The following is a 144,179-nucleotide window of genomic DNA, read 5'->3' on the forward strand; positions in this document are numbered from 1 at the left end:
ATCAGTGAGTCAAGAGAGTACTTAACATACTGAAGCAGTACAAAAATTCTGAGCTTAGTACAAAAGGCATGATTCCTCAGGATGATCCTTCTACAACGGATGGATTTAGTGAGTGTAGAGAACCATTTCATTCCTGCAATTACAGAGAAAAACTTGTCTAAAGCTTAAGCTCAAAGATTGGGAAACCCTTTTCTAGGGTTTCTTCTTCTAACACAATTACAACATTTGCACACTTTGCTACTCCTCAAACAGAGAAGTGATCATAGTTGTCCCTATATGGACCCTGCTGTTGTCCTTGCAATGTTTTGGTTTCTGTAGTAATACACCTGGAACCACACCTGTTGCACACCTGAAAAAAATACATAGCCGTTAAAGATGGAAACGCTTTAAAGTCATTAGAAGGGGTAGGGTATACAAATCACTACTGAAGGTGAAGTAGTTCCCACAATAGTGGTGTATAGATAAATGTAAAAAGATTTTCAGAAGCTATGATGTTGTACCATAGAATCATAGACTCATAGAAACACAAGGTTGGAAAGGACTTACAAGATCATCTAGTCCAACCGTCATCCTATCACCAATACTACGCATTAAGCTACTAAATCATATCTTGTCCAGGTGCTTCTTGAACCCTGTGAGGGATGGTGACTCCACCACCTCCATGGGCAGGCCGTTCCAGTGCCTGACCACTCTTTGAGAGAAATTTTTTTTCCTGATATTTAATCTAAATCTCCCCAAGTGCAACTTGTAGCCATTTTCTCAAGTCCTATCATTAGTTATCTGAGAGAAGAGGCCGACCCCCTCATCACAACCTCCCTTCAGGAAGTTGTAGAGTGCAATGAGGTCTCTCCTGAGCCTCCTCTTCCCCAGACTAAACAATCCCAGCTCCCTGAGGCACTCCTCATAAGACTTGTGTTCCAGACCCCTCACGAGTTTTGTTGCCCTTCTCTGGATATGCACCAGGGCAAGACATATTGAACAAAAGTAAATATATAAGTTTATATTTATAAAGTAAATATCATTATATTGAACAAAGTAAAGTTAGACAGTGATGATTCATGTCCTTTCCATCAAAATTTAATAAATGGATACAGAAATTATATTGATTGTCATGAATATGCGAGTAGATCTGAAATCTGAAAATGTAATAAAATATAAATTATGGAATATGGAGCAGGTGTGATAATCTCATAATAGGAGGAAAAATCAATTATTTAGAGAAAGTATGCTAGATTTTGAAAGTTTATTTTGACACACTATCACAACAGGGTTGCTTTTGTTGAACATATGTTGACAAACTTCTTGTGCCATTAGGATTCTCTGAAGTCTTTACCCTAACCATAGAAAGCCCTAATGTGGAATATGTAATTTGTCACAAAGAGAAAATTGTCATTGTGAAAGTAGTAATGTGAGAAGGGTAACTTCAGTCAATGCAACATAAATAAGAAAGAAAAACTAAGTATCTGCAGTTTTTAAATAAGAACAATCAGCTACCAGATTCATTGCATTTAGAATCATTAGGTGAAAATGATTTTAGCAAAAGAGATTTTCTACATAATAGTTTCCTCTGAATTTACTTTTTTTTCTTTTTTTTTTTTCAGCCAATATGCCTCTACAGATTGCTATTTCTAATAAAGATTTATTCTAACTAAATAATTTTGTTTTGTTATAAAACAAAAGTGAAACCTTTCAAACTTGTAACTCAAATACTTTTGTTTTGTTTTTATTTTGCTTTCTTTTACCAAAAAAAAAAAAAAAAAAAGAGAGAGAGAGTATTTTTCCAAAGCTACTTTGGTCAGTTTCTATGATAACTACAACAATATATTATTAATAAAGGTCTGAAGATGCAAGCAGACCATCTTGGTTATTTGTATCTATGTCATAGAGCCAAGTCACAAAACTCAAATAAGGAAAACACTCAAGCATCAGTAATATAAGTGCTATTTAGAGGTCAAGAAGATGCAAAATGGTGCTTAACAGTCTCCTTGTTTCCTGAACTCTGCAAACTGGTTGGAGAGCTCAATAAGGATCTTTTCCATCTTTTGAAAACAACTTAATTTTCTGAAGTTTTACATTGTTTATTTCTGTTTTATTTCTTTCCCTTCATGTCCCCAGAAGATGGCAGTATAGGACGCTTAAGGAAGTAGTAGTAGGTCAACATTTTTGTCCAATTTCCATCAGAAAATGTGTATTTTTTCCATTTTCTTTCTTTTAAATTAGATTTATGTCATGAATATATTCTTATTAATTACAGAGGAATTAATCAATTTTCCAGAAAGCTTTCTTCCATTCTCCAGAACCTTGGAAATTTCATCTACCCATACATACAATGTACAATCACCTGGGAGCATCAGTGAAGATATTTGTGGAATATTCTGGTAGTTCACCTCTCCTAGACACTCACTCCATATTAATGCAGGCTACACAATTAAAACTCAGCTTCCCATAAGTCTACAGGCAATTCTGGACAGATCATGTGGCTCAAGACAATCCTGGTTATGGCTCCATCAGGTCATGGCAACGTGGGAACTATCTGAGATGTCTGGGGACTGTTTGGTTGCATCTACATCAAAAAGATATGGAGTCCATGTTATTTGTAGAAAGAAGATTCACAAGTCTTGCATTTTGAAATTTTGAAATACAGTGCCTTACTGTACATGCAATTTAGCTCACAGCTTTACTGATGGCTTTTAACAATTAGACCAAACCCAATCCTTTCCTGAGCTAATTCAGCACCATGATATATATAGACAATTCTGCCAACTAAGACCACTACTTCTAGGACAGTTGCAGTGCAGACACTTGGCTGCAATCCCTTTGTACATTTCACTACGAAACTCTCTCATGTTTTCTGTATTAGGCAGCTGGAACAGCCACAAACACTAAGATGTTTTGCATTTAATGCTTTCATCAATTTTGTTCCCTTGTCAGAAAACAGAAACGTACACCTTGTATATGCTAAAAGTTTTTCTGTCATCTATGGTTAAATAGCCTCATATTTTCAGTGCTTTTATAAAGGAGGATGTTGTTATTAGCATTCCCTTGCTATAAAGAGGAAAGATGACCAGAGAACTGCATGCAACAAACACTTGTGGAATAGAAGAATAGAAGTCATGACAACTGAGGAGGATATTAAAAAAAAAAAAAAAAATCAGTCTGAAGGAAAAGATTCAACTAGTAAGAGATTATGAAGTATTGGAATGGAATCATCTTCCTCTGTGGGAAATTTAGTCCTAACCAGAAGAATGGTTAAGCAGGATGTATGCAATAAAGAAAATCAAGAAATCCCTAGATAAAATCGGATGGTTCTGTTGGGAGTAGGATTGGTCAACTTTATTGAAAGACAGAAGAACAGACTGGTCTTATGGTAAAATCCATGGAGAATCTACAAAGGAAAAGGAGAATCTACAGAGAAAGAAGAGAAAAATAGCCTGATATTCATATTTTAAGATAAATAGAGATGGGAATACGACAGCAGTCATTATGTACTTAACAATCATAAAGATACATTCCTGCCACTATACCCTGCCCTGAAACAGAGACATTCGTCATCTTTTAATAAATTGTTTAATTGTATGTTCTCAGTTTTCAGCTTTCCTCTCCCCCAGAAAACAACCCAACCCAAACAATCAAACAAAAACACTTAAAAAGTGGGCAACTACTCACAATTAACCTCTTGGCTAAAGTTACGTTAGCAAGCTATAGCAGTCTAACATTCCTGATTGTATAAGTTATGTCTTTAACTCTCTCTTGATTCCAGCACAAAGACAGATATGTGATCTAAATGAAATGATCAAATTTTTCAGTTTTATTACTGTAACAGCTTATACAAAATACAGGAAATAATAGTTTTTTTGCTTTGTTTTGAGACAGGTAACTGTGTTTACAGCACTTCATTACTTATAGCTACCATCACTCTACCTGGATAGTAGGGCATATTATACTCTAATATCTAACATATATATATGCAAGTATAGAATTTATAACAAAATATTAGCATATTTTATATTAGCATATTAGTACAAATATGTGTGCAAGTATATTTATATACATATATATTCTCTAACTCTTGATGCAGCTTAGGTCTCACTGAAACAAAGTACTAAAAAACCCCACATATTTTCAATCTTTTTCTCCTACTGAAACAAACATAATTAAACAACAACTCTAACAGAACAGTCAGATCACAATAATGTGATCTTTCAAAGATGAATGGAAGGTTTTTTCTTGCTGCTTTTAGGAATAATCCCAATTCATATGAGCAGTTCTTCTGAAGTCTGAGCCTTTGCAAAGTGCTAACCTGCATAAAGTTAGTAAACTCCAAATAGACTTGCAAGTCTGATTTTATACTCACTTTTAACTATTTTTTGTTCTATTTTAATATAATTACTCATTTAATTTTCTTTCACTGAGCTACGAAATGTAGCTAACTTTTAGTGTTGGTTAAGTAATATATTTACTTCACCAATGTGTTTGTTAGCAGGATTTTGAGAAAGAGAATCCAAACATGTTCAAGGGACTAAGTGTCCTTTTGGTCCCACCTTGGGAAGGTGATTGCAAAAGGTTAAGAGTAATCATCGGTTATCTTGCCCTGTGGACTAGCCACATGGTGAAAGCTTTGTCAGTGAGACTAACTCAGCAGTTTTGCTATATACGTTCCCTAATATCTGAGTTGTTCTACAGCTAGTTTATAAAACTAAATATTAGGAGTTTACACCACATGCAGAAGAATAGCCAGGTGACTTCAGAAGGAACAATAAACACTGAAATCATTTTTCTGTAGCGAGTTTCCTCCAAGAGGACATGAAGTATTTTCCATCTAATCCACTCATGGATACATCCTCTCATTTGGCATTCAGCCCTGGTTACCTGAAGGCATTCCAAGTTTGGAAACCTATGAAGCCGTGGGTCAACTTGTGCAACATAAATTTTGACAAGAATCATTTTAATGAGCAGATATCCTTAAGGTATTCCACATATTTAAAGTCAGCGTATGCATCATATAAGCTTATTACATAGAGCTTTCATTGTAGCAAGTGTAACTGGCATTCTTGGCATGCTGGTATTTCTTTTTGCTTACTTTTAGCTAAGGCAAAATCCCCCAAATATTTGTTTTTGAAGTATTACCCTGGGTGACACACCCTCTTGCAATAAAAGTAACCTTTGCCAAATATTCTCCAGGAACAGAATCATATCTTCTTTCTTTCTATAAAGCTACACAGTTCTTCCCAAGATTTTGCCAATAAATTTTCTCATATAGGAACACTTATTTCTTAAATTTTTACATTTCTTTTTGTGTTGGTGATGTCAGCAAGTCTCTTTCCTCCCTCCTTGAACAAGACTTTCAACCCTTAATACAATCGAGGCTTTAATTCAACAACATAGTTTCATGAGATTATCCATTCTTCTCCTTAAAGATGAAGTAAAATCTACTGATCAGACTTTCTAGAGTATGATTTTGTATTTCATCTTATCTATTAAACTAGTTGCTTCAGGGTGTTTTTTGTAGGTTGCCTTTTTATTTTTATCTTATTTTATTACTTATTTTAAAGTGATTCTCAGCAAGAAGTTGCAGGGAAAAGGGGAAGAAAAGAAAGGAAGAAAACAAAACTATTTAGAGTAAGTAACATGATCAGATGGCATTTCTGGCCGAAGCTCAGTTTTGGACAGAAGCATGAGAGCCAAGCCTTTAGAGTTCCTGGCATCCCCCGTATTGATTAGGCCTCATTGGGAATGCAAGAACTGAAGTTATATCTGGCATTCCTGCTTCTGCAATGTAGGGAGGATCACAAGATAGCTTAGCTAGTGAAAAAAGATACCAGTATGTCTTGAAGAAAATTAATTCTGCTTCCTGCTGAATCAGCCACCTTACCCCTGCAGAGTCTAATTAGCAAAACACTTGACAACTGCAACTGAATTAATCCCAGCTCTCCAGGAATTAGAGTCATGAAACAGTGAGGAGTCACTGACACCCTATTACCACCATCTGAATTACTGAAAGTTATGAGTCCATGGTAGTTCTCTGAATTGAAAAGAGATCTATGACCAAACTACCCCTTATTAGAGAAGTAATCTCCCAAGGTATAGTTAGCCGTAATAGACTTCGTATTTGGAAAACACCACCACCTCAAGAGAACAAATCCACAGAGATCACTTTTTTAATGTCACATGTTAAGTTACAATAGCAATACAACATTTGGTTCAGCCTCTTCCAGAGCTTTAGCATCACAGCTTCTTTGATTCTGGTAAGAGAACTAGATCATCTTAATGTGCCACAATGTCTCATGTTTCAAATGAAACACTAAAAGGCCAATAAAGGAGGCAGGGAACACCATGGGTATGGAAATGTATGACAGAAATGGAAGGTGATCATCTTACTGTGGAAATACTGTGCATTTTCCTTAATCAGAGCACCAAAGGTTAGGTGTGTTTGGAATAACAAGTCTATGCTTTTGCCTTATTTGTGGCTAGCTCCCAACCGGACTCCAAGTATTTCCCCCTCCATCCCCATTCCCCTTTCTCAAGTTGTATTTATAAAAGCAAGCCATTGTCATTACAGAAACCTTTAAACTGTATCTATACACAAAAAGAGCAGATGTATACAAGTCTGATATGCTGGCTGCTCAGATAGAAAAGCTGTGATCCAGCTGCTCTGGGATCCAGTTGTCAGCAGCTGAACCAGTAAGATGGTAGGACAGAAATCTGGGATCTTACAAGAATATCAACAGTCACCATCCCTTTTGCTTCCATCAAGGGGCAGCTTTCAAGAGTGTCTATTTTTGCAAGACTTCTGGTTGGAACAAAGCCAGAGCAGTGAAGGACAATTTTGTGAAGGAAAAGTGGTGGAGAGGAGGGGTGTGTGAATGAAAGGGACGATTGGAAACAAGAGTAGCAGCACCTGTTACCTTCAGTACTGAAGCCTGAGAATCATAATATGGGAAACTTCTCATAGAAAGGAATTAAAGATCTAATGGAATTAAAGATCTAATGGATCTAATGGTCCCTAATCTTTATCCTTCAGTTTCCTGGGGCTCTTGTCTACTGTTTGACTACACCCTGCAGAGTAGAGATTTTGGCCTCTCTCTCCTCAAGCCTGGCCTGGAGAAGTCATGCTCCAGAGCATCATCCTTCCTCCCAGGAACAAGCAGAGCTCTTTCTTAGTGGAAACTTGGACTCAAGTGACAGAAGATCAAATCGGGTGCCTGCAAATGAGGATGTCATGAGCTGGGAGGCAATGTAAAATTTCAAGCTACCAGCCTTTGAAACACCAACAGGGAATTGCAGGTTAGAGATTTGGGGATTTCTGACTTTTGTTTCTATATTAAGGACATAGGCCTTGCCAGCCTGCAACTTCAAGCAAGATTGACAACTACTACACCACTCGATTGTAAGGTAACCTTCTGGTGTTAGGCCTCTTCCTCTAAGGAACTTTGGACTGACCCTTGTAGAAGGAAAACATTATTATCCCAGGAACCATATTTCTATTTTGATTTTTTTCCAAGTAATATTGTTATTTCTGGCAAGAATGTCTGGATCAGAAGGGCAGCAAGAAAAACTTGAAATATCAGCTGCTGACAACCAAATGCAACAGCATCTGGAGCAACACAAAACAATTTATGCATATGTGTATTTCTGATGTCCCTTTCCCTTTGCTCTTGCATTTCTGCTTTATTTGGTCATGACACTCCATAAATGTACAGTCTACACAGTTCAGCCAGCAGAGATGTAAGAAATCATCTCTGCATTCACAGACATGTCTTGCACAGTGACTGCATCCAGCCTGACTTTAATTACAGATTGGTATGTTTGGACAGTGTGCAAGGTCTCCTCATTCTCCCTCTCTGTGTCACATGCAAAGACATCGGGTAGGCTGACTAAGAGATGTGAGCTGATCTGTCCAAGCTAGGAGGAACAGACTGAAACTCCCAGATTTGGAATTACAAACTGCCAGCATCAACATTGTCTCTTTCTTCTTCTGCCTCCTGGAAGAGACAAAAACAGGTGCATTACAAGCTTCATAACACAATGCTATAAATTTGGTGAGAGTTCTTACTAACAAACTCAGTGATTTGCTCCGAACATATTAAGAAGCAGAATAATGCTGTGAAACAAAGGTGGCTTTTTTTTTTTTTTTTTTTTTTCCTTCCCCTACTCCAGTGAAGACATGCATTAGAGTTACCTGGGTCATTACAAAGTTGAGACATTGACAAAAGCAGACACTGAGTGACAGGCAGGATTCCTTGTTCTACTTAAGAAACACTAAGTCCCTCCCAAAGAAGGGGAGGGAGAAGACATCCTTACAGGCAGAGCTTCCTGAGTACTCCCACAGCTTCGGCTGACATGTCAGGTTCCGTGTCTCAGCCCTAGGAGGCAGCAGATCTAGGAAAGGAAAATAGGCATATTGCTGGACTGGGACGAAAAAGAAAGGTGTGGCAGGGAACAAAGAAGGTTCTGCACTTGGCCATGTCATTGCTGCTAGAAGGAGATCGGCTTTAAGGGGCACTACATAATTTATTTCGTGGCATTAAAGGGTATATGGAGTGCGATTCAGATTTATCAGGCAGAGTATGAGCTGCAGCCTGGGTATCAGTAGAGTTAGGGAAATACAGTGCTCAGAGAACAGGGTAGACTCAGAGTGACACTGAAGGATACTTGTGGTAATGCTCACAGAGTTATCACATTAGGGTAACAGGATAAGGAGAAGAAGAACAGAATAAGCATTAGTAGACCTAAGAAAAACAGAAGTACACTGAAAGAAGGTCCTTAAAAGGAAACAACTCTGCATGATCAAAACTAATATGTGGTACAAACTTTGCCTCTGACAGCCTAGACAAGCCTTTCAGTTGTGAGGTACAAATAACTTCATTGGTAAGAAATAACAGTCAAGCACAACCCACAGCTCAGGTTCTACAAGTGAAATACGGATTTGGAGGCTGCCAGGCAACCTCTATTGTTGAGCAGGCCTAATAGCACTCAACCTTTATTGATAACCAGATCCTTGAATCACATTTTCTTTTCAAATGCCTGAAAGCAGCTGAGAAAGGAAGCACGAGTGTGTTGGCCTAGTAGTCATTCTTGAAGGAACAGATAAAAGCGTTGGGGAGAAATGAGACTATGACTAAAAAAGTATAAGATAAAATCTGTCTTCCGTCTTGCATGGTTGCTGATTTACAAAAGCATTTGATGGACACTCCTAACAAATCTGTCTCACTCAATTGTTCTTACAATAGTATTTAAGAGTAAGCAAGAAAAACGAGGCCTGAAAATTTGATAAGTGAATCCTGTGACATTTCTGAATATTCTTGCTACCCAGAAAGTCTACAGAAAATTCCAAAGATTTTGGTAAAATACATGAGTGAAAGTTGAAATTAGCCAGTCAAAAGGGTCATAACAAAAAGGAAATGTGTGGTGCCTCTTTCATTCTGGGCATGGCTTAAATAAATAGTGCTGGTATCTGTGATATAGAGAGACCCTAGCATCCAAATGAGGTCCCATCTTTGTCCCCAACACACAGTGAAAACAGGATAACACAGTGAAAGAATAGTATTAACCTCAGTACTTCTACTCTCACAAATTTGCTACACAATAGTTGGTGAATACCAATAATTAGGATTTAAGTTCTCATTCAGACATATCAAGTCTAGATATACAGAAGCTACTGTTCACTCAAAGACACGTAACAATCTCCTCTAGTCGAGGCCGCCAGGTCTTTGAAGCTGGACACTTGCTGGGCACTAGCTGCTTTCTCTGAGAGGACAGAGAAAGAAGTGGCTAGAGATTTGATTTTACTGCAAAATCTGATGAACCACTATTTTTACCCAGAAAGACATTTTTTTCTAACAGTTTTCACTTACCACCTTGCCTTGAACACGTTTTCACAATAAAGCTCTGAAGTTGTAAAAATACTCATCTAGGTAGTTTAAAACAGGACTTACTGCCTCAGTCTGGGACAGAAATACTGTTCATTTAGAGTTAATATTTTGCATCTGGTTTGATAATCGGGCTTAATTAACACACACAGACTTTCATTCCACTGATTATTCTGATCTAAAACCAAGAAACATTAATAAATTAGGTCTGTAGCCATGAAGAATTTGCTGAAGAAAAGGGTATTACTTTTCTAGATACAAGATATCATGATTTAAGAATGCTTAAAAATTCTGGGAGCTCACAATTTTTGTGCTAATACGTAAAAATATCTTGTGGCCTTCAAGAGAGCCTGTTTATCAACAGTTTTGTTCATTTTTTAAAGCTACTTCTGCTATATATTATATCTAAATGGATTATAATCGAAGGAAATTAAATTACTTTGGTCCTCCTTGGCAGGACTTTATGTAACTGTCAGTTGTACTGCATTGCATGTACAACCACGATGGTATTTCGCACTGTGCTATGCAGCACTATGCAGAAATACCTGAGTTAGCACTGACTTAGCTGGCTTCAGAGCTGGATAGATTAACGGGGTAACCGTGCCATTCTAACTGAGCACTGAGGTATCATAGCTCAAGCTAGCACCTCTTGCTGTCCCCAGCTGTGCAGACTGCTGTCTCACAGGTATTCAGGAAATTGGATTGTGCAGGGTAGAGGTACACTTTTGGACACTTGAAGAGCAAAGAAAGTACATTTTCTTTCCTCTCCCCTTTTCTGCTCCTCTTTTTCTTTTGACTCACATCAACTTCAAAGGAGAATGGTACCTCGCATGATAATGAAGGGGCGTAAACGAAGTTTAAAATTTCTCTAATCCTTTCCTTCCTGTAGTATATCTTACATCTTCTCAATTGTTTTTAAGATCTGTACTGAATTATTTTTCCATAACTAAATAATAATAATAATAATAACCATTAAAATATAATGTTATTATAGTACCAAGAAAATTGGCAGGGGAAGCTAAGTAGCTTAAACTGTTTTTGGAAGCTAATGGAATATCAAATTGATAGAGCTCTAGCAGTGTTATTTGATAAATTATCCACATGCAAGCTATTGCACAGTAAATGTACAAAACTTTTTTCCTCCTACTTTCACTTGTACACTAGACCTGTACATAGACTGCATCATCTGGGGTCGTGGACAAATGGCCAGAAGAATTTTAGATATGAGTGGGTAAACTAAAAAGAAAATGAAAATAATCACTGATGAGAAATTAACAGTGTATAAATGTAACTCATAGTTTAAAAAGTACTTCAGGAAAATGAAGTATAAAACACTACCACTTTGGTTATTGATGAAAGAAAGGAACTTATAAACCACCTCAAAGGGATACTATTCCGATGTAGCTTTCCCTTTTTCCCCTTCTAGGCTTGTTTGAGAATTGATTAGTGATACTAAATAGTACCTTTTTATTATTTATTTATTCTATTTATTCTATTTTATTTTATTTTATTTTATTGAATATTGGCCAAAGCTGGTCTTTAAAGTGTTTAAAAAGCAATAAGGAGAAACACATCAGCATTTTTAGATCATATTTATTTACAAATTCATACACTGAATACCATTAATTATCTAATGATTTGACCACATATATGGAATATAAGCACACAAGCTTACCTATTTTCTTCTGCGATAAGGCATATAATTTGTGTTAGACTAAAATTTTATTCAGAAAGATGCCTACTTATGATTTGAAGATAGTAATATTTTGAAAGCCTTATGTTCAGCTATTATCTTTCTTATTTTGTTTTCCTCAGACTAGGGAATAAAACCTTGCAATGTAACTAAATAGTGACACAAGACAAATGAGACTTTACATTTCAAAAAGTTGTTTCATGTACATATAAGGTATTAGGATTTTACCCTAACTTTTAATTAACTAAAATTGTTTATATTCTGGGTACAAGACCCTTGAAAACTGCATTTTTTTGTTGTTGGTGGTGTTTCTTTTTTTTTTTTTTTTTTGAGTTGCAATACAATTATCATAATTTGTTAAAATTCTAGGCTGCTACTTGACAATGCCACTGTTGTGCACAATTCTGAGATGGGACATATATTAAGGATGAAACCAGGGTATCAGCAGAATGAATGTATTATAAAGACCTTAAAACTGGTCCCAGCAGGGAGCAACCAACCGTTCCTCTTTTCATCATTTAGAAAGCCCAGATGAATGATTGAATGATGCAAATTCATCTTGAGTTGCCAGGTCTGGGAAGTAATTATTTTTAACTGAAAGTGGAATCACCCTTTCCTGAAAAAAGAAATACACTTCAACTATGAAAGAGATAAGGAGACATAGACAAATCAGCGAGTACTTTCATACTGATGTGAATTGGTACTGTTAGAGAAAACTCCTCTATGCAGCAACTTAGAACTCCATGCTTTTTTTCTTTTTTTCTCAGCTCCATGCTTTTTTTCTTGCAAGTGGCTGCAAGAAAGATGAGGAAGAGCCTGGAAAGTTTCTGCAGATAAGAACTATGAAAATGCACTCTCACAGTACAACTGCCTGTATCTTTTTTTTTTTAATTTATTTATTTCCAGGAGACCTGTGTGATGAGAAATGCAGCAAATATCAGCAGAATGCCAGGAACTGTCACTGCATATACCATTTTGGCTAATAAACCCACATAAAGCAAGTTTAAAAAGTGCTGCATAATTCACTAAAGACAGAACTTGTTTTATGCTTCCCTCTGCATGCTCTTAATTCCACTGGAAAAGAGATGGTGGTGTGTATGCCTGGAGAGTTTCTTCAGCTGTGCAAATATATGAGCACTCCATTTCAGTGTTGCTTTAGGAACTAATAATTTAAGACATTTTTGAAGAAGGAAGATCTTTTTGTGTCTATGGCAGGCATTCAACATAAGATTCCCACAAGCTGTGCGTGTGTGTGTGTGTGTTCATTCCTTACTATTCATATAATTTCTGAGACAGTAGGAGGCCTTGCACTCTGGAAAACCTTTAACTTTTTTCTAATTTTCCCCACCTCTTTTGGTTGAACATCACTTGAGAATTCAGACAATTCAGTGAAACTTGAACTCCCTTATATTTGCAACACTGGTGTAGGGCTGTAGTGTTGTAGGGCAAACATATGGGGCTGAAAGGCTTTGATTACCAAACTATTTTTTTTCAAAATTCTCATCACATTTATTATAAGTTTTTGGTTGTGCTCTTCTCTTTCTGTATACCATCAACCTTACATAAAGAAAAGGCTGAATCTCATACACCATGGAGATCTCAGGTAACTTCTCCATTCCAGAACATATGTTTCTGTATGACCAGTCCGAGGTCGCTGCTCAACATACCTATGGATTTAGAAAAAAAAATAAAAATAAATAAAAATAAATAAAAATAAATAAAATAAAATAAAATAAAATAAAATAAAATAGTAAAATAAATAAAATAAAATAAAATAAAATAAAATAAATAAAATAAAATAAAATAAAATAAAATAAAATAAAATAAAATAAAATAAAATAAAATAAAATAAAATAAAATAAAATAAGCTTGGAAGGCTTGGAAGCCTAAAAACCATGTGGAAAAAAAAATCTCATCAGTCAAACAATAACTTTGTTATTAAGAAATAGAAAAAGCTGGTAGCAAAGCATAGCAGAACTGGAAATAATTTTCCATTACTGCTTATAAACTTCATGTGGGTTTTATAGTGGGGAACTGGTCCCAGGTAGCTTCAAAGTTGCTAGGAAATCCACCACGCACTTTAAAATCCATAGTAATCTGAGATGTATTGACTTCAAAACCTGGCTATAGACGTCTGGAGAGAAAATGACTTTCAAATCAGACACACATATATGGTCTCTAGCTGAGTTCTGAGAAAGATGAAGTTGACTGGCAAGCCATCAAATAGTTTGCATACAAGATGTTTAAAACCTAAGGTCTGTGATAATCTACCCAATGTAAAAGCAAGCCATTCACAAGAACCTACGTAACAGACTGATGCACAGAAAGAGCGTGTGCCTTTAGAAATTTAGACTGTAATTAATGAAAAACCCTTTGACAACAGGACTCTGGAGGACAAAGACTTCGGAGCGGTCCTTAAGGGGTTCCAAAGAGTTATCACGGCGTGCCTTAGGCGTGAACGTGGCTGCGGTACCTCCCAGGGCAGGGAGAAAAGGGGACCCTCCAGCTCGTGCACCTGCACATGGGCACACGTCCGCGTGTTTAAGCTGCCAGCAGTGCGTTTCTCCCGGGAACACCTACACAGCCTCCGACATCCCCCAAATCCACTCCGCCCGGACGGCAGCGGGCGGGGCGGCCGCCCCAAAATCCGCCCCGCTCCCCCCGGCAGGGGCAGGGGGCGGTGGGGGGCGGTGCTGGCCGCCCTCCCGGCCCGGCCCCCCGCAGGGGAAGGGATAAATCGCGGCCGCCCCGTCCCCGCCGTCCGTGTGCGGTGGTGGCGGTGGCGGCGGCTGCGGGCTTGGGGTCGGGCTGCCCGGAGGGGAGCGGCTCTCGGCGGGCACCGCCGGCATGGGGGCCGGCGGGGGGCTGGGGCTGGGGCTGGGGTGTGGTTTGGGGCAGGGGCTGGTGGCCCTGCTGGTGGCCGTGCTGGCGGCCGCCGCGCTGGGAGGCACCGGGGCGCTCGCCGGGCGCGTCCTCAGCGGTGAGTAGCGGGGCCGGGGTCGGCGTCGGGGGGTTTCGGCGGCCGGGGCAGCGGTGACAAAGCGGGGGGGGGTGCGGGAGCAAGGCAGGAGATAAGTGAACTTGCGGGCTGGCGGCCGGCTGGTGGGCGTGCTGGTGGGCGAGCGGCTTCGTGCTCGGCCAGCCCGGTTTCCCTGGGGCTCCCGCAGTAGCCCAGCGTCTGGTGGCCCGGTGGTGGACTAGGGGCTGGCCGGCTGAGAGTGACCTCGGCTGGACCAGTGCGCCCATCAGAGCCTGGAGCGGCTGGGATCCCGGCTCGGCAGAGACAGGAGGCTCGGCGGCCAAACTTCTGCACTAGCCTTGAGTCGGCTCCTGGCGCCGTGGAGTTTTCTTGTACAGAGTTTTAAGGTTGCCTGCCTGCCTGCGTGATGCAGCTCTAACTGCTTAAAACCAGAGCATGGACTTGCTACGGTGTCGTTCTGAGAAACAGCTATGCAGTGAGATGTGTTTGCAACGACACGGGAATGTTTCTTCTCATAGGCAGGAGGAGGAAGCAAACTATTAAGGATGTACAGCATAAGTAATTTTGTTATGTGCGGGTGTATCTACAGCTCTCTTAATGTGGAGAGGAAGACAATACTTCAGAAATCTGTGTCTAAAATGTGAGGTTAAATTTAGTGTAAGAGCTTTAGGATCCCATTGTGTGTTTCCAACATAGAAGTATATATGCTTGGAAGCTGCTAAAAGTAACAAAAAGGCTGTTCGCAATTGGACTTCGGGTCAGATTCTCCAAGCTAAAGCTAATGGGCTCTTGGAGGCGTGTTGAGCGCACAAGCAAATCCAAACATTTATCTTGAAACAAAGTTTTACACACTTGGCTGCACTTGTTAACAAGTCGTGTGTAAATCTCTGTCTATGCAGGTAAGAACGTGTCTCTTCATAAACTGATTGCAGAGCAATGCAAGTTATTTTTATATGAGCTGTCTCAGAGGCTGTGATGGTAAAATGTCAAGGAAAGTTGTAGGGTTTTTGGTAGCAAGCAGTAGGTTGCTGATTTCAGGCAGTTTCCTTCTTATTTGCTAATGGAGTAGTCACTGCCCACTGCAATGATGTCCTATTCATTGCACGTTCATGTGCACAGCTGAGGTGTGCTTTTGTGTGTGAGAGAAATTATGTTTCAGGAAAAATAGTTAAGTAGCAGTAGTTCAAAACATTTTGAAAAAGCTTGCCTGCCTAGAGCGTACCCAGAAGTTTCATCTCTTTCTGTTATAATGTAAACTGTGTAGTCATATACAATACAGCAAAACTCTTAGTTTAGCAATTTGAATGAATACTACACTGCACTTTGTTGTTGTAAGTAATAGTGAAGATTGCTTGTCCATGAGATTGCACTTTGCTTTTAGTATTCTCAGTGTGTGCCGGAGGAAATCCGGACCCTTAATCTTCTACCTGAATCTTGTGCATTTAAGTGACACATACACCAAAATGAACAGAGGTCCAGCTTTTAAAACAGTGTACATAATGTGTACTACATAGACAAACAATTCCTAGGTGGACTTCCTGTTTTGGAGAGAATACAGGCTAATCAGTGAGTATTTAAAAGCATGTGATGAGTCTCATGTTGCTCTATTACACTAGCTAATGTTTGGCTGATTTAATACAGGAGATTTGAAGTCACTTACTGAAGGAATCTTTTATGTACTATTAAATATATTGGCTGAAGATGTATTCATTTGGCAAAGGGAATCCATTCTAGGCAGTAACTGTCAAAGATATTTAGCATGCCTATTTCCAGAAATACTGGCAGGAGGGAGGACTGACTGTTTCTCCACCTGAACCACACCCCTCTCCTGCCATGTGCACATGGATAGGTCTAGTGCAACTAGTAGTCTGCACTCTTTCAAGCAAGAAATAGTATTGTTGAATTATTGGACAGCGTTTGCCGTCCACATCACTTCACTCTAGCTTATCTGTATACAATAACCAACTGTTTGGACTTAAACAGGCTTACATTAAATTTAGAAGTCTACATCTTATACAGATCTGATTCTGAAAAATCAGTAACTTAGGCTTCAATCATCATAATCTACAGTAAATGGAAATCTCTCCACTTTCCAAATATGTTTAAAAATATAATCCCTATCATTCACACTAAAAACAAATGTTCCTGAAACTGACATGAGTGCTGGTTGAAACTTGTGGAAAGGTTCCCATTAATTGCAGTAAGGTTCCAGTAGTCCTAGCAATAATTGCAAAATTTCAACCATTTTGCCCACAGCAGCAAGAGGGCACAGAAGAAAAGGTCTACACTTTCAAAATGCTATTTCCTTAGCAAAAGGTTTCCTGTTTCTTTTTTTTCCAAGTATGTTAGTCTTCCTAGGCTACAATCAAATAGATTATTTGCACCAGGCCATTCATATTTAGGCATTATTTCTGTCATCTTTAATTTGGCAATTGCTAAAGAGAAGTTATGTAAGTGGTTTGCAATTTTTAATGTTGCTAGGCAGATGTATTGAGCAGTGCTCACAGCCTCCCTATCAGAGAATCTAGTCTTGCCAGGGAATTGATTCTTAAAGAAAAGGATCAAAGCAGGCCCAGAAGAAACTGCTGAGTCTGCCTTGCTGTCCCATGACATCATGAAGAACATAAAGTGATGATAATGCAGTTTGCAAAGATGCAATTACTTTAAGTATCTATTGGGCAGGAAAGATGCAAGCTAATCTTATTACTAATCATTTAACAGCCTATGTATTAATCATAAAAAATATACTTTAATGACTGCCATTTGCTATCCTTTTATATTTCTAAGGCTTTTAAAAATTTTCTCTTCACTATGGCAATGTATCAATAGCAGATTAAGTACTAGATAAAGTATTTTAAAGCGGTGTATGTCTATTTTGGTGTAAAAGTAATTGAATATATAGAATACTGAATAAAGTTAAATATTTGGCAGGCCACGAAACAACAAGTTTTTCTTAAACTATAGGCTCATTTGCTTCAGATACCTTTGAGGATGTAGATGTGTTCATTTGCACAGCTTATTAACTGGATTTGAGATAGCCATAAAATATTGCAAAGTAAAATCATTAAAGATGTATTTTCATGGGTAATAAATTGGATAGACATAACAAACCCTTTCTCAAAAGGCAAAATTTAATTTAGTTCAGCGGTCTTGGACTGTTTATGACACATGAGTTTTGTCTGGCTTTAATGTCGTTCAGTAATTTTGGTAGATGAAACCTGCTGGTTTTAGTAACATGGTCTGTTATTTTTAAGCTACATTGATAGCTCAGAATTTGGAACAGTATTATTAGAAAAAACACTGCTAGTCTCATCTAGAAGAGATATGCTGTTTGTTACACAGCTATCGTACGTGTATTTTGTTGCGAATATTCAGCATTTGGTTCCATACTGGAAAGTTTTTTAATGGAAATGCATATACACATGGTACAGGATCTTTTTGTTTGATTGATTTAAACATGAGTCTCAACAATCACTAAAGCTGAGACTTTGAGAACTGAAAGATAAGTTGGGCATTTAATGACTCCTTTATTAATTCTCTCTTTCTGCACCTCTTTTGACCAGTGTCTTCTTGGGGACTAGTCAATGATCTGGGTTCTTAAATTGAAATGAAGTGATGACTCTTGGATATAATATATGTTTTTTCTAAACACTCTTTGCTCCTAAGCAAGAAATTACATAGTATTCCACAGAAAGACACTTTATCTTAGGTAAACTGCTGTGACTCATAGTTGAAAACACAGTAGTGATAGCTTGAGATGCTTGATGGTGGATGAGTCCATAGCAGGGTAGAAATACCAAAGTACTTAAATCATTTTCAGGAATGAGACTTCTGTATTAGAAGCAATTCCCCTATATATCAACCTGGTAAAACTTACCTTGCTTCTGGGGAGTGTTTTGCAGGCTGGATAGACTGCAGATCTTTTCAGGGGCTAAGGAAAGAGAGAAGAAAAACTCTAACACTTTGTCTCAGGTGAGCATGTCACTTTTCCAGGAATGGAGATTCCCAATTTAGCTACGTTTTTCAAAGATGAAGTAAGGCATTGCAGTTCTGAAATTCATGATTGCCAAGATCCAGTACCCCACTTGACAGGTTCAGGAGAACAGAGTGATTCCATATATGATGCATAATTTGAAGGACAGAATGGATGTTCTGCTCATCTTTCACAGCTTTCTTGCTCCCAGTGAGACAAGGTTGGTGTGTTGTCCCAGTGCAGCGGCTTGGTGCCAAGTGGTCTCCTTCCTTGTCGAAGTCATGTTCTGTACCTTGAGTTTACTTCTCTGTAGTTCAGGTCTGATCCTGTGAAGATGAAACTTCTAGATTATATGCTGTTTGCAGGAAAACACTCTTTGGTTCATAAAGTGCTCTGTAAACTTACAGCACTGCTTTTTAAAGTCTCTTTTTAAGACTAATTCTCATAATGGCTTTCTCTTCTCCAGTCTCTCATGGATCTAAAAATAATGTATAGTAAGGACTATACGTAAAATAAGAAATAAGATGCAACAATGACTTGATAGTCACTGTAATCCCATATTCACACCAAGCACTCACTAGCCTGAAATGGCTGGTTTCTCATGCTGAAGAAGATCCCACCACTGACAAACAGTAGGACCTTCAGATCCAAGCAGTCTTAAGAAATAAGTCGAATTAAATAGTTGTCATGACTTTAGCAAAATCTAAATGTAGCTGAATTATACTAATAATAACTCTAGGCTCACTTTATAAGCAGTGAGGGAAAATAAGTATTTTTGGGGTGTGATTAATTTCATTTTAAAATATATCTTGAAAATACTGCAGATACACCTTAGGGACACATGTTTCTTTCAGTTGTCTATAGAGGTTGGTGAGCCAGCTCAGACACAGACAGGTCCATGAAGGTCTTTTCTATTTTTGTACAAAATGAACTATAGCCAGTTCTAGTTTCCCACATATGGAAAGTTGCTTTTTTTTTTCTCTCCCCCCCCCCCCCCCCCCCCCCCTCTCTTTTGAATAGAAGGTGAATGAGCAAGGACTTGTCTATTGCTCTCTTTTTTAATTACGGGACTACTGCAATAAGGTCATCAGTTATCACTCTGTTGCACTCATACTGCAATGCATGTAAGGTGATCCACTCTAGGAAACTTTCAGTCCACAAAACAAAAAAATGAATATAATATCACATTCGTATATACATTTTACTTACATCTGTGGTAAATATAGGTCTCTGGATGCAAACGCATGAAAATATAATTACATGAAAAAGGAATTCAAATTTCATTGAAAAAGAATAAGAGAATGGCAGATGCTTGCTGTGGGTACTGAATAGCAAAAAAATATTTTAATGACTAAAGATTTATGAGCTATTCCCTTCTAGAGACAAGTAAGAAATGAGCAATGAGCAGAAAGCCTCAGAAATGTTTAAATTTATGCTTGTGAGGAAATCCTGTTGAGGGAATCTACTGATGTATATAAAATTAGGTATATGTGAAAATGTCTGCTTGTGGGGAACAGGAGATAAGGTAAACTCCATGCTCCCCTAGGCTGGCACACGTGTCAGACCCTACAGTTTCCATCAGGTCTATTTCATAGATTCATAGAATGGTTTGGGTTGGAATAGAATGGTTTTGGGTTTTATTTCACAAAATGCTAAGAACAATTTACTAGCTGCCACATCATGCCTGTCTTAAAATTATCTAGGAAATCTGTTCTGGTCTTTACAGCCACACCGAAAACTAGTGATGAAGAGACTTAATTTGCCAGTCTTGTAAGAGTGTTTTTGTCAGTACTTCAGTTTTTTTGTTAAACAGCTGAAATGTTTGAAATTGATGGAACGTTCTTGGTGTCTTTATGCTGTGATATATCAGCCTCATTGCTCTCTACAACTACCTGAAAGGAGGTTGCTGCAAGGAGGGTGTTTCTCTCTTCATTCTTTTCTCAAGTGATTTCTTTTGACGAAGTGATAGGACATGGGAAAACAGTCTTAAGCTGTGCCAGGGAAGGTTCAGATTAGATATCTGAAAAAATTTCTTCACAGAGAAAGTGGTCAAAAGGGACTTGATTTAGTGATAGGACTTGGTAGGTCAGGTTGATTGTTGGGCCTGATGATCTTAAACATCTCCTCCAACCTATATAACTCTATGATTCTATATGAAAATATATACTGTTTGTGTATATAGAAGACTTCAGAAAAATGAAAACAATCAAGCAAAAACACTGCTAAGGGTTTCAGCAGTAAGTGTTTTAAGTCTTGGGTAAATAATCCATATCTTGGAGCAGACTTGTAGATACATAAATCTTTCTAATACATTTCTTCCTATTTTGAATAGGCTCAAACAGCCCCCATTGGCATTTGGGTGTTATCATTAGCCTCCCTGCTTGAATCTGTGCAATTGAATAGGGTTGTTAGTACCTATGAAGTGTTATACTTTGGGTAGCTTTGTAGATTTCTTTTAATAAGCATAATTCATTGCTGGGGAAATGGAAGTATGTGTATATATTGTAAAATGCCAAGGAGCATGTTGCTCGCAGCGACAGCATTGCTAGACCTATCAGAGACAGAAGGGGGGGAAACTAGGTCTGACATCAGTCTTTTCCTCCTTCACATGGGAAAAGGGAAGGCAACTTGCAATTTTTAGGGGGTTGTCTTAGCAACTCTGTCAGCACTTTGTGTGCATGATGAACCCCAAGGACAGTGCAATTGTGCGCTGGCTCCTTATCCAAGCAAATGGCTGTCTGTCATGATCAGTCCTGTGATATATACCTGTAAAGTTCACATGATCAGAAGAAAGGAAAACAGTTATTACAGGAGAAGCTAAATGGATCTCAGGCTTTAAATTTACGATGTGCTAGATATCTGAAGCAGAACTGATGCCAAAAGTAGATATGTTTCACTTAAAAGAAAGGAAAACTGTTAGGACTTTAATGATTTGAAGGGGGGAAGTACTTGTGAAATACTTAGAAGATTTTTTTTGATGCCTATATATCACACAAACCAGCAACTAAAACTGCTTAATTGTTTCATAAAAAGGGATATTTGTTTTCTAGTTGAATGCACTTACCCTGTATTGATTCACATAATTGTAACTGTATGTTTTTCTGCATGGATAATTAGAATCTAATCAACATTTCACCGTCCGTAATGAGATGGTGATATCAAGCTCCTTCTTCACAGCTCTGTTAGCAGTGTGCCATGTGTGCCAGCGCTGTGAAGCTAACTACAAGAAATAAATGTGTGTTATTTGCTTTGTAAAGCAAGTGAATAAGCCTATCACTGCTTGGGGAAGATGACAGCCTTTCATGAGGGCAGGTATTGCAATTCCCAGTACATCTAGAACAAGCTAGTGTCATTTTAATTGTGTTTTTACTCAGCCAGATGGAAAAATCCAGGTGTTAGTGAAGGGGGCGGTTATAACTAATGATCTTTAATAGCCAAATAAGCACTGCCCAATGCCATTTTACAAACAGAACTGTCACCTTTCTGATGGCTCGTTTTTGTAAATGTGTAGGTCTTATTTGTCTGAGAGCAGTTGTTATTCAGAAATAACCCATTCAGTTCCTTGTCCCCAAAAGCACTTGGCAACACAATAGCATAAATAGCAAATGCTGGTATATAGAAACTTGTTCAGCAATAAATAAACCAAAAATCAATTCCCATGGCTATAAAGAGGAAAATAAGACCTGGAATAGACTAAGACAAATGCTTCTTGTGTAGCTCCATATTCTGCTCAATGGTACTGAACTGCAGTGTGAACAGTATAATACAGTATCTTTTCTTACAACTTCCCTCTTCCCATTTTCTTTCTGTGCATTAATTCTAGAGATGGGTGTTTGGCAGGTGTCTGAGGCCTCTATCATCATCTTTGATTCACAGAATATGGAATGGTTAATAGCCGAAGACAGACGCATAGGTAGCATCTATAAAATGACAAGTAAATTCTTTCCATTCTTTCTCAAACACAGGCCAAATAATCTATCATTTTTACATGCTAAAGCATAAGAATTTGTCAAGAAACAGATTCTATTATGAAAATTATTGTAAAAGTTCTGGGTCATAGATAAGCTTTGCTTAAGAGAAGGACAGCCTCTCTTAAGAAACTTCACTTATGTGATAATGACCATATGATAGGCACACGGACTATCTGCCTGTACAAATACCTCCCTGAAGTACAACTACTTAAAAGACAAATGACCCTCAAATATTTTATATAAATACTTAAAGAGAACTCAGAATCTTTGAAAGTTTTTTTTCTTGTTTGTTTTTAATAAACATCACTTTAGAGAAACTGTATTATGACAGTTAAGGTATAAACCCTAATTCAGGAAAAAAGCTGTACATCAATGAGTGACTATTCTCTCTGCAGACTTAGATATGAAGAGGGTGGGAGGAAAAATGTACCTAATGTACCAAAAAAGATTCACCAAAAATACAAATCGAATTCAGTAGACTGGATGGATACAAGCATGATGCAGTAAAACATGAACAACAACATATCAAAACATGACCAGCAGCTGAACCAAATCAAAATATGACTAAATGCTGCAAGGGATAGTTGACATGATGTATTAGCTTTGAATCAAACTGTGACTAGGAAATTTTCGTTCCTTTTAGCCCAACCTGACCACATTCTAAAGTGGGACTTGTTGTGGAACACCCTCTGTCCTGCATGCTGGTTACAGAGCCCTTGAGGTCAATGTGCTCACACACACAAGTTTAAGACCAAGCCTGGACTGCCTAACACAAGCAGAGAAATATATCTAGCCAGTGGAATGTTTTGGCTAATTTGCATTGACTTCCATCATGCTATTATTTCATGATCTCTTTCACAGAAGTCCTTATGTCTTTGTTACTTTATTTTCAGAGGCCTCCATCAGCCTCATTCTGGCCTTTGGGATTCTGGTTAGTGTTAAATGTTCCACATTTCTTTGCACCAAATGTTCCTCTGCTTTTTCTGCTGAATCCATTATCTAGTGAAGAAAAAAGTCAGTATGAAAACAGGGGACTTCCTATAGCAGGCTTTGTACATTCCTTTGTTCGCTCTTTACACATGCTATGCACAGTCACCTACTGTTCCTTGCAAATCTAGGTGAACACTGATGGTAGCTGAAGTGAGCCATGGACTGTAGGTTAGTTTATTAGGTTCAAGAGGAAGGGAGATGGGATTTACCAGCAGGGAGCTTGTCTTTTATCTGGGATTACCAAAACTTCAAGCTGAGTCACGTTCATTACTCAAAATAACCTTTGTGCCCTTCTTGGCCAATGGGTTGTAGATGGGACTGAGCCTGTGCACTTAGAGAGGTGACTCTTTGAGATGGGTACTCATTAGTAATTTTTGTCCTCAGTGACATCATCATAAATTCTGTCATGACGGACCTAAAGGAAATTACTGATTCTGTTTAATGAGGCATCATTATTAAAACATAATGGAGGCATAATTGATCAAAATACCAGCTGAATATTTGCTTGCTCCTCCTTTTCTCAAAGGAGATTTTTTCTTGCAAAATTACCTGCAGAAATGGTTTAACTAAGTATCAAGTATTTGAACTAAAGCTAGATTTGGCTCAATGTTACCAAAACATTCTATTATGGAACTGCTGTGTGACACCCAAGGATGAAAACTGAGCCATATGAATGCAATGGTGGTTAGCACTTCTTAGAGCAAGTACTGTACCCTTGCTTCCTTCAGCCACAGAGATGGTGAGACAAAGTGAGAGAAAAGGAATTTAAATCAGATTCTCTGCAGTAGGCAACTGGAATTGCTAAGGCTGAGGGAACAGGGCCAGAGTTTTGTTGTACGGCTGGTATATGCAGGAAAGGGAGAAAAACATAAACACATCCAGGTTTGCTCTCTGAGGAAACTGGGGAGACCTAACCTTCCAGTTTTGCAGTGCAAGAATGGGAGGGAGAAAAGGGAACATTCTGTCAATTAATTGTTGCTTCAACATAGCACTCTTCCCTCAACAGACTTATTAGAGCTCTGGTGTTGATGAGAAGTTAAGATGTGGGTTTATGTCAGCAAGCCAAGTGCATGTTTTTGCTTTTCTCTATGCCTTCTGACTGGGATCTGAGCTGCCCTGCTTGGGAGAGTGAAGGTTGCTCTAGGATTAAGGAGCTAATACACTCCATGCAAAGAAGGGTCTAAGTACTCCACCTTCACATCTACAGATAGGGTGGTTTGAAACATCAACTTGTCTGAGCATCTGTAAGGGATAACAGTGAGAATGAATTCTTAGATCTTATTAATTGCATTAGTTAGATCGTTAGTCTCTTCTTCAAGGGAAGACTAAACACATTTACATCTTTTTTTTCTTTCTGGATGTGCTGTGATGAAACAATGTTTTCTTTCAAGTTTGTTTTTTCATCTCAGACAGCCTAGGGCAAACTGTGTGGAAGGGTTGCAAAAGCCTAACTTACTATGTAAAGTGAATAAATATAGGTATCTTATTCTGATTCATCCAATAGACTTGCTTTCAAAATTATTTCTATTCTGCTGTGATAGGAAAATTGGAATTAAAGTAGTGTTGAAATAGCAAATGTTGCTTTAGGATTAACAGTAGGGTGTTGACTGCCATAAAGATGTTAGAAAAAGTTGAAATAGCCTATAGTTAATGTTTCCATACTTATCTCCTATACAGCGTGGTCCGTTCTGTCATTTTCACTAGCAAATTGTTTCTGCTTTGTAGTTCATAAAATAGTAGTGAGACAAAGCTGTAAAAAATGAAGCTTGAAAGCTTGACATCTCAGCATGCTCTGAGAAGAGCACTAAAATGTTAACTGATTTGCCAGCTGTTAATGCACAACTGCAGATTTCCATTAACACGTTGAACTAGCTCCACAACAGCAGATGAAAGTCTCCTTTAAAAGAAGAAAGAAAAGATTCATAGAGGGTTATTACCTAAACACAGGAACTAAATTAACTGGAACAAAAAATATTCACAGCTTCTTCCAGAAAGCGTACTACTCTGCATCAGACTTCATTCACGCAGGTTAGGTCTTAAACACAAATATTTCTTAGTTGCTTGCTGTTTTCTGTTTTTGTTTTGATGTATATTCTTGTACAAATGATCAGCCTGTAAAGATGAAACTCTTTTTTAATTTTATTTTATGCGTATGTGTGTGTAGAGGGCAACACATGAAAGGGCACTGGAACAGCCTACCTAGGACAGTGGTCACAGCACCAAGCCTGCTGGAGTTCAAGAAGCATTTGGACAATGCTCTTATACACATGGTCTGATTTTTGGATTGTCCTGTATGGAGCCAGGAGTTGGACTTGATGAATCTTGTTGGCTCCTTCCAACTTGGGATATGATTCTATGAAAGAGAAGTAACTTAAAAGTTAGCTTGTATATGAAGTTTCACTTGTTCAATTTTTTAGTTTTATAATACAGAATTTTAGAGTTAACAATGCACAAATATATGCAATAACAATATTGTCTACAAAAAATGGTTCAGATCAGTCTGAATTATATAGAAATAATAGCGTACAAATCTTCACACACAGATTTTCACTAACCATTTTAGATAAACCCTTGGGTATGGGCTGGGCCTTTACTTCTGTGTTCTGGATGGTGCCAAGAAGGCTCCCTGCACAGGGTGCATTAACAGTGCCAAGCTGTTACTGGGCTTCATGAAACAGGATCATACCAAGTGCTGCAGTAGCACCTATTGTACAGTTTGCTGCCACAGTGCATGACAAGTACCCATCTTTCTCCCAGCTCCGCACAGTCCCATGTTTTTTTCAGCTTGGTGCCAGTGATGGAGCTGTTAACACTGGTCCAATATGGAAGGTGCATCATCATACAGTGCAGCTTACAGCTTATGGGCACACACTCTATAGCAGCTCAGAAATGGCACATGCTAGTTGGCACCCTAAATTTCCTTGCAGCACATGACTAGTCATCATGCACCTGACTGGAGGACAAGTACACTGAAGAAGCTTGGTCAGTTGGTCAGCAAGGACCCATTTCTCCTGTTGGAGAGGTCATTCAATTCAGGTTTTAGGGCAGTAACAGAAGAACAGGGAAAGTGCATGGGAATGGAGAGTGAGGGGGCATTTCAGGCGCATGAGAAACATAAGAGGCAGGGGAGTGGAAGTGTGATGCTATGGATGGAAAGCTGGTTCCTTTCCCATGACAGGGAGGTGCAGCAAAGGCATTGACATCTATAGTGGTCAACTCGTTTTAGTGGTTTGAACAGAAATCATGGCAGAGATATTTTGTTACCTGAATTTGCTTGTTTTGTTACCTGATTTTACTACTTAATGTCAAGGAGAACACATGCACCAAATGAAAGAGTTCTATTGGAGTTTTTCTAAAAATTGTCTAGGAAATAAAAACAGCAAGACAATGGACAAAGGAACCTCCTTAAATCTGCTTATACATCTTGAATTAAAGCTTTGAATTCAATCTTTAGTTACAGGGAGGGGTGTGGTCCAGTTCCTTATGAATGATTACCGTCTTACATAATTCAGTGCTAACCTTGCACTCTTATGTACATATGTGTACTCTGGCAATAAGCCATAGTCACCCAGTGATGAGGATCAGAATGTTGAACAGCTCCTTCCTCACTGTGCAATCCGTCCTGTCAATGATACAAAGCTCCTGGGAAAAATAAAGTTGTGTCAACACTAGGAAAATTTTAATTGCAACATTATAAATAAACGAGTTGAGCTGTGATTTCATATGCAGCTTTCATTCTTGTACTTCACTCTTTTGAGCATTTAGATTTATCACTCTGTTACTTTGATAATAGGGGTTCTTTTTAATTTTTGTTCAAAGCAGTCTTATGAAGAAACACATTATTTTATATGCATCTGTAATGAAGTGCATTCCCCTTGATTTTTCAGCACCATTGCCCAGCTAGGATTATGGCTCTTTCTACATTCAATGTTACAGAAAAAAAAAAATTGTCTGGTTTATAAGTAATTTAGATAATGTAGTTCTTATTACGTTGGTATCCTTCAGTAATTCTTATTTAGTTTGAAAAATGTAGGAGAGTTTATTTCGCAGTGGTAACAAAACATACTGGAAAAACTGATCTTTTAAAAGGTGCTTAGTTTATTTCCTTACATACTTTTTAGAACCCTTCCTGTGTCCTCCAAATAAACTCACTGGAGTTCAGTAGCATCTGATAAGTGAGCTTGCTCGTATCACATCTTGTATATGTTGAATAAGCTCTAGAGAATCTCTCTAGTTAAAGATAATTGTTTTTCCATTTCAGGAAAAGGGCATCTGCCTTTCTCAGCCTAATAACTGGAAGGAAAAGACATTCTTTCATCATTTGACTTTTAATTTTTTTATTTTTTACAGACAAAACTCTGAAGGGCAAGGGAAAACCTTTGTGAATGCAGTAGATCGAGTGCTTTTTGAAAGCACAGTAGGGATTTTTTGTGGTATCTGGATAGTACTGCGATATCTGCTAATGTCTGGAGCTTCTGTTGACTGTGTTAAGGGACTTTAGGAGTGTGGCTGCCACCTCCAGCACCTCTGGTTCCTGCTCTTCTCCTGCCTGGTCCCTGGAGTCCAGCCTGGTGCTTGGGGTCCCTGCTGGGGCTGCGGGATGCGGCTGCAGCTGTCCTATTTACAGGTTCAACCTGTAGCAAAGCTAAGCACGTGTCCCACAGACACACAGACAGGGCTGGTCACACAGACTGCTGCAGACCAGGCGCTGCCTTCAGCAGCACCCACATGTGGGTCACATGTTATAGATAAACAGATGGCTGTGTCCGCTCCTCCTGTTGTCTCTGTGAGCCCAGAAGGGCCCTAGTGAAAGCAGGTGTGCACACACACACATAGCACTCTTCAAGCTCACAAGCACACACACATTAGCAGATCCCTCAAACACCAGCAAGGCCCTTCTCTACCCAGTACCGTGCCAGGATCCCTCGAGTACCAGCACAGTCCCACTGTGTGTCTAGCACCCAGCCTGGATCCTGATGTCAGGCCCATTACCCACTTCACAGGTCCCATACTTACCAGCTGGCCCAGCTTGAAGCTCACTTTACACACTCATCCCTCATCTACACCACATCTGCAAGTCCCCTTGGGCATACCAGCACTGAACGTCTGCCCTTGCCCTGGACCCAAGGCCTCTGGTACTTGTTGCCTGGTTCAGCTTAAAGTTTGCTGATGAATACATGTGCACACCCCACCCACAGTAGGCTGGGAAAGATACAGACACTTGCACTCCCTAGCAGCTGTCACCAGGCGCACAGGTTGTGACCCGTGGCCCCACTCCAGCTGCCAGCATGTAGCCCTGCACTCGCCTCACATTAGTCCTCCCCAGAAGCTGTTTTTTTGGGATGTGCACCACTCCTGGTGGTGGTGGTGGTCGTGGCCTGGCTGGGAGATGCTGCCTGCTCCAGGAGCTAGTGCTGAAAGCATACCTATACACAGGACAGAGAGTGAGAATACACAGAGAAATAATTAAGGAAAGATTTAATAAGAGGACAGTACAGACTGCGGTCATGAGGTGCAGGATTCAGTCAGGGAAGCATACTGACTGGCCCCATTTTACACATGACTAGCTGCTTTTATACCCCGTTCTGTTCCCTCCTTGTTCCTCCCCAGTCACTAACCCTGCACAGTCCCTCCTCAGTGTGTATCATCCCACTGACCCCATTCCCCCCGCCCCCCCCCTCCAACATCCTGGTCCCCCAGGTTTGCATCCTTACCAGTTGGTAAGTCCTGTTTACATGGAGTTTCTCAATTGCCCTCCAGCTGTGTCAGACAAGTATTTTTTTCTTGTCTTTTCCTCTATTACATTTGTCTGCCAGGTTTGTGCATGTATATTGTTTATGGCTTCCTCTTTTTTTTTTTTTTTTTGTTATTCCTTTTTGCACTGAAGAAGTAATTGATCATGTACCCTTAGAGGAACCGATGCTGTCTTTCCACATACACCTAGAGGTTGTATTTAGAGATGCTATAGCGGAGAGTAGCTATGAAGTCCTTGTGAAAGCAGCCTCTCAAGGTCAGATAGCAGAACCAAGAATGTGTTAGCTTCTTCCTTCCACTAAAATTGAGAAGTTAAACTTTTTCCTGGTCAAATAGTTTTGATTACCAAATAGAAGTGGAGTTGGCCCGTTTCTATGAAATAGATAGAAAAAGCCACCTTCCAAATCTTAGCTTTAACAAAAGTACCTGATGGTACAGTCATTAAAGAAGATAACATTTTTTCTAGAAGTTGGTGGGAGTTTTCAGTTTCTCAGAGACAGTTTAAGAAGCCTTGGGAAGAAAGCCATAGATTCCTATGTACTAGTGGGATATGAGCTATGTTAAATTCAAGCTAAGTTTTCCAGCAGTGTCTCTGTATCACCTTCCGTAGTCCTTCCGTAGAGGGGCTCAAGAAAAAGTCTGCTCTCCTTCTGCATCGCTGTATTCATGCTATTCTATACTTTTTTCTTCTTCTTCTCATTTGTCATATTTTTTAATATGCTCACCCACCTATTTTTTATTATATTTTTTTTTTCAGGTCAAAAGGTGTGCTATGGTGACTTCAAGCGTTCTTGTTACAAGATAGCTTATTTCCAGGACTTGTCTAGACGTGTGGGTTTTCAGGAGGCCCGCCAAGCTTGTGAAATTGATGGCGGGGCTTTACTGAGCTTAGAAAGTGAAGCTGAGCAACAATTAATAGAGAACATGTTGCAAAACCTCACAAAGTCAGGCTCTGGGATTTCTGATGGAGATTTCTGGATTGGGTTGTGGAGAAGCAGTGATGGACTAGCCACCTCAAGCGCTTGCCCTGACCTCTACCAGTGGGCTGATGGAAGTATTTCACCATTCAGGTAAGTCTGTAAAACTGCTTCTTGAGAAGGTTTCATGGAAAGAAAAGGAGGGTGAAATGCCTGGCAAGTCTGTAGAGAAAGAAGCAGAAAGACTTGCTGCCCCATGAAGTTAACAGCATGACTCCTTAAATTCTCCAAAGGAGAGCTGGCAGCAAGGGTTTTTGATTTGAATCTGTGGAAGGATGGCATAATGTAGGTCCAGTCTAAAATTGTCCTTACTCTCATTTCAGACAAATTCTGCAAGACTGGCCACCTTAGATCAGGCAGGCAGCCAACAAGTAAATTAATAAGTGTTATTTAATTCAAATCATTCTGGTTTTACCCTGTCTTTTGAAAAAAAAAAAAACACTTTAATTTTCTGAAGAAAAAGGCCAGAACAACAACAGCTCACAGGGGCAGGTAAGAGTCAAATAGGAATGAAAATGGGCAAGAAAGCAGCAGAATGTTATGTCTGCAGTGATGATTTTGGCCAGATTATTATTATTGTTAATATTTTTAAGATCCAGATATTTGTAGCCCAGGCCCTAAACTCCTTTCACAGAGGTGTTGTGGGAAATGCAGCTTATCTTTGAAGATGGTGGGGCCACTGGGATTGACATTTCTTCATTGATATTAACTGCTTTCCTTGATGTTCTGATGAAATTTATCATCAACATATAAAATTTTTTATTTATGTATACTGCTAGAAATTGGTACACAGATGAGCCTTCCTGTGGAAGTGAAGCCTGTGTTGTGATGTATCATCAGCCAACTGCAAATCCTGGTCTGGGAGGGCCATATCTTTATCAGTGGAATGATGACAGATGCAACATGAAGCACAATTTTATCTGCAAGTATGGCCCAGGTAGGTGACACTAAAGTCATATTTCACAGGTGGGGCCCTTTCTTAGAAAAACAATGCCTCTTGTTTTATGAGGGAAGCTGCAAATGTCATGTGGTCATACCATTAGACCTGCCCATGATACTGATTCCTTTGGCGTGTGAGTGGTGGAGTTGATATTAATAGAGGATGTAATGTATCTATTTATTGATAATTTAAATAAAACTGTCTGTATCCGATAAGAACGTTTTCAAGGTTAGCTTCACTATCACGCCTTCTCAGGTTTACTTCAACTCATTCAGTAGCTTATTCTCCATTAAGTATTTTAAATGGCCATTTTTTAATTCCTCTGCTTGCTATCAAGTACGATGACCAGAGCATCTCTTGTGCCTACAGCAAAAAATTAAACTGTCTCATACCTCTGATATTTTATATCAACGTATGTATATGAGAACTATTTCTAACAGTTCTGGCTTAAAGAAAAAAAACAGTAAGTCCAGAACAGTGGGAAAAAAAGTCTGCATTCACACATGTAGATTTATAGATACAAAAAGCAGATGCACACTAGTTCAGATAGTGATAGAAAAAGCCAGATCTTAGGCAATTTGGCTGTACTTCCAGACATGACATAGGTTCTGTATAAGTCAGCAGAGGAAATGTGAACTATAAACTAGAACACAGTGCAATCAGAAAAAGGACATGAAAAGTAAACTTACAAGTTGAGCCTGTAACAGCTTCTGCTTTTGACGGTATTTACAGTAAATGAAAACATGTTTTTCAGCAGGATCATGCAAATGTATTCAAATAATTTGTGGTGTGCTTGCTTTTCAAAAACTAAGCTGGAAGTCAGAATGCATATGAAATCCTACTCTTAGCAGCTATTTAGCCCACCTAATTCTGCAGTATTTCCTATTGTTTTCTATATTCATGATCTATCAGTGATCACAGTCTTTGGAGATGATACATTTTGTTTTAGAGATTCAGGCTATTTTCTTCCACCAGCTTTGGTGGATAGAAAATTGTGTCACTGTCTATTGTCTTAATGGTGTTAATAATAGCAATTAATATTGCAATTAAATGCTGAATACTTGGAAGGTTTGATATATCCACACATTTAACACCCCACCCTCTGTTGTTTCTTCTAAAATTATTAGTGTCTATCATTTGTCATTTGTCTTTTGGTGATTGGTGATCATGTTGGTCATACGGGCCATTGAAGGAACTGTGATCTGCAAAATTCTATCACTTCTACAGCTGATCACAATTATTTTAAAATAAGAGAATAAAATAAAATAATAACAAGTTTTATTATAAAAATAGCAGAATAGCAAAATTATAACATCCAAAAATGTAAGTTTGATTAAAAGGGCTCCGTTTCAAGTATATTTCATATCTTTAAAAACAAACAAATGTAAGTGGAATAATCATTCTACAATAGCGAACTACTTACCATTCCAGCTGTGATCTGATAAAGACTTATTAAATCCTATTGCTTTCTCTATCAGAAAAAAAAAAGCTGGATATTTTGAGTTTCCAGAAAACAAACAGATAAAAGTAACAATGAAAATGAATTTATATTTTTTTCACCATGTATAAATAAATCACTAGTGTATAATGAGGAATGTTACATCAATAAGGCAAACAATAGACAGATTATTATTGACATTATTATGTATCTAAATACACTACTGCAAAATCCTAGCTATTTACTTTCCATGCTGCTGGAATTGTGCTTGTCAGCAAAAGACTATTCTCCAGAAATGTATTCTTGTATCACATGGAAGAAAAGAATAGATGTATATGTGTATATAAATAGGTATATAACATTTCTTTCAGTACCTAAAGAAAATACCGCAGTGTAAGAAAATTACATTTGCTATCTGAAACCCAGGAAGACTTACAAAAGACCTTCCTTTTCTCTCCAAATAACAGTAATAGCTTCAACTTCAACTATTTGTAATAAAAAACGCAGCCAATTTACTAGGACTGTTATGGTGACATGTGGACATTGAATTTCACTTTTTTATCTTAGCGTGTTGTTTTTCACAACATTCCTGTCTGAGTATATGGTGTATGATACCAGTCATAGGCCAAAATGGAGAGGTTGTATGTGTTCATGATGTAGCTGCATCTGATTTTATCAGCAGCAAGTACAGAGTAGTCTTTCATTGGGCAGTCATACTCAAGCAGCAACTGCAATTCTGGTAGTCACTTTCATTTTTAAGCACTTAAGCATTGTTGCAATGTTCAGTCTGACTTTAAATCATATTGATCATTCACTGATCTTAAACTTAATTGTAGGTTGGTAATTGCAACCGCTTTTAGTTCCTGTCCAGCTCCTGTAGGTTTGATTATACAATCAAATTAAAAACTCATCTCCTTTTCTGCTGTCTAGAGTGAACAACTCAGTTCTTAGTGGTATTTTGATATCTTTCTTTATATATGGCCAAATGTAGCCAGTTTTTACCAGAGGAGATGAAATAATTACTTTTGTTCTAGTAGGCATTAATCCCTCTTTGATTTCTCTCAGCATTTTGCGTTTATCAGGACACTTGGAACTGCAGGCTAGTAGCACTATTATATTAATATTATCTTAGGATAAAGGAATGGTATTCAAAATATCATGCAGATTCTACTCCTGTGCTCATCCTTTCAACGTGAGGTCATTATTTTTGTAATCTTTATAAATTTTTTTTGTAACAATAACCGTAAGTAAACCTATAAGCCTCTGCAGTACAACTTAAAGCCAGATTTGGTCCTCCAGTTTCTTATGCATTACAAGGAATATGATACTATCATTCCTATTTTGGTAGTTTCACTTCCTATGTGATACATTAGAAACCACAGCCCATTTAGGGCTGCCCATTGTAAAACCAAATTACATGAAGCTGACATCTAACCTCAAAAACTTGAGCTTCTTTGTTATGCTTTATAGCCAATATTCTTTAGGCATTATTTTAAAAATCTGAATAAGACTTAAGCATTAATCAAGAACACTTCCTTTCTTATACTGTTTTAGTATCAACTACGTAAATGAAACTTTGGATATGTTAAGAGTTTTATTCAACACAAGAAATTAAGAGATTCAGTGATTTAGCCAATAACCTAGCAGATGCCACCAGGAAATGGAACTTCAATTAAATATAGCCCTTTTCAAAGGGGAGGGAAAAGTATGAACTAGAAGTGAATTGACACTAGTATGCAAATAATCTTTGGTAAGAAAACTAAATGCTGAAAAAAAAAAGTAATTATTGTTTTGGAGAATATATCTATTTCTGTGGTACCACATGCAAAATAATGAAAGTATCTGTTTTATTACACATTTAATTCTTTAACTATTGATTTCAAATATTGATTTAACAGACAATGTCTTAGAAAAAGAATTAGGAGACAGAGCAGAGCCAGATTACGGTAAGAAATTCTGATACACTGAATTGAATTGCAATAATAAATAACTATAAGGATAACTTACCAGACCCTCCAAAATTACTCAAGTTTAACAGACATAGCTTAGTACTGGAACATGTGAAAAATGTATCTTATAGAGACTAATAGCTACAAATATATGGCTATCATTTTGAATACTACTGGTTATAATTCTTGTTCCAGATATAAACACAATTTTTCAGTAAAGTCCTATTTACGCACTTACATGCAGCAGTTTAATCCTGGAAAAGTTTTTTTTTCCAATGTAAATGAAAATGTAATTATGATTAATTTATTAAACAACATAACAGCTATATTTTATACACACAGTTTTCCTAAAAGATCTGATATCCTTCCCAGGTATTTTTCCAACAGTGCCAGCAGGAAATCCATATGACACACAGAAACCAGAAGATCAGTATCACGTTATAGCTACTGAAACAGGTAATGTATTCATAAGAATTTAGAGCTATGGTAAAAACATTAACAGAGGACTCAGTTAATTATGAAAAACTTCCATTATTATCTATGGGAGGAAGCAATCTGTTGCCCCAGAGAGTGCCCTGAAAAAGAACACTTTTGAGTTGATTTCAAGAGTTCTGCGTGATCCTACTTGTAACTGGAAAGAAATATTTCCATGTCCCCCCCAAATTTTGATCCAAACCTACAGTTTAGCAGTCCTTGAAATCTGCACTGCTGTCTCTGACCCAGGTGAGTCTCTGTTAGGGTGTAAGACTTCACCAGCCCTCATCCAGCTGTGGAGCATTTCCTTCTAGGGCTGTGATAGCCAATGCCTTGTCTCTTCATCTCCTTCCATCTTCTTCCCCCACATGATAAACAAACATATGGTGCTTATCTTTTTATATCTGATGCCTGGGGATCACAAAAAAAGCACAAAGGAATCCTTCCTAACAGACAGGGCATGAAGTTTTCAGTTATCTGCAGATTAAGCACCATGTCATACGTCCTTAAGTACCCTGTGTTTTAATGAACACCACACAGAATCACAGAATGGTTTGGATTGGAAGGGACCTTAAAGATTGTCTAATTTCATCCCCCCACCATGGGCAGGGACAGGTCCCACTAGACCAGGTTGCTCAAAGCCCCATCCAGCCTGGCCTTGAACACTTCCAGGAATGGGGCATCCACAGCTTCTCTGGGCAATCTGTTCCTGTGCCTCACCACCCTCATAGAAAAGAATTTCTTTCTAATATCTAATCTAAATCTACTCTCTTAAAAACCATTACCCCTTGTCCTATCAATGCACTCCTTGACAAAGAGTCTCTCTCCCAATTTCTTGTAGGCCCCTTTAAGTACTGGAAGACTGGTACAAGGTCTCCCTGGAGCCTTCTCTTCTCCAGGCTGAACAACCCCAACTCCCTCAGCCTGTCTTCATAGGAGAGGTGCTCCAGCCCTTTGATCATCATCGTGGCCCTCCTCTGGACTCAATCCAACTGGTCCATGTCCTTCTTGTGCTGGGGGTCCCAGAGCTGAATGAAGGGCTCCAGGTGGGGTCTCAGGAGAGCAGAGCAGAGGGGGAGACTCACCTTCCTCGCCCTGCTGGTCATACTTCTTTTATTGCAGCCCAGGATACAGCTGGCTTTCTGGGCTGCAAGCACACATTGCTGGCTCATGTTGAACTTCTCATCAACCAAGACACCCAGGTCCTTCTCATCAAGGCTGGTCTCAATCCATTCTTCACCCAACCTGTATTTATGCTTAGGTTTGCCCTGGCCCAGATGCAGGACCTTGCACTTGGCCTTGTTGAATCTTAGGAGGTTCGCACGGGCCCACCTCTCAAGCCTGTCCAGGTCCTACTGGATGGCATCCCTTCCTTTCAGTGTGTCAGCTGCATGGCACAGCTTCGTGTCATAGGCAAACTTGCTGAGGGTGCACTTGATCCAACTGTACATATCACCAACATTAAACAGTGCCTGTCCAATACCAACCCCACATGCCAAGAGTGGTTAAATGCTTTGCTGAAAGTAGTAAAGAAGGTGCTTGATATTTTGAAAATGGTTGCCTGGGATCTTACTATAATGCTCTCAGGTACTTCATTTAGCAATTTATGTCCTGAATTATGTCCTATGCCCTGCAGTTCTTTAAGTGTGGTAGCATGGCCTTAATGCAAGGAATGGAACAACTCTGAAAAGCAACTCAGGATTTTACAGGATTACAGCACAGTATTATGGAAAGTTGGCACTACTTTTCCACATTTGTTGGCTGAATTTGAGTGAATTTCCCAGCTGCTGTTCCCACTGTTTGCAGCTCCAGAGGAACAGATATATTGATGAACTGTATTTTGAAATTTATATTACTATTTAAAAAAAAACATTCAAAGATTAATCTAACACTAACAAACAAACCCAGATTTTATCCTTGCTAGTGAAAATATGTTCAGAAGAGAACAATGGGTAAGAAAGTCTTCACAATATGTACCCTATGTGTATAGTGTTATAAAACACAGGTATATACTTATTGAAAAACAGACCCTTTCTGGAAGCTGTAAACCTCATCTTCTATTCTAGGCAGATAATAGAGTCCCAGCTTGTACCACTTCCCACTCCTTTTGCCCAGGAACCTGCAGGGGGGCATCTTCATCTCTCTCTACATTATTCTGGGACAGTTTATATACATCTTTTAAAGGGAATGGGAAGAAAACAGCAGAGTTTGTTCCTCTTGTAGTCCTGTGTAGTCAGGAAACCATAATTTAAGAGCAACTGAGTAGAGAGGTTATATTCACTGTAGAAATCATTTTAAATACTTGATTTTTCAATCACAAAATTGGAAATCTTGCACTGATGCACAAAGAAAATGTCAGAATTTAAATTGTCAAGGTATTCTTTGCATAACATTGGGGAAGTAGTATTTTATTATTGATATTGCTGAGTCATCTTTTTGGAGCTCTTCCTACAGAATAAATGCATAAATGCTTTCTCTTCCTTTCTCTTCCTTTCTCTTCCTTTCTCTTCCTTTCTCTTCCTTTCTCTTCCTTTCTCTTCCTTTCTCTTCCTTTCTCTTCCTTTCTCTTCCTTTCTCTTCCTTTCTCTTCCTTTCTCTTCCTTTCTCTTCCTTTCTCTTCCTTTCTCTTCCTTTCTCTTCCTTTCTCTTCCTTTCTCTTCCTTTCTCTTCCTTTCTCTTCCTTTCTCTTCCTTTCTCTTCCTTTCTCTTCCTTTCTCTTCCTTTCTCTTAACATAATGTATTTCTGATATTTTATTCCAGAGTTTTACTCACATGGTCAAGTGTATTTCAACATGGGAGGCATTAATGAGAACTTTTTTTGTCTTGTAGGTATAATTCCAAATCTAATTTATGTTGTAATACCCACTATACCACTACTGCTGTTGATACTGGTGGCTTTTGGGACTTGCTGTTTCCAGATGCTTCATAAAAGGTAAAACACACTAATTCAAAATGGTTCTATAATGCGGAATTCATGTTTCCATTGGCAAGCTATTCATACTGAAAGACTGCTTACATCTGTCCCCAAATATGCAAAGAACCATCTTTTCATCTATTAAAATCCAAGTAGTTTACAGCTGTTAGAGCTGAACATTCACCTTCAGACTTTTCCACAGATAAATTAGAATAGTTCCACGTCTCTCAAAGTACGTTGCCACTAGGACTTTACTTGTTTCTGAAGAAGATTTGCTGACCAATTAATACACTGAGCTACTGTCAGCCCTTTTATTTCACCTCTTCCATCATGATTACCTCCTATATAGCATCTGGGCTTCAGGGAGTAATATTGGGTCCTCAGTGATACAGGGCAAACTCAAGGACTCAATTCACTTTCTGACAAAAAGGGCCAATTGTTCTGAGAAGGACTAGCAGCTGTTTAACGATGTTTCAGTTCACATCCCATATGAGCACGATGGGCTACCAGAGCAGGAAAATTGAAAACAAAAAGCAAAAATTAGTTTTGAGCCACACGCCAGCGCAACTTTTTTTGTACATCATTTATCTGTCAAAGAAGACATATAAAGTTAAATAGATATGCATACACAGAGATGGTTCAAACAGTCATTATTATTATGCAAATAGGAAACATTTCAGCTTGTGAAACAGGATATGTTTTGATTCACACTTAAATACTTTTGACATTTTTCCTTCTCAAAATATGTTATACCAAAATATGATAATCTATATGCATTTTTTTCTGAAATAGTCTTTCTGTAACTTTCAAGGATATTTTTCATTCTGCATTCATTTCATAGAGTGTTCTCAAGTTAAAGTAGTCAGAGAAGTTTAAACTGAAGTATGTTTTATGGATAACAATTATTTTTATAAAATAAAAAGAGTAACAGATTCAGAAGCTTTGTTATCCCTATTCTCTTGAAGTGCAGAAACGCTAGCAGGGAATTTGACATCACTGTTTCAGAAAATTAGAAAAAAAGATTTTTGGTCCTTACTTTTAGTCTTTTAGTTTGTGTTTCTCATTTAACTCTTCTTAGTAATACGTCTCATTGAGAGAACTGAACATATAAAAATGGTATTATGAAGTCTGCTGTATAAAATAGATTGTGTCTTAATGATACACATTTCCCTATAAAGAAAAGGAAAATGCATGCTTTCCAAACTCTTTATGGCAGGCAAATTCAGGCTTGTGAAAGGCTGTATCCAGACCTTGGCAGCTGGGCTATAAAAGGTTGGCAACTCAAAGAAAAAATAATAAAAAAGGAATCTTATGTACAACAATAACAATTATATAAATAATCTAAATCTGGAACACATGTTATAATGGACCTGGATTTATTGGTAAGTATAATGACATATATGTTCATACCTTTTCTGGAAGATTTTTCTCCCTCTGAAAAAGGATTGTGGAGGCTGAGGCTCTCAAATAGTCTTAGGAAGACAATGAGAGATTCATGGCCCACTGAAATCAATAGAAATAGTAGTGTTGACTTCAATGGGCTTTGATCAGGCCTTTGATGCTATAGCAGTTCATACAGAATTAACTAATCTGAACTTCCAAGAAGTAAATATTGCATGATACAGGTATTGGAAATTCATCTTGGAAGATTGTGCTGTTAATTTATTGGTTTGATAGACTAAATGATACAAAAATCAGGAAGAAAATAGATTTGAACCAGAACAAAAACATTTTTAACCAGAACAAAAACATTTTTTTAGACTATTCATTTTGAGTTGTACTAAAGCTTTTAATAGAGGAAGACAAAATCTTTTTTTTTTTTTTCATTAAAATTCATCTGTATTCTGGTATCATCAAAATTTTGTTTGTATCTGTTGAAACAAATCTTTCTTTTTAAAAAGTGTTTCCATGGTTATTTTCAGTTATATTTCCACATATGATCTGCCTAACAAATCATTTTGGTTCATCCCAAGTACACAGTTCTTGGGCAAAAAACAAATCAAAGAAAGAGTCAACCACTTCGACTGATCAGCTGGACAGTGCGGAGCTTTAAGAAAGGGATTCTGTCCTGCCGGAGAAGGAGGGATCCCCAACTTTCCGAATGAACCTGATTTCTCATTCTTTTTTAGGCTTCCACAACATGGTGACCTTTCTTCTGAAAGCCACAATCCATGGCCAACCAGGACATGCCTAGCTTGAAAGGTCATGACTAATTTTGCCTGGCATTGGGCTCTTAAAGGGTAGTAATAAGGCAAAGCAAATCATCTTCCCTGTAGCTAGTAGAAATGATCAGCTCATTCATGCTTAGATGCTCTCCCTTTCATTTCTTCCAGGGAAGCAAGGAGAAACTGCTTCAAAGACCCATCTCCATTATCATCTGAATGCCTTGCAGAAAGTTTAAATTCCAACCTGGTATATGTCTCAGTTTCTATGATTGCATTTGATGGTCAAACCAGCAATATGCTCAACCTATTTATTGCACCTTTCTTACTAAAACCTGTTTCCTGAACCATTTGTATAGCTGCTGGAAATCAGTGAAGATAAGCTTGTATTACACAGCTAAAGTTCTGGCCCAAGTTATTTAGAAATTGTTCCTGCTCTGTGGCAAGAACTCTCCATTCAAAGCATTTCACCAGAAATTTAAAAAACATGCCTGAGTTTGCTCTATTAATCTAGGAGGCAGTAGTGAATCAGTTTCTTAAAGAAAGAAGTACTGAAACTACTTGATCCATTGCAATTACTTTGTTTATAGCACTGTGGCCTGATCTAAAGTCCACTGAAATCAATAGGAGTCTTTTCAATTACTCCAATGGGCTCAGGTACATAATGCATTATGTTGTAGGACTTCAGAGGTAAGTCTGGAGGGACTGAAAACTGTTCAGCTCCCTCAAAGTGCATTTAAAATCAATTCAGACTCACTTACATTTATATACCAGTAACTGAGTAAAACTGAATGTATAGTACTGTTGGGATCTTGACTCTCAGGTTTCCAACTTACAGAATTATGTGCTGGCATAAAGGCCACTTCTCCTCTGTTTTTTACTTAATTGGAAAACATATCAGCATGAAATATTCTGTCTAGAGACTGAAATACTTTACTAAAATGCAGCTGCAGAGGCTCATAAAGTGCCTGTTCTTTTCAGCAGACTGCGGTGCACTGTCGTTGAGCATGTAAGTGAGGGAAGGTGGTGCACTGTGGAAGTCAGACCAGAGAAGATGCTACCCATATGGAGAGACTGGCCTCATTTTACAGTGTGCTTCAGGGTTCCCTGTGAAGATTAGAGTGAATGGTTTTGCAGTGTTCCAGAGCAAGTATTTTGGGACCAGTTTTATCTTTTTTACTCAAAACAAAACAAAATCAAACACAAAAAACTACTATCAACAGTGTTGAATGAAAACTAGGCCTAAGGAAGCTTTCTACTGGTCATTCATTGCTAGGAGTCTGACTCATATCCCATTATTTCATTAGAAATTAGGTAGTGCTCTGAAGGGAAGAGGCTTTCTGGCTTACCTGTACATGCTGGCACCCGTTATTTGTCACGGTCACAGGGGTGCAGCTCTAGGATGTGCATGGGCATGGTTGTGGTAGCCACCCTGGGTGGGTGGGCTTGTGTGTGTTGGACACAGGCTTGGGGATGCGTATACTCCTGTCCTCCATGCATCCTTCCATACAAAGGAAGAGATCAGTCTTCCCCTGCCCTGCTCAGACAGTGGCCACACAATCATCCACACCTATTCCTACAGAGTAGTCTTTTCCAGAGGGGTTTTAGTCTCTGGCCAGAAATGGAGAAGACTATACTGTATGAGTAAGTGTGGATGAATGTGAACTGAAAAATATAAAATAAATGCCATTCAATTCACTTCACTGCGTGGGAGGAACTCTCCTAAACAGGGTGGTCTGGTAATGTTGGTAACAGTTTCTTACTTTGACCCACCATTGTGGCACTATGCTTGACACAGCATGGGCATGACCCTTATGTGGTTGGGGAATTTATGCCAACAAAAATGGCCATCAAACAGGGGATGATCCATGTCTGATCACAAACCTGATTCAGGGCCTGTAAAAGTACACATGCACTGAAAATAGTTTATATTTTTATTTTTCAGTAAAGGAAGAACAAAAACAAGTCCAAACCAGTCCACACTATGGATTTCAAAGACGCCTAGGAAGGACAGTAGCATGGAGGTATAATGATTTACTGACTGAAAGCAAAGCAAAAATAACATTTTGCAGTCAGGCTGTATTATAATGTCGTCTAAGAACATTAGCTTGGAATGGCTTGAAAATGCAAATGATCTACAAGAATGAACTCTAAGCTTCCCCTTGAGGCAAACGTTCAGATCATTTTTATATACTGTTTGATTATTAATTCAGTAACAAAATATGCCATGCTAAATAAAGGGTATGTGTTTATTTTGCTAAGAGATGTAAGTTAGCTAGTTGTGAGTAATGAAATGAACAGAGCATTTGAAGTTTTTATGAGGACATATCTACAACGTGCATCAGTTTTAAGATAGATTGTTTGTAGTTAAACGAAACCTCTTTGTTTCCTTTAGTCTCTCATGCATTGTAACCTAGTTGATGTACTGTAAATGGAACTGATAATTTTACAGTGTAACAATTATTTATCTTTGCATAAATGTTTGATACAAAATATTTGTTTAGTATTTATTTGCATGCTTAAGACAGTTTTTAATCCTAAGGCACAAATTATTTTAGTATATATAAACCATTCTCACTGGCAGAGACTGCTGCCATGTTATGATATTGATCTGCTGTGGCAAAATTCAAAGATTCATAAAAGTCATTTGATGTTATATAATGAATCCACATTGCTGAGGAGTGACCATATCTTCTTGACATATTGGTACAAGGTCAACATAAATCACTTGGCAAGCGGTAAAACGTTAGTGAGGTGTCCCTTGAATTCAGCCTTTAGTTGTTAAGTAAAATTTTTTTTAGTTTTTCTGAGGAAAAAAAAAAGTGTAAGTATCCCAATGGGAAAGAGTTTAAGAATAAAATTACTTGTTTCAGTAAGTCTATGTAAAGAAGACATTAAAGATTATTTAAATATAACTAATAGTTTGATAGGAATAACATAATGTTGGATCAAAGAGAAGACAAATGTCATGTCTTGGAAGTAGTACTAAGAAATTGATCCCAACATCACTTAGACTACTATCTAGAAAAGCGTTAATTATGTTAATTGATAGATCTAGAGGTAACCACAATGCATTCAAAGTCCTTTTTTTAGAGATATTATTAATATCACTAACGTTCATTCTCTCTGGTTCTGTAAGAGCTTTCTGTGCCATAAAATGGTTTTACCAGTCATTAGGACTGCATCTCAGGGTGCTAGTAAAAACACTCTGGCTGATTTGTTGATGAAAGTTTGGTGATGTAGCAGAGAGGCTGAAGGGTCTTGTTGCACTTTGCAGCAAGAGTTCAAAAGCATGAGTTCACACTTGTCAGGTTTTCCGTTAATATAAATAGAAAACTACCACTGGGTGGAAGCTGGGGAGAGATGGACAGAACCGATAGCATATTATGCTTTGGGATGCCTACGCTGTGCTAGTTGGTGTTCTGGAAGCTTTTGAAGTAGAGCTTTTGAAGGTCAGAGAGAACTATGTATTAGTTTTTCTGAGTAAAGAAAAAGCATTTATAAATATTCCCAGCCACTAATACTAATGGTACGATACTATTGCATTGCTGAAACACCTTTGGAAGCATCTTAAAGTTGCAGTTATGCCATGATTTTTACTTCCTCTTTGAAGAAGGCTTTTTCTGTAGTTCACGTTAAGTATTGCCACTCCTCCTACTTAGAACATTCTGTAGTTGTTTTTCCAATCAGCTTTAACATCTTTCTTTGCTCAGTCTCCTACTTCAGCTTCCTTTATAGTGATTATGAATAGGAAGAAAACTTGATAACCAAGACTAGATTTTTTTTTTTCCTAACCTAATTATTGCTTAACTCACCTGAGGCCAAGAGCTTCATCTTTCTTGGGAACATCTGGGATAATAAGAACTTGGTCTTTAAAGATTAACTCCCTTAAGAAAATAGGGAAGGAGAGAGAGTGAAGATTCACATATAACTACAGAGCTACCATTTCTTCATACTTCGTGCCTCTAAGGGACATTGACAGTCAATATTGGGATTAGTATAGCAGAAGTGTCAGGAGTAGTTTCCATGTAGCAGTCAGGAGAACTCAAACACCTTCAGATGTCTTTCCTAAAGGGCAAAGGTGATTGCTGGGCATTTATCAGTGTGGACCAATATCATTTATGTATCATTTCACCTGACCAAGGGAAGGAAATAGTTTCTATGCATGTATTTCCTTTGCCTAGGACTTGGGTTCCTAAATACAATCTGAACAGTTTTAAGAGTCCTATGTTAAAAATAACAAATGGTGCACAGAATGCACTGTATAGTCTTGCACCAGTTAGTCCCATCTTTAAGCTGGTGATTCTCTTTCGTGCACAACATATAAATTCCATACATACACAATTTCTTTCGCCTTTATTTTCCTATTTCCAGATGCAAAAGGGAGATAGGGCTAGTAGTAAGAGAGGAAAGGGGGAAAAACAGGTGTTTTGCACTTTTAGACTGAATACCTAGAAATTAGACTTTGTGTTGGTATTTTCTTTGGATTTTTGTGGGGCTTAAAGAATCCAGGAAAACCAAAGTTATTTACGTGAAATGGTATAGTAGTGATAACAGAATTGCTATTAAAAAAAAAAAAAGGCAAAAAAATTCCACCACTTTTCTGTCCTTCATATTCACATTAAATTCTACAGACTGGAGAAAGAAGCAGTTTCAGGTGACAGATTTCATCAACTACAGCCACTCTGAAGCAGCTCCTTGGCTTCTACTTACAGCTAAGGGGTCAGCTCATGGCAACCACATTCCCTTCTGATCACTATCTCCCTAAATCTCTTGCAGACAGCAGCAGGAGGTGTGAGGCAAGGAACTGAAGGACGAAGAAGAGTAAAAACTTAACTAGGCCTCAGATGGACAGCATGACTTCAATTTGGCATTCTAAAAAACTATACTTCCTGCTCCAATCATCCCCAAGGAATGTAAATTTTTTTTTTTTTTTCCATAGTGATCTTGGCCTTTTGCAAGCAAGAAGCATTTCGGAGAGAAAGCTCTTGTTTCCTTCTTTAACCTTTTAATCATTTTAGGTGCAAGCAAGTATGTATCAGCATCAAGCATCCATACCCTATTTTGAAGCATCTCAGGCCAAACTCAAATCAAAAATAATCCAAGCTGCCCACATATTTTAATACAGTAAAAACAGGTTTCACCACAGGCTAATATGACACGGGCATACTAAAATAATGGATGTTGAATGAAGGTTAAAATGTGCTTGACTAAGAAGGTTATGTTGATTTCATCTAGACATAGTTGAAATAAAATGTTTATTTTTAAGTATACTAGTCAACATTATATACATATATTTCTGTATGGGAGTTTATAATAGGAAATTTTTAAGTTTGAGGTAATGATTTATTAATGTATACCTCAAAATACATCTGTGCTTTGCATTTTGGGAAGCAAAAAATACACACAGAAAGATACTATATTTCTGGGAAGCACATTTTCTAGTAACTGGGTATGCTTTGAGTTGGCTCTTGTATTTCATTAACAGAATGAAATGCCATTTACAATAGTGATGTATGGTAAATAACGCTGAAATCATGTCACATTTTAATTAAGTGTTTTAATGTAATTGCTTCATCCGCATCAATTTATACTTGATCAGAGAATGCACTTTATTTTCATTGGCTTTTTTCCAGTGAAGGAGAGGAACAGGAGAAACAGACCACTACTAAATATAAGGTTTTGAACTCTCAATATTTTAACCAACTTCCCCCCCCCCCACATAGTTTAAAAACAGATTAACAATAAAATGAATAGCTGTAGCCAGTTAATTTACACTTCATATCGGCATTTAGCATTGTAAACACCAAGCACTGAAGCTCCTTACAAAAATTGTTGATCTATGTGTATACGTATAGATACATATATCCAGTAAATTAGAATGCATTTTGTATTTTCATGTGGTGCTGCGGAATTAAAAGGCATTAAATTTCTATACTAGGCTATAAGCAGAATACGCATCACCTTATGCCAACATTCAGACACCACTGAATTTAAGGCATTTTAACAAGAAGAGAGTAGTATTTTAATAGAACTGTATTTAGACAAGAGATCAATAAGATCAAACAGCTTTTTTTCCCTATACTTTTTACAGTTTGGAATGCTGTTAATAGGCAATCAGGATAGATTTTAAACAAAACACAAAATCAACATTAAAAGTCCCCAGGACAGAAAAAGTATAAAATATCAAAAGAACATTTTATTCACCATGATCTTCATTATTGTCAGGACTTTAAAAAAAATATATTGTATTTTATGAGAAGAAGTTGCAGTATTGTCAGTCTGTGCCAGGGTCTACACAAGTAATTATTTGAATAATTGCCAAAATACTTGCATAAAAAGACAACTAAAAAGCTATATTCCATCTTTATTTAACTCTATTAATTCCAAACAAATTGCACCAGAGATAACTTTAATCGTACATTCAAGTTTGCTCATTATAAAGCAGGATGATACAGGATCAACCTTTATGCACAATCTACTAACATCATATCAGAGCTTTTTGTAACGGCCAAGGTAGAAGAACTCCCATGAGTCCAGTTTCAACAGATAACATATACTTTCATTTCAATACGTGGTAATTATTGAGAAGAATTGACTATGCATTGAAATAAGAATGCACCTTGGGAAATAGTGTAAAATCATAAAAATAGTTAATGTCTGGCCTGAAATTAATAATTTAGACCATTTTTCAATAAAGCATTTGTGGTTTGAAAACTAATATTCTTCCTTCTTTCCTTCCTTCTTCCCTCCCTCTCTTCCCATCCTTTGTAAAGCCCTCTACTATGCATTTAATACACTGCTGTTCAAAGAAACTGTTTCCCCACACAGTGGATAGATAGCAGAATTACCTCTCATATAAAGGAAAAAGTAAAATTATAAAACTATTAAAAAGTATAGAATCTGTTTTGAGATATTTCTCTCAATTTTTTATAAAGAAAGTAATTTTCAATTATTAATATTTGCTTCCCTAAATTTAAATCCAGACTGTATTTTGAATTATACCTTTTCAGTTTCTCTAATTGTGTGTTTTTGAATGCTAGTCTGTTTTGCATTATTATACAGGCTTACTTTCAACCTTTAAATTCAATTTCTATCATTAAAAAATGTCAAGGTAATAGATGGTATTTTGTATCCAGTCCACAAACATGGTGACTCGAGCATACACTCCTGGTCGTTCGGGAAGTGCACACTTATAGCCAAATGATGTTACACCTACCAAAACCCACTTGTTACCATCTTCAAACATCAGAGGGCCTCCTGAATCTCCCTGCAATATGCAATTAAAAAGTTAAAAGTGAACAGTGTCAACTGTTAACCAGAGGTTGTTGGTTATGGTGTTTTTTTTCTTGATGATCTTTAATCATGAACAACATTGTATCTTTTTATGCCTTGGACACCAGAAATTAGATTAATATGGATTCTTCCATACAGAAAACACAGAAATAATCTATTTTTAAAAGTTTATATATAATCTCTATGTATTTATATACTTATTTATAATCTATAAATAATCTATGATCTTTTTTTAAATAATAAAAAAGAATGTGATTTTAAACTCTCATCAGTCTTGTAGTAGAGGACTGAGTTTCAAATGATTGTTATACATTTAGCCCTTCGTTTTTCACAAAGCTTGGGTAAATGTGTAGAATTATTTTACAGCTGAGTCTATTTAGATAAAATACAGTTCTATTTTCTGTCCCCCGACCTTTGGCAATTTCAAATTTAGAGAAAATGATGGCAAGATTGCCAGAAGAGGAGATGTACTTTTCTGCCATCTCTTTCTCAATGGATTAGCAGATGTAGCATTGCAAGAGAGCGTGGGAGATAAATTTAATTCATCCCACAGCCTGAGTGACCTTTCATGTCTTGTTTTGATGAAAAAGAAAACAATGATCATTTTTTGTTGTCTATTCTGGAGCTAGTTTGTTCAACCAGTATTACTGTTGGCTTCTTGTGGTGCTTTGAAGGGAGCTTTGGGGAAGAGTTCTGTGGAGACTCAGCCATTAAAATACTTCTGCCCATAAATCTAGAGCATCCACAAAAGTTCAAAGGTTGTGACAGCAGCCTAAAGGCTGAAGCAGTATCAGGAATCAGTTGTTCCTCTTTGCTCATGGTTGAATGGCCATTGATCACAATGCTGGTCACTTGTACTCTTTATCAACCTATGGCGCTACACTTTTTTTTTTTTTTTTTCGGTTGGAGGGGTAGAAAACAAAAAGGAAAGAGGAAAGCCACAGAGGCTGAAGGAAAAGAAAATTAAAGTAAGCTTGCATACACTCCTCTTTAACTAAAGTAGCCAAAGTCACTGCACCTGAGGAAGGCTTAGGGCAATAAGGCAAGATCAATTATGTGAGAGTGTTCCTTATCAGACTTGAGGAGAACCATGCAGTCTCCATGGTGTAGATTCCACATTGCTGGAAGAAAAATGTGTTGGCCTACACTGACTATACCCTCAAGGATATGCAGTGCATTAAAAGCAGAGTGGGAATGGACAGAACTGAGAGCCCCAGTAAGCAGCCTACGAGACAAATGCAGAAAGGCAGCCTCTCCAAAATACTGTGATGTTCACTTACGAAACATCTCCAGAGCCTACGTATTCTGGGGAAAAGCATCATTGCTCTCTCCCTTTCCTTGAGTGAGGTATTTTTGAGATTTTGATGTATTGGTATTTATTTCTCTGTACCCTGCTTTTTGCTAAATGTGTTCCTCTTTCCTCCATGGAATTACTCAGAACTAATTATTCAAAGTTTTGTGCAGAAAATTTCCAGTCCTCACATTTATCTCTCTATAAGATTGTTTATGTCAAGATGATACAAAACAGATTTTTATTATAACATGTATCCTGATAAAGTACTAAATGGGCAAAATATTGTGAGTAGAAATTATATTCACAGTGATTCACAGTCCAGGTTTTAATGACTGGAGGATCACTTTTTCCCATAATTAGATGTACTGTGTGCTTGCAGTGAAAATGAGTCACTTATCCTTACCTGACAGGAATCTATTCCTCCCATGTCGTAGCCTGCACAGATCATATTCTCAGTAATACTATATTCTGGCATCCATTGCTGGCATTTGTCATTTAAAATGAGAGGGACCTCTGCTTCTTGCAATATATCTGAAGTGGAACCTGATGAACATACAGACTACGTTTACGTCCTTCAATAAATATGTACAACATGCTCAGAACACCGATAATTTTGTTCTTGTTCCAACATGTTGGGCATGTTACCAAACAGTAGGAAGCCCTGCTGCACTGCTGTATTATTCAGGTTTATGCCCCTGAAACACAATCACTGATTAAATGGTGCTCATTAACTGAATCCTGTTTTTCATTTGTGTAATGGGACTGGATTTGGTTATAATTGAATCAAGGTTATTAAAATCAGTGACTATGAACTTACTGTGGAGAGGTCTGAGAGCTAATTAAAGGCTTAGAAGCTTAGATTGCCCAATGTTTCCACACTATTCATTGTATAACTTTGACTGGGTATTTCTAGTTTTTGTAAAAATTTCTGTTACTGGTTTCTACCTGAAACTTTAAATGCAATTTTACTCTGAAAATGGAGGTGCAAATATTTATAAGCAACCATGGAAGTGAAATGGCATGTTCGTTATTCTACAGAGACTCCAAATCTGGAGAAGGGGATATATGAATAGAATATACATTTCACACTACAGTCAGTATGCTTGACTTCTGAAGAAAATCATTTGCATGTTTTCAGAAACACTGAGCTTTCTTCTCCTCCCCTTCCTTCCCCATCCCCAAATATCTGGAAATAAGATGTTCATATTTCATATTGAGAAAAGCAGTCATTGTAACTCGTACGTGGGATGCAGTAAGCTTTCTTCATAATTTAATGGTTATAGATATGCTTTTTTTTTTTTTAATAAATATGTTGTAACTCTTTTACTTTGTTTTGGGGAAGAACTAGTGGGTGAGTGGGATAGCTCCAAAATTTCTGTATGGAGTACATCTCTAATCTTTTGCTCCTGTGAAATCAGGAGCAGACTTTCCCTCCTGGCTTCATGCCTGTTATAATTTTCCCACAGATGACTCACCTCCGCTTGTAGTATAACCCCAGCCAGCAATGAAGCAGTTAATTCCTGGTAAAAAGTGTTGATTTTTTTCTGGTAAGCAGACAGGTTGGATGTAGTCTGTGAATGTGAAATAAGCAATCAATTTCAACCTTTTTCCTGTATTCTGCTTTTTATGGAGTCACAAAAGAAAATGTTCATTAATTCAAATTCACTTTTGGGGGAAAAATAACCAGAAACTACTGGACTGATTGATTAGGTTGTAAAAAATGTACAGCCATTCCATCACCCTCAAATGCTTAGCACAGTTAAGAGTTTGGCATAATAGAATAAATACATTTTATGGTAAAATACCAACTCACTTATTTACCTGTATATTGCACTTTGTACTGAAGATGCATCAGAGCAATATCACTGTCTTTTGTAAGTTTATTGTAATGAGGATTTATAAGTATTTGATCGATGTATCGAATTACTGTTGAGGGGTGTGTCATATTCAATTGGTCATGCAAGCCAAGAACTGCCTTCCATTTAGATGGTTGTAAATGCCTCCTAGAAGTTGCAAGGAATATTGACAATTTTGAATGATTAATGAAAGTTCTGAAAAATATGTTAGATAGAATGCTAATCCTTAACCTCCAAGCAATTCATAGCATGTTCACATTTTCTCAAAATAAATATGAAAACGTAGTGGCTGTGCTTACAATTTTGTGATAGTAATACCATTTTAAACATCCATATTGTAGAAATATGTGGTTGATTCTTGATGTTAAGCTTATAATGCGTTATTTATAAGAATTAATCAGACAGCAATGCAGTGGAGGAAAATACATTAACTAAATTGCTATGGCTTTTTAAACATTGGGAAGAATACTGCTGACTGCCCATAATGCAATTAATATTGGTCCCAGTTAGAAAATTATTATGGAGTTATCTGAAGAATAATAGATTTACAATGTTGTAGAAAATGCTTCAGCTCACTGACTCAGAAAATTGGTCTCTTAATTTTCTTATCTAAATTGAAAACAATACATTTAGACAAACTATGGCATAATCTTTCTTTTTTTTTTCTTTCCTTTTTTTTTTTTTTCTGGGTTACATATCCTGGTTTGAGACTGTATCTAAGTTAGAGAACTTATATATTTGCTATTTTTTAATAGACCTGTTAGTATTTTCAAAAATATGTTTTCAGCCTTATTGTATGAAATTGGTTTCTGCTTATCTTTTAGTCTGACATCAAGAGGTTATGATGTTCCAAATTAGGAGCATTTAAGATAAATGTTCAGAATTAAGGGATGCAACTGGAAGCTTGCACTTAAGGAAAACTACAGCAAAGTCAAGGTGATAAAATGAGATTTAAGTGAAAAGAGAAAGGTGATATAAGTGAAAAGGAAGCACCAAAATAGATGTGGACTTGTGTGCAAACTAAGAGGGCTTGATCCTCCTCATTTCAATGTCTTTGTGACAGGAATATGGCTCTTGTCATACAATAAGGAGGCACTCATATATTGGCACAGTCTGCACTGCATTATTGTTAAGCTATTTATAATTAAAACTCTACTGTAATTTTGAACAGTAATGTTTCTTTTTTGCCATTCCAGTTTCTGGGTGTCTTCTACATAACGTGTTTGTATGATAGATGTTATGGAGGCAAACCCTAGAAAGTACTTTAATATGTATCACTTCTTCGAATGGTATAAATAACACCAGCTAGAGAGCATCCAGTATTGTCTAATCAATGCACATAAATCAAGATTCATTCCAATTACATACAGCCGATCTTGATCAATCAATAGCAGTATACAGGAGGAACAGGCAACACTGAATATACCTTTCTGAAACACCTCGTACTTTACAGCATTGACAAAGATTGAAGTAAGTAATGGGGGCCCAAATTACTCATGGTTTAAGTGCAAATAGTTGGTATTAATACCATATGTTTAAAATGTAATTCTTCATTGTTCAGAAAATGCTTCTTAGTTTCCTTCTCTGCTTTAAAGTACAGATTGAGGGTTTACCAGTAAGTAAAAGAGCCTTTAGCCAAGCTCCATGAGCTTCAAAACACAGTAATTAAACAATGAGCGAGTTTTTAATTTTTTGTATCAGTATCACACGTTATTCATTATCTCATGCCCCTTTAGTGAACCTGCATATAAAACAAGTGTTTCACCGTCATTCTTCAAATCACAAAGAAAAGACATGGCATGGATGTAATATGATCATCTCAGCTAGTTGTCATGATGCCCTGGAGTCAGTGGAGACAAAGATGCACTTGTGAATTTATATTAATTTACTTCAAAACATCTAATAAGCCTCAAAAAAGTGTCATTCCTGAGTGTTTTCAGTACAATCCTTTGAAAGTATGCTTTGCTCTGTGTAGGACTGACTGATGGCTCAGGACTACACTTCAACCCAGCTTTACTGACAGCCACCCACCATTAGGATACTTGCATGTTGGGGGAGTAATAGCACGTGTTAATTTATGAGTGCAATGAACATTACCCATATACACAGTGTGCTGCTGTCACCAGCCATTCCTCGCTGACAAGGGAGGCTCCACAAAGATGCATGGAATTAAAATGAAGTGAGACTACCCAAGGCCAAGCCTCTCTTCTGGCATCACTTCCACCTACAATCCTTGTTCTATTGTTCTGAGTTACCAAGCGTTGTCCACAAGCTAAAATAACAACAACAACAACAATAATAATAATAATAGTGATTTATAGATTTGTAGGGTACTATGGTACATTTTATTTGAATAGTTAATATTCTTGGAAAAAATAGGCTTTGTACTACCTGACCTGCTATTCAAAAATGCTATCATCATGAAGGAAGTCATTTTATAGCTGAAATCAAAATGCAACTTTGTAACTTGGATTTAGATGTGTTATCTTCTGAGACCTTAACATTTTTATATATATATACGTTTTCAGTATAGACCCAACTGCAGTGTGTACTTAACTCTGAAAACAAGTGAAGATTGTAAATTTTTCTGTGTTTATATCATTACAAGTACAGTTTTTATAGTCCATTCCCTAACCTTTCAATTCAAACTATAAACATTATGCTTTATGGACTGAACAATCTGATTTCTGTGTGAAACATTCCCAGGGTGTTTGTACTTACGTTTAATGTTACATTGCAGATGAACCACCCGGTTGTTCAAACAGTGTTCTCTAGAATAAAAGTATAATTAAGTCACAAGTATCTGCACACCAGGTAACACTCTCTCTCTAATATATATAAAAGCACATTAGTTTGATTAGTTTATCAAACTGTTAAACATAGTATTTTGGCTACAGTCCTTCACGCTTAAATCATGTTTTAATTATAAACACAAAATAATCTCTTATATATAACATTAAATGTACATGTTCTTCTTTAATAGACACTTAATTGATGCATGTTATGGAAATAAAAGTAGATTAGCCTTGTGATTTAAGTGAACAAGTCATCTGTTTATGACAGATTCTCAACAAAATTGTAACAGGATATGGCATTTTTTTCTGCCTTTTGAGAAGTTTTCAATAACTAACCACTAGAGATCAGTGTAACCAAAGAATTTTAAGAAGGGGTTAGTTTGGTATCAATGTATCTTCTTTACTAAGATTACAGTGCACTATAAAATATATAGCTGCATATAGAGGTTTAGGAATTGTTTAGCAGAGATATAAAGCCAGAGCCTGAACAGCATGAGACCACAGATCAAAACAACTCAAGCATTTCTGATACCCAGAGATTTTAAGATTATCTTCATAGCTTGTAATGAATCTGAACACTTGGGACAGTGTGTGTGCCAGCAATTTAAATCTGATATACACAGAAATATATCAGAGAAAAATAAAAAGGACTGCCAAAGGCTAGTTCACAGTATCTCTTTTTAAAAGAGAAAAGGGGAAGGATTCTTTAAACATGATGTGGTATTATATATCCCTCACTATGTTTACACTAAAATTTGAAATCTGTTGTGAGGGAAGCAATGGGTGACGTGACCCAGCATTTTCACAATGGCGTAGTGGTGCAAGAAGGGCAAGTGAGAAGACGTAAACCTCTGCTCCACCACCTCATTAAATCTGCACCATGGTGAGGGTGAGCGAGTGAGATATGCCTCTAGCCTTGTATTGTATCATATGAACTAGCCAATCTAATATCTACACATCTATATCTATCTATCTATAGATATATGTATCTATATATCGATATAGATATATATATCTATATGTTGATATCTATATATATCTATATAATATATACATATCTACAATCTAATATCCAACATGTAAGATTTGTCCCTATTTTTTTACGTTGAAGAAGGGAGTTGCATATAATGGAGTCACATGTATCTCCCACCATCACTGCTTACCGATTGCTTTCATATAAGGTACTTATGGGCTTCTGCTTTTTCATCTTTTTGGAGTAAGCTCACAGTATGAAAACCACTTCCTTGCCTGTGCTTCAGTTTACCAGTCCTCAGCTACCTCTCGGTAAACTCGGGAGAGTCCAAAAGGCAACAGAGGCATTGCATGGGCGCTGCATACCCATCCTATGTGACCCTCTGAGTGCAATCTAAGAAGGAGCATGCAAGGCAGAAATCTGAAATAGATGGGTCATCTGTGATTATGGTCTTCACTTAGGAATGGCAAAAGCAATTATGCCTGTGGTATCTGCTCATGTATCTTCAAGTCATGATTTTGCCCTGTACAAAGCTATTCTGTCAAGAAATACATTACCTAAAGGCGTCAGAGAACAGTTATGCTGTCTGCACCACAGCTGAGGATCTGTGCTCTCCTTTACTTCTATGGTAGTTATGCTTGAATGTAGTTACCAAAGGCAATGTGAGCAACACCTTTTATAATCTGATTACGAGCATTTGATTTTTTAATTATCAAAACTATGTAACCTTTCTGTCATTCATTGTATATACAACAAAAGCATGTGAAACTATAATGGTGTCACCCTGTAAAAATGATTTCTATCAGCTTTCCAGATGAAAAATGGTAGAAGACAGATATCTATTTAAGCAACAGAAATACAAATAAGATGAACAAACTTATTCCATTTCCTCCTGCATTAATCACCTTTTAGAGTTTAGCAGATATTAGCAGAAGATGTCTTTAAATCACTGCCACTGTTTAAGATGTCTATTGGCTATCCTTATTTCAACATGTAGTCAAGAAAAAAAAGGAAAAATAGGTTGCAATGATATCCCATTAGTTAAAAATACTTTTACTATCAATGAGAACGATAAATGTTTAGGATTAACAGAGTACAACTAGAAGATACAATGCTTTTTTTTTATTATTATTATTTTTTAATTTAGATAAAATACAGCATATCAAATTGAGAATTCCCTCCTGCTTTGTTACTATGTGGTATGTTCATAAAGGAAACTTGAAAGAATATGGACTCTTGCCATCCTCAACATCATTTCAACATTTTAGCAATTATACAGTAATTTTCTGCATCAGTGTTTTTGGTAGGATTCCAGGAAAATGTGTATAATAAGCCCTCATAAGCAGAAACACAGTAATTGAAGTCATTATATGTTTTATTTGATGATAGTAAGCCCTTCTCCTTTTGGAGGTGTACTGTAAATCCCATAATTTCCTGAGAATATAATCTTGTGCAAATGTTACAGTTTCATTTAATCTACAAGAAATACTACCTGTTTGTAGGACCCTTCAGAATCACTTCAAGTGAACTGAAGTTCATTTGGAGTGAGAAAGGTCAAGGGTCATAATCATATAATCAAATGCATTCCAAGGATCATCTCACCTAATGATTCAGTTCTAAATGTTGAGGCAAACCCAGAAGACATTTTTGGGTGAGATTAATTTGTCTAAACATCTGTCTGGTGTCCTAAACTTACATCAATAACGTCAATGGATTACAGAATGTGATTCATTTTATTCCAGCAAAGATAGCTTGATGAATCACAATTTGGAAGTGCATATTTTTCACTACTGATTTTGGAGAGAACCTAGTGTATTCTCTCTTATATAACAATGGGGGAATACCACTCCATTTTAATCCTTTTATTGGTGCTCAAATTAATGTATTATATATTCACAGTTTAGAGATCTCTACATAAGAAATACTTTGTAAATAGCATTTACAAATAAAATGTGCATGTAAAAAGAAATGTAAAAATAACGGTATTTATCATTTCCAGAGTCAATGTTCAAAGACTTCACGTAAAACTGTACTGAATGCTGGCTAAAAATGCAGCAAGCATCTCTTTCCTTTGAAATTCAAAAATAGACAGGAATGGAAGGGGGAAGAGTGAGTTGACCAGTGTTATATAAAATTCATCAGCAGATAGAGAATAAAACCTAGCTATTTTGATACTCCAGACCTTGTACAGAACCATGTTACCCCTCAGAAAAACTTAAGCTAGAAATTATTGTATAAACGTCAGTCACCATACTTACAGTTATCCTTTGTATGAGGAAGAAACCTCACTTTACCCACCTTTTTGTAAATATGAGGCTTTGGTTAGCTGTTTTGGTGATGTCAACAAATGGGCCATCTCCGGTGAATAGTACAGTTGATGACATATTTGCATCCCTAGAAAAAAAGACACACTTGTGTGTTTTTAGATATTTAACATATTCCACTGGTGGAGGACTGTTTGGGAGATGATTATGGTGGTGGAATAAACTGCAGCTTTATTTTATTTTATTTTATTTTTTAATGAAATAATGACTATCTGGAGATTTGTTAGATTTTGAAACTTCCATGGATTAAATACCTGGATACTTGCCTACTTTCATTCTCACACCTTCTTCTAAGATCTCTAATGCTACAATTATATTGAAATAGATAGAAATAGTTATTTTAATGAAAGTAAATAATCAATTTGTGCTTTTTGGTGCCATGCTGAATGGTTTACAATACTGATTCTAAAATATATGGAGCTAAAACGTAGTATGCAAAATTGATGAGTAACAAGCTGAAGCTTGGAATATCACAGTTTTGCTGTTTTGCAGGATGTAATTTCATTGCTATTTTACCTTCGTGCCTAGAGGAGAAATGAAAATATACTTTCTTTCGTGAAGAATCTAGTGGAATTAATGCTACCTTAGAAGTTAAGTTTCACCCCACAGATCTGTTGAAATCAAAATAACAGAATAACCTCTTCTCAAAAAGAGGTTTAGATTGGGTATTAGAAGGAATCTCTTCACAGAGTGGCTGGTCAGGCATTGGAATGGGCTGCCCAGGGAAGCAGTGGAGTCCCTATCCCCGGAGGTATTTAAGAGACATGTGGACATCACACTAAGGGGCATGATAGGACTTGGTAGGTCAGGTTGATTGTTTTATGTGGTGATTTGAATGTCTTTTCCAACCTAAATGATTCTATGATTCTAAGATTTGTGGAATAAATCAAGGGTATTGTGTCTTCCACTGAACAGGTTAGTTCATCTGAATTAGGCTGTACTCCTAGATTCCTTTTTCTGCAACAATGGCATTTTGAACACCAACAATTCTGTGAACTATTGGTGAGATGAAGTGTTTCGATGTTTACAACCCATATCTAGATTTCGTTCATAGCTTATTCTGCACCATATACTTTGTGATACTGCATATGATGGGCTTGGAACATATACTCCCTGGCTCTTGAGGAAACCTGGGTAAACAAGACAGCTGAGGTCAAACTATATAATTGTTTTGGGGGTGACAGCCTGCTTCTATCTGATCTTTTAGCCATAGATATTTCAGGAGTGAAAAGACAACCATTTGTGCAGATTTAATACACAGGGAGCACCTATCAAGGCAGTATGACTTCAAGTGCACTCACTGTCCTGGGAAATATGCAGTCTACTATTTGCCTGCAAATCTGCTGTGTGGGAAGAGTAAGATTAGGCATAGGAAAAAGGAGGTTTACAATAGCCCTGATGTGCCACTAGGAAAGCTGTATGACATGCTCTACGGAAAAAGTCACTATGAGAAAACCTTTGATAATTACATTTGATTTGTTTTCTTACTTTGACTTCCTGAAGTACACACAGCTGGAGATTCCTAAATCTTATGTGACTGCAAAACCAAGCTGCTACTCTTTTAATTAAGTTATTGGTAAATGATGAGTCTTAAGCATTTCTGTAAGTATAAGAAATCATAGAAATCATGCACTTTTCCTGGAGCTTCTCAGATTAATAAGAACATGATAGTTTAGCAGGTCCAGAAACTCTGGACAGCTCCAGACAGACAGAGTGTCACAGCTCTTTAATTTTCATTGATTCATGGCATCGTTCAGCACATAGATTAGGTGCACCCAAGATAAAATGTTCTGATAAGATTACTTTTCCTAGAACTGATTAACATTCAAAATAGAACTAGTTTTCAAATGGAGGGAATGATAATGACATATTGTGATAACTTTTATCTCTAATCATCTAGACTCTTATCATTTCAAAAGGAGAAAAGATTAATATGATAGGCCAGATCCTAAAAGTAAGATGTATCTTGGCTTTTCACTGTGGGTCTTCTGTTAATGAAAATGATCTGTTAGAAATTTTGAAGGCTGTGACAAAAATGGCCTTTAAGAAGCTAATACAGGTGTTAAGTAGCCCTCATTCCATTCAACATGTTCACTAGCCAAAACTCACAGAAGAATACTGGATAAATTTCTTACACACAGATATACACCATTATTTAAGGTTTCAGTCTCTAATTCTGTCTCAGATGTGTTCAGTAACAATAAGCACTATATTGACTGTTAGGAAAGATTCAGATAAAATGGTACATTTCAGAAAAACTATTCAGAATAAGGATAAGAGTGCCATTTGCCCAATAGATACAATTCCTTTTACTACCTAAAAAAATCCACACACTTATCTGAAAAAAAAAATATATATATATATATTCACACATTTGTGATTCACATTTTGTAATTCATTGTTTAGTTTTCAGGCTGCAAGGATGTTTGCAGTTTGTTTAATTTGTGTTTAAGCCACAGGGCAGTGTTTCTGCTTTGTCCTATGATTTTATGACAAACAGGAGAACAACAACCACTAAAGAATAGTAGCAAATTGCAAACAATGAACACATTCTTTGTCATAAAAAAAAAATCTTTGTTCATGTGTGAATTCATATGGAGAGCAGCTATTTTCTAAATGCTTGTGTATGCACAATATCTTTGTAAGAAAATATGCAAATGGTAAATAAAAATAACCTCTCAATGCTTCCTGGATTTGAAAAGATGTTTAAACTAAAGGGTTTTAATGAGGCTAGTGTCTAGCTTGTCTGTGTACTAGTACAAGTTAGTGTACTAGCAGTGTCTGATCCCAAGTGAAACTGTGGACCTAAAAATCAAAAAAAAATCCATCAAGACTCCTCCTATGGCTTTCAGGTCAAAGTGCACATTATTACTTGTTGACAACTGACATGACATTAAGTCTATCACTGAGTTATTAGGACTGCTCTAATTCTGGTCCTCAATGCTGCAAAACAGTCTCAACACATGGAGAAACAGGTTCTTTGCTCCATCTAGTACATTACTCACAGTGGCTCTACAGCAGGCTCTTGCCACACTGGAAGGCCTAGGTCTGACAGTCAAAAACAGGATTTTGTCTGGTATTTCAAGGAGGTAGGCATGCAGCTACTACCTACCATTCATTAGTGGAGTAAATGAAAATATAACTGACCTGGGAATCTCAAAAAAGAAATCATATTCCAGTTAACTCTTTTCCTTCTCAAGAATTTTGTGAGTTCAGGAACAAAACAGACTGCAGGGTTGAGAACAAATTCTAAACTCCTTGTTGGATTTTTGGTTACAGCAAAACTGCAAGGTTTGACCCCATTCCTGGGTAAAATTCAGTAAAAACTCATTTGGCTCTGGTCCCAAAGAAACAAATGTGTTTGAAACCAGAAGAGTGGTCAAAAGCTCAATGTATTATTTGATGGCTCAAAGAAAAGAGATGCTAACAATACTGAGATTTAACATCATCATCAGATACACATGAAGTGTAGGCTGAGCAAAGGATTAATGTTCAGGTTTCTCAGTTCCATCAATTTGTGCATCTTGCACTCTGGACTCATTCAGAATATAGGTTAGGCAAATAATTTGCAAACATTTTGTAGACGAACACACAGGCATCCCTCCAGATTTGCTTATTTGGCACATATCACAAACATGACAGTCACATACTTGAAAAATGGAAGCAAAAGGATTCTGCTGTGTGATTTATCAGAATCTGTGTGGAACACTGCACCTTCTAGCTCAGCTACATAAACAATCAGGATATGCTGCAGGACTGTCATTGTTTCCTTTTCATAAATTAAAGAAGAAACGACACTAGAAAATGTATAACCAATTAACAGCAAAAGTAAATCATCCCAGATGAACTTTAGCCTCTTTCTCTGATAATGCATGATTCTAAGTAGTTATTTCAGTATAGCAGCATGAGCTATAGACTATCCAAGACCTGTTATTACAACCATCCATTTACTAGCAAATACAGTGCCAGTTATCAACAAATATGCTGCTACAGGGAGATTCAAAGAAGGCAGAAATAGTTTGATGCTTAATGGCTTTCTATATACGTATGATAACTTTATCCTATTCTGCAGGATTTGTAACAGAAAATGTACCCAAGATAACAGAATGTGATACAATTTCAGTTTAAAAATACTATATATATTTTAAACAATGGTAATAAACTGAACAATGGAATTAAAAAGAACTAATTAGGAAACTTAATAGGATTTTTTTTTTAACAAGTGTATTTGACTCTATTATGCAGACAAACTCTGAAATATATTGCCATAGAATGGTATGGAGACAAAAGAATAAGTAATTTTTAAAAGCTAATAGAAAATACCATTGAAGACAAAATTCACTGAAGCCTATCAAATATCAAAATGTAAACTAAACCATTACACCACAAAACAACCAGTGTCCAGAAGTTATGGAGGAAAAGGAGGCAGGAGCAGGTAGGGAGCAAGGAAGAAGGCTACTGGCCATCGTAATGGACAAGGTTATTTGACTAGAAGAACATTTAGTCACATTCTGCATGTCCTTATATGCATGCATAAATTAGATAATTACATATACATATTACAATCAGAATTTGTGCATGCAGGTATTTGATATGTATATAAACGCAGTACCTACCCAAAAGAAATAAAAATAAAACATCACACATTCTCTCATCAGATGATTAAAAATACTTTCAAACAACATTTAGCTGTTTTTCTACATTTTCCTGTGTGGTATCTAAAACTAATTTATGAGACAGGCATTTGCAGGCTTCCTACTTTGGTTAGAGACCATGATAAACTGCAAGCTAAGACTTTCATTTGGTTATTACTTGAGTGACATTCCCTAAAAACCTCAGCACTGTAGGAAAGACATTTATTATTCAATGGATGGCAATGAAGTTTCATATAGTGTAAGTGAGGTCAGAATTCAGGCCATAAATTTTACCATAGTTGCAAAAATATGACACTTCTGCACTCGACCCTCCTCACCCCTTCCCTAGAAATTCAGCTGATCAGTAGTGACTGAAGCCAAATCCATTTTTTCAATCATACGCTTCCTTTCTCCCTCCACCCTCAACCACAGCTCAAGAGAAATACAGTTTCCTAACCCAACAGCTAAGGTCTAATGATAAGTATGAAATGTACTGGGATCCTAATTGCAGGGTACCCAAGTGGTTATCTTGAATTTACTTGAGATGAACATCAATATGATAGTGGAGCAGCCAAGGCTGTTGTTTTCTCCAGATTTAATCTGGAGCTATCCTCATAAAAAGTGAAGACATAAATGATGACATAAAATGATAAAAGACTAACACCTCCACATCAGTCTCACAGTGTTCTCCAATATGTATGCTCATGCCTAATCTACCATATTCAAAGTTCGCAATGCTGTAATGAATGCCATCAAAACAGGCGCTGCGACACTTACAAATTTGTTGGCTGACCTCGCACTTCATTTACCGTAGAAAAGTAGACTTGTTTGTTTGTTTTGTTTGTTTTGTCTTTTTTTTTTTTTAATGGTATAGACACCAGTAAAATGATGAGGAAAACACAAATACACAGACTCAGAAAAGCTGCAAACAAGGTACAAAGACACTGAATATTCTGAATATTTTCACTCACCCTAATCCTAGCTGGTGGCAAACACTGTCTGAAATTTGCTCATTCCAATCATCTGCACATGCCAGGTGCCATGTCTTCCCAATCCTGACTTGTACCAGCCCTTTGGTGCTTAAAGAACCATTTAGCAATCTCACTGTGGACCAAAATGGATAGAAGCATTTTAGGCAGGTGGTAAAAAAAAGAACAAAATAAAAAAATAACAAAAAACAACAACAAACAAAAAATCAACAACAAAAAAAAAACACGAAACACAAACAATCACCCCTCCACACAATGCAATATTATTGTTGCCAGCAAAGAACAAAAGTAGTTAAGGTACATTACAGCAGTAATAAACCCAGTATGTAGAAGATGTTGTATTCCCACAGGAAGGAAATGCTTTTTCCTTCTATATTTTAGTGACAGGATGTTTTCATAGCCTGTGTTTTGCAAGTCTCATGAACAGACAGTAAACAGTACATTTTCCATCTACTCTAACAACTATTTCTTCTTAGCCAGTACTACACAATTTTGAACTACTGTGGTGAAGCTTTAGCTACATGATACTCAGTAACACTGACTAGAAGTAAGGTTAAAACCAGAGCTGACAGAAAAATTGGATTTTCCAGTTATAATCACTATGAGAACTTTCAGTGTTTGCTTTCATTGCAGTTTAAGTTAAAATAATAACAATAATAATAAAAAAGCTCTCTGAAAACCAGTAGTTCTATCAAAGGTTTTCAAAAAAATAAAAATCAGAAAAAAAATTGGAAACTCTTTAAGTATGTGGTAAAAAATCTTATGCTACTGTCATGGTGACTAAGGAAGTTGGAGCAGAAGGTCAACAGAATTCCATCTATAACTCATAGGCTACAGCTGAACTTGAGACAGATAACAGTTATTGCCAGCATGAAGCAGGGAAAGCAATAGAATTCATTTGCAATTTACTGGTTGCTGAAATATTGTTTTGGGGAAAATATTAGTTCTCCAAAAAGCCTTTTTGCAACTAAATATTTCCATAAAGATTAATGTTTATCCACTTTATTAAAAATAAATAAATAAATATTCCTCTTTGACATGCAGAGCACATGAATGAAATAAGTGACAGACAGTGGTTAAATTAATGGTAAACATCACTCATACAAAATTTTGGAGCAGTCTTTAAAATCTCAGAATTGCTTGCACTGTGAGATTTCTCCAAATCACTGTTGACACCTTTCCTGTCTTCTACTTAAACTACAATTCCTCTTCCTTTCTCCTTATCAGATCTACATTAATCTCCAAATACACTGCTGCTAAGCAGTAAGAGACTTACTGATCACTCAACAAGTGGTTAATTGTAATGTCATATACTTTAGAATTTGCAAAGAAGGAGATATCCTATATCTTTTCTTTGGAATCCCTGGGAAGTTTCATGAGTTGGAGTATTTGAAAATGGCAGTTTGTCTAGTCTAAAATGGTACATATGATAAGAAATTGAAATTGGTTTCAGGAAAATGAGCAAGTATTTTGGACACTGAAAAGACTCAATATGAGGGTGTCTAATTGAATTTGCATTTTATTTTAAAGGTTAGATTGATTCAGCCAACTTTTGGATTAAATGGGTTTTTGGAAGCAATTCTCCCTATCCCTTAATGTGAGGTAATTGGTTATGAAGAAATAGACAATCTATGGCAAAATAAATCTTTGGGAAAATGTACATAATGTTAATTTAGGTGATGGTTACCTTATTCAGATCTTCTTTAGCAATGGCTAAGAAGAAGCTGAAGTGAATTTTATTTTGTGCATTTTTAAAGGCAGAAAAACAGCTAATTGCATTAATGTGGACACTGACACTGCACTTTCAGACATTATATACATATACATTCATATAAAAGATGTTGAAATCAATGACAACTGTCAGCATATATCCAATGATATATCTGAACCCTAGAAGTCCTTCTTAAAACAAAGGAAGATGATATATTGAGCTTAAAAGTATGCTTTTAACTCTCCCATTAGTATTTCATAATACATTGATAGAACAGCACTTTGTCAGACACAGCAATGTGATTTCTGTGCTAGGCCCAATGTAGTTTTAACAACAGTTTTACACTGAAGTTGTTGTTTAGGGAACATTCTTTCCATGTTATGCAAAATGAAACCATATGTCATACACCTAAATTTTGGAAAGAACCATTTAATCAGATGATTAAGCAATTGCAGCTATCAATTTTCTTGTAGGAACCTGCACATCCACTGAAAGCAACAGATGCCACTTTTTCATTTGTGCCACACCTTCATCCTATGGCAACGCCAGCATGAGGTGGAGTCCAGGCAGGCTAGGGGGTGCTCTGTGCCACAGTTTGGCTTCCCACTATTTGACAGTTTCTCTCAGGAAGACTTCTTAAACTCTATCACACACTACAGCATTTATACTGCTATGAAACTGAAATTAATAACAGGAAAAATACAAAATTTTGGAAATATGATATGGATAAAGAACGAGAGCATGTAACGAGTTTTCATTTTATTTTGAGGTCACTGTAAATAGTCATAGTTTTGAGTACAGAGTAACTTCCTACCTTTACTAGAGACTTACACAAGATTACATGCATTGTCTCAGAAATGTGACTTTGCTTTTCTGTCCATGACAAAGTCAGATACTGCTGTGTAAATCTGCATGGCTTGCATGCAGCTGCTGCAGTTTACACTAGCTAAGGTTCTGTGTCTGTTTGCCTATGAAATTCATACCAAATACTCATGCATTCCTTCTCTATGTATGAAATAAAACTTACTGCACTTCGCTTCATCAGAGCCATCTTCACACTGAGGTAGGTTATCACAAAGGTTATGCAATGGTATACACTCTCCACTACGACACTGATATTCCTCGAGTGTACAAGCTCCTGAAGGAGAACAAGAAATGAAAATGAAACCACAATTATTGGAAAGGTAAAACTGTAAACATCAGTTTGGTGGAGATCATCCAGTTTACCTGACAATAAAATTGGGTGGATAGTATATACAGGATTTTTTCCTAATGCCTTCCACTTATGATTTCCCTTTACTTTCCCTTTTCTTTCCTTCTTTTTTTTTTTTTTTTCTTTTCAAAATAATGATGATTTTCAGATAAATAAAAGCTAATTAAGTATAAAATCAGTGTTATTACACCTTACAGTTTCTGCTAAAGTTAGCATTGCTTGGTTACTAGTGTTCTTCTGCTACACAAATGAATCTTTGAGGTGGATAAGAAAAAACAAATCCTGATTAAATCCTGTTGAAAGCGACTAATAATGTCAAATTTTGTATGTTCAACACTTTCACAGAAGTTTAGTGGCTTTAAAGTGTGTCAAGTCAAATGTGCAAGTAAAGAGGCATTGACAGCCAAGAGTCTCCTTTCAAAACCTAGCTGGGAGGAAAGGGGAGACAAATGTAATAGAAATGAATGAGGAAAGCATTCACAAAAATAGGATTAATCCACTTCAGTATCAGTTATATAAAAAATGTAGATCACATATAGAATAAATATAAAGGAGTAATCCTTGCTGTGTTGGGACCGGTGTATTTAATCTCACCATTTGTTATATCTTAAATCTTATTTAAGGCAAGACAATTGCTCTCCTCCTAAATTTTTAATATCCATATAAAAAGATTAATTTATCAGCCAGTATGGCCTGTTATCTAACATGGACGTAAAAGAGTATGATTTCTGTAATTCCTGAACCAGATTTTCACACATTCACTGGCCACAACTGATGCCAGATTTTCCACAGAACTTAGTTCCTACTTACACAGCTAGATGAAGATAAGATTTTCAAATATGCTTTTCTTATTATATTGCATACCATCAAAAATTATTTATTGTAAAATTATTCTTCATTATGAAAATCTTAGTATTTTATGGAAAAATAAAATGTGAAGAAAAATCTTTACTCACAAAATTCGCTTATTTACTTACAATATGGTCTTAGTCTGTGTCCTTTGGCTGCAAAGATCGTGAATAAGCTTAACTCTTCTGCAACTGACAACCTTTTAATATATTTAACCAGACCTGGCAATGGCCACTTTGAGAACTCTGCCTTTATAAGCATAATAATTTATTTTACAACAAAACATGGGCAAAGCTTCATCTTTACTGAACCAGCTAAAAAATAGTCATAGTGTTGTTGAGCTGAACAAATGTAATAGATAAGAAAAAGAAGCAGTAAAATGGTCATGTGCCCATATAAACCTGCCTGTCAGTCTTGCACAAGGTGAGTTGATTTACCAACAGTAAATCAATGGTTATGATTTGTCAGAGATAAAAAAAATATACATATATCACTATTACTGTTAATCTATATAAAAAAGCTGACTTTATGATATTAAAAGAAAGCAAAAGAGTGTAGATTCTTGTTGACTTTCTGTTCATGCAAGTGAATGAGACTGCACACATCTCTGAACACATACTGCTTCTCCATCCTCTCTTTTCTGTTGTCAGACTTCCACAAAGTAATACAAAGCCTTTAATTATTTTCAGTAAGGGTTGACCTAGAGTTAGTGTAAGGATTTGTCCTGTTAAGCACATTGCTATTCCATACACATATATTCCACATTTGGCTCCAGTTTGCATGTTTTTGTAGAGATGATTGCTGTATTATGCAGGTAACAATTCCAACTGCAGTTCCCAGCACAAACATGACTCTTTCAGCAGGAAACTGGCTGGGATCAGATACACTGCTGTCTAAACACGTAAATCCTTCATACATTAAGGATCAAATTTTTAAAGCTGCAAGAAAGACCATATTTCAAACTCCAATCTGAGTTACCATATGCACTTTGTTCTTCTAGTGTGATTGGTAACAAGTATTTTACAAATGCATTTAAGCACACATTAATGACACCACCAAATGAGTGAAAAAATGATGTTCTTTTTCGAGAGTTTGTATAAATAATAGTTCATATTTGCCCTCTTAGCATTTAGATGGTTCACTGGTCAAAATACTGAGCCACTTTTTCCCATACTATTGAACTGAGTTGCAGACGGTACCGACATCAGCCAGCTGGGTGCTTTGTAAAGTAAAAAAATGTCACATTTCCTGCTAGAAAACATAAAGTGCAAATGAGTTACTGTTAGTCTTTTTAACTTTTTGATATTTCTGTTGATTAAGCATCAAGAGTCACCTCCTACTCTCCACTTTTTCTCAAATGTATTTGAGCTTTGGTATAACCTCTTAAAGACATGAGATTGTACACTGACCTAGACGATAGCCAGTAGTGAAGTTTGCAAGAAATCCCTTCTTTGTTACAATCGTGTCCGTAAAAAGGATTACTGTCATCTGGTTTGTTGCAGAGAAGACATCTGGCAATGGGCCTTGTCCTGTATAGACAGCTACTCTCCAGGAGAACATGAATACATTTAGGTTATTTTGATCTTATTTATTTCAAAATGTTTTAGGATTCAATGCAAATATTGCTACCACATGAATACAGTTATTTCTTAAAGACTTATTGCTATCAGAATGAGATGCCCAAAGCTCAACCCCAAATTTGATATATCAGTATAGAAAATAAAGTTTGACCAACACATGAGTATTGTTCTGTTTCTGCACGTACATGAGCAGTCTTATTTATTGAGAAGTTAATTTCTTTTGGATTTTATGGAAAGCTGAGTGTGTGCAAACATTTGGGAAACATGATGTCACATACTGTATGTTTCCTTGAGTTTTCCTGCTAATTTATAAGATGTATAAATCTGAAGAAATGTAAAAGAAAGAGAGAATTGATTTCCTTTACATCAGATCAATCAGTTTGCTCCAGTAGCCTAATTGCATTCATTTTACTACCCAGCAGTTTTACTTGCCCAAAAGTGAAGAATTTGGTCCTCTGCCATCTCTGACTTCAACTATATCATAAATATATTCCACATCAAAAACCTGAAAATGAAGTTGAATATTCTTCCCTATTTCGGCATTTAAGTACCATACACCTAGAAAACAATAACACACGAACACAAAAACCAACTTAATGGTTGTCACATTTTCTGTATCATTTTCACATTGATGAAAAAAAAAAAATCTCTGTTAAAATATTCAGAATTATCCACGAGACACAGAAGTCTAAATTTCAACTTTCGAACATACATAAAATGACATAAAAGGCATAATGTATCTGGCCTGTCTGAAATCATTCCAAGGGATTATGCTTATCAACATCACTTTTTAATCACCTGGCATAAGAATCCCTAGCTTCTGCTAAGCGTCATATAGACAGACTTCAATTAAAAGAGCCCAAAGTATTTAGCTTGGATCTTTTTTTCTTTTTTTTTTTTTTTCCTGACAACATTTGAAAGCACATTTAAAACCTTTATCCAACTAAACTTTTCCTGAAGACTTAGAAAAGAATGACTTACATGACGCTTGATTAGGATAATAGTTTGGAAAGTTTTCAGAGCTGAACGTACTGTTTGGCTCCCAGAGTTCAACTGGTCCTCCACAGTCATCTGAAAAAGAAAACATTTCAAAACATATTTCATCTATTACTTTATTTTTGCAATCATCTGTCTACAAAGACAATTTGGAAAAAATAATTTTATGAAGAAGATATTCAATTTAACTTTACCACTGTAAGGGGCCAGCTATGGTCCTATTGTTATAAAGCTTGAACAATGAATTGTGCTAAGCCACCACTCCATTTCCTTTGGGGAAGCAAGGTGTGGAAGAGCTTTACTGTCCTTATCAGCTGCTGTGGCAGACTTGCTGACCCATACAATTCATGCCATCGGTCAGCTGTAGGTCAGACAATGCTGATTGTGAATTGCTAGTGCCGAGGTGCACAACTGCATTGATGATGGTGTTATGAGCAGTCTTCCCCACATAGGCAAGAAAGGATATAATTTGTTTTCATTTGGTAATTACTGGTCTGCAAGCTGCACACATGACAGAAAATGTGAATAAAACTGTATAATTTAGTAGTGTATTAACATAAAAACTAGAAAACATCTATATAAGACAGGAAGCCTCCCCATCCCCTAAATATAAGCATTCATTCATTTGGCATGCCTTGCTTATTATCTAATTGATTTTCTTGAAACACTGGCAGAGATACTAAAGCCCATTTTGTCATCTAGGAAATAAACTTTGGAGCAAGACCATATGGATCTATAATGGAAACCATTAGAATTTACCTGAAAGTTTCTTGGTAGCAAAATTTTTAGTTGAAAAACATTCAAAAAATTCTAAAAAATTTCTCAGGTGGAGTTGTCACCATTTTGCAGTTCATCTTGGCTAAGAAATAAAGAGCAGTTTCTTTTCTCATTCCATAAACTTATAAAATGTATTAAAAATTAATTATTGTTATTACTGCAACAATTATTGTTTAACTCATCAATTAAATATGAGACTTTCAAATTAAGCTTTTATGCAAGGAGGTTGGAAACCCATATATTTCAAAACAAATATGTCTACTAGCATATCTACTATTCTTCCCGTTGGGGGAAAGGTGATATTGTTGGTGTGAAAAATCTTTGAACTTCTGTAAGGATAAATGGAATAAAAATTTCCAGTGCAATTTCAGAATATAAATTCATGGAGATGAACTGCAGATTTTGAAAGGAGGGAACTTAGAAAAACACTAAAGAGGTCTGCTCAGATACTCAGACTTTTCCAAACATACTCTAATGCAGCATGTGAAGGCATCAGAACTGTGTGCGAATACATCTATAAAGAAGTGATGTCATATATTGTTAATGAGCCAGGCAACACTAACTAGCACACCTAGTATTTATATACTAAATGGGAGAATTGTGAAAGAATCGATGCTTTTAAAAATTTAAGACTTTCATTTTTTAAATTTCCAGTTTAAGTGTATATTGAACAGCCAGGTGACATCTTCAATGCTTGGCCTGAAAAGATATCTTAATAGTTATCTGGATATATGACAACAACAAAATTGGCACTTACAATATCTGTGTTGGTAACTGTGTTGATACCTTTTACTCTAATGACAGCAAACCAATGTACAAAAGCTTGTATATATTCTGAAACAGAACATCAAAAGACTGACTACAGCGAGATTCCTAATTTTCTTATTATGTAATGTTTTTAGAAAAATGGGTCTCAACCACTCCGCTAACATACTGTACATGATATGTGAGTATTTTAAGAACTTGTACTGTCATTTCGATTTCATCAGGAGTTAAAAAGCTTTTAGTTAAATCTTTTTAAATAGTAAAAGTAGCCATTTGTTCTTTCCCTGAAACAACAGCTCCAGTAAAAAAGGTCTTTATCCTAAACATGTATTTGCACTCATATATATAAACATAACATTTATATAAAAGCAAGTAGTTTAGATATGCAAAGCGCACACACACACACACACACAATTAAATATGCTGTATATACTCAATATTCTCTTTCAATATATAGTACAGAAAGGTGGTTTACATCCAGAATATATCAGCTTCATATCCCAAAATTTTACTGCATGTTAAGAAATGCTATTTATGTTATTTCAGCTGTACCATTGGAAAGAAATCTGTTTTACCACTTCAGTTGCTCTCAGTTACTTGTTTCAGAAACAAACACTGCTCTTCTAACATCTCCAGGAAAGAGAAGTAAAGGTAGAAGAATTCTACCATTTATTTTTCTTGTTTTATTCCTTTAATTAAACATGATTTTGTCAACATAGTATTTGGTTAAACATTACCCCCCTATTGGTTTACATTTTGTATTTTGGTATGTCTGTCAGAATTGCATACTGTGAGTCTCTAGTAAAAAGCCTTCATAATATACAAGTCTTACTGAGGTTGTCCATTGAATTCCACTGGAAAGAAGTTCCACTAAATACAAAAAAAAGATTTGAACTTTCTCATTACAGCCTTTTATTATTTTATTTTTTTTTGTTTTATTTTGTTTTGTTTCATTTTGTTTTGTTTTATTTTGTTTTATTTTATTTATTTATTTATTTATTTTTTAAATCAAACCTGTTAAGATAGATTGAACACTCTGAAAGGCAAAGGAACTGTTAAAAATCACACTCTCACTAAAAATTGTATTATGTTTCATCTATATGGGTTACAGTGACAACTAATTTCTGTAAGTACCATTGACAACAAATAAAAGTTACATTGGTTTTGTTATGGAATATTAATGCCCATAGAAACAAACACAGAACTATTGCAAACCTGGACAAAGAATTCTTAGCCAGATTCATCTTATGACATGAGCAGAGCAAAACCAACTTTCTTAATGGCTGAACTTCAGCAACTTATGATGAAATCTGATCTGGTGTTGGCTACATGTAAAACATCAGTAATGATCTGTTCTTTGTCTTGCATGGAAAAGCAATGAAAGCAATTGATTTTGCTCATGGAAAAATGCTTTTAAAATTTGTTGTAATCTTTAAAGATAAATTTATATGGAGTTATTCTGGATTGTATTTCAGATGCTCATTAGAGAACCAAAAAAACGAATCAGCACCAATAACCTCCGTCGTTTCATCAAGGATAATAAAGGATTTTCTCAACACTGTAGAAAACGATATATGACCTTTACAGAAAAAAAAATAAAAAATACTCTGGCTTTGACCAAAACCTTACTTTATATTAACATACACATCTAAAGTGTGGAATCTACGCTGCAATTTCCACACTGTGATTTGTGTTAAAAGACAAGTTATGAATGAATAAGAAGATTAAAGCAATCCTTGCTTTAGATGAAAGTGTAAGCTGACAGTCTTGTGCAAATGACAAAAGCAAATCCAGCTCCCCCACCCCATACCCTGACAAAAAAAATCAGACTTTTCAATAAGTTTCTGTGGCACTGTGAATGATGCAAATGCCTCTCACTGAAGCTCTAGGTTTAGCAAAGGAAATGAGTTCAATGCAAATTCTTTCATCTCTTGTTTATAGATGTGACATTTGTAGTAAAACTGTCACTGTTAGTAAACTTGCACCATATCCATCAAAGTAATATCAGGCTTCTTTGAAGATGATTGATAATATTCACATTTTTCAGCAGGTTGCAAATGGCATATATGTATCATGCCTCAATGAGGTAAGAGTGCAACCAAGTCAGTTTTTACACAGGAACTGCTTAGACTGTACTTTTGTATCATATTGAAAGATAACACAGATCCTCCCTAATGCATTTTATACAGATTTATACACCACATGACCACTTCATTTTTTGAATAGTTAAATTTTGTCACTATACTTTGGGTCAAGATCTACAGTTTGAACGCTGTTTTATTTAGTGTTTCAACAGCAGCACTCAGCTACTACTTACTATAGAGACTGTCTACCACTGATCATTTGCCTGAAGTTAACTTCCAAGATGCGTTTACTCAGATCGCGTGAAAGGACTGGAGGTGGCAGCTCATCTCCTCACACACCAGAACTTCTAAATCCGTCTTTTTTGTTTTCCTATTCAGTTTTTTTTCAGAGCAAATATTGCTCTATTTTTCCTTTTGAATATAATCAGATATAGTACGAATAACAATATGGCCAAATACATATTGAAAATAACTCATTCATTTTGAGCCTTCTTCCAGATAATACATCCATTTTGGGTATCTGGCATTCATACAGACCTTGCTCTGACACCATTCTGACACCATTATTGTTTCATTCCCCTAAATATGAGATTTTTCGTTGTGTAGGTATTCTCAGAGCTGGGTGAACATATATCTATTGAGACTTCTGATGATATTATTATGTGATTTTGCTAACTCTCATCCCACTCCTGTATTGTTTATAATTTTAAATATAGAGGTTATAATCTTCCTCCTCTTTTTAACTCCCTCCTCTTTACTGGATTCCTGGAAGCTTTACTAATTACAGACTTTAGAAACAGATTCTGAATTCTTTACTTATGTACTGGGTCTAGATGGGAAAGTTAATTCCCCCACAGCAACCCATATAGTGCTATGCTCTGCACTTGTAGATGGAACAGCACTGGTATCACACCATCGTTTTTATCTATTTATGAGCAGGGCTGGAACAGCCTCCAGACTCCCTCCAACCCTCCCCAAAGCCAGTAGATTGGGGTGGGCAAGGGGTGGGGAGGGGACATCACTAGGGCAGCTGGCCTAAACTGACCAAAGGGGTATTCCACAGCATGTGATGTCACACTCAGCAATAAAACATGTGAAAGGGGAAAGAGAAGAGTGGGCTCTCATTACGAAAATGTTTGACCTCTCAAAAAACCGCTACAAGTATTTAGGACCAGTTTCAAAATTTGTAGCTGAACATTGCTTGCTGGTGGGAAACAGAGAATAATTATTTTCTCTCTTCGCTTCTGTGTGTCCTTTGCCTTTTTTTTTTTTTTCTTTTAGTTTAATTAAACCATCCTTAGCTCAACCCATGAGCCTTTTTTTTTTTTTTTTCCTTTCTTTCATTGTGTTTTCTTGCTTTTTTTTTTTTGAGGTGTGGAAGTGTGAGAGCAGTGTGATAGAATTTAGCTGCCCATCAATGTTAAACCACCACAACTTCTCTTTCACTCTTCAAGCAATGTTAAACCACCACAACTTCTCTTTCACTCTTCAAGTTTTGGAAGACAATGTAAAGAGAGCTTAAGATGTGAAACTACCAGTACTTTTGCTATGGATGGAGCCATGGGCAGGGAATATGATCCCTAACATATCATCCTGAAGTTAATTTTATATTGCTGAGGAGGTAATTTTATAAAGCTGAAGGGATTTTGTTACAAATCTTGAATCACTCAAACACAAATACAATAATAGGAAATGACAATCAACAGTAGCGTTTACTTACTGGGACCTGAAGGGGTAGTAATAACAACTGGAAATGCAGTTGGTTCTACATAATTACTTTCGTTACATTTTCCCTTTGTCAGGCCAATATCATCCAAGGCAATATCACTTGGACCATTCTTTTTAAAGGCATCAAAGATAACCTGAAATTCATTTAAAAAAACAGAACGTTATAACTTAATGAAATATCTTTCAGCCTCCTATACCGAACCATTTAGTCTTCTTTCTCAAATGTTCTTATTTCCACTGTAATCTACACTGGTGCTATACTCAGAGGAGAGGGTCAGGGAAGAGAGAGGACTTCCTGTAACACAAAAGCTATGCAAATTGAACACATCATTCTTAGGAATGCAGGAATTTCATATAAATGATGAACATAATTTAAAATTATTCAAGAATTTTACTTATTTTTATATGAATACATGTAATTTTTAACACACAACATTCTGTATCACTTATCTGTCCAGCTCTTCTGATCTAATGGCATGTCTCCACGTACAACTGCAATTTGTCATCTGATGGCTTGTTACTGCATTTTATTACACACATATTTAAGGCAATCCTGCTACCAAGGAATTTGTGCTGGCAAAAAACATCTTGATGTCTTTCAATTAGTAGGTATAAGTATATAGTATGTGTAAGTAAACTATTACAATTAAGTATAATTCTCTTCTTGAGATCTTATAACACACATTTCCTGGAAATGTGATGCACCCTGGTCAGAGATGTAGTCACTTTCTCAGATGGTAAATGCACCTTTCTGGCAGTGCTTTTGCATCAATGAAAACTAGTATAGAAAGACTAGCCAACCAAAATACCTATAAAAATAAATTTAAAGCTGTGGATCATTAGAAGAAAACTTTGATATCAATTAAACTAAAACAATTATATGAAAGACTAATAGCTTAACAAACCTTAAAATCAGATGTTTCATTTAAAGTTACTTGTCCATAATTCCAGTTGTTTCCATAGTTTCCTTCTTTCTCAAAAATTATCTTTTCCACACCTTGTGCATCACTTATGCTAACACTTAAACGGTAAACATTAGGACTGTACATGTAATACCTAGAGGGGTAAGAACAATGTTTTCTATTATTATATTGAAGTGAAATTTCATGAAAAAATATCAAGCTTTTTATTTTTTTAACAGCTTTATGAAATTGGAACTAAACTTTAGTGAGCATGAAAACAAAATGAAACATTTTGTACAATTAAAACTGGAAGTTTTACTTGCTCTTTTGCTGTATCTTCTGTGTAGGCCTAGTTAAGCGTCACAACAAAAACATTTCAGGGATTCTTAGTATTTCTGTATAGAAATACATGCTGGTTGCAGAGTGTAAATGGGAACTAAAGCTAATTGCAAGACAAACCTATAATGGAGTAAAAATTTCTGGAGTCAAGATTGGTCATGGAAATCTAAACAGACGTAGGCTTGTATGGTTAGCACACTGACTTGCATTAATATATATGAAAGAAAAATATTTTGTTTTATTCTTAAACAAAGTATGTGTTTAGGAATGATTTAATCTGCAGAGGTTACAAAACAATACCAAAAGCTTAGACAAGATGGATCTGAAGAGACCAAAGGCAAACTCTGAATCCGGACTCTCTCTTCTCTGAATCCAAGTCCTATGGGTGTTGAAATATAAAATCCTGCAAAATAATGAGCACATTTTAGTCAGTAGAAATATTATTTTTATTTTTTGTTTTTCCTTTTTTGATGAGGGCAAGTTTTTGTATTTAAAAATGGTATCAGTAATATCAAGCACAGATTTAATGACTTGGAGGATTCCTGACAAAATAGAAGTGAACAATGACCCTGAGTTATATTCATCAGTCAAGAACATTAAAGTGAGCTTCTAAGCTTGTCAGATGGTCCTCAGAGCTAGACATGAAATCAGAAACTAGCCCTTCTGAAGTCAGTGGGAGATTCACCTTTTCTTCAGTAATGTCAGGAATTTACCTGAGTGATTTCTGCTTAGTTTATAAAAAATGTCCCCCTGTTTGACATTGCTTGTAGATTTGCAATAGAATTTCGTGACATGCTATAATTTTTATCCACATAATAATGGGAAATATGGGGTGTGTGTTGGGGAGAGAGAGTGACTACATTAATATTTTATAACACAGGAAGCAACATAAGCAAGAAAGGACATTATTTGTTTATTGTTTAATCCTTTTCTGAATTAATTCTTTCCTGCTGAGAATTTGAACTTCTTGCTGCCAAACGTAAATATAATGTGAGGACAGGCTACAGACACATTATGGTTTGTCACAAGAAAAGCAAAATTTAGCGTAGTTAAAAGTCCTAAAAGAAAATTCTTGCTTTATTGAAATCTTGTCTGTAATCTTAGATTTTATTATATCTATCTATGAACCTATATTCCTAATATCTACATATGCAATATTATACACATAGAATTTATATTAAATATACTTAGGTAATGTACACTATATTATATTCTGTTATTTACACTTCTAGATGAGCTAGCTTTTTCACACAGAAAGTTCAAGTACATGAAAAAAAAAAAGTCTGAAATATGAATAATTTCCTGTGTTGCTTTAGAAAAGCACATGTTAAAAGATACATGGTGTCTAGCTTTAAGATGAGCATGGCATTCATTTTAGAGCCAACATGACAGGTCCCTGTTTTTGTTTCATTCATTCATTCTGAGAATTCAGAATAAATGGAAGAAATTTTGTTCAGTAATGAATGTGGTTTTCCTTTGGCATTATCACTGTTAGGATATTTATTATATTGCCTGTATCATTTTGGTATGAAGTGTAATACTGTACAAAACAGTCAGATGTGGAGAAAACAAAATGAGGTTTAAGCTTAATTTGAACTGAAATAAATATTTTCTAGTGGAGGTCTACAGTATTACAGAGATTTAGTCTTGAGGCCTTGAGGTCTTTTAAGTATGTATTAAATCCCCTGCTATTCAAGAGTAGTGAAACAATACTACAGTGTCTATGTAATACCTAGATATTAATGTCGCAGTTTGCAGTTTTACTTCAAATGCAGGTAATAGAAATATGAATATTCAACATAAAGGTAACATTACATATAGCAACATTATATATGTCAGCTGAGATCTAGTACAGCGAAAAATATCTAGGATATATTAGCACTTTCAAGACAGCTAGAAATCACTGTCAAGAGTTTTATTAAGTAAATTTTATATTTTTTCATTTGATTTATACTCTAGGAGTTGAGAGGGAAGACAAAACAGCGTTCTGAAGATTATTTAGAAAATGTTCATTTACTCAGAGAGAATAATCTGTATGCAATAATGTACTGAACAACATTTTTCTTTTCCCAAGAGTAAATTTTGCCAGAATAATTTGCACTTTTTACAGTTATTTATCACTGCATATGATTTGTCTTGCACAGAATATATATGGTCATTGTGAAATTCAAATTATCTTAACTAGTTTTAATTGGACTGAGAAATCAGCTGAGACAGATTCTGTGTTTTTTCTGTTGAACAAGAAAAAACTTTTGAAGTCAAGTTCTTGGAAAAACATTCAACATACACATTCAAAATCTGATTCCTATTCATTATCATCTGTTGAATTAAAATCCACGCATGATGTGACTGCTCTTCCAATTAAGTTATTTTGCTGTTGGTGGTGTGTTTGTGTTCTGCATGTGTGCTGATAATCGGTGTTCTTGCAGTGCGGTTGTAACTGTACCATATGTACCTTGCAGGTCAATTTTATATAAATATATATATATGTATATATTGATTTTGAGTGGTAGATCGGGATGAAAAAGAAGTAATTTCAGTAAAAAGTAAATATATTTTTTTTCCCCCTTAGACAAACAGATAAGTCACTTTGAATAGAGTCCAAACTCCTCAATACCTCACACTTCAAACAATGTATATATTCCTTTGTTTCTTCTTTTAGTTTTGGTGTATTTATACAAGATGATAATCAGTTGCATAAACTTTTTTGCATGGTAGCCCAGACTGATTTTTATGGCAGATAAAATTACGTCCTAATAATACCACTATGAAGAAAACAGCTTACAGTTATATAACTAAAGCAGCTTTTCCTTTAATCTGCAAGCAATTTATTGATCTTACCTGACATGTTGCCAAATGTATGATCAAAATCAGGACCACTCATAAGGGGAAAGGTAGGGCCCTGAATTCTCTCCCAGTCTGAATCATCATCTAAATCTTGCCTCCAGTAACAAAAGCCATCTTCAAAAGTGCAATAGACTTTCTCATAATCTGTGAATAAGAACCTCTAGTATATAAAAATGACAAAGACATTAAGTATTTTCTCAGAATTTCATAAGAATGAGTGACAAACGGTGTACATTTTTTAAATGTTTTTGAAAACTAGAGCCCATGGTGACTCTCATTTTGCTCTTCTAAGCAACTCAAATAAATGTGTCATTTGTGCTGTAAACAATGCATCGCTGAAGGTGGCCTGACACGCTCTTGTACTTATTCATCAAACTTCTTTCTTGATCCTTCACCAGTAAGTGGTGGGGAAATGAGAGAGTACCCCTTGCATAGCTAACCCTAAGGACTAATCCTCCTCTTTCCTTAGCTGCAGTCTGGGCTGCTCCAGCAGAAAGATTCCCATGAGAGCCTCCACCTGTAAGCTCGACATATAACTGCTGTGCTTTACACACCAGAAATGTCTCTGTCTTTGTCCTTTGCTCCTTATTGATCACATGTGTTTGCTGCAACACTCTCAATACTTTTCTTCCCATCATTTTATCTCTTCATGGTGCCTTGAATCACAGTTCTGCCCATAACAAGGATTTCCATGTGACAAGAATTTGTTGGCATTCTGAGTCTTTTCTGCAGCATATCCCTTCCTAGTCACATGCCCCATCCATATCCTTCTCAAAATGTAGCAGCTGAAGCAGCCTTCACTTGCCGAATCTGCCTCTAAATTTATTTCTTGACTACTAAAGAATACCAGAGCATGAGTCACATTGCTGCATTTTGTTTTCACCATAGATTTACTGCATCTGGATTTTTTATTTTATTTATTTATTTATTTATTTAATGTCTAGTCACCGAAGCACGTATTGTTCTGAATGCTAATTTTACCACTTGGGACTGCTATTTGTGGCAATGAATTAGATTATCAGAAACTCTGGAGAACAGGTACGACCTGGAGATCACAAAATAGTGATCAGCATTGGTGATCCCACAGTGTTCATCAGTTAACAAACTGACAGTGCGGAATCTGAAGGCCATCTGATATGGCCAGAGTTTTACTCTTATTTTCACAGCACAGTCTTTGTAAGGCATTACCCTATTACCAGATCTAGGCCTGTAGGCCTGTGGACAGTCCTAATGAAATCAATGATATGATCTTTAAAACAGGATGAAATTTCTCAATGTGGAGTAAATTAAGGGACTAAGGCCAGAAAATACTGCTTCCCTGTTCATCTCCATTTTATCAAACTGAAAATATAGTTTCACCAAGCATTCTAGAAAACAAGCAAACAAAAAAGAACACTTACTGTTTAGCTCATTTGCATTAAATGCAGTATATGTTGCATTAAAGCCATTGTAATTTTCAGAATAATCAGATATAAACTCAGCTGTAGCCTCATGAGAAAAAATGTATACTGTCTCAGCATTAGACCCTGAGAGAGAAGCTGAAAACAAGCAGAATAAAATAGTCAGAGAAAAAGAAATCACATGTGCATTAATATCTCCAGTACTGTTATAAAAACACACTGGATTAGTCTTTCGAGTCTTAAAGAATGCTTTCTCTTTTGTACAGTGATCCTGTCTACAAGGCCTTTGAAACCCTGAAGCCATTCGGTTTGGCTGCCATATAATTATTCTGCATATCCCATCTCACTTATCTGTCAATATGGATATCAGCTAGTGGAGAAACATCTTTTATGTTACACTGTGATTATTTTTTTATTTTGTTATAAAATACCCATATATTCAAAATTATAATCTTCTTATTCATGCTTATTATGCTACAGATTTTCTTGAGGTTTACAGATATGCACTCTGAAACTCTAGAATAACAATACTGACTATGTGTTTTTATTAGATATACTTACTCTCTTACATAATTAGTATATATGCTTACAGAATTTCATGGACTAAAGAAATTTTGAATTACTGTAAAATTAATTTATTTACTTAAATGTAGAGTCTACTGGAAATGTACCTTAGAACGTTTTAGGCAACCCACTGAAGGACAGTCTTTAACATTGTCTTTACATCTTTGCAGTATCACCAGTCACCCCCACAGCAGTCTTTCAAAATACGCAAGTTAATGGTTCCTACAGAGAATATTATTGAAGCACTCTCTCACATGGAAATTTAAATCCCAAAGCGGGATTATATTCAGAGCAGTACTGGAGGGGTAGAATTTCTCCATTTGGTATTTCAGATGTCTTTTACTATTCTACATTCCCAATCTCTCCCTGCTTCCAAAAATAGGAGTATACAATAAAGATCTTTCTGACTTAGAAATATTCCTGATCTAGATATTTATCTCCAAGTATGTGTGTTCCATCTGTGATGGAATTCAGCTGGACAGACTGAGTCATGAAAAATGGTGAGAATCCCAGTTTTCCAGAATAGAATATAGAGGTAGTAACGTCATGCATATAATAAATTGCAGGGAGAACCATAGAACTTCTATCAGCTTCAGTTTAAATGCCTTAATTTTATTTCACTGTGTGCAATGTTAAAGGATCATCTGACAACGTATTTCCAATGAAACACAAACCCAGAAAGACCATGGCACTGTTCAAGTTATAATGATTGTTCAAATAAGACCTGTTGTTCACATAAGACCTGTAAAATTATTGTGATTTTTTATATATACGTAAGCATATTTCTGGTTATTTCATAAGAGCATTTAAGTATATCAAGATCAATTGTCTAATGGAAAACTGTATACAGATGCATTCTTTCACTTAGACATACACACATAGTTTGTTTTTTTTTTTCCAAATTTTTAACACTTATTTTACCACTTAAATGTTATTAATGAAAAAACAGTATCAACTGAAAAATAACCTTACCTCTTAAAGTCTTGTTTTGTCCTATACCTTCAAAAATATCTAGATTGTCTGCAAATTGTTGTGTATAAAAAGAAGTGAAGTTCAGTTTAATCGACAACCCTTGAGGCACTCTAAGATAACAGGAAAATAAACCAGAAAAAAAAAATAAATGAAGAGCCATGTTCTCCAGTAATATTTGTTGCTGTTGTTGTTGGTGGTGTTGTTGTTTGCTTGTTTTTGATTGTAGTAAATTCATTGTGTGCTTGAACAACAATCAGTTCAGAAGCAAACTGAAATTACACCAATTGATATTATTAATCAAGATTAGCAATTTGGCTAACTTTTAGTTTGTAAAATTATGGATGGAATAGAGAATTAACCATTTGTAACAGTAGAACTACTCCTTTACTCACTGGAGTCACGTATATTCTAGGAACTCAATTTTCTTAAAATTTAGAACATGCTATTCAGTTGGACAGTCTTTTTTTTTTTCTCTGTGGATCATTAATTTCAAATCTCTTTTTAGTGCATGTTATTGATAGATGATAACATCTAACTGCTCAAGCAGAATTCACCAAGTCAGAGAAGTGGTATAATGGTATCAATATGTGTATCAAGATCTGTCTTCCAAAAGTTAAAAAAAAAAAAAAAAAGTCTCCTACACAAAACAGTATTTACATGAAGATTTGAGGATCTCGAAACCACTGTTTGGGAATGTGTTATCAAACCTAATATCACCTAGTAGTTTTAACAGCAGACGTCATTTTAACAAAAGTGTAAAAATTGCTGGGTTTTGTTTTGCTGTAGTAACCTATATTTAAGCAGTTACATACATGGTAGTCCAAATTCTAAAGCTGTAATATCAAAATTATCTTAGCTTCTTATGTCATCATTTTTGTTGTTGTTGTTTTTGTTTTTTGTTTGTTTGTTTGCTTTCTCTAATTAAGAGACTCAGTAAAAATAACTTTTGAACAACAATCTACTGGTGCTCATCAGAAGTGACTAGTAGGGAAACATGAAGTAAGTATTTGCATTTTTTGAAAAATGTTTTTCTGTCAGTTAAAAAACATCCTTAGTTTGAAAAGAGTAAAACAGTAGTTGAAAAGCAAAGATGAACTAATCTGTTGGAGAAACATTGAACTCACTGCTCTTACTTTTGAAAGGAGAAGAAATTACTTCTTCATTCACGGAATAGTTAGAGGGGTGAAAATGTAAATGTTTTACCCAACGACAACAGGGAAATTTTTCTAGACAGAAAGAAAGGCAGAAGACAAAGCAAATCTTGGATGTGTTATAACTTTTAACACATTTTCATATGGATAATAAAAATAATAGTACAAAATATCTCTCATTGGTAACTGAAAAACCCAAAAGGTTCCCTCATAGGAACAATTCTGCTCTAAAGGGACACACAATTTGAACTTTTCAGGCCTTTACTCTCAGTGATACTACAATTTTCTAAAGCAGATAACTGGAAAATAAAACCAGATGTTTGCTTTTGTCATTGATCAATCTGTAATTACACAGATCTGCAGCACCTGTACTGTATTATTCACAATTATCCATGAGTATTTCCCAAACTAAGTTTTTGACAGTTACAGAGCCCATGTAGACACCTACTCAGTACACTGCCTCTTGCCACTACACCAGCCTTTGAAGCAAAATTAACAGCTTAGAAGGCAGTAGTTCACTTGAGACAAAATTATTTATTATGCTCAAATTCTGTAACGCCACGAACTGAGAAACAAGTCAGGCGTATGTGCTGAAATATACAGTCTTGTGCTTTTCCTGTAACACACTGTATTTTAACATCATCTGTGGCCTGTAATTATTGGTGAATGGTACTGTTGAAGCTGAGAAGGAATGAATGTATTAAAGACAAGAAAAACTATGACTTTCCCCTGAAGTATAAAGGTGAAGATGAAAGTCCTGAACAAGCTCAAAGGGTAGTATTGTGAAAGGGGCCTTTGGGAATGAGAATTTCAAATCTTTTCCAATTTTAAAGGTATTTCCTTAAACTATTTTGAAAAACTATTTTGAAACTCTTCTACCAAATTAATACTTCTCACAATCAAAGAACGGCTATTATTACAAAGCCATGATCAGAATCACTGTCTCTCAATGCTGCAACTTTTGAACTGGTAATCATTCTGTGGATTTTAAGGAGCTTAAAACTCGTGACCATTGACTTATTTTAGATGAGTACTTGAGGATGAGATTTATCACGTACTATGGCTACCTTTTTGTTCTCCCTGGGCTATAAAGAGGAACAAGGGAATTCTTGAATACTCCAGCTGTTAATAACAGGGATGTCTTATACAAAAACAGTACCTAAAGACTGGTATGTACTGTAATACTTTGAAACTGATATCTTGCAATTATTTTGAATTGTATAATTTGTTGTGAGCTTAAAAATCTGTTCCTTCGCATGCATGTAACACAGCAGATTTATCAAAATCATGCCAAAGAATCCTTGCAAGTGGGAAAATTTGTGGTATAGTTATGGGTTTTAGGCCTGCAAGTCTTTAAAGAAAAGCTGTGTAAATACAAGGGAGAAAATGCCATTATGTATTATTTATTTTCTATGCTGGGGTATTTGAGAATAGAAATGGCATAAGGTACACAAAAAAACAACACCTCATAATCAAAGAAATCTTAGCTACAAAACTGTTGGAAAATGGCTTACAGTATAATCCATCGGCAAACAATATTTGCATTATACGGTTTCGGATAATTCATAGAGTGAAAAGACCCAGAGGAATCAGTCAGCATGTATTTTCCATCACAAACTGCAGCTGTAAAGATATAATGAAGAACATTTGTCAAAATGTCATTTGAAAAACAGAAGCAGAGTCAAAATGAGAGTGACCTTAGATACTGGTTTACAAGTATTACCTAGAAAATACTTTGTAAGCCACACTGGGAAGATAAACTAAAACACACTGCCAACCCACTCTCATTTCTAATTCCTATGACTACTTAAACTCAAACTACTATATGTGAAAAAAAAAGCAGCACAGACAGTTCAAGTTTAAATCAGAGACAATCCAACTAATCCAAACTAATATAAACTAATCAAACTCATTAAAATCCAGTAGGATTCAACTAATCCAACTGTCTTTCATTTTATTTTTTACCTTTGTAAGGAAAAAGTATCTTGCCTTAATAATTCCTATCTACAGCTACTTTAAATGAGGAAACTGTTCATGCACTATCAGAAACTTGATATCGTGAATAAATGCAAGAAGGGATATGGTTCACTATTCGTCTCTCTATTTTTATGATCTCCCTGTTCCTCGCCTTACATATTACTAAGTATTCAGAAAGATAAGTGGATATTCCCAGTTTCCTGCTAGCTATCGAGTTCATTCATCTAAGGTAAATCTCATCCATCATCATGTAATTTTTCAAAAGGCTTTTATTAGTTTTGTTTACTTGGTGCATTATACCATCTCATGCATGTTCTTCAGTTTAAAAATCAATTACTTAAAAAAAAATAATCTGTACTTCTAAACCTCAGAAAGATTGGAAATGTTAATTCACATTGAATTATATAATTGCAGAAGACACTGAAACATTGTTTAAGACTTTGCTGCATCCTCACTGAACATTATGCCAGGATTCTCTCTGAAGTTATTTTTTTCCCTTTTTCAAGAAAGCATCACAGAGCTTTCAAGTAAGGATATAATCAGTACAGTACAAGACTATCTGGAGAGGTAAGTTCATCAATTTGAAGTTTATAACCAGAAATAAGATAGAGATTTTCATTAACATCAGAAATGAAATCATACCTATAATGACTATTCAAATGATGAATAATCAATCATATTGGAAATTGAAATTTTATTGAACATAGTACTCCTCTGGGAAATTATTATATAAAATAATAAATCAGGGCTCCTTGTCTGTTCATTTTAAAATCATAAAATTCTTTCTGTCCATCACGACAGCAAAAACAAAATAAAAATTAAGCTTTGTTTCTGTCAGGCTCAGTCAATACTGTATTAATAAGGACCATGTAAAATGAATTTCGCTAACAATTTTGTCTGATGCATAAGCTGGAATAGAAACATGTTCCATTTTGCAATCTTCATGGATGTTGAGAGGAAAGTAGACCATGTAAAATTTTAAATACATAGAGAAAACAGGTCCATGAAAGAGATATAGTATTTTATATAACTTTTTTATGAGATTAGACTACACTTTTAGAGCAGGCATAGAAGTACTTTTTCTGTCCATCTGAATTCATACATTCCCTGTCTTTACCAATGGGCTAATATTTACAACCATCTCCCCCAAACAGTGCAATTTCTTTAATTAATGAACAGAGAAAACGTTATGGATACCTTTCCAAAGTCAATATTTATAAAACATTCTGAAATAGCAGACAAAAAGAAGAAATCATTAACAAAAACATTAAATGGAGACATTACAAAAAATATCATTTATCTAACATCCAAGAGCTTAGTTTTCATTTATACCAGAATGAAACTCTGGCTATACTCCAGGGATGAATTTCAGGTGTCAGCCCACCTATTTCCACATGCAGTCACCAAATGGAAACCAATAGGTATGAGGAACACAGAAAAGCATCAAAAACAGTAAGAGATACTATGAACAGGAACAGCAAAGCAGCTGACCCCAGTACAAGATAGTCAGTGCAGCAGTAACAAATGATATGAACTAGACGTCCTCTCTCGGTGCTACTAGTGTTGAGAGAAGAGTAAAATTAATGCGAGCTTCAGTTTTTCTAATTCAGTTGTTCTAAGACAGGAGACATCTTTTGTAGGAACTACTTTAACTGTTTCCCAACATGCATCTGTGTCCATTTCTATTTAGTTATGTTGCATACAGGGCACATGAGGAGGACTTAATCCTGTTATCCTTGAAATCCAGGGAGAAGCTCCTCAAACTGGTTAGATGAAGCCCACATATTTCATTCAACAAGCCCTTTTTCTGCCAAGAGCAGTGCATTACTTGCTGGCTTCCATATGATTAATCTCTCTCAATACTCTAGTAATGTTGTGAGGTATCTAATCACAAAATATTAGCCTAGACATATAATAACTGTAAAGAAAGGATGCAAAGTGAACACCTTCTGGGCTCAGCCTCCAGTCTCCCCTTTCCTTACACTTACAGGCTACATGGCTGCTTTTCAGCGTTGCTGGATATTATTAATAGGTGCTGTTCAGACTTTCACATTTCTCTAGAGACCCTTTCATTGAAATTGCTTACTGTACTTTTGCACTGGTCTTTTGTTACTGCACTCATTGCAGAACCAGAAATAAACCTTTCAAGATAATTTTCATCAATAAACGCAAAAATGAAGGTGTTCAGTAGTCTGAAACTCTGCTAAGAATCTTAGATTTTCCTGAGTTCTAAGACAGGAAGAGACCATTAAAATTCACACTTGTATCCTGTATTTAAAAACTGCTAACATACTATAAACTCAGAAGTATTAGACAGAAAAATAATCAAGATGAAAAAACAAACCAAGTTGCTTAAACAGCAGCAACTCCACTGTGTGCAAGAACACTTGTAGCAAGAATCATGTATCACCTGTAAATCTCATTGTAAAACCCTGAAGCACTTCTGAAAATATAGACATTTTTAGCTTTTATGTGATTGTATTGTTACTCTAGGGATGAGACATAAGTGAAAAATCAAAGGAATGGAAAAATTGGCAGGTATCCCAAACGTGCATATGGCTTATTGCCATTCACTCCTCTGTTTTTGCAAAGTCTGCTAGGAAATCTAAATATATACATTTAGAAAAGCTCTCTGCTTTTTGGATGGAAAATTTTAAGACTGAAAATGTAAAGTAAGTGTGATGGAGCAACAATTTGTCCCCTAGCCAGAATTGCATTTCTTTAAGGTTATGAACTGAATCTGCCAATCTAATTGCAACTGAATAAATTGCTTGGAAATACCAGGCAATAGTGATAATGATCAGGGATGACCCATCCAGCTACCTAAAGCAAATTATAACTACAGCTAGTTTCTTTATGATTTTCTGCCCATTTGAAGTTGTATGCATATTCCTGTAGTTTTCAGCTCAGTTGTGCATATTCTTTACTGACTGGTGAAATTTGGCTATGATCAAGAAATAATATACTCAGTTGAAAGGAGCAGGGCACTCACAACTTTTATGTTGCAGAGAGTCAGGGAGAGATGCAAATCAGATCCAGAAAGGCATGTGCATCAGAGGCTATGCCTCAGCTGAAAAACTCTGCTCAAATAGAATTCATGCACAGGCTCCAGGACATAGCTGAGTCATAACTCTGAATGCAAGCAGGTGAATTATCAATGTATGAATATCAATTAAATTCTCTCTTATGTAACAGGTGTGATTGTAGTATATTTAAAATCATGAGCAAAACTTTTGAAATGAGACCTAATAATTAATACTAACTAAAAAGCATTTGTTTTTATGAGATGTATGCTACTAATTATTAACTATTATAAGGATCTGCACTTTTTATTTAGCTCTATCCACAACAAAACTAAAAGCCCACCAGAATACCAAAACCAAAACCCACATCTTAAAAAAACAGTGTGATGCTAGAAATGAAAGACTGAATAACTCCTTGGAGTTGTGTTACTTCAGCCTCTCCAATGGAGCAAAGGTCTAGCTGAAGCTACCCTAGGACCTTCAGATTTCCCCAATGTAGAGAGACCTGCTCAGAGCTCATCACTGTTATGATCTAGCTGGAGGCAGCTGTTATGATAAATAAAGATTTGGATGCATTTCAGTGGATACTCTACCAAAGTATTTTGATGGATGTTTTCCTTAAAGGGTCTGACTAAGTCTCCCTTCTGAGCTGGCTGCACTCAGAAAAGTGAAGGTAATGGGCAGGTCTGCAATTCGCCTTTTTTCTAAAGAAGATTCCACTTGCAGATGGGGTCAGCATGCCACCAGCCTTCAGAAACAGGCTTGCAATGACTATATTAAAATTCTTAAAATTATTTCAGATTCTAAAAAATATTTTTCTTCTTTGTTTTTAAAGCAGAGTCCAACATTTAACATGCTTCTGAAAACTCAAACTAGACTGACCCCACCATTTTTCCCAGGAGAGCTCAGAAATATGTTCTCACAGCAGAACACAAATAAGCTTTCCAGATTCCTTTACTAACAAATGATATATTAAAAATAAAATAAAATAAATACAATAAATAAAATAAAATAATAAAATAAAATAAAATAATCAGGGAGTTCATTGTTCCAACGTCTCCCAGAAAATTTAAAAAGTTCTCTCTGCAAGAAAACTTTAGAGACTGGGAGCTGAGACTGTGAAGAGCAATGCAGGCAACATTAACACATATGCCTCCCCACCAAAAAGCAGCATACACAATTTGGTAACCAGCAACACAAACAGAATCCTTGGTACAATTTCAGTGCTCACTGCTAAATGGAACATTGGCAGCTGCATGAAAAGGTGCTTAGGGAAGCTAGGCAAATAAGCTCACTGGTGGTGAAGGATGCAATTTATTTATTTATTTTTTTATTCAGTCATATACCAATCAGGTCGTAGTTCTGTAACATTTTCACAGAATCACAGAATAGCAGAGATTGGAAGGATGACCTCTATAGGTCGTCTTGTCCAATCCCCTGCTCAGGCAGGGTCTCCTAGAGCTTTTTGCCCAAATGTTTACATCATCATCTTGCATCTCTCACTGTGGTGCCAGCAAATCAAACATTTGTGTCAGATGTGCAAGTGCACGGTCAACAAACGAAGTTACAGTTCCTGCCACAGCAGGAGTCACACTTGACATCTGTGGCTGCAAAATGCAGTACACACTCACCAACCCACCTAAGTCTCTGAATGTGGAGGCAGGAGAGAGTAGGTGTTCCTTCGTGTGCGACAGACTGCTGATTTTGTTAAGAAAAATAACTTTTCTGATTGAACGGTAGCTACATTTTCAAAAAGGTGTCTCATTGATCTAAATTTGTTCTCACTGAAATGAAAAAAACATTTTCTCTATTGCCTTATGAGTAGTTTTAAGTTCTCTTCAAAATCCTCAATGGCATCTAATTATTTCTCAAAGGGCAAATTTCAGTTATCATTTAATTTAATTCATAATTTTAATAAAAGCACATCAAGAAATTATACAAACTTATCTAAACATATAGTACATTCAGTAAAGCTTTAGTATTAGAGAGTACATTTTTAGTTGAAGCATAGGGGATTTTAGCAGGAAAAGCCAGATGTTTTACAGCTAACACTGCAGAAATTTAAAGATGGGCCCTGGTATATTAGCTTATTCCTTGCCTGATTTTTCTATGTAGGAATCTAAAATCAATTATCTCACAATAAATTAGTAAGAAGAATACATTGTCTGTATGATACAGTATACCGAGATACAATATTATTGTATCAGAGAATATGTTATTGGGAAAAGTTGTTTGTAGTATTATGTATGATGATATTCCTAATGTTGGAATCAAAAGCAAAACCTCTCTTCTGATTCCAAATATGACAGTAAGTTGTTTCTGTTACTGGGCAATGTGATTTTATAACTGTATAGGGTCATAATTTTGATGTGTTTGGAAACAACATTATTTGATATTACTAGTACACAACTTCATATGAAATTTTGACATTATTTTGCATTTTATATTTATTTATAGTTTTTAATATTTATATATTAAATAAGAATTTTGATGTTATGCTATATTACTATAGCCAGCTTTTGATATTTATTTATTTACTCAGCATATTCTTTCTTAATGAGAATTTTAAAGAAAAAAAATCAATTTACAATAATATTATTATAACAACCCCTCTTGTTATTATTTTTGCTAGACTTGATTTAGACTTCATTATGCAATTTATTGGCTGTAAATTATTTACAGAATACTGACAGGTTTAAGTATGTTCGAAAAGACTGTTCTGCAGGGATTTACATTCTTACCACATCTTTTTTCAGATTCATCTGAACCATCCGGGCAGTCCAAGACTCCATCACAAAATAAATCTTTTCTAATGCAGGTTACACCATCAGCACAAACTTCATCAAGTGGCAAGCACTCAACTGAAATAGTAAGGACAACAGCAATAACAACAAAGCAGTATTGCAGTTACACTACAAAGGAAAATTGACTTACCTTTGGTTACTCTAGCACAAATCAAATCAACCACTCTATTGTGTTTTACAAAACTGCATTTTTAAAAGTTTGGAATGAAATATCACATACTAAAATGGTAAATTTGGAACAGAGTGAAGAAGTTCTGAGAAGTGACATAGTATTTTGAAACTAAGTTTGGAGTAGGGCTGGAAGAAAAATTCTATGAGTTCCCATCTTCTTCCTCTACCTAAATATACTATTTTATGCAATATAATAAACACATTTTCCAATTTCTTATGCTTGAATAACATGAGAAAACTGTCATTTGGTTTAAATAACAGAGAAAAATCTCTGTTCTGAGTTTAATATAATTCAGTTTATTTTCTTCAATCTCAACACATCACAATGTTGAACCTCATTGTGATAAAAAACTTACTTTTTGATTAGCATATCTTGAAAACTAAAGCCTTTAGGATTGGATTTGGAAATACTAGAAATATCAGAAACCTGATTCTTTTCAGATTTAAAAATAAAATTCGTTAGCTAAGAAAAATTTCTGCAGAAAAAGAATACATTGGCTGATCCTTAAAACTGTGGAATCTTGCTGATAGCATTTTGCGAGAACATAAATGTTCATCCACAGAATATAAGGTGTATGTAAAAGTCTTAGATATCTGTAGAACTAAGAAGTAGGTCATATTAAAGTAAACAAAAACATGCAGCTAATATCAGCTTTGGATAAGTACCAATTTAATAATTCTTGAAAATTCTATTAAATATTATGAAAATACACAATTCTCTACATAGCTCCTTTTCTTTACTTCACTAAATGCTCAGAGGTAGAGGCTAAAATTTCTTATGTAAGCAGCAAAAATATTAATTTGTAAAGCAGCAGCCTCTTGCATCCTCTAGACATTATTGTTTGATTTATTTTTCATGCAACTCTTACTCTTTAATCAGATTAAGTAAATATGTGTAAGATATTCAGTATAAGTGACAAAGACTGGAATTTGTTTGGACGTACCGTAGCGTTTCAAACTGCTTTACAAAATGCTTTACATGTTAGCAACACAAAGAGTGTAAAGCAAAAGAGCTGCCATTTTGAACCCAACTGGTAGCTGAAATAAACCAAAAATATTTAAGACAAGTGTTGGACGTGATAGTGTCAACAAACGAATTGCCACAGATGAGCAAAGATGAGACTGTGCTTTCTAGACCAAGAACAAAACCTCTACCAATAATCTCAGAGTATGTTTTGTACAGCCCAATACACAAGAAAACGTTTAAAAATGACATGATCAATTCCAGCTTTATTCTTCCACTCATAAAACTAAACAGCATTGCCATCTACTGGATATAAAGAAATTAACATTTTCTAGTAAAACATTTTGACTTCTTTTTGAAACAGCAAATTACCCTAAATTGCAATATGATTTCTGTACTCAACTAAGAAATGGAAGTAAATACATTAGACCAGTTAGAAAATGCTTATAAATATCATATATATTTCACCATTTAATGAGACTGGAGGAGGTTTTCAAAGATTTGAACAGCTTTGTCTTTCCATTATCAGAAGTAATGTGAGAATTTGCTATCAGTTACAGATTTCCCAAAACCATGAACAAATATTATGAAGCAAAAATGAGCATTCAGTATGGGTATCAATATTGTGATATCAATATTATCATATCAGTATGTGTATAATACACGAAGCATTTTTGTAGAATGTACAGTCTAATACATTACCTCTTTTTTAAGAGGTCTCCCTAGTCAAATAAGAAGTAAACCTGCATATTGTATACTTGCATGAATGGGATGCAAGAATTCATATAAGAACACAATGTACAAAAACAGTCAATTCTAAGATCTCAGACTGTTTCTTATAGCCACTCTGCTTTTCCCCATATGAGGTTACCTACCTGACGTTGTGAACTTGCTTGTGGTGAGTTGTTCTGAAACTGGGCAAACACAAACCCTGGGTTAGAACTCTACTTTGTGCTCTCTTGTAGCCCCTCTGTGTTTTTTTCGGCAGAACCAAGAAGCAGATATTCAGATCTTATGAGATCTGCACTATTTACTGCATCCCCAAACCCACAGCTTAGGTAATGATATAGTAACGCCACCTTAATTGGTTTGATCCTGATGGTCAAATGTCAGAATAAACATAAGAAAATTAATATGGAACCCTAGTGTATTTTAAATCTCATTCCTCTATACATAGTCCTATACATTTCAGTAACTTCTCTCTCTATATATATTTATATATATTAATTTATTAAAAAAAAAAAACAAAAAAAAAAACAAAAAACAAACAAACAAAAAGTAATGTTTTCTTGGTAAATAAACAAGTTCTGACCTGGAACTGATGTCAGGGAGCTTGTAATTAGACTCATGGGATCTGCTGGAAAAAGACAGGTTATGACTTTATTATGACTGAATGTATAAGTACTTTTTAATATAAATAACATTGCTTAACACATTGGTTATCTCAGCATGTGAGGAGACTCAAATCTGTGTAGTATTTGTGCATTTACATACTGGAAATATGTACATAAATGTTTTCATCACAGAATCATTAAGGTTGGAAAAGACCTTCAAGATCATCTATTCCAACCGTTCACCTACCAACAATATCACCCACTAAACCATGTCCCTAAGTGACAGGTCCAACCTTTCATTAAATGCCCCCAGAGATGGTGATGCCACACCTCCCTGGGCAACTCGTTCCTATAACTGACCATTCTTTCTGACAAGAAATGTCTCCTAATTTCTAATCCGAATCTCCCCTGGCGCAACTTGAGGCCATTCGCTCTAATCCTATCACTAGTTAGCTGTGAGAAGAGGCCGACCCCCAGCTCCCCACACTACTCCCAACTACTTTCAGGTAGTTGTAGAAACCAATAACGTCTCCCCTGAGCCTCCTCTTCTCCAGACTAAACAACCCCAGTTCCCTCAGCCACTCCTCATAGGGCATGTGTTCCAGACCCTTCACCAGCTTCGTAGACATAATGTTTATACGTATTTAGAAATAATCAAATGTCTAGGTACACAAATGGATTTGTATTAATGATAGTAAATCGAAAAACATTCTGGAAAAAAAAAATTGAATTCTTGTTCCAACACACTTTCCCACTAGTGATTTTTTTAAATAGCAATCTTCCTCTTACTGAGGATGTCTCTGGAGTTTCTGGTTCCCAAAAGGTCAATTTTTCCTCTTTGAATTTGGATTAGTATGCCTCTGTACTATTTTTACTTACTACATTAAGACTTAAATTTTTGTCATTACAGTCAACAGATTCTCTCAGTTGATGAGATGATGGGCTAGAAGGAATAGTAGGAGGTACAGTAAGGCCTTCTCTATAGTTTACCACCAGACTTTTGCTGGCAGAAGTTGCTGATCATTGGACATTACAGACAGTTACTTTTGTTAGATGTTCCTGCTTTTCCATACCTACTAGTGGAGAAACTTGCAAGAGGACTTCCTAGTAATGTTCTACCAAAATGTGCTGGTTTAGCAAACACTATTAAGCTAAGCTAGGCCAGTTTTTATTAAATGGATTATGGACCATTCCATGTCAGCAAACGTGAGGGCACAGCTCCTCTGGCAGAGAGGAGAGCCCAGCAGAAGGTGCAGGGAGGGTGCATCTGGATGGACTGTTCTCACAAAGCTGCATTCAGGGAAGGACATCATTCACGGCCTCACAGTAGTTTGTAAAGAATTATATACGTATGTATCTACCTATATACATACCTATCTATGCATCATTTAATGGACCATTATTTTGGGAAGAATGAACCATTCAATGACCTGAAACATGGACGCATGCATGAGCAGGCTTTTCTAATAAGACAAGTATCAGGAAGTTACACCTTGAAGGGTGTTGAGAAAATAAACGGGTTGTCACAGGTGCTCCCCAAAGTGCACATGCAAGCTGATAACAAAAGCCACGAGAGTAAAAGCATAGGACAGTGACGAAGGCATCAGTAGTATAAGCACAAACCTCATGTGGTCAATTACTAAGCAATCTAAGGAACATGTGAGGTGGATAAAGCTGGTTTTAGGCTCAACGGAGAGAGCACAACCAAGTTCCAACAGATGTAAACATACCACATAGGGTAAAATGTGGTCTTTGAATTGAAAAAGAAAGAACAAAGAAGTTGACTGTTAGTGAGCATATAAAAATGACGGAGTTGGGAGTTAGACTCAATGATCCTTATGGGTGTCTTCCAACTCAGGATATTTGATAATTCTGTGACCTCAAGCAAGTTTCCTCAGAGCAAGGAGGAATGAATCCATGCTAGAAACATTTTTACAGTTCCAGCGTGGGATGCCAACAACTCCCAGCTCCCTTCTCCCTTCCTCTGGCACTTCCCCCTCACTCCCATTTTCTTCTTGCTTTTGACCTTAGGACTCACAGGCACATTGAAACGGCATACCAGAGGAAGGGATAGCTAGGAGAAAACCAGTATATTATCAGTCTTCAGCTGTACCATTGGTAATAAAGTGTAGTAATGATTACTCAACAATGACTACGTTAGACTACTGAAAAATACTTTGCTCATATAAGCCAAGTATTAAAACGTCAAGTATTATCTTGGCTTGTCATAAGACTTTCAGACTGTCAGTGGAATGAAAGTCTACTAACACTGCTTAGTATATCAGTAACCATAGCATGTGGTTAGGCTAGCCTCATTTACCTGTCTGAATCTGTAAAGACTTCAGCTTGTGACTCAGCTGTTTGACAGAGATTCAACTTTTGTTTAATCCTCCAATTAAGCTCTTACAGCTTTTGTACAGGCATTAGATCACTGGTTTCTCAAATGGTCAGAAATGATGAAGATCAGCTAACTATCACTGAATGGACCCTACCTGTCAAGACTCAATTACAGTCAACGCAGCTTTGCTAAGTTATACCAACTGAACAACAATTCTTGTTTCTTCTGTTGTACTGATAACAAAAAATAGTTTCTGTTTTATGAAGGATACTGACCTGATGAATTTAAAGGCAACATTGTAGTAAGATTTTCAGCAAACTCTGGAAGAAAGGAAGTTCATTATAAACTCCTTTTATAGTGCAGTATCTAGTTTTATACAACTCAGGAAAATGAAGGTAAAAAACAAACAACAAACGAGCTGTGACTATTTCTCTTGAGTCACTAGCAGTGTCCTGCATCTCTCCTTCTGACCATTTCACAATGTTCCCAGCCTTTTCCAAAACTCTCACCTTCCAGAGAAGACAAGGTCTCTTAATTCCTCTTTCAATCAATCCCTATTCATTATCTCACACATAAAATGTCCTCATCTGGAAAATCTCTATCTTGACACTTTTATACAAAGGAGCTTTTCAGAGCACCTGTGTCATAGACAGTATTTAGATCAGATAAATGAATTAAAATTAACCTGGGATGATTTGCAAGAAAGAAAGCTACTTTTAGTCACTGTGGAAGTTGATTTCAAGCAAATCACACCTGATTACAGTGTTATAGTTCCCTCCCTCTTTGAAATAGAAATAAAACTTCTCTTGCAGAACATAATGACATATAGGAAGTAAAAGTGCTATGTACGATTATGATTTTTCATTAGTTACAGTTCTTACTTTACTGCAGCACTCCTGATGGAATGGACACATGAAATCTCATGTGAAGAGAGGCATTTTAATGATGCACATCGAGAAAAGTTTGACTACTTGGAAGTTCATCAGTAGATATATAGCCTTCTAACAGGCTCTTCGTAATTTCCTTTGGTGGCATTTTTCAAGCACAATAAGCAATCACTTCCCACAGTGATTTGCAGTTATTTAGAACAACTTATACGTGGTGCAAGTAGTAAAGAAAAATAAAGATATCAAGATGCTGAATTTAGCCTTTGAATATCTGAAGCACTTAGCAAGGAATAAAGTAAGAGATGTTGCACAACAAATGCCCCACTCTTCTTAAGCAATTGGTAGCTACTTAATAGTAGTTCCATCAGGTCTTCAGATGTCATCTTCCACTTCTAAGGATTCAAATTACATATTATCATTATCTCCAATGAAGGCCTGTTTGGAGGCTTATTGAAGTCAAAAGAAAGATTTCCATTGATTTTGCTGGGCTTCCATTTAGGCTTTGAAAATTTTTCTCATACTTGCATGAAATCACTATATTTGTATATTTGCTGAATTTAAAATCATTTAGTCTTTAAATTTACACTATTTAGTCTACACTATTTACTAATTTAGTTATTAGTATTATACTAATTTAGTCATTTACATTTCACCTAAGTATCAGAGAAATTTGAAGTCGATTCCTTGGGCATACTTCTCCAGAAGCTACATTCTGTATTCAGTTTGTTATTCTTTTTGACATCTTTTCAATAAATGAGTCCTCACACACTATGAGGCTGAGCCCTTTTCCATATTCTTTAGCAAAACAAAATGATAATTGCATTTACATATGAAATACCACAGTTGGGGCTTAATTGCATTAATTTGAGGGGCAATGGAATTACAAATGTTATGCTACGTAAAAGAGATGAAATTCACTGATTATGACTTGTAATTAATTACTTTGTCCTTTGTTCCTTCCTTAGTGAACATATGCTAAGCTGATTCATACTTTCTAGGTAACAAGGTTCTTTCACCTGCTCATATAGGTTGTGTGGTGGAGAAAGAGAACAACCATGAACATCTTTCTGATGGTTGGGATCCAAAGATATTGCACATGTTAACTGCAGTTCTCAAGGTTTTGTATCAAAATAGATGTTTATTAGCATTACCTGTGATTTGTATGCTGTTCACATCAATTTTCAAAGTCTGAACAAGACCAGTTGTATTTGCGTCAATACCCAAAAGCAACTCATTTTTTATTTTCTCAACCATTACCCTCTGGGTAAGATAAAGGTTGAAGATCACAGCAACACTAGCAATATAAAACAGAGAAGACAGTTAGTTAAGCAAGATAATGCAGTAAATCTGAAATTTTGCTAGTTAATACTTTGACAATATTTCATTCCAACACAGGTTCCATTGTGGGTCCCTTCTACCTCAGGATTCCATTTGAAAACTCAAAGTATCATAAAGTGTTGGCTGGTCAACATGACACATGAAGAAATAGCTCTTAAGTAACAGGTAGCTTTGAATGTTAGAGAAACATTTATTCTTTCTTTTGCAACTCTTATATTCAATGTGGGAGAAAAAAAATAACAGCATTGATATCAATTGCTGCAATGGAGCTGAATTCAAGTCAACCAAAGGAGATGTAGGTTTATTAATTATTGAACTCTCCTAGTTTAACCTCTAAAATATTGATTAACAACCCTGAAATGTTCACATTATAAAAGATATAACACAACCTGATCACTTCTATATATCAAACATCATGTATGGATTCTGCATCCATGAGGATCCGTTGTGTGATTATTTGTATTCTCATAAGTAAACAGTAAAGGCTGAAATCACAGATATTTTGAAATAAGTGGTTAAACTATATTTAATTTCTGTGGGGCCTGAATTTTATCTAGAATTTTGTCTCTTTCCCATCCCTCCTAGACACTATTATTACATTTTATATTTGTAGCTAAATTAAGGTAGTGTCAAAGTATGATGATTGCTGTTTTTTTGTTTGTTTGTTTGTTTGTTCATTTGTTTTCCATTTACTTATTTTAGGTATAATCTTCTTTATTCCTAAGCATTTCTAATATCCAATGGCAACAGACTCAGAAATGCTTTTTGATACGGGGTGATTAAGCTTGCAGTTGTGCTGAGCACAATTTGCAATATACGGAAGAACTCTCCTTTTTCTTACTTGTTTCTGATAACCTTTAGGCCATGCTGAGTAAACAAAAGCTTTTATTGCTATCCTTGTGACTCAGCAGAGTCTCAAGGATAAAATAACAAGGTTGCCAGAAGGGATAAACACTTTTTTTTTTTTAATTAAAAGAGTCAAACAGAAAATCATTTATGAGATAAACTAGTATTATTTCAAAGTAAAAATGAAGACAGACACTTTCTGATATATTAAAAGCAAGATCTAACATTCATAGACATCAGATTTTGTGTGACTTCTCTGGTTTCAGTGTCAAGATACAGAGGCAGAATTCATTTGACCAAATATAGATATTTACAGTGCAGATATCTAGATTTTCGTTGTAGGTCATGGAAGGAAATGAGCTATTCTTTGATCTCCTCCTAAAAAGGCATTTGAATAAACTAGATGAAAAAACTCTAAAAGTAACTTTTTTTTTTTTTTCATTGCTTATAAAAGTGAGTCCTGAGCAACTAGCTTAGAGATGTCTTTATCTTCAATACCAAAATTTTTGGTACGTCCTACTGTGTGCTCAGAAACCTTATTTTGCTACTTGGATCCTATCCACTCAGGGACAACAGCCTGGGAGGGACCTATTCCTCTGTTGCCTACTTCTTTCCCTTGATATTATAAAACCCTTCATAAGGTGATCATACTTTACCTCTTTCTAATTAGTTTTATGCCCTCACTATTACAATCAAATGATTGCTCTACTTCAAATCTGCTTCTCATTTTCAGCATACATGTACTTGCGCTTGGCAAATATCTCTTTTTCTTTTGCCAGCATGGTCATTCAGTTGAACTATCTCATCTAAATATTTGTCCATTTTATGTATGTATAGAAAGCAATTATATCACAGTTATAGAAAGAACAGCTGATATCACAATATTACAGAATGGTTTAGCTTGGAAGGGACTTATGGAGGTCATCTTGTCCAACCCATCTGTTCAAGCAGGGCCACCTACAGCTGCTTGCCCAGGACCATGTCCAGATGGCCTTTGAATATCATCACAGAGGAAGATTCTACAACCTCTCTGGGCAACCTGTTCCAGTGCTTAGTCACCCCCACAGCAAAAAGGTTTTTCTTTATGTTCAGATGGGGCCTCTTTTGTGGGTTTGTGCCCACTGCCTCTTGTACTGTCATATATAGAATTCCTCCTTTTCTCATATTTTCTACAGAGAAAATGTTTATTAACATCATCAGCTGTCATGTAATGACCACTTTTTTATTCATTGCCTCGTCTTGCATATAAGGTAACTAATTTTGTCATTCATTCCTCAAGGTCCTTCAGTTCTCCTATACTCCTGATCTTCTTTTCTGTTTTGTTACTGCTTATTATAGTGTGTCACCTGACCTTTCTTCAGCAGAAATATTTTTCTAAAACATAGGTTACATATGATCACACATAATACTGAGATCAGCCCCCCTGTATAAGTAGCTTTTCACAAGCAAGCTTAACACAAAACAATATACCTTCCTTTCTAACTAGTTTCTTATCTATGTCACTGTTCTTACTTTTCCCATTTTTCTTCTGAATTGACAATCCCAGAGACTATTACGTTTTCTTTTGTTCTAATCTTGAAGGACGTTTTTGGAGGAAAGGTATGGATTATATCAAACTTCATATGCTCTTCAGAGAGACTTATCAAATCCTAAAACACATTTTTAAATTATTCATTGTCCCACAGAGTAATTTTCTAAATTAATCTCCTTGTCTCTTGCCTATGTATTTTGTTCTATGTAGTTACCCAGTTTGAGACGTGAAGTTTTCATGACCTTCTTCAGGCTTCCTGTAGGGAAAAAAAAAAAAAAAAGAAAGTTTATGAAGAGTGTTCTGGAACTGTTAAATAGTGGGAGACAGCAGTACACTTGTTTTGTAGAATCAAGACTTTATGAAGAACAGTGCAAGTGAAATTAATACCACAGACTTCACTCCATTTACCAGATTTTTTTATTTTATTTCTTTTTTCTTTCTTTCTTTTTTTTTTTTTTTTTTTTGCCAGATAGCCTTCTGTAGGACAACCAGTGTAACAAGGTATTGAAAACTGAGTTCAAACAAAATTTAATTTAGCAGCTCTTACTATCTTACTCACTCTCTAGGACACACAGGATGCAGCTTTACATCCTTTACATGGTGTCAAGTGACAGCCCCTGTGCAAACACCTGAAGGGTTATGAAATAAATACATCTTTGTCCATAGGGACATCTGAGTGCACTTCCATTCGCCTCAGCTTATGCCAACAGGAGCTCACTGTCCTGAACTTTCTTCTAGATGGCAAGAACAGTAATCCTGCAAATGTAGTACAACTAACAAATCTTGGCAAAAAAAAAAAAAAAAAAAAGTTTTTAGCAATTCTGTCACATATGGAAAATGTGACAAAATTGTGAGTTGGTCTTAGTCCTCAGCCTTGTTTGGTCAAGGCACAGACATACAGGAATCTGAAAAGGAAGTTTGCCCAGGGAAACACAGCTGTGCCAAACTTTCCACAGCAGCACTTAGAAGACATAAGAAGTGAAAGGAATGCTATACAAAGGATGACTTGAAAAGCAAGATATTGTTAACCGCACTTGAGAGAAATAGCTAAATGAGGACTTTTGACAACATTTATTTGAGAAGTATAATTTAACTGTACCTACTTGAACTGGAAAATTTCACATCTCTCAAATTCATTTGTCAGAATACTTGCTTGAAAAATTTCTTGTATCTGTACAAAGAAGAGAAATCTTGAACCAATACAGTAATTGAAAATACAACGTTGCACAAGGCATTCATGGTTTTAATACTGACTTTTTTCCTCCTTATACCTAGACTACAGAAGCTAACATTTTCTTTGATGCTTCACGGATTTTCACAGATAAAAAATATATTGAGTTCTGAGTGGGCTTAGGACCCTCACTATCACATTTTGAAGAGAGTAAAAAAGCATCAACAGCAGGTCATGTCAGGAAATTAATATAGCTATCACATACTCTTGGTTTAACCAGAGATCAATAGGTTCTTACCAACTGTTCAACATCAAAGGCAAGGATTTTGAAGTCAGCTGATGATCTATCATGCAAAGAAGGAGTGAATATTGTCCCAGAGACTATTTTAAATGTTCCCATGTAGAGATGACTGTTCCCACCTGTTTCAACTGGATAATTAAAAACAAAATTAAGTAATTTGAATTATATAGAAATAAATGAAATAGATTACATTACGTGTTATTCCACAGAGATCATCAATAGACTAATTTTTACCTGTTTTGCTTTGTATTGAGATATTTGTCTAGTGCTGATTTAAAAAAAAAAAACAACTTTGAGACAATTTTCAACTAAACTACAGTATCTACAATTGTAAATATATTGTGAAAACTATTTGTCCTTGGTCCTCATTATTTTCTATTTCATAATAAATGCTGAACTTTCCAGCAGCACTGTGAACACATAAAGGAGAATAGTATTACATTGAGGGTGACTGAGCACTGGAACAGGTTGCCCAGAGAGGCTGTAGAGTTTCCACCCTTGGAGATATTCAGAAACATTCAGGACATGGGTCTAGGCAAGCAGTCATAGGTGGACCTACTTGAGCACAGGATTCGGACCAGATAACATCCAGAGGTCCTTTCCAACATCATCTACTCTTTGATTCTATGAACCTGTGTAGCATATCAATCTATGTCTAGCACAAGGGACAAGGAGACACTGGAAGCATGATGGCTTGCGAATTTGGTTTTTGTGTGTGTGTGTTCTTGATTAAAAATATTAAGAATTACTGCTTCACATTTTCTATATTAAAAGTAGTGTTGTTTTTATATAAATGTAGATTGTTTTTGATGATAACACTGGAAACACTTGTGTCAGACTAGTTAAATTATTTTTGACCTGAAATTTCCTACCACTACATAAATGAAATGCCAGAAGAATTTATGCAAAACTAAATAATTGGTCCTTACTGCAAATTTGATCTTGATTTTTAATATGCTATAGCATATGAGATATGCATAAAACTATTCACTCTACATTAAAAATATCTCCTCACTGTACAACACACTGGAAATTTTCAGATTAAGGTCTGAATAAGACATTAACATGTGGTTGACAGAAAACATCATTTTGCTTACCAGTTACATTACCAGCGGTATTTTTAGTTTTTTTTTTTAAAGGTATTAACACATAAAATGAGTTTTAATACAAAATAAACAAACAAACAAAAAAACAGATAACTGAGAAACACAATAATAAACAGCTTGTGATGGACAGCACAACCTAGTGACGCCAATTTCCTAATATCAACCTGTAACAGTAGATTACTTTGAGCTTCTTTAAAGGTCATTTATCCTTTCATCAACTGCAAATCTATTTAAACAAATGTTTTTAAATACTAAAGGGTTTTTTGTTGTTATATGACACACATAATGTTTTAAGTGTTTTATTATTAGTTATATGTGATAAAGCTCCTAGTAATGCATCTTCTAAAAGAAAGATACATGGGAAACTCCATGTCTCTCTTGTACTAGCGAGACCAGAACTGGACACAGCATTCCAGGTGTGGCCTTCCAGTGCACAGTCAACATATACCTCAAAAAATCTTGAAATCAAATTTTCAGCTCCATTTCAAAATCTTGCTATGTAGATCTTTAAAATTTAGTTTACTTTGATCATCAGTAATGTGACTGTATCACATTGTGAGCACTGTCTAGATAAGAAGAAATACCTCCTCCTAACTTTACACAAGGCTAGGAGCTGACTGTCTAATGCAAGATCTCTCTCATAGCAATACATTTTAAAAGATGGAAAAAAAAAAAAGATTTTGAGTTGTAGAACACCTTAAAATTCCCCAGAGACTCTAGTGGATTATGAATATCTTTAAAAGTCAAATGTTACACATGGAGAAAAAAAGTAGAAATTCACAAACAATTTGCAATATTATGTTCACTATTGGATAAACATGACTGAATAACCAAAGCCTTACAGTGTCAATTGCATTCCAAGAACCTTTCCCAAAGTCTAAGACATGAAAATTCTTCTCTGACTTCAGACATGCTTCAAGTGCTTGTATTTTTGTTTATTTTGTTTACATCAGTTTCCAGGGGAGGAAAGAAGGAAAGTGTTAAACAAACCAACCATCCAAAAGCATTAAAAGCATAGCATGAAATATGAAATAAAATTAAAATGACACTGTCTTCAAAGTCTGAACTTCTACTGATGAACTCCTGAAAAGGTTAAAGGTTACTTACCTCGTTCTAACTCCTGGATTGTTAACCATGAAAGTACAATAAGCCCAACACAAACACAAATAAAAAGTGCAAGCAAAGAAGCAAACCAAATTTCATAGTAACTAAGAGGAACATCTTTCTCATCAGATGACTTTTTCAGCTTCATTTCTGTCTTGAAAACCTGTTTCAACTAAGGTCTGACATAAGACACGAATGTGAAAAGGAGGGCAATAGTACACGAGAACATCTGTTTATTTATAGGAGACGCCTGTAGATTAATTACACCATAAAACTTCATTTACAGTTTTTTACAACATTGCTGAACAGTCATATTCACGCACAAGATACGCAAATGTGAAGAAATCTCTTCAGAAAGGAAGCAACAAAGTTTCTGTCCCAGATAAAAAATAAGCAAAACCACAGAAATACGAGCGGTTACTGGATTTGCATTATTTCACTTTTTTAAAATGAAAATTAACATAAAAGAATGTTGTTGGATTTACAGTTTCTACAAGCTTTTGGTAATTCTTTGCACATGCAGTCATGAGAAAAATAGTGAAAGCCATATATTTCACCTTTTTTTTTTTTATTTTTTTTTTAATCTGCTTAAAAAGGTAACTTAAGTATTGATATTCAACATTTTTTCAGAAATATTACTACAGTCATACTGGTGAAATTTTAGATTAAGCCATTAGACTTCTGCCTCTACCTTTGCTGAGGTAGAAGCCTAACAGATTCACAATTTACTTGGTTTATATTGCATCCACATCTGCAGCACCACAGGATTTATAGCCCTACTGGGCTGCTTTTATTTTCTTGTTTAATCATTCTCCAGCACAGGGTGAAAAGTCTGCTGACGTAGAAAGGAGGGAATGTTGTGTTCAGATAATTCCTCTAATATCCAGTCTATCACAAACACACCTAATGCCTGACATTCTATTAATGGCTAGCAATCTGTGAGAAAATGCTTTGGTTACCTACAGAGACTTGCCCTCCACTGTCAAAATGAAATGGAAATTAGCTTTCTTGTGGCAGATGTTTTCAGATGTCTGTGTGATTTGTCCCTTTTGCTATGAAGACTTTCATACCAGGAGGCAGAAGAACAAATCAACAGATCTGCAGTGAAACTGCAGAAGCAGAATAAGAGACTATTTTTACAAAATAAACAGAATTTTAAATAGGAGCTCATACAGAAGCACAACTTTCCAGCAGTGTTGTATTTCAAAATTTAAAAAATGCATATTGCTTACCTTTAACTCTTCTAATTGCACATATTGAGGATGAGGAAAATATGTGGCAGTGCCAAACTTTGTATGAAATGAAAAACACTTATCTGATTTACTAAATAAGGTATCAGTATCTATAGCAGTTAAAAATGTACTTGTTTGTATAACCCGTTACTTAAAATTGCTTGATTTTGAATGGCATAATACACAACACTACTATTGTATTTTTTTTTGTAAATGTCTTGCAAAACATATTTGATGCAGCAAGATATAGCTTGGCAGATGAGTTGCGATTTAACAGAAGACTACACAGACTTTGTATACACTCTATTTTCACCTATTTCCAGCATAATCCAGTTTAGAGGACTTGTTCAATCTTCAGTTGTCTAGGATGGTATTTTTTATCCTGATGTTCTTAGAAAAGATCCAAAAATTTTAAAAGTGCATACTGTATTAAAGACACAAGTAACTTTTATTTAAATTGGTCTAGGGATGGTGAAAATACTATGTTGTAGGTCGCAAAAATGTTCAACAAATGACTGACCTGATTCCTTGAAGTGATCAGAAAAAGCAGCAGTTTTGGAAAGACTTGTATTTTTTAGTCAAGTAAAAGCTGTGAAGGAGGAATGTCTCCATTTTCCCTCTGAAGCCATACAGTTTGAGATAATATACAAACAAACAGATTTCAGAGTCATGTAACAAGTACAATTGCCCAATGGCCTAGGTGATATAGAGCTTCACTCGTTTAAGGTATGTCCAAGGTAGGAAGACAGAGAAGGCAGCTGGACACTGATCTCTCCATTCAGTCCTTAAGCACTGCCCAAAATAAGGTTCTAGGTATATATTTGAATGACAACTGCTGAAAAATCTGAGTTGAGTTTTGGCAGGTCTTCTCACATTGGAAGATTTATTGGCAGTGTGAAGATCTGCTCATGGAGTTGCCTGAGACTACCCAAGAACTTTCATATAAACAGCTGACAAGAAATAAGTTTCACAGGGATGATCACTATAAGGACAGGATGTATACTGTACAAAATAATTCAGTAGAGGGCAACTGAATGCAATCAAATAACTGATACATTTACTTTACGTGGAAGATCATGCTGAGATTCTGGCAAAATAGATCGTGAGGTGTTTTAGATTACTATTTCATGAGCTAATATCTATACTGATTTGTGTGTTCATAATTTAATTAAATTCTGACTTCCAATAAGCATATAACCAAAATAAATAAATAAATGAATAAAAATTCCATAGATTTCATTGAACCCTTGAAGAGGGTTCAGAAACATATTAAAATTAACTGGTCAATGAAATGATTTAAATGGATTGCTGGGAAACAATTTGTTTCCATGTGAAGTGATCCATATCACGAAAGTAATCAAAAATTCACTCCTGTCATTAACAGCTGTAATTCTTCAGAATTATGTGGTGAAAAAAAAATAAAATCTGCACAGAAGGCAAAGCTGGAATATATTACCTTTCCCCAAACCTGGAAGATTTTTTTTTTTTTCCCAAGAAACTAACAAACATAACCCAACAAAACATAACCCAACATAACCTAACTTCCCCTTGTTTAAGCTGGTCCAGAAAGATTCTCCATGTCAGGATTGAAGTTCCTTTCTGTATCAATCACTACTTTGCCTAACTTCACGTAGCTAAGTGCAACATTCATATACTTTTCCAGAAGTTCCCAATGTTGAATCAGAGAATCCTGTCTTAAGTCAGAATCAGAGAGATGTGTATCTTAATAGATTATAATAAAAAATGGGGCAGATTAAGACTATCCAGAAAGGAAATCTGTGATTAATCCAGTTTAATTCAGCAGAAGTGAATACATAGCTGGCAGCAAACACTGAAAGATGAAGACTTTCATCTAACTTTAGAGATCTAATGGTGAGGGGAAAAATTTTCCTCTGGAGGCAACTGTTCTTTCTTCATTGACTAAAGCAACATCATAGATAAATATTTTAACATGGACTCTAATTTTTAAGTAATTAAAACCAGGTGAGCTTCCCTTCTGAAAATAAACTATATAGTCAATATTGAATTATTTAGTCAGTTTTGCATACCTAGATAAATGTGTTCTCCTTATATGTCCCTTACTGTAAGGAGACAAAAGATGTGGATCATGGGAACAATATCACAGTAATAGCAATGAGAAACTAAAACACTACCTAGGCTGACAACTGAGTAATTAAAAGAACACACCAATGCAAAGTTCTCTGTGAGAACTAGATAGGTTGAGGTGGGAACAGATATGGCACACGGGAAAGAATCAGAGTCTTAACTTGACTGATAATGCTGATTAGCAAAATTAGTAGGTAAAGGACAAGGATCAAGAGGAAGTAACAGCATTATTGCTCCTCTGATTTAATTAATGTAAAAGCTAGTGTATTAATAATGGAGCAATAGCTGAAAACAGCAGTAAATTTGCCACAGTATAATAGTTCCTATGAATAAAACCAATTATAGCAATATTAATGTGCACAGATTTGTGCCTTGTAGGCCAATATGGAAATCTTGAAAGGAAAAGAAAAATGGCAGAGGAAAGGTTTTCCTATTTCTTAGTTTTTATTCACAGTAACAGAATAAATGCTGTCTACTTTTTCTGCCCTAGGCACGTGGCTTTTTTTTTTTTTCAGAATGCATTTTTTTCCCAGGAAATTTTGGAATAAAGCCATCATATCTGCTTTTATATCAAGGGGCCACAAGACATGGAAAAGAAAAAGGTCTGAAACAAAGGCTTAGATGTAGATTAGTCTAACCCCTTTTCATCCTATGTAAACCATTTCAAGATATTTACAAATTCTAGTTTCAAAAGTACCAGTAAAAACACTAGTTTTGAATATATAATATTTTCGGTATTTAACAACCACCCTTAAAAATGCATCCTCTTTTTTTTTTTTTTTTTTTTTTTATGCAGTTTCCGGAGATCTTTCCAAAGATTGTCAATGCTAGCTAGCAAAATGTTATTCTTGATACATATTTAAAATTTTGTGACTCAAAGTAACACCATGAGAAATGGGAAATTTCATGTTAAAATAAAAATTTAAACATCAACACATGCATTTCATAGGTGTTTTTTCAACTACTGAGTACTTAGTATTCCCTGTTCTGCAGATCAGCTAGCTGAAGATACTTAAAAGGCCATTAAATTATGAAATATGGGAATAGCACCTATTTCTCCTAAATTCAAGTGCTTTTCAAGTCCCAGTCTCCAGATTATCTTCACAAATATCTGTGTTTTTTTTGTTTGTTTGTTTGTTTGTTTGTTTAGGCAAACGTATTTAAAAATAATCTCTTCTCTTAAAACTGGGGAAGCAATAATTATCTCTATTTCTAACCTATATAATAAACACTACAAAAACTAAGATAACTTGTCCATAAGCCTTTCTCCAAAGGCTTTTCCCAATTTGGGAAATCTGTGCAAAATCCAATTTGATTTTATGAAACATTCGTACTCCTGTGTAGCTGTGTTATGGATGTGACAGCACTTTTAGCTGACTGAGATTCTAGAAGGCACACCATAAAAAATAAACCCTGAAGTATTTCTATTATTATGTTATGTTACCTCCTCGCAGGCATTACTGCTGGTTGACCACATTAGCCAGAGCAAAGGGAAACAAGATACACAGGTCAGAGAGAGAATACTTTATTTAAAAGATAAGATAGAAAGAAGGAAAAAAAGAAATCTGAACAGTGACCAAAATGAGGAGCAAACTGAGACCAAAGCAGCTGAAGAAGAGCTCCAATAAATATTTACCTAGTGCTCAATATGTCAAATGTAAGGATAAGACTGCTCTCTCTAAATACAGGTATTACAAAGCAAGTTGACAGTGAGACTTTTTTATGTTAAAAATACCCTGGCATGGCCTTTGAAAAACAGTCAGCCTTAGTCTTGGTCCTTTCTTTTTGAAATCTACAGTAAATCTTTCAGTAGAAGCTAAGCTTGACTGGTAGAAGAATTACATCAGTGCAGATTGCTTCGAAAAATCCCACTTTGCTCCTAACTGTAAGGCAACAATTACATGTTGGCTCAATGTTTTTCAAATTGTTTTCGATGAAAGTTATGATAATAAAATGATTGTGCGGAATCTTTCAAGATCCCCAAACAAGATAACGCAGATCAAAAGTTTGATCACTAAATGATTAGATCACTCTTATTTTTTGTCCTCTAACTTGACCCACAAAATGACTACTGAGCAAAGATAATTTATAGTCTTTTAAACACATGTTAAAATGCATCCAGGTTAGGCCTTTGTGGTAATGCATTTAGCTTCTTGCACCAAATTAACTTCATAAGTTCATATAATTGGACTGAACTATTTGAGCAGGAGTTCAAATTTTCGTCACTGTGTTCATATTTTTCATCATTACCCATTGTAAGTGCTACAAAAACCAAAATATCTATTTTTGAAACAACATAAATGCTCTCAACATGCTGAATAGGAAAAAAAGGTTTATAACTTGTGTTATTAAAACAATTGTGACTTCTTTATTTTAATGTCTACCCAAAATGTGGAAAAACACACAGCATCAAATGTAACAGCACATGATGTACTAACAATGATATTTAAAATTGTATAGCTTTTATCATTGACAGGCTTTCAGCTTCACTTTGTCTTCTTTAAAAATAAGAATTACCACTGAAAAAAAACAATGAAAACTTGTCAACCAAGGCACAGAACTACTCTGCATGGAAGGATTTACATACGAATGTAAATCAACTCTGACAGACTTGATACTCTTCGGAGGAAAATAAATTAAAAAAAAATCAAAGAGAAAAACAGTTGCTTTTTAGGTCATTTTGAAACACGGTAAAAGTAAAAACATTGGTAAGATTAAAAAAAGGAAAAGGAAAAGGAAAAGGAAAAGGGAAAGGGAAAGGGAAAGGGAAAGGGAAAGGGAAAGGGAAAGGGAAAGGGAAAGGGAAAGGGAAAGGGAAAGGGAAAGGGAAAGGGAAAGGGAAAGGGAAAGGGAAAGGGAAAGGGAAAAGGAAAGGGAAAGGGAAAGGGAAAGGGAAAGGGAAAGGGAAAGGGAAAGGGAAAGGGAAAGGGAAAGGGAAAGGGAAAGGGAAAAGGGAAAAGGGAAAAGGGAAAAGGGAAAAGGGAAAAGGGAAAGGGAAAGGGAAAGGGAAAGGGAAAGGGAAAGGGAAAGGGAAAGGGAAAGAGAAAGAGAAAGAGAAAGAGAAAGAAAAAGAAAAAGAAAAAGAAAAAGAAAAAGAGAAAGCAAAAGCGAAAGCAAAAGCAAAATAAAAAGCAAAAGCAAAATAAAAAGCAAAATAAAAAGCAAAAGAAAAAGAAAAAGAAAAAGCAAAAGAAAAAGAAAAAGAAAAAGAAAAAGAAAAAGAAAAAGAAAAAGAAAAAGAAAAAGAAAAAGAAAAAGAAAAAGAAAAAGAAAAAGAAAAAGAAAAAGAAAAAGAAAAAAAGAAAAAGAAAAAGAAAAAGAAAAAGAAAAAGAAAAAGAAAAAGAAAAAGAAAAAGAAAAAGAGAAAAAGAAAAAGAAAAAGAAAAAGAGAAAGAAAAAGAGAAAGAAAAAGAAAAAGAGAAAGAAAAAGAGAAAGAAAAAGAAAAAGAAAAAGAAAAAGAAAAAGAAAAAGAAAAAGAAAAAGAAAAAGAAAAAGAAAAAGAAAAAGAAAAAGAAAAAGAAAAAGAAAAAGAAAAAGAAAAAGAAAAAGAAAAAGAAAAAGAAAAAGAAAAAGAAAAAGAAAAAGAAAAAGAAAAAGAAAAAGAAAAAGAAAAAGAAAAAGAAAAAGAAAAAGAAAAAGAAAAAGAAAAAGAAAAAGAAAAAGAAAAAGAAAAAGAAAAAGAAAAAGAAAAAGAAAAAGAAAAAGAAAAAGAAAAAGAAAAAGAAAAAGAAAAAGAAAAAGAAAAAGAAAAAGAAAAAGAAAAAGAAAAAGAAAAAGAAAAAGAAAAAGAAAAAGAAAAAGAAAAAGAAAAAGAAAAAGAAAAAGAAAAAGAAAAAGAAAAAGAAAAAGAAAAAGAAAAAGAAAAAGAAAAAGAAAGAGAAAAAGAAAAAGAAAGAGAAAGAGAAAAAGAAAAAGAAAGAGAAAGAGAAAAAGAAAAAGAAAAACTGACCAAATGGCAACACAGCCAAAAATAGGTCTTTTAAAATTCCCTGTATTTCAGATCTCATACAATTTTCTCACATAAAATGAGAAACAGGCAATGAGAATAGGATGCTTCAGCTTCAGCATAATTCCACAAGGTAGAATTCTAAAGTTTGCAAATAAACCAGCATTCTAGTTTGTATTTGTCTATCTTAAGTCTATAAAAGTTTCTGCATTTGCAGCTAGCAGGTATTTCATTTATTTCAATAATAGTGTCAAAATGCTATAGTTAGCACACTGACAATGAAAACCCCTGATTTTTCCCAGCTTTGTAGAAGCAGCCAATTTTGAATCCATTCTCCTGTAAAAATCTCTCTTAATAGCCAGCTTATTAGTCTTGCAATTGGATTAGAGATCTCTGTTCTTTTCCATTCACATACATAAGTGATAAATGATTACAGAAGGCAAACTAAACTGGCAATTCTGTTGATAAAAAAGAATGCCATTCCATCTTTTATACTTCTGTCAATTCTTTAAACTATGAAAGGAAAATGGAATTATTTTCAGTGAAAAAATAACCAGCTTTAAGTTGAAATACATACTTTCTAAGGCATTATTTTCAGGGTACAATTATAATTTAAAGTTTTTCTATTACTAACTAAAAAAAAAAATCCATGTAAATTTAGTCGTTAGAATTATTCTTTGGGGAACAAAAAGACTCCAATACAGTCTGCTAGAAGCAAGCCTCCAAGACTGCTCTGGAGGAACAAGTATCCTAATTTTCATAGGTTTAAGGTGGCAGGGCAGTTTAGACGTAACATCCAGAATCTGTTTATTTAGAAAAGTCCTACATCTTTTGTAACAAAAATATTAAGCCTGAGTTTCTATTTTTTTCCAGAAGCAAAAGGAATAACCCTGATAGATGATGACTCCTCCTAAAAGAACAGGTATGAAAAATATATCAGGTTAATGTACTTTTTTCCTTATTTCTTAAATAAATTGTTTGCCTACACTGTAGGAAACATCTGAGTTTCTTCAGCAGGCTTACAATTTCATTTTGATGCATTAATGTCTTGCTTATACCAGTAAGATCAATATTTGGTCTTACATCTTTCTGAATATCTTTGAGATCAAGTTTATCCAAGAGGAAAAGGAGACCATAAATTAGAAAGTCAAATTATCACCTACATTTTTGCAGTGTTTTCAAAATAGAGAGTATAGGGAGGCTGAAAACAGCATAATCTCCCAGAACAATGATTTTCATTACAGTCACATGTGATCACATGAATAGTAAAATATAAAGAAAAAGGGCAATTTTTCAGGGTGAACCAGTCTAGCAAAATGCCTATTAAATAATAATATGACTACCCAAGTAATAATATTTGTACAACCTGTAAAAATTTATGAAATAAAAGGATAATGGCTTTATAAATATCATTTATATTTCACATAAAACTACAATTTAAGTTGCTTTGGCAATTATGTGAAACAAAATAATTAGAAATATCTTCATTTCAAAATTATTTCTGAACTATTTTCTAAGACAGTATGAAAAAAATGACAGTTATGAAACAGTGAAGGTGGGAAAATTAGTAGCACTCAAACTGCCCTGGGGAAAGTCAACAGAATACACCTGCTTGTTCAAAAGTCACTGAGAGGAAGACAGACCATTTGCCAAATAAAACTAATAAAGCTAATTTTTCATCTGATTTCAAATAAATAATATCCTCTGAAAGGTTCACTTTTGCAGTAAAAAATAAAATTACAGATAATTAGAAGATATTCTGCCAAAGCAAATTTCAGACTTACCAACATCAAAATTATAGGAGCATTTAGAAGGACATGCCAGAAACATGTAAGAAAAAGAAAATCCATGCGAAAACCCTGTAAACTAAGAGAAAAAACACAAGCAAGCAAAAACCACAAATATTAGAAAAGTTAAACAACAACAAATTAAAAAAAAAATAAGAAAAAAAAATCAAGATGCATAGACATAGGTCTGCCATAATGTGCAAAGAAAGTTTTTTCTCAAGTACCAGTAATTCAGGTATTAAATATTAACGTTTTTCTTTCTTAAAGGAACATACTGGTTTCTCTTTTCTACAGTAACGTGAAATTTTGCTTTTAACATTGATGAAATAATCTTGGTAAATATGATTGTTAAAAGAAACATTCTGTTGAAAGAAATTGTGAGTGAAAAGTCATGCTATGGTAGATAAATTCAAGGACATAAACATGATTTTTGTTTGAAAGAGGAATAAATTTTTGTTTTAAAGGGGAATATAAGCAATTAGGTTCAATATTTTTTTAACATCTATATTTCTGAATGAACAAAATGTATGCCATTTGAACTCAGCTTTGCACAGCCTTTAATTCAAGAATACTTTGGAAATACGTGCTGGTTTGCTATGAGGGTGCCAACAAGCTTTTAGATAAAGGGATATGGTGGACATACCTTGATTTTCAAAATCTTTTGACAAGATTCCATGTGGAAAATTATTAAAGAAACTTTGCCACAATAGAGAGTTGCCACAAAACAGAAAGTTGCCAGAAAACTAATGGATTGGTCCCTTAATGGGATCTCATAAAGCCAGTTTATGTATAGAAAGCAAAGGAGAGCATAATTATCACTTTTAAGGGTAGAAAAGAGCCTCTTAAGAACTGGTGCTGGAACTGTTTTTACCCAGCTTCTTCAACAATGACCTAAAGAAGGGAGCAATCAATGAAATCTCCAAATTTACTGCTGAGGTTAAGATTTGGGTAGTTGTTAGACACACTAATGACAAGGAGCTCTAGAAGGATTTCTCAAATCTGAGTTAACGGGTAAAAGAGGTACCAGGCTTGGGGGCAGCCAGGCTTCTGTATGCTTCCTAAGTGGTATCTCCCATTGAGACAGCATCCTATTGAGATTATTTCAATATATTGACCATTGGCCTTATAAAGTTGTGCATGCCCTGCAACATTTAAAAGCCTGCTTTATATACATATATTATTTTGCTTTATTTTTTTCAAAACAAGTCCAGTAATGATCCCAAGCTTACGTGTTTCTAAGTCTTCAAGCAAACTTGGATCATCCTGACTTAGTAAAGAGTGAGAAACATGTTCCCCTCTAAACTTTTGTATGGAAAGCTTGGTAAAACTACTAGCTGTGTCAGAGAACATTTGCCAAGCATGCTTGGGCATGGTTCTGGTGATCTAGTCCCTTATTTGCTCAGCAATGAAAAATAGCTCATGGTTTCCTTTTCTGAACATGACTTTCTTGAAATGAATACCATCTCTGCAGTATAGTTGGATACAAATACATTCACACCCAGTGCCTCATCTTGACACACAGAGATACCATGCTCTTCTGTTGACACTCACCATGGTCAGCAGCCAAGCACCAACACAGCCACTCACACACTGGCTTCCCCCCAGCCCCATGGGATGTAGGATAAAATAAGAACAAAAGCAAGAAAACTCCTGGGTTGAGACAAAGACAATTTAATAGGTGAAGGAAAGAGTATAAAAACAAACAAATGATGCAAAGTCATTCATTCACCACCTTCCACATGCAGACCAATACTCAATCATTCTCCAAAAAATGGCTACCTTGGAAAGACCAAGCACCTAGTTCTCATTGCTAAGCATGGTGCTGTATGGAATATCCTCCCTCCAGCCAATTCATGTCTGCTGTCCTGGTTGTATCCTTGTCTAACTTTCTTGACCATGCCCAGTCACTGGGGTGGTAGGGTGACTGGGGTGGTAGGGTGGGAAAAAGAGAAAAACAAACAAACAAACAAAACTTGATACTGCGCAAGCACTGATCAGCAAGAGCCAAAATATTAGTGAATTAATACCACTGCATTATCCACAAATAGAAAACACAGCACCACACAAACTGCTATGAAGAAAGCTATCTCCACCCCAGTCAGACTAGTAAAATAGAAAGAACAAGCATTACTAAATCTAATGATGTAATATACTGAGTAAATAAATAACAATGGAGTAGATATGAAGCACTGGTGACAGGTAGTGACATCGCAAAGAACAGGAAAGATTTTGTTTGTTTGTTTCTAAAAGTATTACTTTAACAACCAGGGTAGTAGGTAATTTTACACTCCTACAACAGAAAATCTTTGCTAACAGCTCAGTTATGAAAAGGTTCAAGACGACATGAACTCCTTCATTAACAGATCTCAAAGTCATGTAACGCCAGATATTTCTTTTATTGTCTTAAGCACTTATGTAACATTATATAAATCTGTGCATGGAATCATATAAGTTTATAGTCTATAAATTATCAGCTATTAGCAGTTAGGCTATTTATTCTGACCTTTTTACCTGTGGAGAGCTCCAATTCACCTCTTCCAGATATCTCAGGTCATCTTGATTCCAGTTAGCCCAACCTAATGTGGTTGACACATTGTTGTGTACTTAATGTTGTGGTGTTTTATATGTGCTGAACTACTATTGATCTACTTATTTATTCTGTACTTTTGTATAAGATTATTTGTACAAGATGCAGGAGTTTGCATAAGATAAACAAGAGTATGAAATAACAATGTTAGTATTTGAAGAATATGGTTATCCATCATTCGGAAATAATTGCACGATACAATTCTCTGTGTTCTCCTACACTCTCTGCAAGGCCTGCAGGTAAAAGTTGTGACCCAGATCCATATCATGGTTAATATAAATCCATACATTTTGTTATTGCCAGAGCTTTAGATCTGATTTAGTCTCAAAAATGAAGTGGTTTTTTTTTTTTGTTTTTTTTTTTTTAATTAAGTTTCTTATATGTTTTCCTGATTAGGTTCTGAATCACCTCCATCGTGTACATCAAAAGGTAATACAGAGGAAACAAACAAACATTATCAAATATCATAAAAATCTGAAAAGCAGATGGTTGTTTTAAGTGCTTCAGATACCTCTTATTTGCAAAATACTACTACTGTATGTTTTCCTCTTAATACTGTCAGAGTTGACAAAGATGTACTGTGAAAGTTTATGACTGTGGTACGTAAAATTGTTTCAGCTTCCAAAAAATTCTTTTTTTTTTTTTAGTGTAATTTTTAGAATCACCTAATAAAAATATTTGTTTCTGAAGTATTTTCCCTATGCTCCTTTTCCATTTTATTTGCCTCTCAAGCACTGTCCTTCTTTTTTCTTTTTTTATTCTACCATAGCGAAGACTGGACATGATGTGGGGAAAAGAAAATCAAATAATCACATTCGACCTTTCTTAAATCTAAATTTGTGTAATTTTGCTTTCACATTTTACAAAGAATAACATCATATTCTTATTTCCATTATCTATCTCAATGTTAATGAGTTAATTAAACAGTCACTTTATGTAGTATTTGAAACAGTCTTTTTGCTAATTAAGAATGTGTTTATTTCCTATTCTCTACAAGAACCCAGATCTTTAGTCTACACGAAGCTTTCTGTGACTACTTATGGAGATGTATTTTTAACATTTCTGAATGTAATTTTACTAGTATAGGTTATAGAACACATACACTCTTTGCTGGGTTAAAAACAGGCTGGACAGCCAGGCCCAGAGAGCGAACAGAGTGAACGGTGAATGGAGTTAAATCCAGCTGGCAACTGGTCACAAGTGGAGTTCCCCAGTGGTCAGTTTTGGGACCTATCCCCTTTAATATCTTTATTGATTATTTGGATGAGGGAATTGAGTGCACCCTCGGTAAGTTTGCAGATGACACCAAGTTGGGGGGAAGTGTCAATCTGCCAGAGGGTAAGAAGGCCCTTCAGAGAGACCTGGACAGGTTGGATAGATGGGCAGAGGCCAATGGGATGAGGTTCAACATGGCTAAGTGCCAGGTCCTGAACTTTGGCCACAACAACCCCATGCAACACTACAGACCTGGGGGAGAGTGGCTCAAAAGCTGTGCAGAGAAAAGGATCTGAGTGCGTTGGTCAATTCTCACCTGAACATGAGCTGGCAGTGTGCCCATTTGGCCAAGAAGACCACAGCATCCTGGCTTGTATCCAGAATATTGTAGCCAGCAGGACCAGGGAGGTGATTATCCCCTTGTATTCTGCTCTGGTGAGGCTGCACCTCGAGTACTGTGTTCAGTTTTGGGTCCCTCACTACAAGAAGGACTTCAAGGCCCTGGAACATGTCCAGAGAAAGGCTACAAAGCTGGTGAAGAGCCTGGAGCACAAGTCCTATGAGGAGCGGCTGAGGGAACTGGGGTTGTTTAGTCTGGAGAAGAGGAACCTCAGGGCAGACCTTATTGCTCTCTACAACTACCTGAAAAGAAGGTGTGGAGAGCTGGGGTCAGCCTCTTCTCACAGATAACTAGTGATAGGACTAGAGGGAGTGGCCTCAAGTTGCACCAGGGGAAATTCAGATTAGAAATTAGGAGAAACTTCTTCTCAGAAAGAGTAGTCAGGCATTGGAACAGGTTGCCCAGGGAGGTGGTGGAGTCACCGTCCCTGGGAGTGTTCAAGGACAGGTTGGATGTGGTGCTTAGGGACACGGTTTAGTAGGTGACATTGGTAGTAAGGTGATGGTTGGACCAGATGATCTTGGAGGTCTTTTCCAACCTTAATGATTCTATGATTCTATATATAGATTCAACTGGATCAAGAAATTACATCATGATAACATTTGAAGAGACGTATGCTAAAAAGGGGCATGAAGTCTACCTAATTCTTTTTCCAATAAATGTAGGTTTATATATACAATAACAGAAAAAAGGTCTTTATCCTAGCACTTTTTTTTCCCCATTGTTATATGGAATAAAGTAATTCCAACTGTTTTTTATAAATAGAATGTATTGCCCAATTCACATCATATACTAGATGTACTTCACATGTTAAAAAAATCTTCACATATTTGATCATAATATCAAAATAAAAGGTTTTGTATTTTTCACAAATTTTATTTTGTACAAATTGCATTTTGTATTTTGTACAAACTGGCAAACTGCTACCAAGAAGAGTAAAAAATTGTATGTGTAACTTACCATGTTATGCAATTGCCAAACATTATTTTACCTCTGAGTAAAATCAGATTTTACTGAACTTCTGTTCAGCAAAGAAATGCAGGTTTGTTAGGTCTTGCAGATCTAAACCACACAGCTTTTGGTAGTAACTAGTCTGTAATTGTTTGCATTTAACTGCAATTTCCATGTTATCAAAGACTGTTATGAGACTGAGTAAGGGGTCACAGGCTGTCTCTTCACATGATATGTTAAGTCAGAAGAGAGTTTTCACACCTTGAAGACAAACTGACTAAACAGAAGGCCATATACTCCTGGTGGCATTCAGGAAAATTGAGTGCAGAACAGATTGAAAAAATATAATATTAACCCTAACCTTGTGAATACATCATTGTAATAGAGAGAAGCCAAATATTCCTCTTTGTCTTGTCTAGATGTGTCAGAATAGGAATCTGAGGAAGTAAGTGTGGTCTTAACATTTTGAATGCTTCATATTCATTTTTCATAATGTGAATTCTACATGCCTCAAGCTAGTAAGTTCAAGATATATTACCTGGGAAGTCATAGGTTAAATATTGATTCCATCAATATTGCACAATATATATATATATATATATATAAAAGACCAAAAATCCCCACTCAATAGAACACCCCCCCCCCCCAAAAAAAAAAAAAATGCTCTAACAGGAACAGAAGAAATTAATTAGAAATCTTTTACACAGGTCAGTATGTGCTACTGAGAGAGTGGCACAGGTGAAGATAGCCTTGGGTAGCAGAGTATTTGGGTATTTGCAACTAAAAGCATTGTCACATTAGCACAGCTAGTGATGACCAAAAAGCATTTTCATTGTGTTCTGCTAGCACCGTGGTACAGCAGCAATAGTGGGAACCCAGGCACAGTAGAGTTAGAGCCTAATAGTTAATGGCATTATTATAGCTGCAGTTCCTATGCTTGGGAACTTCTGTTGTGCATTTTTCATCAGAGGGCCATTGGAGTTCTCATTCCATCTAAAAATAAATAGCGAGGCTATTACAAACTCTGAAGTCAGGGTTGCTTTCCCATTACTGTACCCAAGGAAGAATTGTATCCTCTCTCTTATAAAACCAAAACTAAATGGCACAAGAAACTGCTGTACTATTTGAAGTCTTCCATTCATGTGGCATATTCTTTCAAAAGACTCCCTTTCTTGCACAGACATGGAAAATTTTACTCTACTGCATGGTCTTCCAGAACAGATCATTTCTGCTTATTTAGTGGACTAGAGAGAACAGACTGGACTTTTTTTCTTCTTTAAGTTTGTTGTGTTTTTGTACAAGGTATAAATTACTTGATTTTTTCTCCATTCTCCTTTATGGATCTCATATCAGACAGGAATTTCATTAAGTCACTGCCTGTCTATCATTATGAACAGAGTAAACATATAATGGGAAGACCACAGTTTTGGCAATCCTTAAGGATTATTTTGTTTAATTAACCCCATGACTCTCTTTTTAGTTACCTTGATTTTTTCACCTCTTCCCCCAGGATATAAACAGCTAAACGGCTTCCATCAGCTATGAAAAGAAAATTTATTTAGATAGATTTAAATGAGTCTAGGTAAAAACTTTTTTTTTTTTTTTTTCTGTACCCCCAGAACCTTTTGGTATAAGTCCTTAATTAGAAGTATTCATAACTTAAACTTTGAAGGTATAAAATCTGAGGTCAACTTTAGGCCACAAACCACAACTAGGAAAACATTATTCAACAATCACAGAATGAAACACTACCAGAATTTTTACATTTGAATCCATACCGGAGTGAGAAGAGAGAGGCAGCTACAGTTCCATTAGTCTTACTGAGAATCCCCATACTATCTACTGTGGGATAGGATTCACTTTTGTGAATGAGTAGCTTAACAGTTGTACTGTTGCGTAGCGAAACACTTCACTAAGGTTGTGTGGGAATAGTTTTTATATATGGACATATACATATATCCATAATACACATACAAATGAATAAATCATTAAAATTGTATATATATATATATATTTTAAAAACAAATCAAATAAAAACATATATTAGAAATATTCTTTAGAAGTCTCTTCAAACATATTTCTTACAAGCCAGTACCTACTCACAACCCAAAGTTTTCACTGAAACTATTACAGCTGAAGACATACCTTTTTTTAAGCATATACATGCCATTTCTAATGAACTGAGAACAATGTTTATCTGCCTATGATAGTGCACATTCTACCTTCAGTATCATTTTTCAGCAAAGACTTCAACAATTAATCACATTTGCTGTGAGCAGAGAACTGTGTGCCCATAGCAATGATACTATACAGTTCCATAGATCTGATTGCTGAAGCAGAGTCTAAGACCTTAATTTAGAAGGGCACATAAGCTCACATCTATCTGCAATTATGTCCTTGAGCCTCACTGACACTGAAACAAAAAAGATGAATAGAAGTAGTTTTGTGACCTTGGACATCACAATTTACACAGCACAAAACAAGATACCACCTCAATCATAAGATTTCTAGACATTGTCATAATAATAAAAGCAAACAACATATCTCAGACAGTGGATAACAATTGCTTAGTTACAACCTAACTTTCTTTTTCAGGATGTAATCTGTTCCCCAAGTGAGCAAAAGATAAATGTGGAAAAATTAAAGGAAGCCTTCTGTACCTTCAACACCGTACCTAATCTTGTTAGTGAATGTTTGTTCTTAAGGATTTTTTTTTTTGGTAGTTGTTGTCATTTTTTGTTTGTTTGCTTGTTTTCCAGGTTATACAGCATATTGAGACCATGGACTTTTCTGAATACAGATGACAGCAATTTTAGTGCAAAAGACAACAGTGAAAAATCAGTATCTGATAAAAACAGAACTATGAAATTTGCCAGTAAAAACAGCTAAAATAAAGAACAGAAAAATCAAGGGAAGGTGGTTCAGGACATTACAGAAGAAATTCGATAGTTCAGAGCTTACATTGGATGAGATACCACTGACTACATAAAGGAAGGAAATGCTAGACAAAGGCGACTGAATAGCTTGATGTGAAAACACAGCTGATACACCATGAGTAAAATGTACCCAGTTACGTAGGATCAATTTTGATATCATCAACCGAAGGAAAGAAGACAATCAAAAACAAGAGGTAGATTCAGATGTAGTGAAAAGGTCACACAGGCTTCATGTTAAATATTTGCTCTTTTAAAATGTTTCAAAGTAAAATAAATGTTTAATGTACAGAAGCAAAGCCATTTTTTTAGTAAGTAAAGCACTTGCAAATTTAGCCTTAACCTAGCCAATCACCAGAAGAGCGCTGAAGTATTTTACTATGCAACTCTGGAGCAAGTTTAATAAAAATGCAAGATACATGCCATGTCTCTTGGAAAATAAGCTACTGCAGTTCTATATGATATTCTGGTTATCTGATTTTATGAGTTAGCAGCAGTGCAGAGATGAGCCAGTTTGACCTTCTGTTAGAATTGCAATGATTTATTTTTAAGTGTATGTGAGGAAAAAGGCAATTGTGTTTATTCCTTTGAAAGCCTGTAAATGATAATGCATGGCATTATTATGGATTTGTAATGTAAGAAAGGAAAAGGATGTATCTTATGGCTCAAACTTTTACTACCAAACACTAAACTTTTAATCTTACAATCATTCTTCCTAAATTCCTAAGTTAGTCCAGAAGTGCTCACCTCAGACTCCAGCCAAAGTCTGCAGACTGTGAACTGCCACTAAGGAAACTGGAATTGATCCAGTGTTGACTGCTCTGTGAACTTTTGCCTTCTAAGATGGCCATGTTTGGACTTTGTGCAGTTTTTATTTCCTCTAATACAAAATTATAGCCCTTATCTATTCCATTAGACCCAAGATTTAATTGTACTGACACATGACCAGACATGTTTCATTAATTGTTAGGTTCCTCGAAATGCCTGTGATGGAAATTAATGTATCAATGAAATTTATATTTTACTTTTTTACTTATTCATCGGAACCAGTAAAGTACTGGCACTTATTATGGCTCTAAATTACAGGAACATGCATTAAGATAATAATATTTTTTTCTTAATCATATTTCTTAACAACTAATTGTGAAAATACATTTTTTTTTCAACAGCTGTTAAAGGATGTAAGAGTTAGCAGAAAATACTGGAATCATCATAGCTTGTATACCTATGGTTCAGTAATCTTCCTGTGTTTCAGGACTTTTTTTCACTGTCGCTTTCTGTCTGTTACAGATTACACAGTTTATCACAAAAATGAAAATATAACTAATGATATAAAATTAAAGCAAAAAATTCCCAGATGACAAAATAGGAAAAACTATTTCTGATTGGGCTTAAAGGCAAAGTGTGTTATACAACAGAAGAGTTTATCTAAACTTAATAATCAAACAGTTTTTTTGTAGTACATATCTTTACAATAATAATCCCATGATAAAATGAAAGAGAATTACAAGTGGATGGCACCTGTTTATTTCTTCTTTCTTATGTCATTTCCCTACCATTTAACATATGATTAAAACAGATAATGTAGGATGTGATGAGATAATTCTATGACACTACAGAGCAGGAATATTATGTAATCCTATGCAGCATTTTGGTCATTAAAATGGACTTATTCCTTCATGCTTTATATGCTAGGCCTAATTTGAACTAATATCTTCTGTTTTACAGATTGCCTTTTAAAAATATTTAATTATACAATTTATATCTAACAGCTAATGTATCCCTGCTCTTTTACTGTTAGATAGCTTGATAACATGTTATCCTTCACATAGGACATTACTGATGGATATATACGAAATATCTTCATATGTAGACAGTAAGTGGAAGAGTGAAGACTGCTACCAAAGCTACACAATTTTCACCTCTTCATGTCTTCAGCCCATGCTTCCTTTCTCTGTCCCACAGCCTGAGTTAGATATATATATGTAATCATTATGTTCCACTTTCCAGCTTTAAGTATAACCCTTACCATTATTTAAAAAATAAGCAAATCCATATAGTATTATTTGCTCTAAGACATTAAAATCCAAAGTGTTATGGCTAATATATGTTAGACATTCCTCATAATTTCTTAAGCAACAGAGTTACGTTTCATTTCTCAGAAAGCTGTACCAAAACCTTTTAGTTTTTTTTCCTAGTTCTGGAAAATAGAACTACTCGTATCTCTTTAGCTCTTACGAATTGTCTTCTGCATCTTAATGCAAATCCAAAACAGTATTTAACGCTTCTGGCAAGCTAAAACATTTTTATTTTTCAATTTCAGAGTGTTTCTCCTGTTAAGAATCACTCCCCTTGCTTGATTTGTCATGCCTTAGGAAAAACATATTATGCATCGTGAAGCAGCCACCTTGATTGTCTGTCATTACTCTTTTCATATGATTCCTATCTCATCGCAAATAAAGCAATTTTATTCTCCCATGACTAGAAAGCAAGATTTTTGATTCCCAGTGATGAGTTTTTATACTACTGCGTGAATCACGAGGATTTCTGCTGTTGTGCTACACTAGTTATGCTGATCATCTCTTCTAACTTTCAAAGGGAGTCTTCACTACACAGCAAGGTTAATTACAGAAGTTTAACAGCCACTTCACTGTAACATATACGCTCTGCTCACTGACAACTACTTCAGTAGTCATGTTTTCAAAACCTGCCCAACAGCAGTCTACTTTCAGTAATCTTAAAATGTGTCTTTCTAAAAGCTTTCTTTTGTAAGAAGCAGTTCGTCTGCACAGATTTGAGGCTTTTATCCATTACCATGTATATGAGAAATTAAGAAACCTTTAGGATCTTCCCAGAAATATACACAACAGAAAGCTTCACATTTTCCTCAAATTTTCTGTATGCAAATTTTATTTTCTATTTTTGTATTAATTCCTATTCGCATCCAAATTCTCTCAGTCCAGTTAACAATTAAATAATTACTTTGGTGATTTTATGTTTTTATCTTCAGCATCAATTTAGAATTAGAAATTTAATCTACCTTAAATCAATATTTTTTGTATTGCTTTATGCTGTGGTAATTATAATTTAGTAAATAAGAACTTAAAAATATTTACTAGAAAATTATGAATATTAACCGTTAATGAGAAAATCTCCCTTATTACATTTTATAAATCTGATATTCCCCAATAAATTATTGTTTGGTTTACTCTGATTTCTCTTGTCATTTCTACAACTTTATTGGCTTAATTTTTCATTCTATAATGCAATCAGTGCCCAAAGATAATATTTAATGGAATATTAGGTTGTCTTTCAAAGTAAGTGGGAAGATGGGAAGAAAGGTAATTCTAGTTGTATTAAGACTATTCGTGATATCCTTCTATTACTCATAAGGCTAAAGTGTAGATTTAGGTCTGGTTGGTATGAACTGCACCCCTTTTTAGAAAGCACCACATATATTTCTCTGAGTCTCAAAACTATTTATGGTTTCTAAGTACTTTCTGGGTTCTCTAAAAGAGGTTTTTTTTTTTTTTTTTTTTTTCATTGGTCTGTATCAGATAATTGTGCTCCTTGCACTGGCTCAACTATACCCAGACATCCCAGGAGGCAGTGGAGTCATTGTCCCTGGGGGTGTTTAAGGAAAGGTTGGAAGTGGTGCTTAGGGACATGGTTTAGTGGGTGATATTGGTGGTAGGGGGATGGTTGGACCAGATGATATTGGAGGTCTTTTCCAACTTTAATGATTCCACAGAATTCATGATCTTCTATTGACTGGTGGGTTGTGACTGAGACAGATTCAAACCATCTTGTCAATGTGTTTCACTGGCTATTCAAGGCAAATTTCAAACAATTATATTTTCCCTAATTAGCAGCAATGTGTTCTCCAGGCTAAGGTTGTCCTTGTGTTTAAATAGCAATCTGAACAAGAACTCCTGTAGGGTGAAACAGCTGGTTTCCACAACTATTCCCATTTGAATTCCAGCGTCAGCACAGCAGTGGCTGTGGTCAGCAGGTTTAGCTAATGCTAGTTATGATGCTCATGCATTTGAGCCCCCTAAAAATCCACTACTGCCACTAAATTTCTCACAGGCCACCAATTAGCCCAGGCCCAGCAATGGCATTTACTCTCTATACTAAGTGTCTTGCTTAGGCTTGTCATGTATGTAGGGAAAAGATGAAAAATTTGGTTAGCTATTTCTCCTAATAAATATCTAAATGTAAACAGAGAGTTTTTGAGGACATTTTAATGACTCTGCTTCATTAAGGCTGATGTAACCTTCTGTCCTGGTAACACCTGGGGTAAGCTTCCACTGCTCCCTGGATGTTTAGCCACCCACTGATGGGCTGGAGGCTGACCTCCGGACTACCACCAACCTTCTCAGCAAAGGCTCTTCCGTGAATTGTCAGCACACTAATGCTTAACTTAACAAGTTGTTAAATTCTAGACATGTTTTGTGAGTATTAATCAATAAATAATTGTTAAACTTTTGAGCTTTCTACATTACACTTCCAGAGTTTCTTTGTACCAGATGCCCAAAAAACATGACACAAAGAGAGACCTAAATACCAAAAACCATATTCATCTACCTAGCAGTGAAGACTAACCTTGTCATAGAGGCTAAATCAGTGTCTGGTGTCCAGGCATCAGTGATTGATCCACAACAACAAACTGTCTGACAAGGTCTCTCTATTCAGCCAGCAGAAAAATAAGCAGTAGCAGTGCTGGAGCTGAGATTACTTAACATAAATACTCTACTGTGTACAGCTATGTCTCCCCAGTGGAATACAGAAGGGAATCCAGGACTGGCAACCCTGCAAGCACTCTGAATAATTCATTGCTCCTTTGAATGTAGACATCACAGTATGCAAAGTGACTAAAGTCATTGCAGAGTGTGCCCTCCATCCACAGTAACAGAAGATTTTAGCCTTTGGTAGTTCAGAAATTCCTGTAACATGTCATTGGAGTGACTCTGTCTTTCCTATTTTGTGGAGGAAATATGAAATTCTAGCTAAATAAAAAGTTGAGGAAAAACAACATTGCTAAATTTTTGTCTCTGTTGATCTCATTCAGACCTGGCTTTTTGCCTTTTCATTTCTTGGTGCCCAATGGGAAACATCAAGGAAGGGTGATACATCAGCTTTCACCATCTGCAAACTAAGAAGGAAAAAAAGACCAATTGCATTGCACAAAAAGTCTAAAGTGATAGTGAAGACAAAAAAGTTCAAAATGCCATTACCTTCTGTCAGAAATGGATCTTTAAAAGCACATAAAAGCTGATCACGTCCCTAAAGTAAAATAAACCAGGAAATGACAGGAAGAGATATTTACAGGGAATAAAAGGAAAGTGCTTTGCTTTGGAATCAGGCCGTAAGGGAAAGTGCAGCTAAGGATAATTCATTTCACAATCCTCCCCAGGCTGTATTAGTCTCTTGCAATTTTGCTGAATAATAGAACTAAAATGTTCTTTCCTGAAGTTGTGACTTCAGGTTCACTTTTTTTTTTTTTTTTTTGTATACTGGTATTTATTGTGATTATCCCAGCCTTCTACAATATTTTAAATCTATATCCAAACACACATAGACTCTTAATTATATACATTTAAAAAAAATGTGAAACAGCAATTCTCTAACAAAATGTACTGCATATTGTTCAGTTTACTTATGAAAGTGTCGGATTATTTTTAAACTTTTAAGTTAGTATTTAAGAAGAAGCTAAGTCTCTATGTCATTTCAACTGATCAGTCTCCCTAAAAATCAGTGAAATTTAGTCCCATGCTTTAAAAAGTCTTTAGATGGGACAGGCCTGTGTTTAACTTGAAAATAGTTTTAAAATATCATGAATGTTCATGAATACTACACCAATTGTTCTTGAGGGAAACACATTGCCACAGCATTTGGAAAATCATAAAGAGAAAATTTAACTTTATTCATAATTTGAGCTTTGATTCAATAAACATGGAAACACACTTAAAGCTAAGAATTTTCTATCATACTTTAATTATCCTGTCTGTAACATGCAGCCAACATGCATGAGTAAGTTTTAACAGAGAACATGCTAAGAAAGAGGATGCTGTAATGGACTTTAAGTATGGCTTTATATCATTTAAGAAGATGGATGGGGAAGTGGAATTCTGTCAAGAAAACTAAGGTACCAGCAGACAATATGATATGATAATGGCAGACTGAAAGAGCCATCCAAAAATTAAGATCAAATGCAATGTGTTTATTTTTTCTTAACGTAACACAGATGGCATATGTATGGACAAGAAATGGTTGTTTATGTCACAGTTGGGAAAGCCATCCGTCCTACTGCTGGCATGGGCCTGGTAAAGTCCAGTCAGTCTCTAAGTGAAGAAGAAGGGAACTAAAAGATCCTCTCTCTGAGGGATTTCTGTTGAGCCAGGGAGATTATACGAGGGTAGAAATGGCATAAAAACTTGAAAAATACATTTGAAAGGATGATGTGCCAGTAAAGGAGCAAAGGAGTAATTATTACTCTTTCATCAGAAATTTCAGTCATGTTTAAGTGGGCAAATATTAATAAGAGAAGGTCAAGGCCTTAGCCTGAAGTATGGGAGAAAAAAAAACAGGTTAGAGAACAATTTAGATTAATCAGATGTTTTCAGCTATCTGGATCTGAGGAAATTTTACTTAAGGTACTTTAAAAAAACAAAAACAAAACACCTCTCTAAAGGAATCTTAAAATTCTTTGCATGAATTTTTAAGAGCCTGAGAACAAGTAAAGTACTAAATGACTGCAGAAAAGCAAGCATATAAGATATTTATAAAAAGGAAGAAAAAATGTCTGGAAACCACAACTCCAGGTGTGGGTTCAGTTTAATTCACAGAAAAAATACCCAAGAAACAATGGAAAAAGTACTCCAAGTAGTTCTATGCATCCTAAATGAAGTAGAGATTTTGGGAAAACAGACAGGTTAGAACAGAGTTTTAAAGAACACGTAACTCAAAACAATCTAATTCCCCTTAGGATAGAAAAGGTTATATAGTCTGTCAGATATTTTGACTTAAGTAGACTTCTGATCCTGCTTTATATGAAAATTCCTCATAATAAAAATGTTGCAACATTTGCAAATAAATATGCATAATAAGCATAATAATTGCATAATAAACATGTTGCAACACGATGGAAAGCATTTGAAAAGTCATTCTCAGAAGGCTAACATCAATGGTCTGGTAACTGGAAGAATGCCTGTGGAAGGGTGTCATAAGGATGATATTTAAACAGAAACAACTGGAGACGTAACTACAGAACGAAGGACAACTGGCTTTTTTGTACTACAGGGTCCAGGGATTTTAGCAGATTACAGTCAGAAAGTCTGTCATGATACAACAAGCAAAGAATACCTCTCGTTCTTTTTGGCACTGTTAAGGTCTCTGTTTTGACAACTGTACATCAAAGGTATGTTGACTGATGTAAAATAAACAAATTAAAAATCATCATGAGGACCTGGGGTCTCAAAATTGTAAACTACAGTGAAATATAGAAGGACCTCTCAAACACACGAGGTTGTGGGAACACAAACTGCTACAAATATAAAATGCTGCTGTGAAGGTAAAGCAAATAATGCATTCATCATATTGGTGGGGCAGAAAACAGTGAGCTTAAACTGCAGCAAGAAAAAATCAGGCTAGACATTTATGTTTTTTTTTTTTTTTTAAAGGATAGTGGGGCACTAGAACAGTGATTTGAAGGTATGTTCAAACAGACTTCAAGAATGAAATATATAGGTTAAACAGTCTTCTTGAAATATAAACAGGAGTTGAGTACCTTCTTCCTGTAATGGTCTCTAAAAACGTCAACATTAACATATCATATTGTATTAAGGGAGATGTGAGCAGTCTGTAAATATATATGGAAAGAAGCTTTTTTTTTTTTGCCCCCCTTTTTTTTTTTGTAAGCAGGAAGAGTTCAAATGTCCACTTGGAACAAATGGAGCATTAAGCCTGTTCTGTAGTTGATGTTTTTCAGGATAGGAACCAAGGCCAAATATGGTCTGTAAAATCATCACTGACATTAGCCTGCATATAGTCAGCCCTGCTAGTCTTAATCATTGAGTGGAATCTGGCATAATATTCTCTCTTCACGTAAGACATCATTATTGCTTGGTGGAAGCAATATAGAATCAAAATTACACCTGACACATATGAGAGAAGAAATACATGCTCGTGGCATATCACCATCTGAAAAACTGGTTTACAATAAGGTGGTGCTTAAATTTTTATTTTAATTCCATCATAACTATTTCTAGAGATGACAGACCAATTTCAGTACTAGCTGTGTATCTTTCAGTAGGAAGAACCCAATGTGCTATAGAATCCAGCTCTGAAAAATGGCCACAGAAGTGTTTCATGAAAGCTCCAAATCTATTTGTTTTTACCAGGCATGATGACGTTTATGATAAAATAAAGTACTCAACCAAGGAAAATACAGTATTATAAAGTTTATTTATCATATGGAGGTAAGTTTTCCAACATTGCTAGAAGGCCACAGTTAAAAACAGAAGGAGCATGATAAACATGTCTACTAACATTGTTAACAAGTAGTTGTTTACAGAGCTAAGCCTAGATAACTGATACTAAATATAACAATTTAAACCACTAGAAAGAAGAAGAGTTCTTTTTATGTAAACATAGTTGTATACACACAAAGTTAAACTGTACACATTTTATTCTCATGCTTCTTTCTGACCAGCGTCAGCAAGAACATTTTTGCTATTTATCTAATCTGGTGTCTACCATGCTTTGTTCAGTGACTAAAAGATTAGGATCTCAAAAATTTGACTGTTTTATTCTAAACAGGTTAGGGGAAAATCCTCATTAAATGCTTGAAAACTCATGAGATGGTAAGTGAAACTCAGGAGACAGTGAATGAAACATGAAGCAAATTAACTCATCTTTACTAGCACTATACTGTCCATAGGTTACTAAAAACAATTTTATTCCACTTTTGTTTTGCAATGATTTCTAGTCTTGCATAGAAATATTGTATGTATTTCTGTAAATATATATATATATTCAAACCCTGACCTGAAAGTTTCAGTCCCATGCGCATAGTTTTGTTCACAGTTCAATTCTAGACACTACTTTTCAACTAAACCTATAAACTCTTCCAAGAGTTGAAGGAAAAACTAAGCCTTACCTCTGCGAAGAATTAATCTGGCCACCGGAGGGCAGTGCTGCTCTTCAATCTCATTTCATCCTCGGTGGTATGGAACTGAAGAGAACGCGTGTCATACCATAGTTTAAGGGTGCAACACTGCATCTTTATCGCTGTTCCTAGTATTGCACTTAGTATCTAAACCTAAGAGCTCAGAACAAGGAAAATGTACAGAAATAGACCCACAGTAAGCTGTGTTCTGGACATAGTTTATCATCCAGTGGCTAGGCAGCTATACATTAAATGTGTATGGCTTTGAGGAGATGTTTCAATGATTTATTATTTTGTCTTCTTTTTGACTATATTGAATCTATGCAACTTGAACAGAAACAATAGATTTCAGTTTGAGCTACAAAAAAAAAGGAAGCATTTAACAATAAATTATGTTTCTGAAAGTGACAGCCTTGACTTCCTGCTCCAGGGCTATGTTGCTGTTGTTTTATTGTTAGTGTTACAGTTACTATGAAATTTTAGAGAACCGCTGCAAAATGGACTTTTTTTAAAAAACACAAAACACTTCAGTTACCAGAAATTGTTCCAATTATGCTTTAAGCATTACATTTTGTTCTCTGAGTAATTGCCAAAATTATTTATTCTTTCATTCACTTGGAAACTGATGATCATACACACTATGTGTGAACATTTCTGCTTCTTGGTAAAATGATTGCCTCATCATAAAAAAGAGTAGGAAAAGTAATGCATTCTAGACAGCTGCATGAACTTCCTGGGTATGAAACTTTCGGTCATGCATGTGCATTTGCAAGATTCACTTTCTATTCAAATCCCTGGAGAGGAAGTAACATAAAAATTCCCTCAATTTGTGGAAATCTCTCAGATAAAGAAAGATGGTCAAATGAGTAAAAGTAGCCTTTTTCAGAAAAAGAGATACTTTCTTCAGCATTAATTCTCACCTGTAGTACTACATATTAAGATGAGATGAGCATCTTAGGTTCTGCTTTAGCACTGTGTGTGTAAATATTTCTATTACATCAACCTCAAATATGTGTGTGTGTGGGGGGGTTTACAACAGATTATAATCACTCAAAATTTCTAATACTGAAAGATATAGCTACACAAAAACTTCATTATAAAATCCAGAAAAATCCCCAAAGGCTTTCCTAGATGGTAACGCCTCCTACATGGTGGTGTTGTCATGCACAATTAAATGTAGTATTCTCTACTTCTCTACATGATTTTTATCGAAGTCCAACCAAACTTATCAATAGCAATAGATAGGAAACAAAGCTGAATATGATAGAGGAGACTTCTACCTAGATCATTATTCCTGGGCACAACAGAATGAGAACTATCCTGGGGAAAGAGCTGTGGTCTTGATACTCTGATCCAGACACACAGGTTTCAGGAAAGGGTAGTAACTACAATAACATAATCTGCTTGTGAAATGATAGCCCCTGCTTTTTCTTTTCTTTTCTTTTTTTTTTTTTTAAAAAAAAAAACAGCAGAATTACCTTTCTGCATGAAAAATCATTTCTAGGGAGCATTTCTCAAATAAAAATAAGTGAATCCAGTTGTACTCTAATTTCATTTGTCTGTTCCTAGTTCCACTTTGCTCATATCTCCATTTTAAAAAAAACTACAGAAACTGAAAACTGTAACTTTCTGTTGGATAACTCTTGCTTCATGTAGGAATTCCAGTGAAAAAGAGGGTCCCTTTAGATTTGTTTACTCCCTACTGGCATCACCTGAGCTTCTCACACACGCAGGAAAAAGACCTAATCTTATACTGAATTAGGACAAGTTTTACATAGTAATGACAAAGTCCAGAATTCAACTTTGTGCATTTCCCACAATTTTTATATTTTTATTACTTTATATAGTCACGTTCCAGACTGCTCCTCTCATCCCCAGCTCAATTCTAATATGATCAATCTTACAAATTTTTTATGGAGCTAACAAATCAGCAAATTCCACCCTATTTTTCCATCTTTTTTTTTTTTCATTTGTATGTCTTCACATTGGACCATAATCAGAAGCCAAAAGGAGAACAACAAATATTTTGTAAGGAAATATTCTATCTCATTTTCTTACTACCAAGGGATTTTAGTCATACATGCTGAAATTAAGTAGTAAATAATAAACTTCCACTCGTTTCTCTTAACCTTTGAAGAAGAAGCATGGAGAGCCAAATAGCCACAAGTCACCTGCAAAATGTCCTTAGTATTTTAGATGCTAATGGCATCATTAACAACATGGGTTTTAATTTGAAGCACAGTAAGAGGAAAAATAGACATCAGTTTGTAAACTGTATTTCTAACACATTTATCTACTTGCTTCTTTTTATTACATTTTTATTGCTTCAGACTTATTTTAAATTAGGGTTTAATTTTTCTCACAATAAAGGCAAATGAAATCTGATGATACAGCTGTAGGTTCTATAAACTTGTGTAAATTCTTCAAGTTTAATATACATTCATCTCCCTGTTTTCATCTCTTATTGTGTAAGTCATTAGCTATGCCTTGATTTGACCTCAGAATTTGCTGAGACTTGAAAATAGATGTGTTAATCTTTTTCACTTATAGCTCTGTATACATCTTCAGTATGAAAGGTGGTATACATTGTTAAAAATCTTTTTATGGGGGAAGGGACTACACCTTATACACAAAGCAAAGACTTTATTGTTAGCAAAATAAAATCTTACACTAATGAAAATGAAGCAGCAATTAACCCAGTTACAAAATAGTCACACTCACAGTTTAACAAACAATTAGGTTTTTCTGTCGGTAATACCCTTACAACTGTTACACAGGAGGACTTACCAGTTATCTATGCCTCTAATGCATTATGCTTTCCTCTGGCTCCTAGGGCTAATGGTGAGAGTTTACTTTTATAGCAGAGGGATGCAGGGTGTCAGCCTCATAGATTCTTCCCAGGAGGAGACTGATGCTGGTGGTGGATTTCCTGTTCACTGCCTGCTCCCTTGCCCCGCAGCCCCCCTGTACCCCTGGGGCTGTGTACCCTGTACGGGTGGCCTGGGACTGTCAGCCTCTTCCCTCCGGGGCACTCACAGAGCTGCAGCTCAGCCAGGCTGGACAATGGGCACTGGTCCATGGGACACTGGGTAAACCCAGCTCAGCCCCACGCAGGCTCAGGGCAGTGTGAAAAACACAAGAAAAACATATCACTGACAGTTTTAAGGGGGCTTAGTAATGGACAGCTTATCCACTAAGGCTTACCTAGTAAATACTGTTGACGTTTTTGGGTTGTGCTTTCTCTAAATAAGATGTATACCCCATGATAACACATTCAGAGGTCCTTAGATTTTTTTTTCACTAACTACACTAAGAAAACATTTCTGTTTCAAATATAAACAATGTCTGTTTTAATTACTGCAGTAACCACTAGAACAAGTCATTATAAAATGAAGTAAAACTGAAGAAATAACACAGATACCTTTATATTGGAAAGTTGATTGTTGCTAAGTTAATAGCTAAAGGCATAAGGAAAAAAATCTTTTTGTATCTTTTAACCCCATTGTAATTAACTACGTTTTGAAAAGCGTCAGGAACAGTTTTTCTTCCAGTCAGTCTACTCCCATCGCTGGTTCCAGAAGATGTAAATACAGAAAACAATAGGTTATATCATCTTTTTTATAACAGTCATTGGAAGAGAAGGTTTAGCACGTACAGTCAGTAATAATGGGAGAATAAATTAGATCAGACTGGGAAAGGACATTACTTTGCATTCCTGTCACTTTAGTGACACTATTTAACTCTTCCACTTCCTTTTCTCCTTCCCCCAGAACTATCCCATCAAACTCCAAGTCTTCCCCTTCTTTGACAGGAAGATTACTAGGCTCTTGCCAACTGCATAGCAAATACTGACTTTGATCAGCTTGTGACTGCTGCAGGGAAAATAATAGTCTTTCATCCACATAAATGCAAATAGGTGTAAATTTTCTGTGAATACATATATACTAAAATTAACAAAAAAGTTTTTGAGAAGTGTACACATTTGGTTTTGGGACAGTCTTCCAAAGGTAAGCAAGAGATGACAAAAAAAATTGTCCTAAAATGGTAGGTAAGTAAACAGTCAATGAAAAAAAACATACAGGCATTGCCCATCATAGCACGCACCTGCAGCTCCTGTCACAGAAGTTCTGAGCAGTCAAACTATTGTACCGGATTTTCTACAGAAAGTCATGGACAGAATTTCCTGGGTCAGTTATGGAATACCATTTAAATGCTACATCTAAAATATCTTTGTTTTTGAAGAGACTGATGTGGCTATCTGGTGTTTAGACACTTCAAAAGCATTTGATGCTACTAAATTACATATAGTCTCCTCCTACATGATCTGCAGAAGATGTCAGCTGAATGACCTTCTTAAATCTCATTTGATTAGAGAATGCATTATAAGAGCCAACAATCTCTTTAGCTACTTCTCAAAGTTTTAATTTCATCTCAATCTGTAGGCACTGAAAGTGTCTTTTCTTCTTTCCACTAGAGTTTAGGAAGTGTGGCACTTTAACGGAGGAACAACTGGAAAATAAAAACTGCTCATCTATCACTGCAGTGAAAACAGGAATGTTATTTCAGGTACTCAGCAGGAATGTGGTGATGACGGGGCTACACTTCAATAAGTACATTTCTTTATAATCTCTACTCCAAAGATCATTACCAACATACAGTTCACAAGAGGTGATACAATTCACAAACAACTGCTTACATTTTTCATACAAAATGAAGAATATAATATACCTGCTGAGATAAACACTTGCTAACTAGCTGAAAAGCCAAAGGTTGCCAGATGGGTATTTGCCCATTCATTACAAATTTAGTGAAGTTTACAGCATTTCATACTTCCGCCCCACCCCCCAAGTTGCCCCAAAAAATTCTTTCTGGAAGTGTGATGGCAGTGGAAATAAAGTGCACTAATGCTATAGTCTGCTGCTTCCCCTTGACTAGTGATTCTTTAGGGGGCCCATTACAAACAGAGTACTCAAGCTAACACACAAGTATTTGAATAGCCTGATGATTTTCAATGTCAGCTGCACTTATGTTCATAGAAATGAGGTCTCATACAAGTGACTCGCTATATTTACTAAGATGTCCAGATTGACAGATAATATTAATAACAGGGATGTAACAGACTCATGAAAGATATAGGCTTTAGTGTTACTGAACAGAATGAACAAAAATTTAGGTTTATAAAAAATAACAAAGTTTATGTTAGGTGTACACATATCTAAATGATGGATCTCAAAGACATTTAAGCTAGCATTCTTGGCAATGATCTATTCTTTCAGGATACTCGCAACCTTCTCTACTTCTCTGCTAATGCCAGTCAGAGATTAGACTATACAAAAATACCCTTTACCAACTACAAAAATGTACCAAAGACGCACTTACATCTGGGATACAAAAGTAAGCTTTTTTTCCCCCCCTTTTCCAAGACTCTGGGTATTGTAGGTTTTTTTTTTTAAATTATTAATATTTCCTTTAATTTAAAATAACATTTTTGGACCATAATAGGAACTAGCAAGATAAGGAGCCCTCAGAACTGCTGCATTCAAGCTGTTATTGCAGGAAGTTGAGCAAAGGTTGGCATATCATGTTATAAAAATTGAGAAGTTTCTCAGTTATCCTGTTAAACATTCTTATAATGCATGATGCTCCTTAATTCCCATGGAGTAAAGAAATCTGTCCTTGGCCTAGCAGGCTTTTTCTTTTCTTTTCTTATTTACTCAGCCTTAAACCCTGCAAATGAAGAGGACAATCTGTTGTAGCCTTAGAGTTTCCCCCAGCAGTCCCTGTCCTTGCTCTGGAAACTGATTAATAGTAAATGGACTTATATCCCATGCCAAATTTGGGAAGGTTAAAGCTGAAGATTAACTTCCAGATAAGACCTTCTGAAAGTAACCAACATTTCTGTTCCATAACACAGTGAGCCATCCTAGCAGTCCTAAGAATACATCTCCTCCACCATTCCCAATCTGCTTTTAGTCAGGATGAGCAGCTCAGAGTTAATTTGATGTTTTTAGGCTGGGCTGAGACATGTATTATCTGTGGATGTCTTTGCCAAGAATTTCTTAAATGGCCATGTCAAAAATAACACTGAAGTTCTTCCCCTCAGCACACACTGGTACACAGGTTACTAATGGGATTTCAGAAAATAACATGACCTCTCGTCATATCAATATTTGATCAGGCAATAAACATGGCTCATTCAGCAACTCGGGGTTGACAGAATTCTCAGTGGTTATGTTCTGTATGTTAAAACGACAGCAAGCCATTTTATTGTCTACTGATGATACAACAGACACTATGCTGTTCTCTTAGTCCCTATACATTCTTCGCATAGAGCTTAATAAATCTGAGCGTCTTAAAGCATCTGTAATTTAAATCTTGAACCAGTGAAGAGTTGTATTTCTTTTTCATAGCCTTTCCCTATGATCCCGGAAGAGGTACGTGTTTCTGGGACTGGTTGTTTTATTAGTGTTAACCATCACCTATTACTGCAGCTTTCTTAATTTTTATGTGAGCCAAGATCCCATTTTAGTGAGTATTGTGCAAATATATAAAAAGAGCTCTCAAACTATCAGCTACAAGGTAAGTATGAGACTGTCAATAATGACAGGCATATGAAAATGAAGAGAAAAGGAGACATTTCAGTCAGCCTAATACATGCTGATGTCAACACACTGAGAACTCAATAGTTCTAAACAGAGTTTCTCACAGATATGGACATCATAGTATGCAGAGGGTACCAAAAGAAAGAGAAAAACAACAACAACAAAAAATCAGATATGAGTAGCTACTAGTCTAATAAGATCTTCATACAAATTGTTCAAAAAAAATCTGAAAAATATCTGAAGAGCAGAAAAATACTTAACACTGTTGAGACTTTTTTTCTCCACAGTCCAACATTATCCTCCATTTTCAGCAGTGAACTTAATAGAGATTAATAGCATAAACAAAGAACTCCCATGATACCAGAACTCACTCCCTGTGAGAAATGAAGCAGGGAGAATAACCTGCAAAATGATGCATTATTTAAGCATTGACCTGTGTAATGGTAACCAGCAGTCTGACAAAAAGAAAAAAAGCATATATTTCTGGGTCACACTTTGCAGAGAGGATATTCTGAAATACCGTTCAGTAAAACAAAATTGTGGGACCAATAGTGATTATTCCTTAATCTTTGCCTAGATCATCCTTGCCTAATAATCCATCAAATTTGAAATTACCATTTCTGCAGTTTCAGCTAAGAATCAGACTGTCAGGATAGTGGATTCTTGGATCAGTCCTAATAAATATATTTCTACATGTATGTTCAATTGCACTTAAGCAATTCCATCCCAGCCACTTTATTTTCAGTGGAGAACAAGGAAGGTTAACTAATAATGGAAGGTTCAAGAGACCAGGCATGCTGATGCTGGATCGAATACACCTCACCAGGTGGGGCAAGAGTACTCTAGGCAGCAAGCTGGATGGACTTATAAGCAGAGCTTTAAGCTGGATTCATTGGGAAAGCGGATATACTTCTGAAAGACAGAGGAAAACCAGGGAACACCAACTGTCTAGGAAGCAATAGCAAAATACCTAAAAAGGTGATGCAGCCCAGCTGAAATGCCTCTATACCAATGCAGGCAGCATAGGAAACAAGCAGGAGGCTTTGGAAACCATGGTACAATTAGAAAACTGTGATCTAATTGCCATCATGGAAATGCAGTGGAATGAATCACACAACTGGAACACTGCAGTTGAGGGCTACAAGCTTTTCTGAAGAGATAGGCAGGGAAAGAGGGGGACTGCTTCAGCTACAAAAAGCATCATGCTTACAAGCTCTCAGCCTGATGGGGGATTTCAACTACCCAGACGTCTGCTGGGAAAGCTACACAGCAAGTAATCCAGTAGGCTTCTGTAGTGAGTCGAGGATGACTTCTGGTCGAGGTATTACACAAACCAACCAGAGGAGAAGTGTTACTGGACCTGGTGTTTATGAGAGGAGGCTGAAAGAATTTTAGCAGGTAAGATAGGCTAATGAGCATGTGAAAGGAAGCCAAAGGAATTTTAGTAAATAAGACAGGCTAAGGGATATGTACTGTATCTTCCGCTACCTATTGTGCACGAAAAACAGTTTCTGATAGAAACAGGAAACACATTTCAAGAACCAACTGAAACCGAATTTGCAGTTTAAGCAGAAGCTTATGAGTCTGCGCTGAGATGAGAGGTCAACCAGCGGTGACGAGGAAGACCCACTAATCTTCATCCGCACGAGCCCCAGCAACCACTACCAGAAAACCCTGTGCAAGTGTGGATAGGAGGAATCCATGAAAATGACTCCCTGGAACTAATTTTAATACAAAGCAGGGATAGGTCACGCATACGTATAGGCGTATTAAGAAACTTCATGCACATGTAACTCTTCATCACATATAACCAAGGCAAGTGCCGCGTTGGGGTGTGCACGACTTCGGTGGGACTACCCCCTGTGCTGCCCAGCGCTGAATAAACATACCTACTTTACAATCTTACTGATTGTGGAGTTTGCTTTCTGCACGTCACTTACCAGTGCTGATTAACTCATTAAAGATGTCAAGACTGGAGGCAGTCTCAGCTGCAGCTACCGTGCCCTAGTTGAGTTTGTGATCAAGAAATATGGGCCTGGCAAAGAGCAAAGTCAAGACCCTGAATTGAAGAAAGAACTTCCAGCTGTGTAAAGAATTAGTGGATGAGATCTGGCAACTCAAATAGGAATAAGAGAAATTCATGTAGTGTAAATTCGTTGGTGAGCATTAAATTTGATGTAATGAATGCAGGCTTCAAAACAAGATCACGAATTGTTGCTTATGGAAATTTTTGAGATTATATCAAGACTGCCTGTACCCATACCCTTCCCCTAAGTAATTTTAGGACTGGTAACTGCTACTACTTTATTGATGACGTAACTTCAGCTCCATCTTTACTGAGGACAGGCACCTTTCTTATACCATTCGCTCTACAGCAGTACTTTTCCACTAACTATTCATTGGTCAACAACTTTGCCCGGCAACAGCAAACACCCAGAAACTTCCATGTCTTAAGGGCTGGAGAACAAGCAGCCCAAGACGGCAAGGCATTTCCTGAATCACCCTTCTTTTTTCCCTCTAAACTCTTTACATTCGTGGTGGCCTCATCGTTAGAAGTCTGAAGTTATCACCAACCATGGGGCTTGTCAACCCCCATGGCCACACTCCCACATCTCCCCCTTCTTTATTAACATAAAAAATTGCCATTAACGCAAATTAAGAAAGCACGATTAACACAAATTAAAACACAGAGGAAAAACCACCAGGCATACTGATCCTATCTTTAACAAACTTTTTAACCACATCCCTGGGAGAGGCAGGCAGTGAGTGCTGCCCAGCTGGGGAGCTCTGCCTGCCCCTCCAGCTCCTGGAGTCCTTGTTTGTGGGTCCTGCATGCCAGTGGGACCCTCCCATACATTGTTTTTTTGTTTGAGATGGGAGTCCAAACCGCAGAGGAGAGTGCTGGGATCATGTTAAGGCAGATGATGAAACAGACAGATGGACCCATTGTGCTGACACCCATCTAGGACCGGCTCCTGGTGAAACACAAACACAACCTCAGCCCCAAGTTATTAGAGAGTAGGGCCGTTCCCATTGATTGGTGCTTAAATTTTTACCCTGACTTGTGCCCTTTCTTTCCTTGAGTTTAAGGTATTATGATTAAAATATTTGTGAATTGGAGGACCTACCTCTGTCCATCAATTTTAAAAATTAAGAACATAGCATGCTTTAGCTATATTTTCCTGGGGGTCACACCCCTACTCCCCCTTTTTGTTTCTGAAGCATAGCTTTTAGGGTACCACGGGCCTGTTCAATAATTGCTTGACCCATGGGGAGAATGAGGTATACCCTTCAGATGTTGAATACCCCACTGCTGAAAAAAAGTGGGTTGCATGGGCCCCATATCCTGGCTCATTATCTGTTTTAATCATTTTTGGAACTCCTAATTTCACAAATGCTGACAGAAGATGTTTACACATATCCTTCACCTTTTCTCCTGCATGGACAGATGCAAAAATACAGGCAGAAAAGGTATCAATTGAAACAAACATAGCAAAGCTTTACGAATTCTGGCAAATGTGTAACAAACAATCCTTTATTACTATTAATGTCCACGACTGGGGGAGCATAGCTGGAGACGGCAATCCCAGTTGAAGTGCTCCCATACATTCCATGACTTCATTAATTTTTCTCAGATCATGTAACAGTCCCCACTTTTCATTCCTTTTCTTAATTACAAACACTGTCGAGTTTCAGTGGCTAGTTGTGGGAATGATATGTCTCTTTAAGTTGTTAAGCAAATTGGACTTCAGGCCCTATGTATCCCATTCCTCCCAGATGGGAGGGAAACAGATCCATCTACTTTTCAGGAGCTATAGGGCCTGGATCAAAAGGATAGTTCAGGTCACCAGGGGGCATAACAGCAAAGGCCTGCAATGGCAGTAGTAGCGAGGGGGCCAATGGCGTAGCATATGTATTGGTAAATGAGATTGGTTAACCTCTGGGACAGATGCTGTAGCCTGGTTCTTCATTTCCAATTGCTTTGTCAATGCCTACATCTCTAGCAAGGGATCCCAGCCATCTGGTTTCCCTGCCCTCTAACTCCAGACTATTGGCTCCAGTGTCCCAGCACCAGAGCAGCCAGCTGACAAGGTGCTCACCTAGACAACAGCTGAAATCTTTTCACACATCTTGTAGCTCAGACTGGTATAGGCTTCGGGTAGTTACTGTTGTTTTTGTGACATCATTTTCATCCTCCTACTCCTCTGACGGTCCAGCCCTGTCTTCTCCATACCTAACCTTAGCAGGAGTTCCTCTGCGTTCTAAATGATCAGACTCTCTAAACCATTTTTTCATTTTGATTATGGGTGCAAAATACACTGGTACAGTTTATTTCCCTGGCTCAGCCTTGGGGCCCATTTTAGGGCTTGGAGTGGCTGCTGGGCCTGCCTCAGGGGTTAAAGTGGCTTTAGGGTCCATCACTAGGGTTATATTGGCATTGAAACCAGCTCGGTAAGCACAGGCCAAGCCCCAGCATGTTGTAGTAATTTATGTATGTCTAGTACTGCCAGGGCAATGACACACCTTTTTCCAAGCACTCTACCAGAGTTTTAAGGATATTTCAGTTGCTCAGGTGTAAATTTCCAAAGTACTGGAGGTGCCCACTGCTCTAGTAGCCTACCCATATCCTCCCACTCTCCCTACCGCTCATAGTTACCCTGCCTCAGGACAAACCTCTGGATGACGCTCTTAAGTATTTGTTTGACCTTAGACAAAACCTGAAGTGCATTCAGGAAACATAACGATAAGAACATACTGGTCTGAACATCCCAAGGACATATCAAGGCTTGGAAAGCTACTGTAACTCACCTGGAGGAGAAGAAAGGGAGAGTGCACAAGTGGGAAAAGCCATCTTTCCCTGACCCTACCTCAGAAATTATTAACAATTACACCTTTCATGTTTTTTCTTCAGGGAGCCAATCTACTGAGGGGCCAGGGGGAGATGTCCAACAACAATTTCTTTCTTTAAAGTTGTCTCCTTGAAACTATCACTTCTAGTAATTTTAAGACTTTTGACTTACATGTTGTGAAAACAGCATTTCTTTTATGAACAGCATATTCTCATAGTTTCCACTTAGTGGAAATAATGGTAATGCCACCAGTATCTATCCAAACCTGTTTCTACTTACCACAAGGCAATATTTGAATTCACATTAAGGCACTTTTTTCACACACCCTGTTGTTCAGTCTTAACAAATACTTAAGAACATTCTTCAATACTTGAAGCAACTTGAGCTTCTGAGGTTGATTCTTTTTTTTTTTGGGGGGGGGGGGGGGGGGGGGGGGGGGGGGTGGGCGGCGCCTGGGAAGGAAGCTTAGAATCCTTGTAAGTAATTTCACTGAAAACAGACAAGGTGAAGGAAGTACTTAAACTCCTCAACATTAAACAACTGTAGAACCCAGGACCACTTACCTGCCAGCTTCTGAACTTGAATCACTTCCAAACTAATTTACAGTGAAGTAGTACCACCAGGGTTTTACTGCACTGAGAAGGCATCACTAATGGTAACTAGCTCATAGAGTCTATAAAACTATCTCACAGAGATAGCAGAAAACATGAAGAAAAAACAGCCTACTGGGGGACACTGATTCCGCTTCCCCACAATAGGAAAGCACTGTAGAGAACCTGAGCCCTAAACTCCCCTGGGGAAACAATTCCTCCTTTAACTCATCATGCTTCCTATATAGCAAAAGTCAAATGATCCACACCTGGCAGATTTCACATAACAAGGGTGGAGCCAAGAGACCTTGTGGAATAGGCTCATCTACCTGGCTTCAACGTTTTAAGGTCAGTTGCTCCTTATCACTAATAGAAATAACCTGACAAGGGGCTTAGCGGTTAGAGTTGACTTAATGAATTAACTACAAAAGGTGCACAAGGGTCATATTTCTGTTAGTCATTCCATGAGGAGCCTGTTAATAAATAAATAAATAAATAATTAGATAAATAAAAGAAAAAAGAAAACGGCCTTAAAGGCAAAATTGCTATCATAGATTTTCATCTGTCTAGTCATGACAGACAAAGAATATAGCAATCAGAATTACTTTTCTTGACATTAATGTCATTTACATTTGCTTTTCTGAGATCTCTTCTTTATGCACGACTTTTCAAAATCTAGCCCCGTGACCTCTGACTACAGTACTTACTTTGGCTGCATATAAACTATCACGTATAAATGCCAGGATCTGGATCCTCACTCACTGTTCAGGTCAAGGACTAGGCTGAAAGTTTTGGCTTTAATTTGGTTACATGACTACATTGCTGTTTTCTGGCAGGTCATGGGAAGAAGATTGGCTAGCTTGGGGGAGCTTATGTACACATGGCTCTTAGGCTGCAGCCAAAGTGTTCCTCTAGATCTGGAAGTTAGAAGATGGTTGCAGTCTCCAAGCTCAGACAAAACCACATATTAGTCTGGCGTGACTGGTTTTTGTGTTCCTTGCACTAGCTGTTCCTTCACCTCCTCTTCAGATACAAGGACATGCGTCTCTTTCACGCTCCTTCGTTAGTAAACAAACCAGATGTCCTGGTTTCAGTTAGGATAGAGTTAATTTTCCTCCTAGTAGCTGGTAGGGTGCTATGTTTTGGATTAGGATGAGAAGAGTGCTGATAACGTGCTGATGTTTTAATTGTTGCAGAGCAGTGCTTACACCAAGCCAAGGACTTTTCAGCTTCTCACTCTGTCCTGCCAGCGAGCAGGCTAGGGGTGCAGCAGGAGCTGGGAGGGGACAGACCCAGGACAGCTGACCCAAAGTGGCCAAAGGGGTATTCCATACCATCTGACGTCATGCTAAACAATATATAGGGGTGGCTGGCCGGGGTGGGGGGCCGGCTGCTCAGGGATAGGCTGGGCATCGCTTCGGTCAGCAGGTGGTGAGCAATTGCATTGTGCATCACTTGTTTCGTACACAGCAGCAGTAGTAGTAGTAGTAGTATCATTATTATTATTATTCTTTTTCTGTCTTAATAAAGTGTCTCTATCTCAACCCACAGGCTTCATTTTCTTGTTTCTCTCCCCCATCCCAGAGAGGGAGGGGGGGAGGGTGAGTGAACGGCTCACCCTCAATTAAGAGAAGCAATTTTTCCTTCACGTAATCTTTATTATTTTGCAACTCCTTCAGGTGTCCACAAGGAATGATGCCCTCCCCCCCCCCCTCCCCCCCCCCCCCCCCCCCCCCCCCAAAAAAAAAGACATTGTGGCATAGAGGTATAATTTCAGTTCACACCAGAAGACATTCTTCTCACTGATGTACAGTTAAGCCCCACAAAGTGCCAAAAAAACCTGCCAAAAATAATGTATTTACAAGTTAGTTTTACATGTTGGCATTATTTACTTGTCTGGTCTTGCATTCAGGGCTTGATCTATCTGGGGGGGAACATGTAATGCCATGCAAGGTTGCTTGGTTGTATGACTGACAAAATGACTTAAAAATTTTGAACTGTTTGTATAGAAGCAAAATACAGAAGAGTACACTATCCCCAAGGGAAATGTAAAAAATACCTGTTGTTTCTCAGGTTTAAAGTTTTTCCTTAAAAGGTGTAAGCATCTGTTAAGGTGTAAGCGAAGGGGTAATCAGCTGTTTGAGTACAATTCTTACGTGTACATGAACATTTTCCTCTCCAATTTCCAACTTGGAGTGGAAATCATACTTCATCATTCTCTTTGATCAGGATTCTGATTCTAACAATGGTTCCTAGTGCAAATTTCTAGAGAACAGAGAAGCAAACCAGTCCCATCTGCTTTGAATGAGACGGAGATAGCAAACAAGTGTAAATGAAGAAAATAAACCTGTAGGAATGTTTTCAAATAATTGTCGTTGTCCAAAAGCTTTAAATTGTTTGAATCCTTGAAAGTTTCCTTAATGGAAACTCAGGTTGCATCACTGAATTTGAAGTAGTAAGGTAGACTTGCATCATTGCAGAGCCTCAGTCACAGTTTAAATTGGCACTGCCCCTAACTTCACAAGAATGAAAGAGAAAAGCATATCTTTCTTCCTCGTCAGCTACTGGCAGACTTGGAAAAAAAAAATGTTAAAATTAAAAAGTAATGTTTTCTTAGGACATTTCACCAAATATGTAATATTTAGGAGTAACCAGACTACAAATGAAAGGGAAGATGAAACAGTAGAAGGTACTTGCATGGCCTTAATTTACATGGCAATTGACAACAACCACAATCTGCAATGATTTATAAGTGCCTTACACCATTCACCCTTGAGACAGAAAAATGGGAT

General features: G+C 36.1%; 2 protein-coding genes and 1 long non-coding RNA gene across 10 annotated transcripts; 1 reads left to right on the forward strand and 2 right to left on the reverse strand.

Annotated features, from left to right (window-relative positions):
• Nucleotides 1–4,908: 4,908 nt before the first annotated feature.
• LOC308188378 lies at nucleotides 4,909–9,905 on the reverse strand. 2 transcript variants are annotated; one of them, XR_013945466.1, is made up of 3 exons: nucleotides 9,855–9,905; nucleotides 8,302–8,379; nucleotides 4,909–7,982 (listed from the first exon to the last, which is right to left on the reverse strand). It is a non-coding gene; the product is annotated as an uncharacterized lncRNA (long non-coding RNA). The 2 variants fall into 2 exon arrangements; XR_013945467.1 differs by having other exon boundaries at nucleotides 8,180–8,379; nucleotides 9,855–9,904.
• A 4,157-nt stretch (nucleotides 9,906–14,062) lies between these two features.
• CHODL (chondrolectin) lies at nucleotides 14,063–46,297 on the forward strand. 7 transcript variants are annotated; one of them, XR_013941467.1, is made up of 8 exons: nucleotides 14,093–14,542; nucleotides 29,988–30,300; nucleotides 30,987–31,144; nucleotides 34,484–34,531; nucleotides 34,907–34,990; nucleotides 37,838–37,940; nucleotides 39,139–39,304; nucleotides 42,030–42,577. XR_013941467.1 is itself a non-coding variant. In XM_080564795.1 (8 exons), exons 1-8 carry the CDS (start codon nucleotides 14,410–14,412, stop codon nucleotides 44,918–44,920), a joined length of 975 nt encoding a protein of 324 aa, XP_080420921.1. In that variant the 5' UTR covers nucleotides 14,098–14,409; the 3' UTR covers nucleotides 44,921–46,297. The 7 variants fall into 7 exon arrangements, 6 of the variants coding, with proteins under 6 accessions (XP_080420922.1, XP_080420921.1, XP_080420926.1 ...); XM_080564795.1 differs by lacking the exon at nucleotides 39,139–39,304 and adding an exon at nucleotides 44,864–46,297 and having other exon boundaries at nucleotides 14,098–14,542; nucleotides 42,030–42,108; XM_080564799.1 differs by lacking the exon at nucleotides 39,139–39,304 and adding an exon at nucleotides 40,052–40,124 and having other exon boundaries at nucleotides 14,102–14,542.
• A 136-nt stretch (nucleotides 46,298–46,433) lies between these two features.
• TMPRSS15 (transmembrane serine protease 15) lies at nucleotides 46,434–103,889 on the reverse strand. Its single transcript, XM_080564861.1, is given in 28 exon segments — nucleotides 46,434–47,354; nucleotides 49,078–49,217; nucleotides 50,150–50,245; nucleotides 50,496–50,677; nucleotides 52,628–52,802; nucleotides 53,252–53,301; nucleotides 56,597–56,692; nucleotides 62,228–62,360; nucleotides 64,984–65,094; nucleotides 67,428–67,559; nucleotides 68,031–68,156; nucleotides 68,580–68,669; nucleotides 73,941–74,082; nucleotides 74,854–75,004; nucleotides 75,490–75,592; nucleotides 78,031–78,180; nucleotides 79,437–79,574; nucleotides 80,973–81,082; nucleotides 83,638–83,746; nucleotides 89,865–89,984; nucleotides 91,938–91,989; nucleotides 91,991–92,030; nucleotides 95,006–95,054; nucleotides 96,773–96,915; nucleotides 99,551–99,592; nucleotides 100,440–100,507; nucleotides 100,806–100,936; nucleotides 103,022–103,889. Coding segments are annotated over 28 exon segments (3,195 nt in total). The 5' UTR covers nucleotides 103,167–103,889; the 3' UTR covers nucleotides 46,434–47,183.
• Between the last annotated feature and the right edge of the window lie 40,290 nt (nucleotides 103,890–144,179).

Source organism: Anser brachyrhynchus (assembly GCF_964034855.1).
Source record: "Anser brachyrhynchus genome assembly, chromosome: 1".
Classification (NCBI taxonomy): Eukaryota; Metazoa; Chordata; class Aves; order Anseriformes; family Anatidae; genus Anser; species Anser brachyrhynchus.

Coding starts and splice junctions, on each gene's coding strand:
- CHODL (XM_080564795.1), top strand. CDS start 14,410: ATGGGGGCCGGCGGGGGGCTGGGGCTGGGGCTGGGGTGTGGTTTGGGG. Junction 14,543..29,987: donor CGCCGGGCGCGTCCTCAGCG/GTGAGTAGCGGG, acceptor TTTTTTTTTCAG/GTCAAAAGGTGTGCTATGGT. Junction 34,991..37,837: donor CGTTATAGCTACTGAAACAG/GTAATGTATTCA, acceptor TTTGTCTTGTAG/GTATAATTCCAAATCTAATT.